We start from the raw sequence: 144,179 nt of genomic DNA on the forward strand, positions 1-144,179 counted from the left end.
GCAGTTTCTAAATTGTTAATATTGTGATCCCCAGAACAATACTGGGGCCCCAGAAGGGGTTTAAAGTTTAACATAGAAATAAATAAAGAAAATGTTTGAAAATCTTCTTCTTAAGAACTTAATGCTACAGTTTGTGAAATTACTATGCAGGCATCACCAAATTATGTACACAATTTTTTTTATCTTTAAAACGTTGAGGCCTAGGACAATAAGACTGGCCAGTTGACCAGTTGATGCATCAGAGATCTTAAGATATCTTAGATATGATGTCCAAAAAAAAGTTTTTACATGTTCTTTAATATATTGTCAATGATACAAGAACTATTGTACAGGTGAGCGATGTGGCCCATGGGTCTTTTTTATGTATAGAAGGTCATCTCTCAATCTATGACAAAAGCATGGAACATTAGACCCACTTTATAAAAGAAAAGGCAATGAATAAATGAAAAATGATTTTTTTTTTGGGGGGGGGGGTCTGTTACATACGCCAGATTCAATCAACAAATCCTAAGTATTGAACATATTTATGGGTTACAAATCGATGTTATGTTAAATGTTCAGTTTAGAATAATTTTGATAAAAATTATCAGTTTTTTTTTATATTTTAATTTTTCAGTATATTATCCTTTCTTATGTAAACATTTTACACGCCTTACACACCCATTTTCTTATAATTGATCACTGACATTTTAAAGACATTCACTATGTATGGATATGATAATGATAAGCAAACAAAGCTTATAGAATGGATTTAAAGCAAACACATGTGGTAGATTTTTTTTTTTGTAGATAATATACATTTTTGAACAACAGCAAACATTTTGCAGTTCATTTTACATGTGAGACTTTCACTTCCCTAAAGTAAAACAAGCTTTAGAGTCAGGACATAAAGGCCGTGTGTTGACACTAAGTATACAGCCCGTGCACCCTTTAGTTATGTGCTGCCTAAAAATAGATTGAAAAAACCTAGTTCTATTTTTGGTTCTAACAAGGAAGTTTATACCCAGCCCGCCCTTTCTGTCGCTGGCCGAGAGTAGTCAGAATGTCAAACAGCTGGCCGACGTGTAAAAAAACCGGCTCTATAAAAATGAAAGGGATACTCAATACCGATTAATCATTTGTTATCAAAAAAGGATAAAAATATCTGTAGCAGAGGATAACAGGTCGAACCAGGTAGACGTCATTTATTATATGCCTATATAAATGAAAATGATGACTATGTAAGCGATTCTTTTATAATGCAAGATTAAACGTCAAATTTACAATGCTTGATTTTTTTATTATTTATTTTTATTTAATCTAACTCATACCATCAAGTCAGATTGATTTTGGGTTTTGGTTTCGGTTTCGATTTCAAATAAGATATTAACATATATATACACCCGATTTGTTTATCTATCGTTTTCATACAATACATTATGTTTGAAGTGAAAATGGGCACTTAATGTTCATTATTCTACATTATTAACCTGTAATTGGAAATCAAAATTAGGTCAAAGTTTGAGTCGAACATGCATTAATCAAATGTTGGATTACAAAACATTAAGGCTTTATAATCCTTTGTGCGCATGCCCAATAGCAAATGGTAATCAACAAAACCTTTACGTTATCTTACCGAGTCAAGGGTTTCTGATCCGCTCCGCTCTTATGAAATATTTGACAAAACAGACAAAACATATGCAGGTGAACGATTGCACAATCTATATTTTGTCCAAAGATATCGTCGATTTACATTTTACTTAATTACTCAATATTTGTAAATACCTCAGGGTTCAAACGATGTTCATTCAAAAGTTAAAACTTTTTTTCCGTGTATTGAGAGCTGATAAACTAGAGGAGGCGTTTCAAATGAGGAATACATATATAAGGAAATATCCAGGCTTGTTTTTATTATTTTACAATTAAAGGTCTCCTCTGCACATGTCATGATATTATAGCAGAGGATAAGACCGAGTCGGTGGGATCTTGGATAACCTTGAAGGGTCCATATTTCCGTTAAAAACACACCCAAATGATCCACGTATTGCAGTTCTTTTTTAAAGTACAGCAGCTTGTTTTTACAAATGTTAGACTGTAAGGAATTCTTTAAAAACATTATTTTTGTCGGGCTGTTGTGCCAGTCGAAATCCTATAAGTACTTGAAAGTGTCTTGCAATACACTATAGTGGAGTGTCATATACAATCAAAGTACTGAAGAACTGACGGGAGTTGATTTTGTCGATGATTATTTATTTCAAAATCAATGATATGTTATTTTGCATGACAAGTACATGTATACGTAGTTTCTAATTTGAATTACGCATATCTTTATAATATGAACTTTTGAACTTTTTCGACTAGAATGTCGAGAAACCTCCATATGAATCCTGTTAAATAATATTTAAAGATAAAATTAATTCAATCAAACTATGTATCAGTGGTAGAAATATTTCTCGAAAATTGTATGGATCCAAGCAATTTTGAACTCTAGTCTCGTTCAACCAAACGCTCGGCTGACACCGTAAATCTCCCGACCAGGGTTTACGGAGACAGCCGAGCGTCGAGTTGAACGAGACTATATTGAACTCTGGCGTAGGAATACATACGACTACAAAAATATTTAAATTGTTTGTACCATTTAAAATCTGACTATTTTTAAAGTATTTGTAAATAAGTTTCCTTGAAAAACAATGCTTTAGCATACATTACATCGAATTCATCAATTATTTTCAAGAACTAAGTCTTGTCAGGAGCAATGATTTGTGCTGAGGTCCAAACACTGTTTCACTTTCGGTTTGTCCGAGTGACTGCATAGGAGAGTTGATTAAAAATCAACTCCCAAAAACCACTGTCAAATTCAAGACATCAATGATAGAAATATTGGTTGATACAATTTTGGTACATGACATAATTTCCCTCTGTTGATGATACGAAACAATTATAAACATGCAGTTTACTCATTTTGCAACCAATCCTAAATGACTGTATAAACTGAAAAACTGCTACTAAAAAGTACTAAAAAATGGGATAAAAGTTTTGATTAATTTCTAGGAATGGCTTCCAAAGGTTCAAAGTCAAAAGGCAAATCACGCTCGAAGAAACGCCAGCCAGGTAAATAACTCAAATTGAATTGTTTCTTCGTCGTTTCTATGAAAAATAACATCAAAGAATCTATCCTCGAAAACATGCCTAAAACTTTAGAATCTGACATTATTTTAGCTCCCTCTACCTTCAATATTAATATCGAGAAATTCATCGACATACAACAGAGTAGCGGCATTGTCGTCGGGGACCAGAATGTTGTTCATATGGAAGAAAATGCCAAACGTTTGATTGAAGACCCCAAAGGTAAAAATTAAAACGAATGAGAAATGAAAAAAATAAAATCGTAATATAACAGAGGTTAATATTAAATGTGTTTTATCCTACTTAAAATAGAATTTCGGCTGTCTCGGAACGAAGTCGCCATTGGGTTTGTAAATGCAATCCTTTGTCCTGATGGAAGTGGCCCTGTCAAAGGTATACCACTGTTGGATTTACAACAAAGGGTTGAAAATCAAATAAATTTGCTGCAACCTGGAAAACATATCTCTTTTGAAGATTTCGCTGGACATCAAATCCAAAACTTTGTCGACAGAAACACGGATTGGTATGTTAAATTCAAAGACAAGGGAAAGATTTTGGTTCGACTACTTCCAAACAAAATTAAGGAGAAAATGCCTTTAAAAGTACAGGGAAAGCCTCCATTAGTAAGTGATCAACTATCAGTCAGTGCAAACGAAGCGTCAGATGCGGACCTTGGTGTAACTGACTACGAAACTGCTTCATCAGATTTTGAAAATATCCAACAAGTTTTAAATGTAAGTGAATTTTCTTCCCAGGCCAGTAATGACAGATGTTCTGTCGATGAACCCGATGAAATCCCCTGGACTGAAAAGATCCGCACGAAACACCATAAAAAACTTTTAAAAAGAACTTCATCTGATGGAGATTCCATTCCAACATTCTATCAAAACTCTTCTTCCCAAAAAATAATATTGAAAGAGAAAAAAAAGCAATTCACGCGATCAAGTGAAAAGTATTTTGTCCAACTACTAGAGCGTGGTGAGAGTAAAACTGTTTTGATCCGCAATATTCATGGATGCATAAAAAAGTCATCGGATTTCGCATTAGACATGGTAAGTGTTTGGAATACACCAAGAGAAGAATCGGGATTCATAATTATTCAGGATGATCATCTAGAATCTGAAATTGATGATGATGATATAAGTAAACTAAAAAATGCTTTGGAAAAGCAGAGTAGCTCTTTTTCATATTTTCCATGCTGTGAATACGAAGTTGTGACATTTCAAAAAAGAATGTTTATAACAATAGAAATTGCACACCTGCATGATAACCGCATGCCAATACTTAAAAGCGATCAATGTGCTTCTGATGATTTCCAGCAATTATGGTGCAGAAGTGGAACTAAAAGGAAATTGGTCAAGATGAATGACCCAGAAATTTTTGCGATCTATAGCTGGTTTCAACAAAGGGAGGTAGAGCTTCGGAAAAAACAATCGGTACAGCAAAAATCAGACACAGATAATCAGGAACCAAGAATTTCTAACTCAGTTTGCTGGAATGGTGAGCTTTCATTTGATAACTCAATTAAAAATTTTTTGGAAAAGGTTCAAAGATTCAAGAAAGGCCATTTTTCCCTTATGACCGGGGATATACGATGTAAATCTAAAAATCTTAGTGCCTTTTCAAAGCTGCCATTGATATCAGTTTACGATTTTGATATAAAGGGTCGAGAGTGTGGATTATTAAATGCAAATGAACCAACCATGATTGAAAATAGATCTCTGCAGATATACACATGGAAAGACAATTTACCAGGACTTTCTGAGGAATCTACCCTGTGGACTTTTCTTCTAGGTAGACGAGACCAGCCAGATAGTCGGATGAGTGATGACAATGACATCAGGCTTTGGTTAAAACAAGTGTCTGCAAAATTACAAATACATGCAGAGCAAATCCAAAGATTTGTAAATGGATATACCGTCCTAACAGTGCTTATTCTTTGGCCAGAAAACGAAGATCTTGTTGGATTCATGCAAAAGTTTATACAAATATGCTTAGATGAAAATCTGGAACCTTCTCCAAAACTGATTTTGTGCATGTCTAATGAACCAAAAACAGAAACTGGTAGGTCATATTTAAACACCTTATGGCGAGAATGGAACCAACATGTTTATATATTCAAGCTTTCTATGGAAGATATTTGTTCTGCCATTGATTCAGTTTTGAACAGTGATCAAGGAATTCCCAAAAATGGATACATTATCCCTGCTTATGATGGAAAATGTTCACTGTCTGCCAGAGAAGCGTCTTGGTTGAGAGAGGACATGGAAGTGTTATACCAGGACAATCCGTATAACAAAGCATCAGAGGACGTGGATGCATTGTCAGAGGAGAGACACCAGTTTTACAGGGGAGGAAGTTTCCACTGGTTTGCTTGGTATGAATGTGGAAATGATCGTGTTGATGTTGATCGAGATTTAAAAAAGTCAATTGTCTCAAAATTAGATGCAATTATTGAAAGTAACAAAAGCGAAATAGTGTACTTGTACCATGCTCCAGGTTCAGGAGGAACAACGCTTGCGCAGAGAGTCTTGTGGGACTTTCATCAAAAAATCCCTTGTGTCCATATTAAGTTAAGAACCGCGTCTCCTGTTATGGAATTAGTTGTGAAGGTTGAAATGTTGCATGACAAATCCCATAAACCTGTGCTGTTGATGATCGACGGTGAAGAAGAATCTCGAGTTCGACATTTAATGAGACTACTGACGTCTAATGCAATAGCCATTATTCTGTATGTGAAGCAATATCCATATCAAATAAAAAAGGGGGAAACCATGAGAACAAAAGTATTTTTGGAAAGTACGGTATCATCAAAGGAAGCAAAAAATCTCGCCATGAAATACGGTGACCGATGCTTCGGAGATCAATATAAAATTAATACATTAAACAAACTTAGCAGGGACGTTGAAAAGAAAGAGCCCCACTTTCTTTACGAATTTGGACTTGCAGCATTTACTCATGATTTTAAAGGGGTCGAGGCATACGTTAAGGGATATCTCCGGCTTCAAGACAACACTGATGGAAAACTGAAACATTGGCAAAAGATTTTGGGTTATCTTTCCCTAGTTTACTATTACGGTCAAGCCTCCCTCCCCTGTCAGTTTTTCCAGCCACTTTTATGTATGAAAGAAGACGAAGTTGTCGATATTGATGACTTCGGCTATCCTATCAAGGATTTCGTCGTCGTCGACAAGAACGAAGCTAGAAAGGGCAATGTGAGGATTTGTCATCATATCATTGCACAAGAGATTTTGCAGCAGATCTTGGGTGACCCAAGGGAGAAGTTTGAAAGGGGTCCCGATCTAAGCAAGTCGGCAAGACAGTCATTAGAATCATTTTGCATTGATTTTATAGATTATGCGAGTAGTAGAAAACAGCAAACATGTGGAACCATAGCGCATGTATTGGCGCGGACGTTTATATTCAGGGACAACAGAGAAATTAGTGAGACAGCTGAACAAGGGCGGAGAAAACCAAGATTAGCAAGAATTATAATAGACATCTCTTCAAAGCAACCACTGTTTACTGAAAGGTTACATGTATTGAAAAAGCTGACTGATGCCTTTCCGGAGGATCCCAACTTTATTGCTCATTTAGGAAGATTTTATGCATATTGTCGGCCAGATGATCAAAAGATAGCAGAACAATGTTTACAAAAAGCTCTTGACTTGGCAAACGAGCAAACAAAAGGTAAAAAGATTGAGGAACTTGACGAGAGATGGAAACTATCGCTTATGCATATCTATCATATGTATGGAACTATAATCCAAAAACAAATCGCGATGTACACGGGTCAAGCAATCGATGATATTCCCCCTAGGAAGACTAAAGGTGTAAACGTGAAAACACGACTGGAGTATTTAATACCTCTTGCTGAAAGATCTTGCAGTTACTTTACCCTTTGTCGTGAATGCACCCCTCCAGGGAGAGAAAATTGTTATGGGTATGTTGGGGAAATCAATGTTAGACTGCAAATTTGCGACTTTGTGGAAAAGCACTTTGAAATGAATGATTCTCGAGGAATCAAGGGATTTCTTCGTACAAGGTCCGACGACTGGCAAGGAACCGACTTTGTGAAGAAAAGTATTTCTATCATTGACACACTTTTGATGGAATGTTACAATGTAATAGATCAGGACGACATGGACCCATCAATTCAAAGTTCCGTATTCTGGTACAATTTCCTTTTCCATAAAAATACCGTTAACCTTGACACGTTATCTAGTTCTCAAGATCCGACAACATTTCGCCTGCGAATTGCAATGAAGAAACTGAAATGCGTTGGAAAAAGCAAAGATTATACAGTATTAGAACATATCCAATCAACCAATGATATAAATGACATAGTTTCTTGGTACGAGGAAATTTTTAGAAAAAATGGACCATTGGAAAACAAGCGGGCTTTAGATCGAGATTATCAAGAGTGGCTCTTTGCAATACGACATGCAAAATGCAGTAAGCACTATGAATTAGAAAATGTTTTACTTGTTGTTAAACAGTGGGAAGATCAACTGAAAACACCAATGTCCAAATTTTACAATTTTATTTTTACTAGTCTCATGGGATTTGGCTCGAAGAAATTCAGTGGGAAAACGGAATGCCTTCTAGAGGCTCAGCGGATTTTGAAAAACGACATGAAAAAAGCTGGAAAATTCCTTTTAAAACCAAAGTATCCTCGGGAATGGCTAGGAAAGGATGAAACTGGAGTTCGACGCCTTGTGTCAGGGACTAGATTCTTGAGCCTGAATCTGAGTGATCGAGACGTGGTGAAGAGTTTGATGATGTCTGATTTAGCAGTCTGCAAAGGAACAATTTGTCAACCGAACAACAAAAAAGGCGCAGGGTTTATATCTCTTGACCTTGGGGATAATTTGGTTCAGGTGACAGTGTTCTACATCCCTAACGTCTGTAACCTTGTTGGGTCCCACTATGGAGGTCAAAGGGTTGAGTTTGTGATAGGTTTTACAGTAGAAAATGGATATGAGGCTTTTAATGTTAAGTTACTAGAAAAATATGGATGTGGGTCCTGCTGCGGCTCGGTTGAAATAACACAACATGAAACTTTTGCTACGTGTGGTATATGTGGCAATAAGGTCGTTAAAGAAGATATGAATCGCATATCATCAGATTAAGCAATTGTAAAGAGATTTCAAACAAAATTGTGATAATCAGAGGTCATTGGTTTTGGTTCTTAGAGATTGATGGTTGTTTTGTTAAAATACATGAACTGCATCGCTTACTACGCAACTGTCCTCCCTTTTTAAATCTTTACTTTGTTAATGTGTATAATACAATATGTTCCTCTTTATAAGATTAAGGTCCATATTTTTCTCTTAATTTTACATATATTTTTAAGAGAGTTTTTAGTCCATCCATGATATAAAAAGGAAATATGAATTCACGACATATTAATTCGTAAAAAAAATCCAACGCAATTTGATAAATATTTCAAAGTGCATAACTTTTTCAAAATGTAATGCCACAGCCGTCTTCAAATCTTTAAGTATGGAATCAAACATTTTGAAACCAATTATCTTGTAAATGCTTCTTGATCATCTTCATCTTTAACTGTATACATGTATGTATATGTAATTTGAATATTTGTTTTTGTTTTGCGGTGGGTTAACTCGAAGACAATAACTTTTATTGATTTTCTCCACATTTTTGTTTTGGCTTTTGAATCTATTAGTTTCTTTGGCATTATAGCATAATTAATCTTATGAATGGCAATTGTGTTTTGTTATAGGGTAATAAATTTTACAATATTATAGTCCTAATGCAATGTCAATGACAATGAACTTTATTCTCATAATTGAATTTACAGTGTAGAGAAAATACTTAATATGTACAGTATGTACAAACTTCAATATATATAATAGATGAAAATCATTGGTACATGCATGATGAAGGGATAACCGATATGATTTAACCAAGAGAGCTAACTCTCTCAAATATAGTATCTAATAGTTTACAAATATTGGTAAGTTGGTTTATGTTTGTGACATTAAACAGTGTTTCAAATTTTACATTTGGATTTGTTATGATATGATTTGGGGAACATATAACCCTTGAATTGGATATATATACATCAGTACATTTAAAAAGGTAGTGAAAATCATCTCCAATTTCATTGCAGGCACATAATTTACAAACTCTGTTTTCTCTAGGAATATTAAACCATCTCCCTATCTCAATAGGTAATATAGCATTATCTGTTCTAAAATTACATGAATTGTTGTCTTTAGACTGTGCTAATAGAATAATTGTAAGTCAATTGTTTATATTTATATTAGTATGTTTATATCAACTGGTTTTTGTATGTCTATGAGCTGTATAGCTGTTGATCAATAAACAATACAATACAGTAAGAGAAAAAATACGATACAAAAGGACATACGATACAAAAGGAACCAATATCCTATCATAATTGTTGTGTAGTAAGTTATGGTTTACTTATGAAAATATACTCATCCGAATATGTTTAAGCTAGTCGATCTTTGGTGTCAGGTTATTTAGTCATTTAAAATTATTTGATTTAACCATATCAAATGTTTTGATACTGATAAGAACATTATTTTTATTATATTATCATATTACAATTGTTTGGTTTATTTATATGTTTAGGGTAACATTTTCAATGTCTACTTACTTGTGTTGTTGTTTTCGAGTTGTCTTTTTTTGAACAGCATGGTAGTGTAGATATATGCAATAAACAACAATACCTCGGACTTATCATTATACACATGTACCAGTATTTAATTTTTGTTTAATAAACCAAAAACTGAATTGGGCTTAATTTTCTTGAACAAATAAAGAGATTGTTTGAAATATTCTTCTTCAGCACAAGTCTAAAGCATATCAAGGGAAATGCATACAGTTTATCAACACTGTAATGTGTATGTGTAGTAAATGGCAATCCAATGTAAATATTTGGGTTTTCATCATAAAACTTTAGAGACAAAATAAACTTTGAGCTATTTCTTTTTACATCTTTTGGACGAAGAAAACATTATAGGTTATAATTAAGTAGTTCTCAGTACCATTAGCAATTATCAGTAAAGAAATAATAAGTAAAGAATGGCAATATTCGATTAGTCAATGCCTACAATTGTATCTTTATTGGATTCTTTCTGCGGATGCTAAATTAATAAAAATGAGAACATTTACTCAACAATTTCTATTCTATGGGAAAAGATATGGAATAAAAAAACCAATGGTTGCATTAAACAATTCCTGAGCAAATGTTCCGAAGTAAAACCCTTGTTCATTTGTGTAAAGTCTCCTTGTGGGTTTAAATAAGCAAGTTTATGTAACACAGAACACAGTGTAATGTTTTAATATTTTAATTTGCAGTTTTCATCAGTTTTTCTGTACAAATATCATAACAGAACTTGCTTCAATGTTGTCACATTACAAAATGTACACAACCAGAAATAAATAAAGTTGACATAATACAGCATATATATAGACTCTATTTGATTGATTATGACAGTAATTTGCTGATATTTACTCGACAGTTTTGTGCTTTTCTTTAGATTGATCGATTAAATTTTCTTTATCTCTTCTTACTAGTATTACATGTTATTCAACTTTGTCTAAAGAGACTTTTTTGCACAAGTTTTATCTTTTTGTATTATCCAGATACAAGCACCACAGTAAATAATTCTCACATTCTGACTTACATCGATACATAAATGATTAAACTTAATAGGAACCGTAGCTTATGGTGAACGGTGTCGTAATTTTTTTTATTTATCTTGGATGAACACATATTTCATATTCTTTAGGAGAGTAAGTTAAGCCGTAATTGCCATTGAAGTTATATTGAGTGTTTTCAGGCTTGTCAATACTGCAGTTCTGCAGAAGGTGCGCCAACATGAAGAATATCTCGGACTGGGCCATCATTTTCCCGATACAACTACGCCTCCCAGCGCTGAATGCAAGCACGTTATCCACTTTCTCTTTAATAAGACAACCTTTGTCATCTAGAAACCTTTCGGGCTGGAATTCGAACGGATTACCCCAGTATTCGTCGTGCATGACAGAAGCAATGTTAAAGAAAACAACAGTTCCTTTCTCTATCAGGTTTCCTTTCACATATACGTCAGTTGTTGTCATATGTGGAATCCCCATTGGAAGTATTGGAGATAATCTCATAATTTCTGATATTGCTGCCATCGTGTATGGTAAAACATTTCTATCCGATATTGCTATGACCTTGTTCCTTCCTATGGTTTCGTCTAGTTCTTTTTGGATTTTCAATTGCACATCTTGATATTCAGCGAGATACATGAGAGCCCAATTTAGCGTTGTTGCGGTCGTGTCGTACCCAGCGCCGAAGAAGTCTTGCAGTGTGCCCAAAATCTGGCTTTTCGTCAGACCTACTTCGTTAGGTAAATCTGTGATGTTGTACTTCAAACAAGCGTTCAGAAGACCATCTAAAGCATGCCGGGTGTGCATTGGATCAAAGGTATTCTTTATCTCAATTTCATGAGCGTTGCTAGCGTTCTTGAAGTGATTAGCTAATTCTAAAAATCTTTTGAATCGGCCTGGACAAACGTATTGTAACCAAGGTAAAACATCGAAATAATTTCCAGCAGTGAAGAATTCCTGGAAAATAGCTTGATCATTCATCACTTTTAAGAACTCTGGATCTTCTCGAATGTTTTCGCCTTTTCCGTAGCAAAATTGGTATATACTACTACCAGCTGCCAAGTAAATTTCCGATTTGGGATTAAAAGGTTTGCCTTTAGCTTCCAGAAAGCTGGAGACAAGAATATCAGCCTCTTCTCTAAAAACTTCAAGCATCCCTGAATGATCGTAGCTACTAAACTCCCTGAGCACACTACTGGCGATTTTCCGGTGCTGTATGTATCTCTCGTCAAAACCACTAAAAGAGAGGCTCTTCATGTCGTTCAGACTCTTGATCGAGAAGAACGGTGGCCGTGAAGCGAAGCTGTCAGAGTCACGCGTGAGTGTTGTTTTCACGGTGTCTTTACCGCATATTACAACCGTGGGCCACATGCCGAATCGCAAAGAAAACACGTCCCCGTACAGTCTCTGGTACTCTCGGAATTTTTCCACTGGACGTGATCCGAGAAATGGCAGGTGCCCGACGACTGGAAGTCCCCACGGACCAGGGGGTCTGCGGCTCCACTCCAGGATGATTTTAAGGGTGACAAATACAGTACACAGCACCGTCACCACCCCGACAAGGGCCGAGGTCTTCTGATCAAGATGGAAAATCGATCCCGATCCAATCGTCGTCATTTTGGCTGGAATGAAGTGAATAGATGGTTGTTAGATGGACCTCTTCGAACACCTGACCAACAATGTAACGTGTTACATGTAATGGCTTTAATTATTATAAACTAGTTAACTTTTATACTTTATTTAAATGCACATTAATTTTACATATTTAATTACACAAAAAACGGCATTTTATTCGATTTCCAAATCTATTTCTGAATCAGCTTAAATCGTAATAATTTCATAATTTTTGCCTTGAGTTTGTGTTGAGTACTAAATGCTACCTACATTTTTTTAATAAAATGTGATTGATGTTATTACTTCAGATCATTTTAAAGTACTTTATAGTATTTCACTAGAAAGCCGATCTGCACCAAACTGTGTTGTCCACAACTTCACAATAATCAAAGGCCTGAAGGGCCACAATGGCGTCGAGTTAAAGTTAATTTGAAGAATAAAAACCTAAGTAATTTTTTTTTTTAATCAAAATAATCTCCACTATTACCAAAAAAGCATACATTTTTTATTTGTCTTATTTATGGTTCTCCTTCATTGATCAAATGTACACTTAGGTACTGTAGATTTTTAAAAAAACTTAAAACAAAGTTTGATTCTGTAACTCTTAGTAATGTGTGTACTTAACATGAGACCAACTTTTCTTGTTATAAAAATTGAGTTTGGCGGTCAATTTAACAGAAATGAAATTTAATATAGATTTTACGCAGTAATCTAAAATAATAGAAATATTAAAATTAAATGTGATTTTTTTTAATATTTTCAAAAATCATTCTGATTTGGTTATTGACCATTCATTTAGAAATTGGTATCAATTATGCTTACTTTTTAAAAACAAATATAAAGACAAATACATAAATAGTCAATTTTCAAAAAAAAAAAATAATAATAATGTTTTTTTATCACATAACTAATTAAATTAAAATTCATTACAAATGGACTCACCTAATTCTTTAAAAGTTTTGAATGTTAATTAAAAATCTAAGTTTAGAAATATCTTAAGAGTTAAACTTTTTTTTTTAGATTTTTTTTTCTATTCATATAGAATTAAATATTAAAATTATGAATGTGTTTAATTCTATATTTTGTACATTGTAAACTACTGATAAACACCCTGTCTCTTATTATCAATTTGATTTAAAATTCACAAGGGTCCAAATGACACGGGCCGAAAAGATCAGGGGTAGATAAAAGAAAGCACCCATTCACGTTGTTTACAAAGCGAAAGTAGTTCACTTGTTGGTTTAAAATAACTTTTGGTTGTAGATATAGGGCGAATTTATTGATCAAAAACTAGTTTTGGTTTTAATTCGGTTTTGCAAACTTTTCATTTATTTGCAAAACTGGTTTAGAACTAGTTTTAAACTAAATCTAGTTTTTGTATTTATTGGCTTTAAACTGAAACAAGTTTCCATGAAACCTAAAACCATCTTCGAGTGCGGTTTCGGGGGTTTTAAATACTTTCAAGATGGCGGAGAGGTGTTCGAAAGAGAGTAGTTGATACTCAAGTGTGGCACATGTATCAAAGAATGAACTTAGCGAAGCATATGGGTATCGTTCTAACGTTAAACATATGTGTCTCAAAGGATCTATGATAGTACATACATGTATAGTACTGACCAAAATAATAATGTGGAAGAGACCGATTCCATTAATACAAACACTGAGAATTACCCTTTGCAATTGACAACAGGCAAACAAAAAAATATCCAAAGTGGTTGATGAAAACAAAGGAATTCATTGAAAGATCTGCTCATAACATTTTTTAGTACACATCATAATGCTTGAATAAGTTCGCCTGTCTATCTCATTGATGGCCATTTAACTACGGCTCTTTGAAATCAACAAGATTTGTCTGGCTTGTGAGCTATACCACGTAATTAGTAGATATTTCACTTGAAACCAGTGTCATTTTTAACTTGTTTCAAACGCCTTGGGTGAATCAAATGATCTCTATTGATATACGTGTAGAAAAATGAATATCAATATAGTTTTTTGGAGTTGAATTTAATCAACTCTCCTATGCAGTAACTCTGGCAAACTGAAAGTGAAACAGTGTTTGGACCTAAGCACAAATCATCACCGCTGACAAGACTTAGTTCTTGAAAATAATAGAAAAATTCGATGTGATGTATGCTGAAGCATTGTTTTTCAAGGAAAGTTATCTATAAACACTTTGAAAATAGTCAGATTTTATATAATACGAACAATGTAGATATTTTTGTAGTATCATGTATTCCTACGCCAGAGTTTAATATAGTCTCGTTCAAACAAACGCTCGGCTGTCTCCGTAAATCTCCGACAGAGAGAGGCTCTCTTGCGTGTCGGAGATTAATGGAGACAGCTGAGCGTCTGGTTGAACGAGACTTGAGTTCGATACCAATAGTGTTTGGATCCATACAATTTTTAGAATTGCGATTACTGATACATAGTTTGAAATCTATCTTAAAGTATTACACAACATGATTCATAAAGGGTTTCTCAAAATTCTTGTCGGAAAAGTCTGAAAATTCATATCATAAAAATGTGCCTCATTTAAATACAGACTAGAAACTGATTGCAACGCAAGATAAGTTGATTTTGAAAGAAATGATAATCGATAAAATCAACTCCCGTCAGTACTTCAGTACTTTGATTCATAGCAGCATTCACTTTTGCAAAATATTGAAATGGTGTTAAAAGTAAATTTTGCAATGGGTTCGCAGAATAACCTAACATGTGGGTATTGCCAGGAAAAAAATTGTGTACACACTTTTAATAAAGACTTTCATGCAAATGCAGATTAGTTCAAAAATTGTTTTCTTTAATTTCTAGAACAAATCCAGTAGGTATGCGAGTGCAATGGCAACCATTTTTCTAAACTAACTTTCCATTTAGTGCTAAACCTTCAAACTACCCAACTGGTTTCAAACAGATATGAAACTATTATCAAACCATAAACCTAAACTCGAACTAGTTTGTGATCAATAAATTCGCCCTATACTTAGGAAGTTTTGTTTCTAAAAGATCAAACATTTGTGCATTCAATATTCAATATTCGATATGGATAAAAAATAATCTGTTTTGCAGGCTGGTATATTTCATAACCATTGAGTATGTAGGCCTAACTATCGCATGTGTCATCCGCTGAAACCCAGACATATTGTTTACAATAAAATATGAACATTTTCAAAGACATAAACCATTTCGTATCTGCCAACTTGTTTTGTTGACGTACAGTTCTGCTCGAAATTGAAGTATGTCATCTATTTTTCTTCAAACACATATGAAAACTTTGCACGCATTTGAGTTGTTTGGCTCCTTAAAATTCGCAACTTCCGGACGTAGGTTCCCTAGAAAGCTTTCGAGCTTCGCTCGACGCCATAAAAATGTCAACCTTAAAATTGAATGGTGAAACTTGTGTTGGAAAATAGTGCCCCAAAATTGAATCTTAATTAAAGCATGTATTCTCCAACAACATTATTACAAGCTTACTATATGACTGCTTTTCAGTACTTTGCTTTTAAATACTTTTGAAGTATAAGCCGTTGACCTAAGTGAGAGAACTTTCTTTGATTCGAGAGAGCAAACATTACCAAAAATCCAAGAAAGGAAATGTATGGTGGTCATGTAATTAAACGCATATTCGTTGACATAACAAGTCAAATAATACTGGTGTAACCTGATTTTGTACAAATGTACTATAATGTTCTAATTTTATTTAAAAATGATACGCCTACCTATGAAAAATAAGTTTATTATTTACCCCTATTTGGTGAATAATTGGTAATTAGAATCCATTTAATAAGATAATGCATCATTTTAAATAATAATGGAGCTTTGAATGAAATTACGACTTCAAATAGAACCACGTGTAGTTTTCCTAGTTTTGGTTCACTGCGATAGAAGCATTATTTGGCTGGATATATTTATATAATAGTGTTGTGTTGTGCATGTACTATGCCTAAATAGTAGTCAGGGTTTGATACATAGTGCACGAGCCGGAGGCGAGTGCACTATGTATCAAACCCTGACTACTATTTAGGCATAGTACATGCACAACACAACACTATTGTTATTATTATGCCGACTGTTGAATATACTGACGTGCTTTGCTATAAGTAGGTGTAACGTTCGAGTGTTGACAAGTTCCTATTAATTATCACTGGAAAAGCAAGCGTTTTTTTCCCTTCAAATTAATCAATTGACTTGATTGTTTATTTAATCAACAAGTTGTTGTACAATAAAAAGTCAACAAAGGTTTATGTTCTTTTCAAGAAATGAGAGACGTTTGGCCTTACCGAGAAAACTCGAAATGTTAAGCAGACGAAATCTCATTGAATTTTTTTTCTTGAACATTCTTTATCAAGCGTCATTTAAAAAAGCGTTTTTGTGATTCTCATGTAGAATTTCTTTGAAAAATGTTCAATCAATTTGTTCAAAAGTTTATAGAAAACTTTAAAATTACCGTCAATAATGAAGTGTTTTTGGAAAAATGAATAATTTTAATTGCTTGATGTAGGTCGTATATATCTACGTTTTATATTTATAAATACCGTTGACTATAATTACGTCTAATTTAGCGTAGCGGTAACGCGTTGGGCTTCAAGCTGTACTGGCACTGTACCAGTTATCGGCTATAATTTTACGTTTTCCTTTCGTGTTTCCTTATTTCTTGATATATTAGAATAAAACTTTCATTACTTTAAATTGTGAACTCCTTATTTATCCATCGGTTAGATTATATCATCATTTAGAACCCAAAACATATTGTTTCTGTGCTTTTTAGCATGCCCCGAATTTGCCTAGGTTTTATGATTTACTGGACCAGTTATCGGCTTCGTGATAATAACATAGTAAAATCCTTGTACATGTTGATTTTATATTCTGCAAAGTGTTGACTGAATTATGTCCCTTGCAGGATCAGCCTATAGGTCGTAGGGGTTATTATACATAAATTAAACTCATAAAATTATTCTTTTATCATCATACGGTAATACACACAATCGTACGCTAATCAATGCATAATTATACAATCAGGCGTTCAACTGCGCCATGAATCTCTCGGAATTTAGTGAGTTCCTTTTCTTTATAAATGTTATATGTATTGATATTATATGTCAAATCAAAGAAGGGATATAATTACGTATCACAAAGAGGTCATATTCTATTTTTAACTTATTACGTCACATCCCCCACAGCTAAAAGTGCAAAGATGTAAATCAGCGGTAAACAATGATCGTTAAAGCTCATGTTTAAAACATATTGAAGAAAGTTTTCAAGCAAACTTACTTTTCTTTATTAGAGACAGATGACTGAATTAAAAAATCTCAGATATTCGCGTGCTATTGACCCGACCCTCAGTTTAGCCGATAACTGGTCTTAGCCGATAACTGGTACAGTACCAGTAATGATTTTAGCGTCGTGAGTTCGAACCCCGCTGTCGGCGCTTGAAAGGTGTTCGTTGAAAATATTTGCCGTGCTCTATTTCGGCATAGTATGCTTACGCTATATAAATCCTTTGATACTATGCGAAAATAAATAAGTATTGAATATATAGTGATAAACTGACAGAAGGGTTTGATACATAGTGCACGAGCCGGAGGCGAGTGCACTATGTATCAAACCCTGACTACTATTCAGGCATAGTACATGCACAACACAACACTATTGTTATTATTATGCCGACTGTTGAATATACTGACGTGCTTTGGTATTAGTAGCTGTGACGTTCGAGTGTTGACAAGTCGCTAAAAATAATCACTGGAAAAGCAAGCGTTTTTTTTTCTTCTTCAAATTAATCAATTGATTTGATTGTTTATTTAATCAACAAGTTGTTGTACAATAAAAAGTCAACAAAGGTTTATGTTCTTTTCAAGAAATGAGAGACGTTTGGCCTTACCGAGAAAACTCGAAATGTTTAGCAGACGAAATCTCATTGAATTTCTTTTCTTGAACATTCTTTTTCAAGCGTCATTTAAAAAAGCGTTTTTGTGATTCTCATGTAGAATTTCTTTGAAAATTGTTCAATCAATTTGTTCAAAAGTTTATAGGAAACTTTTACTTTAAAATCACCGTCAATAATGAAGTGTTTTTGGAAAAATGAATAATTTTAATTGCCTGATGTCAGTCGTATATATTTACGTTTTATATATCTAAATACCGTTAATTATAAGAACGGCTAATTTGGCGTAGCGGTAACACGTTGGGCTTCAAGCTTGAATGATTTTAGCGTCGTGAGTTCGAATCCCGCTGTCGGCGCTGGAAAGATTTTCGTTGAAAATATTTGCCGTGCTCTATTTCGGCATAGTATGCTTACGCTCATCGTCGGTGACCCACGTGTGATTCACATCGATTCTCTCCATCATCATTTGAGGAAACTTGTGGACTCAAAACCGTGGTTTGCGACGATGGCTTACGCTATATAAATCCTTTGATACTATGTGAAAATAGATGAGTATTGAATGTATAGTGACAAACTGACAGAAGGCATAATAATGATAGATATACGGACAAAACAAAGGCAAATGGCAACTACTTATCATCAATTACTATTATAGAGTGTTTTCATGAAAATTCAATTTCATAAAGTAATGCAAACGAAAACTGTTGAAGTCCAGTTTCAATTTCACCGGGAAACGGTATGATAAAAATAACATATTATTTGTTTAAATGACATATTCCCACAATTATTTTTCTTTCTTCATTTATAAGTCTGTTTACATGTACCTCTAGTACATTTTTGAAATTAATTCGCCTCAAAATATTCGGTCAGAAGTGATAGAGGGCGCTTGATTCGATACTGGAAAACGAATTCGAAACTAGGAAAATGGAGGGGGTATTGAAATTACTATCTCCGTAATTCATCCTTTATATTTTCGGAAGTTTGATACTACATTTTAGAAGGACAAAGAAATGTGATTTAAACAAAAAATAAAAACATTTGGAATTCTGATAATAATAGTCGCATGCACCACGACAAAACCGCATACTGATTCGTTACTGGTAAAACGACTGTACATGTAGAAAATGTATCTCTCTTACGCTGAGTAAGGAAAATGACCTTTGATTTTTTTCATAACCCACGTAGTGCGTGCACACTGCATTTATGTTTCTTTCAAAACCGTAAACATATCATGTGTTAAACGGGTCGCATGTCTCAAAACGTGTCATTTGGCTGGGGGTTTTTAATTTCGGTGATTACTGGGACAAACATGCACACTGGTCGTAAGTCCGTCTGCAGTGTAGTCAGTAGTCACGTACACACACACACTACTAGTTCGTCCTTTCTATTAAAAGAGTGTCCATGTACATGTATATATGTGTAATCCGGATTCGTGTATTAAATTATATTTACATTCACTACGTATCGATTTTGTAATATAAAACCCATAATACAAATGACACCAAATTGAGGCGCCAACGGGGTTTGCTATTTTATATTTAAATATTTAATCGTACGATGGCTCAAAATTATATAAATACATATGTATAAGTAATAAGGAATCATTCTTTGAATATTATGAGGTGATAATTTCAGTCGGGACGTGATCAAATATATTATAAAGCCCTTCGGACTTTATTGGATCTGATCACGCCTCCACCAAAATTATCACCTCATAATACTCAAAGAATAACTTTTTATTCCTTATGTGAATTATTCTTTCATAATTAATCATATCAAAGATATCTGTAACATAATTTATCAACAAATCCGTCATACATGTGTTAAGCTACAATAACAGGTATTGAGAATTTGGCCACGCATGTTTTAGTATCAAATGACGCGTTTCGTTTCTGTTTACAAACGCCATGTTATGAAAGCATCTTACTTTGCTTGTTTATCGAACGCCATTGCGATTACGACAAATTTATTAAAATATTGCATATTTTAATAAAGTTAGTACAATACTCTTTACTTACTAATTCTTTTTTCCTTCGATGCACTTGTCCTATAAACTCTGCATGCGCGCACACGTACGTGTAGGAAGACAGTACAACAATTGATGGAAATTACATAACCATTCTTTATGTCGCGTTTAGCGAGTTATCGCCCGTCGCAGGTTTGCGATTTTTAAATTTTTAAAACAAGTGGGGTGTCATCTCGTCACCATTTTGACACTGCATTTGACACGAGACCCATGATCATGCTTTTATATTCATTTCAACGATCGAAATTTTTTTTAGTACATATATTAATGCGATATTTTATCTAGATCTTCGGAAAAACTCTGTTGAGAGTACTTAAAGCTGCTTGGTCCGATTTTATATCAAATTTTATGCACGCTTTTAAACGATGGCTATGCTTAGTATATGTATAATAATAGACATTGCAGTAGTTTTACCCGTCAATTATGCCAAATTTCAATGAAGAAATATACGTACAAAATTTGCTAACAAAACACGACATTAAAAGGTACCGCATTATTTCGCCTCGATCATGTTAAATTTCACCCCTGACGATGAGACGGGTATGGTTGTATTACGAATTTGACACCGCTTTAAATAAAGGTCGAAATGATCAGACAAATTACAAATAAACATGTGTACGTTTTGTTCGCTAATATTTCTAAAGTCTGCTTTCTTTACAATCGATGCATAGCATGCGGGTTGAAAAACCCCAATAATTCGGGGGACGAAACCAAGCGGTTTCCTTTTCTAATCTTTTTGGGTTTTTTTCGTTTGCCCAAAGAGAAATTATTTTTATTTACTTTCAATATTTCTAACTTTGAAAGGAGACTGATTCTGCTGGTGTAAATAGAAGAAAGTCCATAACTTTCTAAGATAAATGATTTGTATGAAAAAAAATTTGATACTGTAATTACAAAAAAATCGAACCAAGCAGCTCTAAACTGCTTGCAGAGTGAACTTTTTATGACAGAAACAGGTAAACTTTTTGTGATTTTTTTTTACATATTTGTGTGCAAAAAATTTGGGGTTTATTTATATTTTCTATTAAAAATATGCTCGGTTTTCTTTATATAAGCCTCATTATTTTTCAGCATGTAGTTGCACATTGCACACATTGCAAACACTACCGATTTACATAAAATTGAAGTAAGTTTGTCCCTTTCATTTACAGAAACCTGCGATGTCTATTTCTTATAAATATTTGTGGATTCCTTTCTGATCCTCTGGATAAAGATAGGAAAAATAAACATGCACTTATTTACTTTCCAAGTTATCTTTTCAGATAAATTTGATTACTAACATCTTGCCTTACATATTATGTAAAATCTGGCGCCACCCATCCCTTTGAATGCAGCTATTCTTCATAATAGCAATATTGTCTTGCATGTATCTTACTAGTAATTCACACCCCCAATTTCTTAGACCCCAACCCCTCCTTTTTCTCGTGGCTTCTCTCTTTTTTTAGGATTTTGTTGTGGTTCTGTCTGCTGACTCAAGAATACTACTTGTCAAATACGGTCATGAGTGATCAAATCCAACAAAGCCCATTAACAACAAAATCAGAACAGGTGACAAAAAGTACACTTACATCTCCCCGTTACAAAAAAATTACTAGTATACTATACAATCCCAATATACCCGGCGACACATTTTGCCAATTAAGAAAGATGGTGAATGCTTCCTACTTCTCCTTATTGAAAGCCATGCAATATTCTTTTCATTTGAAAAGGTAATCAAATATTTAGCTTCGATAACAGTTTATGGTGTTGCATCTTCTTAGAAATTTTTATTTCTCTATAGGCTAGAACATGGTCCACTTTATCAAAAGATACAATCAGTTTGTTTATAGATGTAAAACAACACAGTGTAATATTTTAATATTTTAATTGCTGTTTTCATCAGTTTTTCTGTACAAATATCATAACAAAACTTGCTTCAATGTTGTCACATTACAAAATGTACACAACCAGAAATAAATAAAGTTGACATAATACAGCATATATATAGAATCTATTTGATTGATTATGACAGTAATTTGCTGATATTTACTCGACAATTTAGTGCTTTTCTTTAGATCGATCGATTAAATTTTCTTCATCTCTTCTTACTGGTATTACATGTTATTCAACTTCATCTAAAGAGACATTTTTGCACAAGTTTTATCTTTTTGAAATATTCTTACGTATGGATTACTAGTATTGTTACATTGTATGACTGAGTTTGTCTATGTAATATATCTTATATCATTTTAATGTTATTAAACAACGAATGCGTGAAATAACAACCCTGTTGTGCTAAAACATTGCTCTGCTAAAACGTTGCTCTTGCTCGTGACTAGAAATAATAGAGAGGTAAAGCATTTTAAAATGTTCGTCTATGGATGCATGCAGAGATATAAGTAAGTTGTAATCCACTGCTTTACCTACAACAGATATAACCCCTGCACAACGTGATGACTAAGACCAGTTTGTTCATAGGTCATTTTAATTTTGATAAGATGTATTCAATGTACAGTAAAACACGGTTATAGCAAATACGTTTATAAAAGTGAATTTACGCTAACAGCGGAGAGATTTTCATTCCCCGTGACTTTATTACACGATCTAAACTTAATGAATGTAACGAATTAAGCTTATAACAAAACAAAATTGCTTGTCCCTGGCACTTCGTTATAAACGAGTTTTACTGTACATATATTTGTTTTACAAATATTATGCACCATGGTTATTCTAATATTCATCATTTAGAGTATACAGAAAGTACGTGTTGTTTTATCCAGATAAAAGAACCACAGTAAATAATTCTCACATTCTGACTTACATCGATATATAATTGATTAAACTTAATGGGAACCGTAGCTTATGGTGAACGGTGTCGTAAAAAATTTTATTTATCTTGGATGAACACATATTTCATATTCTTTAGGAGAGTAACTTAAGCCGTAATTGCCATTGAAGTCATAGTGAGTGTTCTCAGGCTTGTCAATACTGCAGTTCTGCAGAAGGTGTGCCAACATGAAGAATATCTCGGACTGGGCCATCATTTTCCCGATACAACTACGTCTCCCAGCGCTGAATGCCAAAACGTTATCCACTTTCTCTTTAATAAGACAACCTTTGTCGTCTAAAAACCTTTCGGGCTGGAATTCGAACGGATTACCCCAGTATTCGTCGTGCATGACAGAAGCAATGTTAAAGAAAACAACAGTTCCTTTCTCTATCAGGTTTCCTTTCACAAATACGTCAGTTGTTGTCATATGTGGAATCCCCATTGGAACTACTGGAGATAATCTCATAATTTCTGATATTGCTGCCATCGTGTATGGTAAAAAATTTCTATCCGATATTGCTATGACCTTGTTCCTCCCTATGGTTTCGTCTAGTTCTTTTTGGATTTTCAATTGCACTTCTTGATATTCAGCGAGATACATGAGAGCCCAATTTAGTGTTGTTGCGGTCGTTTCGAACCCAGCGCCGAAAAAGTCTTGCAGTGTGCCTAAAATCTGGCTTTTCGTCAGACCAACTTCGTTAGGTAAATCTGTGATGTTGTATTTCAAACAAGCGTTCAGAAGACCATCCATAGCATGCCGGGTGTGCATTGGATCAAACGTATTCTTGATCTCAATTTCATGAGTGTTGCGAGCGTTCTTGAAGTGATTAACTAATTCTAAAAATCTTTTGAATCGGCCTGGACAAACGTATTGTAACCAAGGTAAAACATCGAAATAATTTCCAGCAGTGAAGAATTCCTGGAATATAGCTTGATCATTCATCACTTTTAAGAACTCTGGATCTTCTCGAATGTTCTCGCCTTTTCCGTAGCAAAATTGGTATATACTACTACCAGTTGCCAAGTAAATTTCCGATTTTGGATTAAAAGGTTTGCCTTTAGCTTCCAGAAAGTTGGAGACAAGAATACCAGCCTCTTCTCTAAAAACTTCATGCATCCCTGAATGATCGTAGCTACTAAACTCCCTGAGCACGGTACTGGCGATTTTCCGGTGCTGTAGGTATCTCTCGTCAAAGCCACTAAAAGAGAGGCCCTTCATGTCGTTCAGACTCTTGATCGAGAAGAACGGTGGCCGTGAAGCGAAGCTGTCGGAATCACGCGTGAGTGTTGTTTTCACGGTGTCTTTACCGCATATTACAACCGTGGGCCACATGCCGAATCGCAGAGAAAACACGTCTCCGTAATGTCTCTGGTACTCTCGGAACTTTTCCACTGGACGTGATCCGAGAAATGGCAGGTGCCCGACGACCGGAAGTCCCCACGGACCAGGAGGTCTGCGGCTCCACTCCAGGATGATTTTAAGGGTGACAAATACAGTACATAGCACCGTCACCACCCCTACAAGGTCCGAGGTCTTCTGATTAGAATGGAAATTCGATCCCGATCCAATCATCGTCATTTTGGCTGGAATGAAGTGAATAGATGGTTGTTAGATGGATCTCTATGAACACCTGAGCAACAATGTAACGTGTTACTTGTAATGGCTTTAATAAACCAGTAAACGCCATACTTTATTTAAAGGCACATTAATTTTACATATTTATGTACAAGAAAACAACAGCATTTTATTCGATTTCTAAATCTATTTCTGAATCAGCTTAAATCGTAATTATCATTTCACAAATTTTGCCTTGAGTTTGTGTTGAGTACTAAATGCTTCCTATATTTTTTTTAATAAAATGCGATTAATTTTATTACTTCAGATCATTTTAACGTACTTTATAGTATTTCACTAAAAGCCGATCTGCACCCAACTGTGTTGTCCACAACTTCACAATAAAAACTTCAACCTTAAAATTTAATGGTGAAACTTGTTTTGGAACATAGTGCCCCAAAATTAAGTCATATTCTTAAAGCATATATTCCCAAACAACACTAATACGAGCTTGCTAACTGCTTTCCAGTACTTTCAGTACTTTGCTTTTAAATACTTTTTAAGTTTAAGCCGTTGACCTAAGTGAGATAGAGTACTTACTTTGATTCAAGCGAGCAAACATAACCAAAAATCCAAGAGAGGAAACGGTATACAGTGTATGGTGGTCATGTAATTACACGCATATAATTCGTTGACATAAAAAGTCAAATAATACTGGTGTAACCTGATTTTGGACAAATGAACTAAATTGTTCTAATTTTATTTAAAAATGATACGCAGTTTCATAATTTGTACATATAACCTATATAACCTGTACTCTCCACCCTTTAACACTGTGTGTGTTATCTATTTCATCAATATGTTACATAAATCGACGTTTATTATACATCTGCATGGCCATGCAGTATGAATAAATATATATACATGTGTATATAGTTTGCATCTTACATAAGCTAACACGCGCACTCGTCCTTATATAACGGTCATACATGTAGAAAAATGTTTCTCTCTAACACTGAGTAATAAGGAAAATGACCTTTGATTTTTTTCATAACCCACCTAGCGCGTGCACACTGCATTTATGTCTCTTTCAAAACCGTAAACATATCACGTGTAAAACGGGTCGCATGTCTCAAAACGTGTCATTTGGGGGTTTTACTTTCGGTGATTACTGAGACACACATGCACACTGGTCGCAAGTCCGTCTGCAGTGTAGTCAGTAGTCACACACCTAGTTCTTTCTTTCTATTAAAAGTGTCCATGTGCTCGTAAAAAATGTGTAATCCGGATTCGTGCATTAAAATACATTTAAATTTTTATTTTCACAATTAATTATATCAAAGATATCTGTAATATAATTTATCAACAAATCCATCATACATGTATAAAGCTACAATAAAAGGTATTGAGAATTTTGGCCACGCATGTGTTAGTATCAAATGACGCGTTTTGTTTTTGTTTACAAACGCGTGGTTATGAAAGCATCGAAGTTTGCTTGTTTATCGAACGTCGTTGCGATTACGGCAACTTAATTAAAATATTGCCTTTTTTTAATAAAGTTAGAACAATACTCTTTACTTACTATTTTTTTTCCTCCGATGCACTTGTCCTATAAACTCTGCATGCACGCACACGTACGTGTAGGAAGACAGTAACACAGCTGATGGAAGTTACATAAACATTTTTTATGTCGCGTTCCGAGAGTTATCGCCCGTCGGAGGTTTGCGATTTAACAAGTGAGGTGTCATCTCATAACCATTTTGACACCTCCAGTCCATGATCATGCTTTAAAATTCATTTCAACGATAGAAAATTTTTTTAGTACATATATTAATACGATATTTTATCTAGATCTTCGGAAAAACTCTATTGAGAATTTGAGAGTACTTTAAAGGGTACCTGCAGTAAATCCGAAGTTGAACATATGTTAAAATATCTATCAAATAAAACACGTTGCAAAAAACCGCATCGAAATCGGGGCACAAATAACGGAGTTACGCCGCTTCAAAGTTGCTATTTTTACCTGCTTTCAAAATCCAATTAGCAAAAAATAGAATCAGGCGATATCGAGGCTCCGGCCGGAAGTGACGTCACGGGGTCAACCAAACAAGCGGGTAATATGGAGAGAAGTGTAGATATGGAGAGTTTTAGTGACGATAGCGTTGTTAATACGTCTGCTGGATCAACTTCGTTCGATGATTCACATGAAGGAGACATTGGACTTGGCGTCAGACCCTATCAGTTTGAGCCAGAGGTCGATACAGATGAAGAAATATCCCCACCAAATTCACCTGATCGCCATGTTGAACGGCTTGGAAACAATGACTGGTAAGGGATATTATAGGAGTTTAAAACGCAAAAAAACAGTTAAAAATTACTATTAATTATGAAACTAATATGTCTTCTTTATTTTTACTAAACCTATCACTTATTTATTATGATTATTCTGACTTAAAAAGCAACACCAAATGTTGGTACTTTTCACGTGTATGAAGTACATACTAAAGTTGGGTACATATTCCGCATAATTTTTTAAAAACCCTTTTTAAAAAAAGAATTATGATTTATTGCTCCCATAAAAACAAATTTCTAATTATATGGTATTTCATCCACCAAATTGTGGTTTACTCTCATATCCATTCTATTATAAACAGGTGCACTTGTGGACACTGCCATCCTATGCCAACCAACGCCGAGTCAGTGTGCTGCAAAGAAATTCAACAGGTCTGCGCTGTCATTAATGAGGAAGAACCAGAAAAGCGCTGTATTACAGAGCTTACTAGTTTTGCACCTGCATGTCTTCAACGAACTGTCCTGCGGATAGCATATTATTCTTACAGACAACATTATGAAGAAATACCAGAGAGCAATGGGTAAAAAGCTTTATTCACATTCATAAAACCTTAAAAGGAACATCATACATGTGAATTATTAAAGTATCATAGTAACAGTGATAAAATATTAGAGAATCTTAGTAACAGTGATAAAATATATTAAAAACAACAATATCACAGATCTTGTGCCATTCTAAAACTTTGTTCTAATTTCAGGCGATTTCGATACATCAGTTATCGACAACTTGTTCGATGGTGCTGGGGATGGCTTGGCAGAACCGTTCGAGTTCCACTGCCCGCCTGTGCAGTCCATTTGATTCGTTCTACCTTTCCTGCAGAAGATGACCAGTACAGGGGGTTTAATTTCGTGTGAAACGTGTCAGTAGTGAATGAACAGCAACATCTTTCTCAGGATGAATGAACTGGTGACACAGTGGAGGTGGCACATCCTCAACATCCTCATGATGTGGCATTTCTCCAACCCTCACTCGAGATGTCACTTCATCCAGCAAGGAGTCTACATATCCTGGAGACAAAATGAATATATAAGTATATAAACTAAGAAAAAAACTTTGGTTTGGAGTGAATTTACTGTGAATGCTTTTTGTTTTGTTGCACTCAGGCTTGTTTTTACATGTTCATGATAATAAAATATATATTACCATATGTGCTTGGAGTTTTGATTTTCTTGACTGTAAAGTCGCCCTTTTTCTGTTTGGGAAAAGTGATTTTGTATCTGAGTTGGTTGGTTTTTGTTGAAGCCTGTTCCCGACTGCCATTCTCGTTGAAATGCAATGCGGCTAGAAGCAATCTATGTGAATGAAAAAGAATGTAAATAAAAATAATTTTTAAGGTCAAAGGTCTCAGAAGCTCGTCATAATGCCACACTTTAAAGCATAATTTCAGTTCATTATAGTAATAGGGCGTGTTTATTCTTACCGACTCTGCATCCCTTGGTAAGAAAACTTATTCATCTTGGGTGCAAAATGATTGATCAAAGAGTGGTATGCTTCAAGATTGGCAGTCTGTAGCTGCGGGGAGAGCATCCTGATGTCCTTCTTCATCTGCCTAGAGTGGATTATGCCCTCCAACTTTTCCACCACCTTTGATCCTAATGAAAAGAAAAATAAAATACTAAATCAACCAAATACTAAATCAACTAAAGAATATATATGTATAATAATAAAAGTTATAGAAAATAAGACCAAAATATAATATTTATACACATCAAGATTAAAAGATGATCTGTTCTTACCTGGCCTGAGCCATCTCTTCTGTCGATCATCGGTGTCTAGCTCTCCATGTTCACATTGACGGAAGTGGTCACCATGGCCAACATGTATATTTTGTACATGTCTGAACACACTGAGCCATTTCTCCCACCTGATGTCCTCATCTTCTCCCTCCGGTGTTGCTGACGGCACCCAGTAGAGGTGATTGGTGATACTACGGATCCAATCTTCTAAGACTTCACAATCTTTCTCTTTGCTTAGTGCTACCAGTTTCTTCTTCAGTCCTAAAAATAAATAAGGTTTAAGTTCAGTTAATGCTTAGCATTCAGTATAGTATAACAAAGTGATATGAACCATTGTTTTTTGAAAACTAACAGTAAATAATAATTTCATTTCTATGTTCAATTAATACATTGCCTTTAGTAATGTTCATATAACAAAGTGAAATTGGCTATTGTACATGTACATGTATTTACCTTTGGCAACGTGCCATACATCTATATAGTGAGTTGTTTCAGGCATATTTTCTCTGACCCACTTGGCAACTTGGAGGTGGCGGTCAGTTATCAAATGACTGATGGCAACACCATTGTCCTCAAAGTAACGAACAGCTCTCACCAGTCCCTCTTTTTCCATGTGGCAGCTGCTCCTTACTTCATTGCTCTGAAAACAAAAAAAAAAATCCATATGCAGATTCAAAATTTTACATGTACCAGTTAAAGACCATTTTTTGAATATTTTTTTCAAAAATAAAACCTAATTAGTAACCAAATTACTTGAAAAGCAGCAAGTTATATGACATATCCTAATGTCACAGGAAAAAATAAATACCTGGACAAGTTGCATATCCACAACCTTGTTTTCTTCCAAATCCATTAGGGTGTAGCTACCAAACATGGCACAATGTCCTGGTGTGTCAGCACGGCCATCACCTCCTAACCTGACTGCACGACCAGTATCTTGAACTTCCTCCATGTAGGCCCCTTGATGGTTTTTCCACACCTGTAATATGGCTGGGTGAAGGTAGTACTGCTGATGATACATAAATGTCCTGATGGATATAGCTGCCATATTCAGGAACTTGAACATTCTGATACTCTTTGAAGGCAGTGAACCTAAAATAATAAATTTAATGTGAATATGCAGATAACAAATTTCACAGGTATTTGAGTGCCAATCATTAACTAAAAGTTTTTAAAAGACATTATTTTTTTTCCCTTTTTTTCTGCTTAAAATCATACCTGAGAATAATATGGCACAGGAGAGCTCAAAGTTTCCAGCAGGGATGGCTCCAATCATTGGTTGGCTTCGCCACGTTCGCTGATATCCACAGACACCACATTCCTGGAAGACTGTAATAAAAGTCCCCCTGCAGTGGTCTATCTCCCCAAGAGTTGGGCTGGTACACGACGGACAACTACTAAACAAGTCCAGAAGTTCTGTTTCATACACAAGAAACTTCCCAGGATGTTGATTGCTGAATAAAAGAAATTTGAAATGAAAAATAACTCCTATGTAAAATCTATAAAAAGTTTACTCTGTGATAAGGGTTCTTTGTTTATTAAAGATGTTTTTATGCTCTATTTAAATAATAAGTTTAATGTCATTAAAAATGAAACAAATATTTTTAAAACTAACCCCTCTCCACTTTCGTCTGAATCATCGGAGTTGTAGGAATCACCCACAGAGTATTCACCATCATCATCATCCTCCTCCTCCTCATCTGTTATGGTATCGTCTGAATAAACTGTGGGTTCAAAAGATGACGAGTGTGCGGGGACTTTTTCCTGTCCAAGTCTCACAAGGGGGGGTGCATGCAACAAGTTGCAACTCACAGCAATATCTTTCATCCTCACTGATGTACCAACTTGCACAACTGAAACAAAATGTACTATAAGAAACAAGGTTCATATATCTTTCTATTTTCTTTATAGTAAACACATAACACAGAATCTTTTACATATAAAAACGAACATCAACAAACATCTAACACATATTACCTTGGTCTTTGACCTGATATTTTGTCTGGGTGGAGTGGGATTTATGTGCAGGCTTTATCATGGACAGCTGTGTACCAACGGAAACAGTCTTCTCGGATGTCTCCTCAACCTAAAGATATATGCATCTATTTTATTTAAAAAATTCTATTTTTTCTCTGGTAAACCGTACTCAAATTATTTTATGGTACTTACATTGGTTTCTTCAAGTACTGAGACTTCCAACACTTCAGACTGGATGTCCTCGTCGGCTGGTTGTGTCTCCTCTGCATCCAGACATTGGACTGAATTAAGTCTCTGATCAAATTCTGATAGAATCTACAATGTGATCAATCTGATGAAAAATTTGCCACTGGGCAATATATATTCTAAAAATCAACATTGCACAAATACATGAGTGTATGATACAGTTTGAACAAATCTGTATCTTTCCAAAACTAAAAATCAAGCATCAAAGAATTACCATTGCCTATGCAACTGATTTGAGTTGTCATTGTTGGATATGACTGAGTTTTGTTTTTCAATTTTAATATATGTAATTCATACATTTACCTACTTTTGATGTTTAAAACAATAAAACTTACCCGTAGAGCCTCCCGCTTGTGATATCCTCCTCTCCTGGCTATCTTCATGACCCTAGGGGTTCCTTGGGAGTCTGCGGGGCGTTTACAACTTGTGTCCGTCTCCACATCTCCATTCTCCTGTTGTGGTTGGTTCTTGGATGGCTTTGTCGGCACTGCGTCTTTATTAAGTGTTTTGGCATGAACAATCTGTCCCACAGTCTCCATTATCCGATATTTTGCCGGGTATGCATCGGCATCAAAATGATCGGAACACAAAACAGAGTATTTGGAAGGTCCATTCCAATTCTTACGCGATGTTCTCACAAAATTTGTCCACTGACGCAAAATCTCCGGACGATCAAAGGGAAAGCTATGAAGACTTACATCACCGTTCTTGTATGTCTTATTACATCCCCAGGCAACACATCTTTTACCTCCTCTGGACTGGGTTGTTGGAGTGTCCTCGGCCATCGTTCAAGGCACAATAGTGGGTAAACAGAGCGTCCAAATAAGAGGAAAAGTCACAAAATACCAGAAAATTGTCACATTTCAATGCACACACACTTTGAAATCCATAATCGGGCGTTTTCACCGAGAAATACTCGTTCGAAGTTGAGAGAAATCACACTGTTTTCTTTTAACCAAAATGGCCGCGTTGACCCCGTGACGTCACGGCTCATCTCGCGCCAAAACGGCTTGATTCAAAAGTCGTTCAGGTGTGAATTCGGGTTTTCGCCGAATATCTCGAAAAGTAATGGTACGATCGCAGTAAAATTTTCAGGATCATATTTTTTAATCGTGATCTTTAACATATAAAAAAATGACTGGCGTTGCAGGTACCCTTTAAAACCCCGTGTATATAGACAATTGTTGATACTAACAAATTTCTTATAAATCCCCTACCGGTTTTCATTTATTAAACAGCATACATAATGGACTTTTTATGAAAGAAACAGGTACACTTTTTGTGATTTTTTTTACATGTTTGTGTGCAAAAAATTATTAAAGCTTACTTTTGGGTTTATTTTCTCTTTCTTTTAAAGATATGCTTGGTTTTCTTTACATAAGCCTCGTTATTTTTAAGCATGTAGTTGTCCTTCTTTGCACACATTACCGATTTACATAAAATTGAAGTAAGTTTTGTCCCTTTCATTTACAGACACCTGCGATATCTATTTCTTATAAATATTTGTGGATTCCTCTCCGATCCTCTGGACAAGGATAGAAAAATTATACGTGTACTCAGTTACATTTCCAGGTTATCATCCTTTCTAATATATTTAATTGCTTACATCTTGCCTTAAATATTATGTAAAATCTGGCGCCACCCCATCCCTTTGAATGCGGCTATTCTTCATAATAGCAATATTGTCTTGCATGTATCTTACTAGTAATTCACATCTCCAATTTGTTAGACCCCCACCCCTCCTTTTCCTCATGGCTACTCTCTTTTTTTAGGATTTTGTTGTGGTTCTGTTTGCTGACTCAAGAATACTACTTGTCAAATACGGTCATGATCAGGCTTGGGGTAATGCTAAATGTAATGGTAATGCATTGCAATGCATTATTACATGTTTTCAAAGTAATGCTAGTAATGTGTAATGCTATAAATTTAGCATTACATGTAATGGTAATGTAATGCATTACTTTCCATTACTATGCTTATATATTTTTGCATGTTCACTTTTTTTTTTTCAAAATTGTGATGAATTAAATGACTGGAATTGTATTTGATTTTGAAAATATTTAACGAATAAGAAACAATTCTTGAGATAATCAAAATAAATTTAGTTGTATTATATAAAAAAAAAATTCAAAAGTCAATTTTTAAAATTTTCAATACTAGCTAAAACAACGACATTTAATAAAAGTGTTGTTATTAAAGACTTTAAAATCATTTGAAAATTTTAACTCCAATTAGTTGTGCATTCAATTAATTCTTTACTTTGAAGAATTCTCAACAACACACAAAACCCTCAGGATAAACAAACTATCCAAACAATCTATTGTTTTAAGAAGTACTGAACACCCCAAGTCCCCTTCTAATAGAATACAGGACAGGAATGCAACCAGCTCAAAATCACTTGCAATATTATAACCCATTTGAAATTGACTCTCTCTGAAGATGACACCTTTGAAACTCTGGTGATCATAAAGTTCAGTAGCAGTCTTGCATATTCAGTCATTAAAGTTTAAACCGATTGTGAACATGAACCTGTAGATATCTTAAAGTGTGCTTTATATTTGAAACATTTGCAAAATCTCTTTATTTAGCTTAATTTTTTAAAACTTATTGACTATTCACAAAGTAATGGTAATGATAATGCATTACTTTTCTCACGTAATGGTAATGCAGTGCATTACCTCAAGAAAAGTAAGCAATGTAAATTTAATGCCCAAATTCATAAAGTAATGGTAATGTAATGCATTACTTTACAATGTAATTCGCCTCAAGCCAGGTCATGAGTGATCAAATCCAACAAAGCCCATTAACAACAAAATCAGAACAGGTGACAAAAAGTACACTTACATCTCCCCGTTACGAAAAAGTACAATTATACTATACAATCCCAATATACCCGGCGACACATTTTGCCAATTATGAAAGATGGTGAACTAATGCGTCCTACTTCTCCTTATTGAAAGCCATGCAATATTCTTTTCATTTGAAAAGGTAATCAAATTTATTTAGCTTCAATAACAATTTAAGGTGTTGCATTTCCTCTATAATTTAGAAATTTAAATTTCCCTGTAGGCTATAACATGGTCCACTTTATCAAAAGATACAATCAGTTTGTTTATAGATGAAAAACAACACAGTGTAATATTTTAATATTTTAATTTGCTGTTTTCATCAGTTTTTCTGTACAAATATCATAACAGAACTTGCTTCAATGTTGTCACATTACAAAATGTACACAACCAGAAATAAATAAAGTTGACATAATACAGCATATATATAATAGAGAGACCAACACTATGAAAACAGTACAAGTGATGATAAATGATCTGTGTACTCTCCTTAACTAATGGCACCTCGAGAAACTTTTATAAAGAATTTCACAAAAATTAAAATAAAAACTTAAACTTGTTTTTAAAAATTGTAAAGAATTAAAATAATATTCTTTCAAGAAATTAAAGACCAACATGTCTGATATTTCTTATCATTTTTCAATTGATGTTTTAAATTTCATAGACAAGTTCAAATAATTTTTCATATTCGATTTTATCTTAAAAGGAGAATTACGATGTACATTTAATGAATAAAACATAACACATATAAAGACATCAAAAATGAAAGTAATGACAAGATGACTTGTAAGTGACAATGGGCGAGGAAAGAAAAAACTCTCGTAACAAAGGGAGGTTACTTGGTATGGATTTCATAATATAGTCACAATATGTAATAATAACACATTTGCTATACCCAATGTTCATCAGAGAGAGCTGTTTCCAGGAAGTGGTTCACCGAAAACAGTATTCCTTGTGAACAGAGGGTACGTATAAAATACTGATACATCATTTAAAGCACCTCATCAGCTGCTGCAAAACAACATGTGACATCACCATCTTGGTTCAATCTAACTTATAACCCAGAAAATAAAGATTTTCAACAGCTAAAAAAAAGTCGTAGCTTTCAGACATAACTTGATAACATGATTTGGGGGCGAAAAATCCTCCTTTTTGTTGTCTTCCACTCAGTTTTTAATTGGGCAAACATTTTGAAAAAAAGTGAGGAAATCTTGATATAACAAACAAAATATTCTTTCATTACACAATGAACAACTTACAGAAACAAATATGAACCAAATCTTTGTGGTATGAGGTATTTCAATTCATATATAAATTATTTACATCTAAATACAATGTGAAAGAATCATACATGACTGGGTTTTGGAATGAAATTCTTTTTACAGCCCAAGAACAAAATATCCAAAGATGATATTGCTTAGATATTATGCAATCAAGAAACATTTTCAAACTGCCTAGGTTTATAATGCTTTTGGTGTATAAATGCTATGGATAATTCTTTTCTCCTATGAATGCATGCTAATGCTTTTTCTTTAAGGCTACATGTCAATTTCATAAATGCATGATTAAGAAATCTAATTTGTATTACACAAGAAAACTGAACATAACAAAAAACCTTTGGCTTATACAATCACAGTCAACAATGGTTATAATTTCACAGGTTTTGATAATAATCACTAAATATCTCACTGTATCACAAACTTAAGAATTGGCACTGCCCCTTTCTGGATGATATATAAACTGGCTTCACATTATAAGGACAGTGTAAACTCTTAAGCTTGCTTTGACCCCCCCTCCCCAATATGTTAACATTGCTCTACAGGTATTATGCTAGACATCCTGGGGTGGGGGGTATTTGCCATGTGGTCCCCCATTCTGTGCCACAGCGCACTTATTGGCATGAATGTACATATTGTGTTTAAGCTGTTTTGGTGGAATGGTGGGGGGTATTTTGTCCGTTGACCAGTTGCGACTCAGGCTGTGATGACCCCGATTCTCCCCACGGACATGATAGTCACTGACCACACAGTTTTCTGCTGATCGGAACCGATGGAGTTTTCTCCCCTCCTGATTGTCACTACGATATCCCCGGTTCTCACCAGGGGGCACACAACGCGGATTTGTACAAATATGAATCTCATGAGTATTTAAATAACAAGGTCCATTGCTGTTGGAGTGAGATGCTGATTGCGGACTATGGCGATAAGAACAAACTGTAAAGAAAGAAATATAAGTTGTTAATACATATGTAGTTTCAACCAATAACTTGTCAGAAAGTATAACATTTTCTAAAACCTGCAACAGATATGCATATGCAACTGCTTTTTTTTTTTTTGAAAGAAAATTAGAAAAAAGAAATGTTAACTTTGTCCCTTTCCCCTTAACCCCAAAATTTCAATAAAGTACTACATGTACATGGTATGACTTACCGTTGCTTGCTCTATGAGATGAGTTATATACAGGTGATGTCACACGACTATGACAGGTAGAACATGAACAGGTATGTTGTGGTGGACTATCACATGTTCTTTCTGAGACTCCTACTTCTGAAACAAAGACACGAGATTGTAAAACACTCTTCAATTAAACAAAACAACTTTTAATCCAAAGACCTATAAATTCAATAATGCAATCTGTCAATAAATACCTCTGAAAGCACTTCCTGGGGGCTGGGGCAGGGACCCATGATGAACTCCTGGATGGGGTAATCCATTTGAGTATGTGCCATTCTGCATAGAATGTCTACTTAAACTTTGGCACTGATAAGAGTCACTACCATCACCTCGACAGTGTTCACAGTTCTCACAAAATGTCTGATCCACCCCCTTACTCTGGGACCGCGTGGAGGGGGGCAGGGGAGGAGGTTGAGGGACCTCCCGTATGTCTGGGTGGAATGTCCTCAGGGTCTGGTGACCACTTGTGTGGGTGCTACTTGTACTCTGAGAACTCTTTAGCGAGTCGGTTTCACTGTTAGGATACGAAGCACTGTTGTCTGCAAGAAATCCAAGAAAGAAAGATTCAGTTATATATGCATTTCAACTATTATCTTTAAACTCCCTCTTTATGTTTGTAGTTGTGATCATGGTATGTTAAGGCAAGTTATTTAAAATTTTCTCTTAAAAAAATATTATTATGCAGAGTACTTTCCCTTAGCTTATGATTTCATCAAGAAAACTAACTTCATTTTCTAGCTAGTTAAAAGGAGTGTGAAAACATGAAAACTCCATGAAAAATATGATACAACTAGTGATATTATCAGTAAAACTAATTAGATATGGGGGGTTTGTACAGGTGAGTCTTACCAGGTGAGTGGTCAGCAGGGACCCTGGCTCCCAACTGGTGACTCCCTTCCTCCACATCGCTCGGAAAGATGGCCGGTAATCTAGCCGCTCGGCTCCTTCCCGACGACGATTCATAGCCCGACTCCTTACTCTGATACTCCTGGTACTGCTGGTAACTCCCGGGCTGTGAGGAATACATTATCACCTGCTGGGGGTACATACCATCATCATCATACGGTGGCTGGCCCATATACTCGGCAGCAATGGGCGGTTCTTCTGTAGAGGCAGGAGCGTACAGTTCCTGCCTTTTCCTGGTGTGGTAGATGATTATAACCCAGACCAACGAGGTTCCCACCACACAACACACCACAGCAATGATGATTATACCAGTCGTAGTGGACTCATCCATCTGGCTTTCCTCTGAGGAGGGACTCTGTTGCCTGGTGGGGATATGGTGGTCCACACTCTGTACGTAGAGCTGAGTATCGTCACTGCGACTGCCCAGGGTGTTCCTCATCTCACAGGTGTACTTGCCGCTATCTGACAGCGTGGTCTTGACGATGATGAGCAGCTGGTTGTTGGCCGCATGGAAGTGTCGCTTGGTCAGCTCCAGGCTCTGGTTGTCCTTCTTCCAGGTCAGCAGAGGTTTGGGGCGACCCTCGGCCATACACTCTAACACAGCTGTCTGTCCCTCGTTCACAACCTTGTTCCTTCTCATTGGTTCCGTGAAAGATGGAGGCTCTGTATCAAAAAGATAGTGACATTGTCAGTATCATAAATAAAAGGATCAAGTGGTAAATCTAATTCTTATTTTTAACATCAAAAATTTTCTTCTTTATATTTTTACTTATCTATTCTCCTTGTTAGAGGGCAAACTTAAATGGAAGCTTATTTGTGTATGAAAAGGTATGTTATAATTCTTTAAACATGTTAAGAATAAATTTCGGCTAAAATTTTTATAAGGCTAATAAGCAGTGATTTTACAATGAAGTAATTACTCACGTTGAACTGTCAGTGTCACGTTGATGCTGATTTGACCCTCAGAGTTGGACGCTGTACACCTGTATACTCCCTCATCTTCCGGCTTCACCTGAGCAATGAAGAACACATCGTCCGCTGTCATCACGTGGAAGCGGTTCTCATTGGCTGCCAGAAAGTTCCCACCATTTTTGTTCCACACGATCTTTGGCTTGGGCTCGCCTTTTGCTGAGCAGTCAAACCTGGCAGTGGTTCCAACTTTGACAGTCACATTGTTTGGGGTTTTGATGAACTCAGGATACTCTGTGAAAACAGAACAAATCAATGAAGTAATAAAAATCCTCTTAATATCAATAATAATAAAGCAAGTTGCCACAACTTGAGTTCAAACCCACTGTGTACTACTGTTTATACATACAATTAAATACGTTCAAACCACCATTAATTTTGAACTATAATACTAGGATAACATCCTAGTGTATAGATAACAAGTATTTAATAAAGCTTACAGTGCTAAAAAAACTGAACAACGTACCGTGAATGGTGATGTTTGCCTTGTGGGTGTAGGCCGACCCGAACTTGTTGGTGATGATACACTGGAAGTTGCCCACGTCTCTCTCCTGGATGTTCCGGAGGTGGAGGTGGGAGGTGAAGTTGTAGATCCTCCGCCCGTCACTCAGGTTCCCCATCTCCTTGGTGCTGTCCACCCCCTCAGTCAGCATCTGTTAAAGAGGAGCCATCAATTAGTACTCACTCTCTTCTAAACACACTCAACATGGTTTTTCTATGTTACTTATTGAATCTATTTAAAGGCCTACTGTGGTTTCATTAATATTTAGAGGCATCAATTTTTGAGGATAATGTGAAGATGACAGTTTCAAGGAGACGTAAATTTGTGGCCAATGATTCTATCAATGTAATGTTATTAGACACTGCACTTTGATTACCATTTAATTTCATGGATAAACTTAATAATGAAATCCCCAAAAAAGTGGTATTCAACCAATATTGATCAAACCACAGTAACAGGTCTACTATAAGTTGTAAACATACCACATTGTCCCTCTTCCAGATGAATACTGTCCCCGAGTCCTCTGTACTGACAGCCTGGCACGTCAATGTGATGTTGTCATTCTTCAGAGCCACCCTGGTCTTGGGATGGGACAAAATGTATGGCTTCAGGAAATCTCCATCTGTAAGATTCATAAATATAGAACAATTCATCAAAAAATATGACTCAGAGCTTCAATACTCTGACTGGAGCAAATTTTTAGCCCACTGGTTTCTTTATCTGTAATAGTTCCACTTCTAACACTTACCACATTTGTAGTCATCCCCCTGGACCAGAAACACACTCCGCCCGATGAGGTTTGGGGGGTAGGCACACACGGCAGTGACCATGTTGTGGAATGTTTTGGACAGGAGCCAAGTGGGCAGCCACTGTAGCTGACAGTCACACAAGAAGCTGGACGAGTTCAGGTACCTGTTAAAACAACACAAGTAAAGTCAAAGCTCTGATAACCTTGAAATCAACAAAGGTAGAATGAAATTTTTCAAATTAAGAAAGTAAAGTGAAATTTTTGACAAGTCTTGAAAGCAACAGATAAATTTCAACCTTTAACAATCGAAAATCTATTAAGCTAGCATTGAATACGATACAAAATAATATTTATATAATTTTGAATAAATTCATCATATGAATGTAACTTCATTCATTACTATTCTTTAAAAAGTTCCCTTTCATATATTTTACAGAATTTTGCATAAAAAGCAAGAGTTGTCTCTCTTGCACTCTTCTGCCACACTTACAATTGCTGTAGAGTGACCATGCTCTCCAGGGCATTGTCTTTGATAGATGTGATGTTGTTCATACTCAAGCTCAGAACCTTCAGGTTAGCCAGACCCAAGAAAGCATCACTGGAGATGGACTTGATTTTGTTGTTCTCAAGTTTGAGTTTGATCAAATTTGCCAGCCCCTCAAACACACCAGACTTGTCCTCAATGGTCCAGGAGATTTCATTGTTGTTCAGCTCTCTGTAGGCAAAAAAAAAAAAAAAAAAAAAAATCAACAATAATTTACACAAAATATGAATTATATTGATACATTTCTTTTTCAATGTTAAATGGGATTTTTTTTATCTTGTACATGAGATTATTGCAGCATAGGGAATTTCATTCAACAAACAAGTACAAAGTAAGTGATCAAGTGTTTGTGGTCTTTGTGGTTTGAGATGAGTATCCACTACTTACAGCTCCTCCAGTTGGTGGAGATGCTGGAACGCCCCGTCCTGGATGTTGGTGATCATGTTACTGTTGAGGTACAGCTTTTTTAGTTGACCCAGCTTAGAGAAGGCCATGCTACTGATGGTCACCAGGCGGTTATTGGACAGATCTCTGCAAAAAATTAAAACACAGGAACTTATTACATTTTTCTATATTATAGACTATTCTTACTATTTTTGCTATTGTTTTTGGTTGATGCACATGAAGTTGTTACAATCTAACAAACATATATTTGTGAACCATGTGCTCTGTGTTATTAAGAAAAGACATCGTTTCAGCCTCTCATTCCACTGACAGAGATATAAATGATTTGACTGCCTTAATAAAACTTGGTCAATTATCAGGCACTGATCCCTGCCCATTAAAACCCGGTCTCCATTGTCCAGCCTTCAGAGGTGGCTTCACCCTTCATAACACAGACGTGTACTTAAATCTTTAACATGGCCCATGTCAAAAGTCATTCCCACAGCGGATAATGAATACATCCCAAACTTTGCCACATCTATATATCAAATCTTGTTTCCTAACCCTCCAAATTATGTATCATAAAATATGCATAGACATGCATCCCGACACCTGTGAGATATTCTGATATTGATTTATCCCTGGGTGTCAATCAACCCTCAGATTTGTTCGTGAACAATCTGGTTTTGGGGTGAACATCCCCGGTCAACAAGCAATTGTCTCCAGACCATGCATGGTAATTTGAACTGGAGATGACTTTTTAATCCATGGAGAGCTGGACTATAACAGCACTGGCAAACTAGGAGGGTTTTCCCTGGCACTAATTAGTGTAGACCAACACCAATTGCTGCACTTTACATGACATTTGTGACAATAAAAGCAACGGTGTAAAGTTAATTACCACAGGGCTGAATAGGAACGGCACACACATAAAACTGTTCATAGAATCTTAGCAGAGACTTCTTCATTTCAGTTTACCAGTTAATTAATCCTCACAGCATAGATCATAGCGTACATTACAGATTGTCACAGCACCACACCTCATTAATTAGATTCTACTTTCAATTTTAAATTAGTTTCATAATGTGATAAGCTTTGTAGTAATGACAAGAATATTTCCTCTATAAGAGTAAAAATCTTTAAAGTTTCATTTGCTCTGATCATGTTGAAATCAGTGAATGTCTTCTGTATCTATTTCATAAGTTAATTTGAAATGATCCATTAACTCTGCTCTTGGTTTTTAGCAAAGCTGCACTTAAACTTCCTCACATGTTTACAATATAAATCACAATGTCAGAACACCACACTGGAGGATGCTATGGTTATCAAAGTTTTTCCAAACCATAAACTTTCTCCTTGGAATACCTCCAAACAAAAGCGGATTAATTTCACTAATTAGTCATTCCAGATGTACTGAGGGGAAAACAAAAATCATAAAAAGGAGATAGGCATAAAAAAAACTTGGTGTGTACTGGGAATTCTCTGTATTGACTTAAGTTGGGCAACATTAATATTCAAAGTGCAAGGGCTGCCAATCTGAATAATGACTTGTTTCATTCAGATTCCTATATATACACACTGTTCTAGCCACCATACAAAACATTAAACAGTTTTTAATTTTTAATTTTTTTTTTTATAAACTTGCATTGCAAAATTCATGTTCCACATGTTCAAAACCTATCTGTGGCTAAATAAATCTAATGAGTTATGAAAGGGACTAATTAGTCTAAAGCCTCATTAAATATTTATCCTATTAGCATTGTCCCTGCTCTTTAGTTTATATACAAAATCACATTGGACTTTTTATACAAGACACCTGTTCATGTGAACTTATAGCATGATTCAATGAACTTTGATTTCTTGTAGATTTTATATTCATGAAAGGAAGATCACAATAGTTGTAATGACTAAACTAGAATACGACTCAAAAATCTACAATTCAACAGCACCTTTCCATATTAGCCTTTGGAAAATATTCGAAACATATGGTTCGCTTTTCTGACCAAAAAATTTCTATTTCTACCCAAAACTTTATCTCCACACATGTATGAAAGCCAACAAATTCTTGAACGAATGTGCAGTTTCTATTTGTGTGCACCTGATGCAACCACGGTGGCCTACAAGCAAAAATACAGGAACAGTTGGGCTATCTTTTCCTGAACTTCTTTAATTAACTTATTTTCTTTTTTAAACCACGTAACTCTTGATTTGTTAGCACCTGACTGTTAAAGTGTTTCAAGATCTGGCTGTCCCCTTGTTATATCACACGGTCGTTTGATAATGCTGCATTCCAACCTTAAGATTACAGAACCATAAAATGTCAACCCAGCACCATGAAAAGTAATGAAGAAAAAAAAGTATCACAAAAGGATTGCTCTAACAATAAGGCACCTTCAATCAATTCCTCCTCACCTAGAGTCAGGGAAATAGATGGAGAATTAATTTGAGAGGACATTTTCTCTAGCACTGACCATGAATCAAGGGGACCAGATTTAAGTCTCTACACTCAATGAGTTTTTCATGCTAATATGGATTAGGATAGAGAGGTGCTTGAAAAGAACCCGTAGATTGTATATTGGCATGTCTGAATCCCTTAATTCATTATTGAAAGGTTGAAGAAATTACAGCAAATGTTGCCATCTTATTAGAGTTTTACTTTTTTTTCTCCTCTTCTCTGGAAGTGACATTCACTTCAAACTAACAATGGCGACTTTTTAATAACTTCAGTGTCAAATTTGCTATGTTTGAACAGGTTGGATTTTCTCACGCATAATGATACAATTTCATTTTCCCCAGCTTCAATTTAATTTTCAATCAACATGTACAAAAACTTATCCAAAGTCTGTTTTTCAAAAAAAATCTATCCTCTGCCATTCCTTTTTTATTGAAAGCAAGCTGCATTGATCAGACATGCGATTTAGCATTACTGAGCCTGAGATACTGGGTATAATCTAATACTTACATGGTGTCGATGGATTCACAGCCCTGCCAGGCTTCAGGATCAATGGTGTGGATTTTATTGTGTGCAAGATTTCTGTAAATACACAGAAAAAAGATGAAGGTTAAAATCATATCATCACAGAAACAGATCAATGTTAAAATTATATCATCAATGCAGAGACAAACCATACCCAGGATATACAAACAATTAATGGGGCATTCTGCAAAGTTTGAAAGACTTAGTATTAGAGAACATCATGTTTACTACTTGTCCAAGAAAGAATCTTTTGCTGTGATGGAAGACCTACTGAAGTCTAATTTTAAAAAAAAATCAAATTCAACTGCTATTTAAGAAAATGGGAATATTTTTTTATGCTTGAATTTAATTGAGACTTTAGAAAAAAAATGAACCTATTAAAGAACTCCTCGATCATTTTTTATTTTAAATTATGGAGAATAATATTATAATACAGGCAAATGATGTTGAGCACATATATTCAGAATATATGCCATAAATCCAGTTTCCAGACTATTTACATATTCTGGGGGAGGAAAATGAAGAGTTTTTTTCGCTCTACTTAGACAACTAAAGGTGTTAAGTTTCATGGAGAAAAAACATCAATTTTCAAGGGACAAGATCATGTTTCACATTTACAAGCGCTATAACGCATCTTAATAGACAAATTATACATCAGACCCTGATTTCCCCATAATAGGGAGACCTTTTTTTTTTATATTTCTTTATTAGTGAACAGAAATAATGAAAATCATCCAATAACTGTCGGAAAGTTCAATTCTTGTGTAATTCTGTAAATTAATGTAAATCAAATACACGTACATATAATTCTTACCATCGATCTTTGTCATTAATTTACTGTTGTCATTTAGTCAGTTACTAGAGGCCTCAATTATGAACTTTATCAAACTTGCGCCAAAAAAAAATTCAGTACAAAAAATTTAGAAAGTTTCCTCCCTACACAGGATGCATACACCTGGCAAAATACTTTTTGTGAAAACAAGAGAAGATAGATTTCCAAGCTGGAAATTCCATCACTGCTTTTCTTTTTTTATATTTTCGGCACCTGGAAACATCATTATCCTCGTGTCAGAAATTATCAGCCTTTTTCTCCAACTAGATCCTTTACCTAATCAAATTTGTTCAGATGACGGCAGTGAAATAGAATACACAGCATCAGCCGGGGGTAATCTGCCTTCTTCTACCTTTGCATTTGTGCACAAATCTCACTTTCGACCTCTGGGGTCACAGATCACCGCACACGCTAGAACATTTTTTTGCAGAAAGTTTGAAGATTATTTTACAGACTGTTTGATAATAAGATAACATCATATCAATTCCAGACAGAACAAATATTTTTAGCCCTCAATGCCGATTCAAAGAACTGAAAGTTCATAACCAAGTGCTCCAGCAACTAAATCATAATAAAAGAAGTGTTTATAATCATTCTCCGAAATGTTTCCGCAGTCAATGTAAACAACAAAGTGAGACAAGACTGTTTCGTTTTAACAACTGCATTACATCTTGTATCTCCTTTTTTTTTTAACTATTTCTAAATAATCAGAACAATTTTTTTTATTATTCATCATGGGTTAACTTCCTTGACCCAAGAAACTTGCACATTAATTTCTCATATGCTAGAGGACAAATAGAGTAAGGTCTGGTCACATGGGACCCTGTGATACAATTGGTTCCAGTTACCCAACAGAAGCAGTCAAATACTTCTCATACCATACGCTGAACTTTCAAGATTTAAACTGATGCTTGTAGATTTTAGAAAATGTTTTATCTTATATGCAGTTCGTTTTTAATATTTACAATGCTTAGGATATATCAAGGATAAGGCGTAGGCATTTCTTGCTGCGCAATTCAAGAGTCTTGGTACTTCTGTATTCCTTTGTTTCCAATAAATTCAGATTAACGTGTAATTAAAGTCAATATATGACCAAAACTTCATGGCTAATTAAATTTACACAATATTTGGCTTTGCTGAAATGGGCTAGCAGGGTACCATATCTCTGAATTGTTCGTACAAAAGTGTAAGCTGGCTCCAGAGCTGGCGATAAGCCTACATAACAGACGATAAAATAGTGCTCATCACATCTTAATGAGAGAATACTTCTCTCTGTGGCCTAATTAAACAAGCAGTCTTAGAGACCAACTCTCAACGCTAAGTCACAAACATCGCATCTCAACTCTTCCAAGTCGACCAATATCATTCCCTTCTTTTGGTATTTTCCCATCCCATCACTTCTTCAATCCCCTCAATTTCAAATCAACATAAAACCTGTTGAATGCAGGAGAGCCTTTTGAAATGGTAATCTCACTTGGCAAAGGACTTTCAGAAGCAAATCCATAAAGCAGAAAAATTAATTTAACTTTTGTCCCCAGAATCCCTCTTACAAGCAAGCCGGGGCTTTCTTTTGTATGCCTATTGTGATGGTGTGAAAGTGGAAACCATGAGGCGAGGATGTAAATATATTGAAAATGCCCAGGCATGAAATTAATTCCATAACAATGTCTTGGCCATATGCTACAATAACTTTACATGGTACCAAGCTTAGCGATCTTCTCAAGATATTGAATTTTGAACACAACTGAGAAAAAGTACATCAACCAAGCCTGAGAACATAGATCATCTCCTCTCTATACGAATGACATAATTTATTGAAATAAAATGCACATCAAACCCAAGTTTCAATCTTGATATAACTTTTATTAACCTCGATAAAACATGATTTAATGAAAATCTGCCCCTTATTCCCCAAATATTTTTTTTTAGACGAATTTGTAAAACTTGAGAAGATTTTGAACCTCAGCACTCCCTTTCATTTTCCCATGAACAGAGGAGAAATCAATAAGGGGAGAGGGGACCCCCAGCTCGCTCCAGCAGGAAAATATCACTGGAACTTTCTAGTCAGTCACAGCTGGACTGAAATAATATTTGAGTTCAGATTTTGATTCCTGGTTTCCAAGTCAATTACAGTGCCGATGACAGATCAGCCGTCTTCCTGTGAAGATCACACGGCTCTACACCCAAGCCAAGAAAAATGAGCGGGGCAAGACGGAAACAAAACAAATGCTTGTTAAAATGATAACATATCCAAACTGTGTGTCTATGGAGAGGAGGTTATATTTTTAGACATAAACATCAACACAAATTATTTAATCTATCTACATAGTTTTTAGATTCATTGGTAATAAGTTGAATCCCTTTATTTATTGTAAGATCTATTATATATTTCATTTGCAAATGCTTGAAATGCAAGATATCCTTTGTACATTCGAGATATCCCACTATAATTAAGGAAAGGTATCGGACCAAAAAACTCCCTCTCTGAACCCTTTCATCCCTGATAAAGGTATCCTCCCCTTGAAGTTGAGTCCATAGGAACAAGTTATCATCACCAATAATGAAGTGATTAGTGTCAGTTTTCCACAAATAAACACTGGTCAGCTAACAGGACCGACCCTGTGTTGTTGCCAGTAAACATCCCCCATCACTGCAGACAATTGCCATATGCTGTTCAACTCTCTTCCCATTCCTTTTCACTGTCTTCATTAAAGAGTGTGGGGCTTTGGTGTATCAAAATTAAATTACTACCCCTTCCCTACCCCCCCCCCCTTTTTTTTCTAATATTGTGCTTGGTTTATCTATTGTTTTTGTATACAATGTAACTCACATTTCTCTCAAGCCTTTCAATCCATACAACCAAGACTGGGTTACTCTTGTGATGTTGTTGTGTTCCAATTGCCTGAAAAACAAATTGTGTCTCATTTAAAATAATAAATAATGTATAAAAAAGAAAATACATCCCTTTCAAAAAAATACTTGTCAGTTCAAGGTTGTACATTGCGTTGGTTTTTTTCTTCATAAATGATCATTTGAGTTAATCAGTGAAAAAGATGCCCTAAGTTGTCAAGGATTCCCACAGAAAGTTTTTCTCTCCGCACATTTTTCACTATTCTCTGTTGCCATTCTGCACAATACAGTTTTTGTGTGTAGGCCACTAACAAGCATATGTTTTTATGCTTTCACTGCCAGAGTCTGGGTGTGAAGAAATTCATTATCACGGCTCACATATCAAATTCATATCAATCCTTATTAAACTTAGCCAGATGTTTTGCTCATTTTTTGTGCAAAGGGGAGGAAATACAGAAACACTGTCCTTACTAAAAATACGAGATCATTTTCTCTTTCTCAAATATGCCAAATTTTAGGGTAGCAAAGACCTTGATTTTGTTAATGTTTTTTTTTTTTCCTTACACAAAAGTTATACATAAATGCACTTGAAATCTACATCAATAATGCTCCAGTTTCAAACGAATCCTGAACACAGTGAACTGGGAGCCTACAATAGGACCTTATACAATCAATTCTGTCAATATTTGAGTGGATGAACTTTCTGGAGATCTAATGATTTACTGAGCTCTATATTATAGTTTCTCCTTCTGTTGTCTGCCAGGGCCTTTTGCAAGGGGAAGAATTTTTTTCTGGTTTGCTACTTCTCTTGAAGAGGTAAATCTGATAACAAATTGCTAAAACAAATGTTTCTCTCCTAAACACTTTGTCAAGACCTAGAGTTACATCTCACACAGTCGGTGATTTGTAAAGGAAAATAAACTAGTGGAAAACTGGTAGCAGTTGTTGAACATGTTTAAAAGGATGTGACCAAATTACAGATCTTCTTTTCTACAACATTACAGTCAGAATAGAACAACACAATAGTTTAGGCTCTTAACACTTACAGTGTGACGAGTTTGTCTAAACCATAGAATGCCCCATCATCAATCTTGGAGATGGAATTCTTCCTCAACTTTAGAACTTTGAGGTTCTTCAGGTCTTGAAATGTCAGTCCTCCAATCTGCTTCAGTTTGTTTTTGGTGATCTCCCTACAAAAACACAGACAAACATACAGTGTTGATTTGAGCTTTAATCAAGGTTTTTTCAATGGTTTCTTTGAATTTAACAGTCACATTGGTCAATGCATATAGAAAAGACCATTATAAGGCTCAAAAGGCAAGTGGTCTTCATAAAATACTACCCTAATTCTAAAATTTATGTATACCAATTCCAGATCATTCTGGCTTACAATTATTCTGAGGCTTGCATAGAATAATCTGAGAGGCAACACAATGTTATTTAGTACCAGGTAAACTTTGTAATGAATGACAGTCTCCTTAACCCCTAATTACTTGGAACTCATTAAAATTTCTCTTTGCTGTGTACAAAAATAAATTTTTTGCTCTTACTACCAAGAACACATTTTTTTTAAACTTTCAAACTACTAAAACATTTATCTCTGTTTTCCCCCGATGTTTTATTTTACTTTCTGTACCATTACTGCTCTAATTGGAGCTAGCGGTGATGGGTATCTTTTCATCCCGATTGATTAACAGGTAATTTTAGCACCATTCCATGGGGTGATCCCCCATTTCCCCCACACCAGACACTCAGCGCAATGCAGGTGTTAGGAGCAAAGCAAGACTTTTATTGAATATGAAATGTATCTGTGATATGGAATCACTCCAATTTTCTTGTAATGCAGCAATGATAAGGCAGGAAAACGTTCCGCTCGATGTTGAAACAGGTGTGCCTGATAGTTTCCTTATATTTTCTTTACTTAAAAAATATTTCCATATCTCCATTTCTCTAAACAGAACCTTCCTCCCTTCCTTTTTTTTCTCTTCAATTGTATTTTTAGACTGCCGTCAGTTTCAGAGAATCTCCAACCTATACATCTTCTACACAAATTTACATGTTCATCATGCTCTGGTCCCATACTCATATCCGGATACTGTTTTAACGACCCCATCAGTTCAATTCAGCATCCTTGGCCTCTGTAAATGGCCCGACATTTCAATCAACAGTCATTTCCCTACCATCACCAACCCACTAAAACACCAACTAAAAGTCCATAAATATCCCTTATATCACTAACGATAAGGGGCCACCCCAATTATGCTATTTTCCTGACAATTATGTCAGCTGTCACTATCATTCCCAGACCAATAACTCAGTTTAGATTTTTCCCTGGCTGAACTTAATAGAAAACTAAATACTTTGTGCTGCATGAAACTCCATGGCAAGTATCCCATCAATTGAACCCAAATTGTCTCATTTTTACTGAATTATTATGCAAGTGAATTTACGTGCCAAGTACCAAAACAAGCCAAAGTGGGACTTTCATTTCACCATATGAAGGAATCTCTCCTCCCCCCTCTCTATACCTAGTAACTGGTCAAGAACACCATTTCTTTGTGTGAATCATCAGGTTGTTGAAAAGTTTAGATATAAGTTGATCTCGGAATCATTTCACTGAATGAATCCATCACGTTATAATAATCACAATTCTATTTTTGTTATAGTAGTATATATATGCCCCCCCGATGACCCTGTCAGTAGTGCGTGTCCCTTGATTTGACTGACATGATAGACAGATAGACAGACAGACTTACAGGGTCTCCAGCTTCTTCAGTTTCTTGAAGATGTCCTTGGAAATGCTGGTCACTCTGTTCTTGTTGATTTTGAGGACTTCTAGAGACGTCAGGTTGTCAAAACAATTCGATTCAAATGATGCCAAGTTGTTGTTGTTCACAACCCTGAAATCAAAGATTTATATAGAATTTTTTTCAAAAATTATAGTTTTGGTATTAGCTAAATTAATATTATAAAAACAATTTAGTTTTAATATCTCGTATAGTATGTTGTTGAACATACTGTATTTAATTCTACGCCAGAGGGGAAAGGTGTGGGATTTCAACATAATGTAACCAAAATTCTTTTCTGAGCACTGCATATTTTATCCATTTTGTATCAAGATACTGAATTATATTGCATACATTATATATTGTTTATGAAAAATTCTTAACCCTTTCTTTCTTGAAGTTCGTTTTTTCCAGTCTTTTGATATATTGAATTTTTTTTGCAATGATGCAATAATTCTTTCCAGTGTCAGACAAATTTCTCATGTTCTGCAAATACGGACATCTTTCTCTTGTTTTTTTTTTCACAAAAAAAAAATGAAAGAATATATTTTTCAGTGTGAATACTGCTGACAAAACAGAGAAATCTGAACAGACAAAACATATCACAGTTTACAAAATGTCTGACTGAGAAAAACAACACCTTCTTGTTTTTACTCTACATTGACTGTACAGATATTTCATATTCAGATGTTTGAACTTCTTTAATGTGCAGTACACACAATCACCATGACCTTAATGAATTGGATTCTAATTAATCATTCTGCATTCTAACAGGTGGTGTCCCACAAAACAGAAGGAGGTTGACCACAATTATATAAATTCTGTGACAGAGTTTATTTGGTCAGAGTCATCTAGCAAAAGTTAAAGAAAAAAATCAAAAAGGGGAAGGGGTATCAAATAATGGCAAACCCTAGGTGATTGATGTCCTTAAATGCTGAAATGAAGTGCTATAAGTCATACAAGTGATATCACTGTGCTTCAATTGGACCAATCAGCTACATAAATAACCAGTATTTACCAGAGACGGGGAACAGTGTTCATAACGTCATTAAATTTCAGGTTATTTGTTCTTCAAACCAGAGGGGTGATAAGAAGCAGGCGTCTCTATTGATTTCCAATGATCAAAAGACAACTTGGAGTATCACCTTGTGAAACATGTTTACAGCGGGGCCTGCAGATCAAACTTGGAACAGATTATCAAGGTGTTAGAATTTGTCAATATTAAAGCGATTCAAAGTGAAGCAAGTGTCGAGTCTGGTGGCCCAGTTGAGAGAGGCCACACAGAGAAAACCTGCCCTCCGTATGTCTACGCCTTGAAATCAATCAGACTGAAGTCAGAAATGTGGCCGAAATATCACCAGATCATTTCACATCTAACTCCAGACAGCACCCCTCTCAAAAATTTCTCCTTAATCTTTTCTGATCTGGAATAATTCCATTTTTATCAAACCCCCTGTCAAACCCTGTGTCTACAATTATAAAACATTCCGGGCCATTTCATCAAATTCATTTGTCTTATTCTAACTCAATCTAATTATTAAAAAATGTGGACATTTCATCAATATCATCAGTCTAACTCAATCCTTCAACACTGTCTAATAACTTGGCAAATCTTTAATAGGTATTATGTAATAGACCTTCATAAATGTGCCTCACATTTTCACACCCAGCGCTGAGATTCCTAGACATCACACCTAGTTCACCTCTCCGAGTTCAATCAGGCCCCCTCCCTGTCTGCAGTATAAGGTCACCAGACAAGCTTTGTCTCCATAATTTCAACATTTATAGTAAACAAGACTAGCACCAGTGGACAAGAGTCTGACTCCAGCCATAATCTCCCTGCTGTCTGCCATTTTATACAGGTCTGTCAACTATCAAATAACAAAGCCACTAACAATAGGTTTTTTTTTCTTTACACCAAGTATCACTCAACAACAAATGATGAAACTCCAGCCAACTAACAGAATACTTTTGATCTCAGCAAGGTAATGGCTCAAACTTGCTTATTATGAAGATAATGGTCACATTCACTCTGTCCAAATTCTGAGGTTTGTGCTCAAACAAAGTCTCTGAGGTTTGTGCTCAGACTTACAGTCTCTGAGGTTCGTGCTCAGACTTACAGTCTCTGAGGTTCGTGCTCAGACTTACAGTTTCTAAGGTTTGTGCCACAACTTTCAATATCTAAAGTTTGTGCCAAGACCTTAAGTTCTGATGTTTGTGTTAAAACTTAATTTTAAAGGTGTGTGCTCGGACTCACAGTTTCTGGAGGGAGTTGTTGGCGGGGAACACCCCGGGTACAATGTCGGTCAGCTTGTTGTGGTTAAGCTCCAGGACTTGTAGCTGGGGCATGTAAGTCAGAAATTCCTGGGCCAAGATCCCGATGTGGTTATGGTTCCTGGAGAAAGAGAGAACCTCATTAAAATCATCATATAACAGATATCCATTACAAATATTCTGATAAAAGAGATGCAATATCAAAATGTGGGACCAATATCAGATACTGAATACATTGCCGAAACATTAGCTCATGCTAAATTGGAGTGGGAGGAAATATATTCGGAGAACATTTTAATAAAGATGCTGGAGTTGTGTATTACATAAGTTTTAAAAGGGTAACATCATTGTGACAATTACGATGTTGGTGAGTAAACATCTGAGTATTATTAGGCAAAGCTTCTACATTACATCATTCTTCATAACTCTATGTGCAAAAGATAAAACTGGGAGAATGAGATAATATAAAATGTATGCCTAGAGTCACACTGAAATGTGTTACAGTTCTGGTCGGGGTTAGATTGGTATCAATACAAGGATCTTCATTAATCATTAAAAAACTTAAAAAGAAATCTGTTTACAAGATAAAGAAACGAAAAGCAAGAGCCAAATGGCCAGTGATAATTCATCTTCTATCGTGCATGCACTGTAAACAAATTCATCTTGAAAGTCTTGTAATAAAATAAACAATAAATGAAATATTATTTTCCCCCTGTCAGCTGTTCGCACATGGTCAATTTTCCCTTGGAATCAAGGAAATATGATTTGCAGACATCAGATGTCAGTGTCTTATCTCTTCTGGCCAGGCATTTATGAACACCCCTTAAAAAATCCTCTGCCTGGAATTACGTAACCATACACAGGCCATTTGCACCAACAGAATGCATTATGAGAGCCCTGCACAGATAATCAACATTTCAGCAAAATTACTCCCCTTGGATTACAACATTACTGTCACAGACATTCTCCGTTTATTAGGTTTTAGTGGTCTCTTGTGATTTTGTTTCAGAGCCTAAATACAATAAACCACAGCAAAAACAGTTCTTCACCTTAACGATGGTTTGTAATTTTAACATTTATTGGTTTTTATCTTTCATCTTATATGGACTCATCTTTTGTTACATTATTTGCCCCCCCCCCCCAAAAAAAATCCATTATTAATTTTTTTCAGATCAATTTTATTCTCTCTCTCTCTCTCTCTCTCTCTCTCTCTCTCTCTCTCTCTCTCTCTCTCTCTCTCTAATCATGTCATAATATGATACAAAAGTCCCACTCAAGTTTCAGCAAACAGAGGTGGGTATCCCTAACCAAACAGAGAGAACATCCGAATCGAGACCACACACTGAAACAAAAATGTTGGCCTGCTATATCTATTTATCCAGGGTGACCTCCCCTTGGACGTCTTTACCGATTGGTCGAATCAGATAACCCCCCACTCGTCAATCCAAACATCAGATTTACAAGTTTTTGGCAGGATACATGATAAATTGGGCAGACCAGTCGTCCTGCATACCTGTATCATACACATACTGACTTCATATCACTGCTGGTGATTTTTATCAGGTAGCAACAATTGATGTTATCGCTTTGCACTGAATTTTATTGTGCATCCCATTAAGAAATGTGTTTCTCAATGCTTTTATTACATCCATTTCTCACCTTTGATGTTTTTCTATTACCTGTAGTAAAATGCTGGGGTTTTTTTAACAAACACATCTGATTTTCTTTTTACTTTTGTTCAGAAACATTTAGAAAATGGACCTTGGTCTCCAATAAAACAACAAAAAGATGTACTTACAATTCCAGAATGGTAAGATTTCTCAGTCCTTTTAACTTTGGCACTTCATTGATTTTGTTATAATTGATTTTCCTGTACAGAGAAAACAAAATATATCCTTAAGAACAAGTATGCATTAATGTTTATAGGTATACAACAAAGGACAATTTTGTTTGGCCTGAGAATTTTTCACTTAGCAGGAACTAAACTGATAACATGCTTCATGGTGTCTAGCCATGGACCACACCAAAAGTGACCCTCCACAGGGTATCAGATGTAACAGTTCTTAGGTTATTACTTCACAGATGTACCAAAAGCCTTCAAAAAAATATCTAAACCCCTGAAGATGCCAATTTATCACACCTCTTGATTTACAAGTTGTGTACTCAAAAAAACCAATGCCGACACAAAGCGAGTTTGAATACACTGTCGAGGGGACATTTATCTTTTTATATGAGGATCATTGGCAGAGGGTCGCAGGGATATGGAGGAATTTTGATTATTTTGCGCCTGAATAAGGATACCGATAATCCAAATGACAAAGGTCTCAACAGCATTACTTGCAATCTTATTCAATGGAAATCAATTTTTAACCTTCAGTAACGTTATCATTAAAAATCCTTTATTGTTTAATTTGTACATGTACTTACAAAGTTTGTAACGTTGTCAGATGTTCAAATACGCTGTCGTTGAGAGATCTAAGATCATTGGTACTGATGTCTCTGAAAATGTAAAATACAAGATTGAATTAGACCCTCTGGTTCTTTACAATAAATATATTGTATAAATCAATCGCTATATAATTGCACAATTATTTACAACTAATTCATATTTATACAGAGATAAATATTAAGATATTTTCTAATAGTATGGATAATTATTTATACCTAAAGTGTTTATATCATTTTTTCAGTATATTCACACAGAAATTTACAACAGAGATGAATAAAATTTGGGCTGTTTTGCCTCAAAGTTTACAAAATGTTGAGAAAATACTTTTGAAACTGAGCATTCTCATCTTAAAACATGAGGGAAGTTGTAAATAAAACTTGTGATTTCAGACATAAAACCATTGCCGAGCTGTAAATTTTCTCTGTAACCGTGTAACACAAGGCTTTCTCAACACATATAAAGTCAACAATGCAGTGAACTGCTAAACACAGAGCAAGATTTACAACCGTTTCTTAATGCCTGTATCTTATTGGATAGCTCTATGGACATGGACATTGTGACTGCAGCCGATTAACATATTAAGTGTTTTACATTACAAATTTACATTGCCTTTATTAATGATGCATTATATATATATATAAATACACATTTTCTTGGGCATGAATGAATACACATATATGGCCATTAGTAATAGCACCCTCCCTTACCAATGTAACTTGAAAAATTACAATTTATCATAATCTTGGCACCTTCACAATAATACCAAATTTCATTAATGAACCTGAATATTCTGCAACAGCATGTAATTTTTTTGTGAAATAATCTGTCGAGATGTTTACTTTTGAGAGGGTTTCCTTCATTTTAAAGAGTCAAGTTTATTAAGCTTCCATTTATTGACAGTGTACATAAAACACACCTCGTTTCTGACACGTTCACTATAGACCAGTAAATATAGTTCACTAGTTCCCCTTGTTTACCCACTTTTTAAAAACACACTCTGTAACAAAGATTGGAAAATTCACTACAAGAATATTTTCTTTGCGGTTCAAATTATGTACTAAAGCTGCCACGGATACAATCCTACCCTTGAAAAGTAAAAAATGAAAATAAAAACCTTGGTTACAAATTAAAAGAATCTTGGGAGGTTTTTGGTGTATTTGATAGGCACTTGATAGGCATATCGAGTTATATACTGCAGGTGCAGTCTAATCACCCCAAAACAATGCAGAGGAAATGAGTGGTCTTGCTATTCACCCCAACATACCTGCCAGACTCATAAAAAGAAAGAGGTGGATCCCAAAATTTACATAAATCTGATCAATGTTACAAAACCGATCCAATTTGTAATAGACAAAGGAATGCAGGAGCAATAAATTCTTTGCATAGGGCTTCCTCCTTCAAATGTTTTATCCCACCATCTCAAGCTTCCAGAGCCCCGGACTAACGACCCAAAGAAGAAAAGGTATCAATTTATATAGGAAAATTGATCCTGTGCAGAAAAAATACTCATTTGAACACCAAGAATTAAATAATATTAAGAGTAACATCAAACACACCACACTGTTATAAATCTCTGCCCTAACTACCACCTTACAGGACCAAATTCATGGCTTGCTTCAAACTAGTGTTTTTCATGTAAATTAGGTGTTTGTGAAAAAAAAAAATAGAAATAAAAATAAGGCTGCTATCGGCTTACAGTTTCCCAGTCACAAAGGATTAAAGAACCACCAATAAAAACGTTAACCCTCGTGGTCTTCTTTTAAATTAAATCAAAATGAAGATGTCAAAAGCTAACTTATGTGAACCGTGAGTTAAAACTTGTTCCACAATGCCTGGAAGAAAACATATTACCCTTCCTTCAACTTTTAATGATGTTACTTAATATTTTTACTACCCCAGAAAAAGATATGTCATCTATAAACAAGAAACTCAATCTATAATCTTTATGGGTCATTAAAGGATAAAGAAAAGCTAGAAATTTGGCCTGTAAAAACTGTACCATATCTTTAATTTTGAGAGAGAGAGAGAGAGAGAGAGAGAGAGAGAGAGAGAGAGAGAGAGAGAGAAAGAAAGAGAGAGAGTGCTTGTCTATCAATACCTACAAAAAACAATGGCCCCACAGTAGTTAAAACACCTTTCGTAAACTGGCATTATAAAGGTCATAATTTTGCTCAACTTATTTCTTTACATATTATCATTTTAATATTTAAACAATCTACCTAGGGTGGCTGGAGAGGTATGATTGAAATAAGAATAATAATCCATGATTTGTTTCGGAAATTAAGAAATTATATTTTCATTTTTGTATATTTAACATAAATGTTATCAATTCCCCTCGTTTATAATTCCGATTAGTGTAACATATTTCTTGGTGATCTAAGTACATTAGAATTTATCCAACAAGGTGGCGTTTCGATGTAATGAACAGCTGTTGCGTTACTTGGGACACAGTGGTACATTTTGTGGTACTTAATGCTTTGTAATCCGAAATAAAAACACAACATTGAGAGGCATTGGAGCGAATTAAATCCTGCCTGCTTACAACACCTTTCTCTAACAGTCTGACCCTTTCTGACCAACAAACACTTTCTCTTCTTATTATTCACACAGCGAGATGAACAAATGGCCCTTGGCACCCAATCATACTTATAGATTTATAAATTTGCCAGGTGTTTAATTCTTTATCAAGCCTTTGGGATCCTTTGATTGTCACTATTTGCTCTGGCAGTGTTAATCCCGGGGACTCTGATAATGTTCTGTATACATAAACTTCATCATAAGTTATCGCTGACATTTTCAATTAGTTAAACCTGCTATATAGTTAATTTGTTGTGTGCATCAATATCATCTGTCAGACTCTTTTTTTTTTCTAAATTTCGTAGTTAGTTAAAGTATTTTCAAAATCAAGTGCTTATATCCCCAACATAATGCATTTAAAGAAAATTAAATAATTAGGGTAAAATCCTTATGAATACACCTACAAATATTTCAAATTTACGACTGTAATTCTTACATTGTTTAGAAATGTTTATTGCAAATAATTCATTATGCATTTTAAAACATACATAAACCAATTAATTAACATGATAAATGACATCAATTTGAATTTGGAAATGTGCATAATGTGATTATTGTACATAGATTCAAATTATTATAATCATTTAACAGAAATCAAATATATGCTTACAAAATTATCTAACCAAAGGGGATTTTTCATTTTCAATATTTTACCATATCGGTCAATGTAATTCTTATATATCCTTATAAATACCTCATTATATCTGAAGTATAACCTACTACATTTTGGCATGGAATTATTTGAGAGCATTGTTTGGCATTATATCATTTCTTTATTACACATACTGTCACCAGTGACAATTCATTATAATTAACACCTCGGCCCAGGTAAACTGTGACCCAGGTAAATAAAAGCTGAATCCCTCCCCCAATGCGGTCCCGTCCGAGTTGTGAAACATTCCGTCAAAGACTTAGAATCAACACCACTGACCAGCCGGGTGACACATGTTTAGTTCTCCCTCAAGTCCGAATTAAGAGGCCAGCTCCGCGTTTTGGCCCTGCTTTACCAAGGTGACACTTTAGTACACAACAAGATTAAAAGCAAACAACAGCTACAATAGGCAATTTCATGCTCCGAGACCACTAGTATTTGTTTTGTTTCATTTACAGAAGTAACCAATTTCACAAGCTTTTGTGCCACAGGAGAGTTGTTTGGGCACACTATTGATATAAGTATTAGCCACTGAAGAAAAAAAAATTCCTATTTACTTAGTTGATAAACTTTTTTTTAAAGGTGTGAAAAGTTAAAAACGAATTTCTTATTAGCATTCTAATTCTAATAAATGCATTAAACTTCTGTCAGAGAGCCCAGAATTTAAAATTTTCTAGCACTCTTTGTTGGAACAATTTTAAGAACACTTGCAAAATGACCAGTCGGAATAATAATTCTCAGCGAATTGTTATAATACATGTATACCTGCAACATGTACAAGTAAAACAAAAGAAGCCATTTTCACTTGTTAAAAATATTGAACAATTTAAATTTATTAAAATTTTAATAAGAAAATGTTCAGAGTACCTAATTTGGCATTCGAGTGATAGAATGGGACTAATTTTTAAGTACAGCTTTAAAGCAAGTCTTTGAGGAACCTTTCTGCCACACTGAGGACAAGATCGGTGATAAGATATCTAAAGCTGTATCATTATCTCTAAATGACCAAAGATTACAGACAAAAAACCATTTAAACTCCTCCAAGATTTATTTGATTTGTGAAATCCTCTCGCCCCTAAAATCTCAGGCACAAAAAAACATACCCGAAAATCAACACTGAATTAAAGAGACAAATTCTAATTTTCTACTGATTGCACAAGATTCTGATGAAGTGTAGAGATAGTGGACCATCACACAATGACTAAGAATCTTCCTACTTTTTACCACGGCGCATCTTAATACCTGTGTAATTCAATATCAACGCGTTCTACCTGGGAAGTCGTGATTGTTTTACGAACACCTGGCACTTCACGCAAAAACCTGTGTGTTGGGCTATAATCGTGATAAAATGTTGGTACATATATTTATACAGGGCAAATTTTTGCCATTAAAATTGAGGGGAAAATTTCAACAACAGTATATGTATACACTTCTTTGTCACCTGTATGTACATGCATGTGAACATATACTCCAAACAGTGCTAGTTTTTTTTCCTAATTTAATAATCAACATAAAACTAATTTGTTTCTTTACTTAAGTTTACGTACAGTACCCTTAAAACTTTGGTATGCGGTACTCCCCCATCTGACCGACACTTTACCTACATTATGCACCTGCACTCTGTTTTTTCTTTTGTTGTTCAGGTATCAAAAAGACTTGATGATACTGTTGCATGTGAAATCAGCATCAGGCCAATCACCTGTACTGTAGGACTCTCTATTCTCCCCCCTCTGAAGGTCACAACACACAGTTCTGCAGTGTTGGCGTGGTTAGGTAAAAGTCATCAATTTCCACTTGAATTAATAATGACCCCGGCCAGGTGTTGGTAATCAGACTATATCACAGTGTATTCACTCTGTAGGTTTCTCTCACACAAGCTCTAACAATTTGTTTGAAAAGAATCAAACAGCCAAAGTTAATGGTTATAGTACTTCCAACTTATTTTCTATCAAATTCTGAACTATGTTTTAAATGATACTGACAAATTCAGAAGTGAACAAAAGCAGAATTTTATATTTTAGAGGCCCCAAGTATGTAAATACATAACACACATCAGAAAATGGAAAAATACCTATATGAATACTATAATCATTATGCATGTAAATATATCAATACATGTATTTCAGATAAACCTTCTGCAGGTCTCTTCATCAATAAAACAGGATGAAAGGAATGAAGAAGATAAGCCAAAACTGACTAAATAGGTATGAAATATGACAACTTGTAGGCATTAAATTCTAAACCTATCGGGCATAAGCAAGATTATCATCGAATATCAACATAAAACATCAATTCCTGACTCCTCTTCTAAGCAGTACACCTGGTTCTGAGCAAGAAAAAAGTACACATTATACGCTCCCAACAACACTATTCACACCATGCTACATATTTCTTTCTCATTCAACTCGGAGCCTTACACAAAATGCTACATCTTTTGGTGAAGAGCATCCTGCTGTTAGATCTTCAGAATCCAATCAAATTACTTTGTGCCAATTTTCGTTCCCCTTGCAACACCTCAAGTGCTAGGACTGAAATCGGAGTAATCAAAAGCGGGATAGCGAGGATAAAAATAGAACGCAATAAAAAAATACAAGATGAGGAAAACTTGGAGAAAATGTCGGACTGACATGTTTACACCCAGAGTTTATCTACCATTCACAAACTTCTTCAATTTTGATAATGAGAGGGTTGAAAGTCGTAAGATTTACACAACTTTTTATGGGGCTTCCCATTGTGATTATAATCTATCCAATTACACATGTAATAGAGTAGAAATAGTAGCTTTGTTTAACTAAACAATTCAGTGCAACTTTTCAGTGTAAGAGTATCAAATCTCTACAGCATTTATGAACCAGCTTTTCTGACTGAAAAACATCATGTGCCATTATTCAGGTAATCAGGTTACACAAAAAACCTACACACCATCACTTGGATAAAGCCCTAAAAATTCCATAAAAAGTCAATCTCTACTTTCATTAAACTTTCACGTACTTGGTAGCCCAACCATACAATTTTACAGAGTGACTTCACAAAATTTTATCGCTTAATATCATGCAATATCAAGAATTTATCGCTGTTACGCTATTATTATCCGAAACCCATATTTTATCTTTTTTTTTATAAAGCTTGCCACATCAGAGATGAAAGTGTGCACATTAGCTCCGACTAATGACAGTTATTGACTCGCTCTATACACTAGACTGAATGCTCTGTTCAGAAAATATCTCCACGAAAATTGCATAACATAACATCGACCAATCTATTCTGAATCCATGGAAGAACGGGGCTCTTTCTTAAAATATAATTTTCATAAATAACAGTTTAAAAAAATTTCTTTTACATTTAAATGCAAATATATTATTACACTACATCATCACTTTCTATAATTGATCAAATCTTACCCAAAAATATATATACATATTGAATGAAAAATTACAAAATAATTTGTTTGCTTATAAATCCCAAACATATGGAAGAAACCCTTTTGGCTGATGTTAGAAACAAGATGTATCGAGACCTTTAACATAAGGGAAACAGATGCCCAGTGATGCTGAACTGACACAGAGTATGGCCCAATGAAAGGGGAAAAGGGGGGATAAACAAGTGTGTTGATCAACTTATTAAAAAAGACTTTGATATCTATACATATATGCACCAGTCATTGAGTGTTTTACTTATGATGACCTAGTTTTCATTATAATTGAAACATTTCAAAGCTCCAATATATCATCAACGTTTAATTACAGGATAAAGAATAAAAAAAAAATATTTGTATAAAAAAAATTTTTTTAACTGATAGCACAATTTGTAAACACTCTTTGTACATGAATATGTTTCATCTGTTTGGCATAAAGGTAAACAAGCCCCACAGATGAAAAACTTCATCAACACAAGCAATGTAAATCTGAGGCCATTGGAAAGGCAACAATGTTCTTGTCTGGATACAAAGCCCCTTTTGATGTACATTGTTCACTCTGTTTCATTATAAAGTGATTGAGGTGGCTTGGTACATATTTAATTACTCTTATAACAAACATCTGGGCCTGTCCAAATTATCCCTTCATGGTCAACATGTTGAAAATTTGATAGTTGCATGTTTCCTTATAGTTTTAGTGAAAACAAAACAATTTGCGATTATAGTGATACCGTGAATAATCCATTTCAAATTAGGCAACAAAACCCTGACTGTGTTTCACTGTTACAAATCTGTACAATTACTGTGACAGAACACATATCCAACAATGATCAATTCCAAATTTTAGACCCCATTTAATATTTTATATCTGAACTGATTATAGTTTATTATAGTTTCAATTTTCATTGCTGCACGCTCTGACCACGAGAAAACAACTCAACCAGTAAAACTGTGAATAGGGAGCTTGTTTGGATATCCGGCAGCCCATGCTCGATGCATGTTTCAGTTTAAGAAATGCCAATACTGCCTTCTTTCTTTCTTTCACTACTTGTGTTGCAATTAAACATTAGCTATAGAAGAATCACTCGTTTTTGAAAAAAAAAAATCATTGAACCACTTTTGTATAATTTTCAACTTAAATTCAAAATTTCACATTTTTATTTTCAAGTTTTGCATCAAATGACCAAAAGTTACGGTATCATTGGTGCTGTGCATTTATATTTGAGATCTGAATGGAAGAAGTTAACCCGTATTCGAAGGAGGGACATTTTGTCCACACCTGGATGAGTAAGTGCCTGGTTAGGAGGAAACTGAAGGGGAGTATACACCCATACTAAACTAAATTGCCATTCATTTCATAGAGTGCCTACCTGAACCTGTGCAAATTTGAAACTACAGACCAGTTCAGCCAAATAAAGGGTTCGGAAGGCAATTAGCTTTTTTTCAGTATAAACAGATTTTTTTTTTTTACACAAAACTTGGTGTGAACATTGGTAAAAGTGAGCCAATAAATCCATCAATAGTGTTGACTGACAACCAAATCCTATATAAAGTAATCTGCACACGTTATTTATGAACTTTATGTAAAAGGATTCTTTATTAAGTCAATTAAATTAACAATAGGTCATAACAGGGTTAATGTCTTCGTCTTCGAGATGAAAACAAGGGGAAAAAAATAACCATTTTAAATTTATTTTTTAACTTCCATCTTAATTAAAACAAGATTTTTTTTTCATAAATCGGAGCAATTTGGTTTTTTTTTAGGGGTTTTTCTTAATCTTGTTATATTTTGAATAATTCAGGTGAAATTAACCTGTCAATCAAGATTCATCAGAACGAACCCTGGGTTGTGTTTTACCATACATCAACCAATTCATACCGTACCGTTCATCAATTACAAAGGGGTCAAACAGAATTTCAAGAAATGAAAACCAAAATAAAGTGTCCCCCAAAAGTTACGTAATTCATATAACACTCTTGCTGTTTTCTGTCTGTTCCTTTGCTATTCCTTTGTCTCCAAAGAATTATATTCATTTCATCCTTTAATCTTTAAGATTAACACTGGCTCTGCTTCTTATTTGTAACATCTCTCATAAACGATGCAACGAACAGAACACCATTGACCAAGACCTACTGAATATCACACGACGGTACTTACAGATGGGTCAGGTTATCCAGTCCTTTAAAATCATCTTTTGACAGAGAAGAGATTCCATTATTCTGCAGTTCTCTGCAAAAAAAAGGGAGTAAATCAATACATGCCATATGCAACTGCAAAATGGACAGTTTACAAGAATGTATCAAATTAATTATAAACATCAAAGTTTTATCAACTTTTCATGTCTCCATTTATTTTCATAATGGTTTCACAGAAGGAAATTTTTTGAGATGGAATTGATGTGACTGTAAGACATTCATCAATGCATTATATATTGCTGTATTTCAAATATAGCTACAAGAAAAATTCATAAATATCCATCTAACAATTAGCAGGTGAATTTATAATGCTGCAATCATTAATTATAATGTTCTTAAGTGTACACTCTCAAATAGCAGTTTCTATTACTGTTATATATTTGTATATATGTACATGTTCTGAATAGACAATTCATTCTAATCAAGTGGCCTTGACAAGTGCTATTCTTAAAATTTAGCCTCAAACAGGAATTTGGTCCTTGTTTCAAGAGAAAACAATTTCCTGATACTACAACATCAACTCTTGTTCAGTTTCCTCATAACTCATATCGTACCGGTACCACGAACATTTTAATACATATATCAATTATAGCTTGAAATAGTATTCTTTGATGTTTTGTTGAACCTGTACAGTTTCATACATGCTTTATTTTTTAATTAAAACGTTATATCACTTTCATGTAATAACCATAAAGTTCTTTTTATCCTTCAATAATGCCCCGACAAATGAGTCGTAAACTTCTGAACAAAAAAAAATAAATTTTCAATACTACTTAGAAAGAATTTGTCTTGTCACATATCTCTCTAGCTCAATATTGAATTAGCACACATAATATCACATTAACATTTCTCTTTATCCCTAGTCATAAAGAGTAATATTGTAAATTGCATATCAAAAATGGGTTGTCTATAGAATACTCTGTGAAATGGGTTTTGTTAAAACTCTCTAATTGATATTTTCTTCAAGCTATAACCCCCTCTACACCCCAATTTAATTATTCACAAAAGATGCGTCCCTGGGAGAACCAATACTCTTTTGAATTAAAATTTCACTCAGCAAACATAAAGCAATTCTTTCTTTTGGACGTTACTTTGAAACGGTTGTGTAAATAACTCAGCTGGTCTTCACTGCATTAGAAGACGAAGTCTATGTAAACAATCCTTTATACATTAACCAGGAGAAGATAACCTCTTGGACAAGCATCAACTTCTAAACTTTTCCATCATAAGTTATTGAAAGCGTTCGAATAAAGTTTATGCAACCATACAAACTGATTATGAAGAAGTTATTCGCCATATTATCGACAGTTTTAGGGGTGCTGGATCTCTTTATTACACGAGAAAAAGGGGGTCACCGTTATAATACTTACAATCGAGTTGTCCATGCTGGGAAAATGAGGTCCTTTGGAACATTAATCAGACCTTGCCGAGAACAATCTACATTATTCCCCAAGCAATGGCAATACGTTGGACATTGTAGTTGCAAGCCGAAAGTTCCACAAATACACACCACACTCCATATAACAAAAGCAGCGAATACATAAACAGCGGCCGCCATTTTGGCAACCCATCGACTGTTGAAGTTTTGGATATTCACCCAAAATGCATTTATACACAATTAATGGTTCATCGTTTCACACGGATGAAATATAGACATACTGCTCCTTCGTTTGCTGAAGTTTCTCCAATCAATCGATGTCCATTTTGTATGAATAAAGTCCAAAACTCTACACTCTGACCAAGTTCTGTATAGTTCGAGATCTCACGAATGTTTTACATCGCCTCGAAAGTCTGGCGAGTCAATACATACCGCAAGTTGTAACGAGAGTTCTGATTGGTTACTGTAATCACGTGCGTTGTTAATTTAACACCCCTTGGTTTGAAAGGTGTCAAAAGTGTGTGTATCGTTGAAAATTGGTGTCAATCAAAATAAAATGTAATAGTTTGGGATTCTGATTTCTTATTAATTATTCCATGGGTACCACGCGTTCATCTCTCTTTTTTTAATCTTCAAAACTTGTGACAAATAATTTTTTTTAAAGCATGTACTGCTTAGGTTTTAACACCGAAGTCTGTGTGAAAAAAAAAATGGTTGTAAAACTTTATTATACCCTTAATAACAAAAATCAATTTCAGACGATGGCTACAATTGTTTTAATTTAATACTTTGACCAAAACAATTACAAGTGCATGTTTTAATTGATTTTTTCGACGTTTTTTTTAAAGAAAATATCAATAGAGATTTTTTTATTGATTATTTCACTTGCAAACAATTTTTGTTGCATGTTATTAAGTTCAAAAATTGACATATTAATGTTTATGATATACTTTCTAAATGTCATGTGACCATTTACATTTAATACGCAGCGTATATGACTGAGAGTTGATAATAAATTCATCGATGATATTTCATTCATTGACCCGTGCAACTTTTTGAATATTTTAACTTTGTAATGAATAGCAACAATTGGTTTCTTTCTTCCCTGACCTGCGCACCGCTGAATAGTTACCCCGGCAATTCCATTTTCTCTCCCAACAATTTCTCTTCTTTCTTCTCCACAAATTGTCTTTCAAACATTGTCATGTGAAGTCCGTGCCTCCTCAAACACACTCCTAATTTCAGAGACGTTTTTACAAAGTTTTATTTTCCTTGTATTTGGATCAGAAAATTAAAGCAAATACACTGAGAAGTAGCGAAGCCGGATTTAGACATTTTCTACCACCGACACGTACGTTCCTGACAGATAGGGTGAAGGGTGTATTTAAAATTGATTCTGACAAATTCAACCAGCTAGTCAACTCAATACAAAGTTTTAATTAAACATTGTTCAAGATTGTTCAAGATGTTTACAAACACTAATGAGAAAACTACCCACAGATAACTCAATTCAAAGTGCGATCATTGCAAAACCTGTTCGATAATTAGACAGAGAATACTTTTTTTTTATTCATGAAATTATGAATCTTTTTTTCTCTCTCTCTCTCGACATTCCAGTATTTGTTCAGTCTCACCCCTCCCCCGGCTAGCGCTGTAAAATATACAATGTAATGTATATACATATTTTTAATTTCATCATCATCATTCTTCTTCTTCTTCTTCTTCTTCTTCTTCTTCTTCTTCTTCTTCTTCTTCTTCTTCTTGAGTGTTTACTAGTAAAAACTAGTATATAGGGAAATCATTTTAAAACATTTTATGGAGGGTGGAAATTTGGAAGCTTTATTAAAAAGGGATAACAATTGATTATTTCGTTTAAAATTTTCATGGGTTTGGGAGATGAGGGTATCACCGTAATAATGTAAATGTCCAATTTCATTATTTTATCTAGAGGAAAGCCGTGGGGGGGGGGGGGGGGGGTCCACACCAGGGATACATAAATATACACATTTCTTAACATTGCATTGTAAAATAACCAAAAAATAGGCATCAGAACCAACCCCCAACCCACCCAAAACCCGGCAAACATAATTTAAATATCCCTCGAACCACCACCCCCCCCCACCCCGTCCTGAAAAAAATCTGAATCTGCGCATGTAACATAACTATAATTAATTGATTAATCATGACTTCCACAGCCCTAAACTACATTTAAAGTAATGTAAACTCTATTAGGGTTTTTCTTTCAATCGTGTCAAAGTTTAATTCATTGCACCATTAATTAAAAAAATACATAAATCAATTCGAATTCACATAACCTGTGCGTACACAAACCACGTGTAGGTACATACATACTGTATTTTTTTGTAATTCTTAAATTTAATTTCATAATTATTTTTATACTTCTTATCACTTTTATTTTGTCTAATTTGACCTTATAACCAATAGGAACAGAACTTGACCTCAATATTAAAAAAAAGAGAAAGAGATTATGAGAAAGAGATAGAAAGAAAGAAAAAGAGAGAACACATGTTAACACGTGGTGATAGATAAAGTTACATATCTCTGACGAAGCGCGGAGCATAAATTTGAGTAACCATGACAACATATCACGTGTTTATACGGCCCGTAACTCCAGAAGCTTGAAGTTGGGGAACACTGCATTCACACCAAAGATGAAAATGTCCGGCCTCCGAAACCATCGTCTAAATATACACCATTTGTATGCAACAGACGGTAAAGCAGGGTATTTTTTCGTGACATCTCTATTTTATAGTGGTATGATATGGGTGTATCGAATGTATTCAACTGGAGGCCCAAATGTTTCCTAAAGTATAGTTATCTGTGGAACAGCTGAGAGAGAGATTTTCCCACTGACAAGATGGCAATGAAAAAATACAATCATGTTAAGTACGTTATACTGAGAAATCTTTCTCTTGAGAAAGAAATCACGATCGACATTTCTTATACATATTTTGAAATAAATAATTCAAATATATAAATGATATGATTTCATGGCAATGAAAAAATACAATCATGCTAAGTACGTTATACTGAGAAATCTTTCTCTTGAGAAAGAAAACACGATCGACATTTCTTATACATATTTTGAAATAAATAATTCAAATATATAAATGATATGATTTCATGGCAATGAAAAAATACAATCATGCTAAGTACGTTATACTGAGAAATCTTTCTCTTGAGAAAGAAATCACGATCGACATTTCTTATACATATTTTGTAATAAATAATTCAAATATATAAATGATATGATTTCGAGAAATAGAACAATATTAATCAAAGCGCATTATTTTATGCAATCAAAATTGTTATTTTTTTACCAATGCGTTTTTGTCATTCGATTGGTGCTAAAATGATCAGATATAAGGGAAATTGTGGAATTAAGGCAAAAACTCTTAAATTAAAGGATTTTTTAAACTGAAGTTTTGCGATAAATACGTGTATCATCTATATCTTCACGGAAACATTGTTTAATACGATGAAAGTATGTTTCAAACAGGCAAAAATCGTGGCATCTTAGATATTTGCATTCCATACTGTGTTTAAATAAGGTTTGATAAATATTCCATTTCACCCGAAAAGAAGAAGATCGGGGTGATCGAGGCTTCAACTCTGCAAATATTCAATTAAATTTCAAAATGTTATACCAATAGTAAATGTTTGTTTCTAATTTATTTTCCAGTGGACCGTATTTTCAATCGCGCTCATCCCCCGGGTAATGCAGATGGTTCGATCGCAATCCTCTTGAAGTTAAAATACTAGTGTGCCGCCGCGGAAATAAAACTACTTATTTACTCTGAACACCCATCAAATAACGAGAGAGAGAGAGAGAGAGAGAGAGAGAGAGAGAGAGAGAGAGAGAGAGAGAGAGAGAGAGAGAGAGAGAGAGATGCAGAACGCGCACCTGTCAATAAAAAATAGAAGATAAATTGTAATTTGTCTCTCCGATGTTTTGCATCGTATATTAGGGTTTAGTATCACACGCTTTATTTACCCTGGTATTTAATATTTAAGAACTGCCAAACAGATGTTGCAAGCCCCTAAGAAACTTGATTAAAAAAGAAGAAATTTGATACTCCCTTGGAACAAAAATAACCCCCCTTGTTCCGCGACCTTCTGAAATTCTAGATTTTTATGAAAAAAAAGACGAGAATCGTCCATGACGCTATCATTTTTAGTCACTTTGGAATCCTAAATACTTTTCAAAGACAGGAAGAACAATATTTAAAAAAAAAACACCACTGAAATGATTTTTCGCAAATGCATAACTTAAAACGTAAATTCAATGTTCCTTAATGTGAAAATTATTCTAGCGCATACGGCCGTAATATGTATATAACACGAGCATCATTATAGGCTGTGATATTTATGATTTATTTGGAAAGTTGAAGAATCTTAGAATTTGAATTTCACAGAATTCAGAGCCGTTACCTTCCATCCATGACGGATGATTCTAAGCAGGATTTGTGATCATTACACGTTTGCTCAGACACAATACATATATTAGACCGAGAAACAAAGATCAAAAGCCCTGTCTATTTGCATGCAAAATGTTCACATTACAAAAGAAAATGAATCGTAAAATCAAATTAAACAAAATTAAAGAATTCTTAGTAGATCTTCTGTTCTTTTTTTTTCAGAATTTGTTTAAAAACTTCAATGCTTTTGGTCCTCTAGGTCAAGGTCATTCATCAAATTCAAGGTAAAACACTGGTTTATAACGGTTATATTTATGATCATTATGTCACGTGACCCCGATCAAGCAGTAATGGAGCAGTATTTAGAATTGCAGTGACTGAAATTTTGAAGACGTGCCTCGTGCTTTTTAAGATGCATATGCCGTTAAGATCGGATAAGCCGATACTTTGTGCATTAATTGTAATCTGCCTCTAAAATGCATTTAAAAGTCTGTTTTTAGTTTCCCTGTATCATATTCAACATGTGATCATTACATAAGATAACAAATTATTGGAAAAAATTGGACGGAAATATGCGGATCATTCGACCCCCACAGCTGTATAAGATCGCATCATTATCCTGAGCCATGCAGAGGCATCCAACACATGTCAAAGTCTTCTCTTCCCACCCGCTTCATTAAAAATCTTTGGAGTTTTTAAGACATTCTAAAAAAGTCAACATATGTTAAACACGTGTTTTGGCAAAAATAAAACAAGAAAAAAAAAACCCATCTGCGGAAGGTTAACCGATAGGTTTAAGAGTGAGAGCGAAAAACACACACAGAAGTGTGAAAAAGGGAAGGCAAACCCTCGTCTTCATTCTTGTTCTTTTGAGAAAATCTTGTCTTAAATCACTATTACAGAAAGAGCCCTGTCATTATAAAAGTCCAGTGTCTTCACGATCTGGCGGAGGCATGCTTTATCATTGAGTCAATACCCAATCGCGGAAAGAACATGTCATTTCGTTACAACCAAAACGGCAACACGACAGAACCCCCGTGTGCGCAAACAAAAACCAAACACCTGAGAGAATTAGAAATCAAATCATTTATTATACCCAGAACGTGCCTGACAGCGGTTTTCTCATCACCTGTTTCCATTACTACAAGAATATCTATTCTTATGCCAAAAGAAGGACAAGATACCCCCTCCCCACCCCACCCTCACCCAACGAAATAAGGGGGTGAACCTTTCTATCAGAAGAAGGAAGGATTGTCAATCGGGGGAAGAGAGGGGACAACACATCGATAGAAATCTACCTTTGCACCTTTTTCTGAGTAGTAAGAATTATGGCTGAATTTATCATAGGGACAAATAAAAGCTTGGTATCGATCCGTTCTGTAAGCCGTATAGGCGTCGATTGCTGCTAGTCGTTGCCATACAAAGTGTTGTTGTACACCGAAGGGTCATGTTCAAAGTGTCCGGGGGTTTTGAAAAACAAATAAAACTTAAAAACGAGATCATTAAAGAGGGCTATGGTTTAAAAACATTTTCTTGAACCTTTTTTAACGCTTCTTTGCCTGTGTATTTAAAAAAGCAATTGTCTTCACTGTTGGCTTAGATGATAATGAGCTGTAAGTTTTTATAGAAAGTGAAATACATATTGTTTATTAGACAATGAATTATAAGGATAGCAGCCTAGACTAATAACATACCAATGTATGCAGCAAACATAAAAAATTAGCAAATAAGACTATGTATAGATTACTACAGTTTATTTGCTATGATAATAACGAAGATATTTGTACTAAACATAAGGTTAAAGACCTACCACTTTGACAAGAGGTAAATCAATCGAGAAAAATTATTATATGTACTGCATATCTTCGTTTCACAATAAGATTCATGACTATAGGAAACGCTCTATGGCTGTCTTTAAATACTTAGACTTACAACTTTATTGGGTCCCATACACATGCTTGCTTTTCAGAAGAAGGTTCAAGCGAAACTCATCTTAGAGTGAAAAACATATTGAAAAATATATATCACGTGTAAGTAAAGCTCTCTTTTAATTTTATTATTTTTCGGCGAATCCATTAATAAAATCATAAATTCTATGACGGACCAGGTGCAATAACGTATATTTTTAGCTGATGCAGGTTGACAGGTGCTTTAAAATAAATGAGAAAATCATTAATATATTCGGCCTACATATTACATTTATGGGCAATATTCTGTCGCGCTAGTCATGGATGTCACCTCTCTGTAGGGGAGGAAAGGTAAGTTGTGAGGACCCAGACTCGCGACCCGTTAATACAACACCCAACCCACGACACAATCTTAAAGTCACGGAGGAGAAACTCTTGTGTAACTTTCTTAGTGTTTATTGCTATATATACACTAGTACGAGGTATACAATGCACCTCGGTCACTGTGGTCGACAAATTAACAATCAGAACTTCGTTAAACTTTCATTAAACTTTCATTCATGATTTGTTTATGTATGAATTATTATTTAGTAAAGAAAAAAATCCAAAATATTTTAGCTTTGAAATTGGACTATTTTTCTATATTTGTATATAGAGCTCTTCTTTCTAAGGAGATAAATATAGTCTTTAATTGGCCACGACCATCCAGCCCTCTTAAATTAGAAACTGCGTGTGTTGTTTTATATGCAACTTTTTTTGGTGAGTATATCTTTTCTAATATCAATATACAAATTGAAAGAAAGGTGTGATATATTCTTTAACTGATTTCATGTAAATGTACATGTGCATAAAGTGAAAACCCGCGATCTGTTCTGCAACGCCTAAACCGATTAGACATAACATTTTGCAAAAGGGATAATTTTTAAAAGATAAATATAATAAAACCAGAGAAAACATGTAAGGTTTCACACTGTTGTGGAGCTCAGATGAGTGACAGCTTGAGGGGTTTCTACAATACTTTGCAGAACACACACATACACTTTAAGTGATTTGAATATATTAACTTACATCACATACCCTGGCATGCTTTGATCAATTGTGAAACCCGGGAGAACACCTGAGAAAATAAATTTCGGAGATTAAAGATGCCAAATAACAAGACTGCGAGAATTAAACGGGATAATCCACGACGGGCTCCGCCATTGTTCGGGGAAGATACGGCAATTATTCAGGGTTATGCAATTTACAGGAACTTGTGGAAAATTGATTTTACTTAAATTTCTAAAAATAATTTCATACAAAATGTTGATAAGAGAGAGAGAGAGAGAGAGAGAGAGAGAGAGAGAGAGAGAGAGAGAGAGAGAGAGAGAGAGAGAGAGAGAGAGAGAGAGAGAGAGAGAGAGAGAGAGGTGTCTGCAAATGATAATGGTCAGACGTAGCACGGTACTATCTACAGATACTTGTCTTTTAACCGATATTATGTCAGTTAAAAAGCAAATTGATTTTTGGTGTTCTCGAAATAAGTTCTATGAACAATCACTGATCTGTTGTGAATACAATTGCAAAGTCTATAAATCCATTGTTTCATTAATTTTATAGTGTATCTCTTCCTTCCAAGTCGTGTTCAGCATACTAGTATAGTAATTTTTTCATTGATTTGCATTATTTGCATTAGTATAATGAAGATTTTGCTATAGGAAGCTTTAAGCAGCCATATAAAAAGGACAACTTTTACTGGGAATAATGATATTAATAAATATTGTGACAGAGAACCAGGTATTTGATATATATATGTGTAATAATGTTAAACATTTTTTAATTTCCACACTCATTAGTACAGAAAGAATTTTAATGATATTCAATAAAAACGCATAAAAAAAAATGACAATGATTAAAGTGATTCAGACTTTTGTTGAAGTTCAATTCCCTTTTACAAGTTTACACCTACGTTTTATGTGCAGTAGAAACATGTGTCAGTGTACTGATGTGGAGCTTCCAATATTGTTTGGAATCTAAATTGAAATATGTTTTTCATGTGCATAACCATCATTTATGCATGATGAAACCATGAAAAATGTATTATCAGCTACATATGGAAGTTGTAAATACATTTTGTACTCTATATATATATTTATAGTTATATGTCCTGTATACTTTTTTTTTTATCGCGCACCTCCTCATTTTTAACAAAAAACACGTAACTTTTGTGCCAATTACCGAACAGACACGGAACTCTCGAGAACAATTGAGACTGGGTGTCACTAATTTTTTTTTTTAATTCACTTCTCAATTTTAGAAACTTATAACAAGTGCAGAAGTAATAAACTTTTAAAACGTTTTTAAGGACAAATTTAAAGAAGGAAAATAAGTGAATTAAAGTCAACATAAGAGCATGCGTTGAAAAGCGTATTGTTAATTAAACAAATTCACGTTCTCTTATAATTTCGATTTTGTATATCACATAACAGGGGAAATCAGAAATTACAAATTTAGATATACACGTGTATGGAATTGCTGCGAATGAATGTAAAAACTTATATATATATATAAGTTCTTGATATGGTGTACTTAATATATTTAGATATCACTACAGCAAATCCAACATCCAAAAAAATAAATAAATAAATAAAAAATAAACCAACGGAAGGCAACTGTTGTATTATCCTCAAATATAAATCAAATGATTTTCTACTAAAAAAAAAAGCAATCAGACCACCCATTATATAACTACACAGCAAAAATCATTCATACGAACTTATCTTTCAAGTGTAATTTTTCTCTGAACAATGATTTTAGATATACACGTGTATGGAATTGCTGCGAATGAATGTAAAAACTTATATATATACAAGTTCTTGATATGGTGTACTTAATATATTTAGATATCACGACAGCAAATCCAACATCCAAAAAAATAAAAAAATAAATAAAAAATAAACCAACGGAAGGCAACTGTTTTATTATCCTCAAATATAAATCAAATGATTTTCTACTAAAAAAAAAGCAATCAGACCACCCATTATATAACTACACAGCAAAAATCATTCTAAAGTACAACTAAAAAAGGGCAACCATAAAATAGCAAATGGTAATCAAAACCCATCAAATACGCAACCAAAATTAAGCAATTAGAAGGAACTAAACAACTCCTTGCAATCAAAACAACTACATTGAAACAATAAACAATACACACAACTAACAACACATCCTGACAACCTACTCAGTCTGACGTCTGGATGACAAAACCGACAACACAACCGGCCGGGTAATCGATCAAACAATAAAAATGTAACACAACTAAACAGGACCCCCGGACAACCCATTAACCATGAACCACAGCATCGACAACACAACCGGCCGGGTAATCGATCAACCCATAAAAACGTAACACAACCAAACAGGACCACCGGACAACCCATTAACCATGAACCACAAAATCGACAACGTAACATATGCAGGTTATCAATATACTGGTGCTTCCTACAAACCTATCCAATGAACAACACAACCAACGACACAACAGAAAACCCGTTCAATCTGTATTACAGAATCACAACATGTCAATAACGCTACCACAAAACTAGATAACTAACTATAATTTTAAAACCAATATCAAACAAACAAAACTAAGATCAACAAAATCGACCAGTTGGACAACCGACTGCAAGTTCACTCAAAACACTACAAATTTACAATGCAACCAGACAACCATTCATACCAGCAACCCCGCAACAAGATAACCATCGCGGCACACGACATATTTGGCTATGAACAATGATACAGAATCGTGCGCTGAGAGCATCTCTGTACGAGAAATATTTAATTTCTTCGGTGGACAGCTGTTCCATCATTGACTAAACCTTGGAGTAGGTTTGGGTACTTTTGCCTGTCGGTGACTCAGGGGGTATACTTTGATTTGCAATATGTGTACAAGGACGGACCGTGCAATATAACTGCTTCAAACCAAGGTGTTAAATACTCGAAAGAGAAGTGGAAAGGAAAAGCAAATAGAAAAAACACGGCTTTCTCTGCACAGGAAATTAAAATCGGCCATTAAACAGGAGCAGAATGTCAATTGGCTCTTTTATTTCTTTTTATTCTTTCAATTCTGTGGATTTTGAAAGGCTGTATGATTCTTTTATTAGAAAAACTTAACACCCTTTTGGCATAATCCACAATCATAAATTGCGTCTGATATGAGTATGACTAAAAGCATTAAGATATATGCATTTGAAACTGGATTTGCAATGAAACAACACCTTAAAAATAAAAAAAAAAAACTTGAATTATGAAGAATATAAATCAAACAATCTAATATCTGAACAACTTTCTTTCCAAATAAGAACACACAGAACTTTGCCAGTTCATAATAAATCTCCGACAATAGCTTTTAGTCTAATGAAATACTGAAAAACATTGTTAACACATGCGAAATTATGACATTATCACTCGTTTATTTCAAATTTCACTCAGTTTTTGTGAGTGTCATATTTAAGAAGCCGTATTTTTATTGTATTTTCCCTTTTGTTTGTAGGGAAAGTAAGACATCTAAAAATATTTATCCAAAAACTGGAATGCAGGTTACTTTGTATTTTGTGAAATAGAAGATGGTAATTATTCGACTGCATTACTTTATTTGCAAATTACCATTTTTAAGCACTGGGCCAAGTGTTGTGTTTCTTAGCAAATGACATAGGAAGAAGATTTATGAAGTGGTGCAGGGGATGATATTTAGTACATCTTTATTCTGATGTAACCGAAGATTCGGCAGAACATCGGCCATTGACAAGATACAAACAAGCAGTCAGAAGTGATTTATACTCAGACAGTCCATAAATTTAATTTCATACTACAAGTGGTAGATTTTCTTTCATTTTCACTTCAACAACCAATTACCGAATGATATAACTTATTTCACAGTTCGCCATAAGGTCGGGCTACCTTAACTAGAAGTTCATCAAATGTTGAAAGTATTGTGATATCAACCCAGGTGCACGGAACTCTTTAATAACCGTATCCTCGTTGAGATGTTAAATATTTCACACACATTGATTTAAGGCGCACCCCTACCAAGGATTAAATAACCTGCCCAAATTCATCTCTCCCTCGTGGATTTAGTAACGAGGGTGTTGTGCTTTGCATCATCAAAATAGCTAGACACAACTTAAATGCACGTACATTTAATATGTGCAATTTTGAATAAATATTTCATATTAATGTTGAAAGATAATTAAGACATGATACTCTATCCATTTGACTAAATTATAAATTAAGTTCTATGCACTAATTGGTTCTATCAAGTTCCTATAATACTTTTTTTGCGATGACACTGTAAAAACAGAGATTTTATTTCCGCGATGTTTTAACTTCATTTCCTCTTTGGCGGCAAACATGAAAGTCTCCCAGTATGTTTTAGCATGTATATATAAGTATTCAGGATAATAACCGGGAAATTCAACTTAAAACACTTCCTTTATGCGATCAGTACCAAACATATACTGATATGAAAGTTCTTTTACATACCAAAATATACCGTTTTATTGTCAATATATTTTCAGCACGAAAATGTTGTGGATACATCGACAGGTTTACACGCGCGTCTGTTTATTTATCTTGGTGGGGTGTTGGTTATAGGGTATATAAATAGGTGTTTAATTTTATCTAGTTAATTGTGAGATATCGAATTAACAACAATTTACACTATCATAATTAAAATTGATTTTGATTTTCCCCTAAACGTTATGACAAGAGGGACGATATACCAGAAAACAAGCGCCAAACCACTAGGCTAATTTCTTTTTTACCAAATCATTACTGAATTAATCATATCATACAGCATACAACTATTTTTCACATAAACGGATTGCTTACAAAAAATATGACACAAAGCGACTTCATCTTGGCAATTAATTGATCCCAGTTTTAATTGGCTCACAGAAAACAGGCCTGATCGCCCATCTTCTCAAAGGTCTTTGTGTCTTTCTTATGGTTAAACCTCTCCAATTAAAAATTTCCCTAGATCTCTGTATTTATCAACCACTTAACGAAGAGCTAGCTCGATCGGGTTTTGTAATATTACGCACATACTCATACCGTCTTCTTCGGCGATACCTATAGTCAACTTTCAAAAGCTTTGAATCGCAGACGTTCGAAAAACGATTTTTTTTTTGAAATTGATGAACAGAGAAACAAATTTAAAGTAAATATTGAGAAAATCGACAGCTAGTTGTGAATCACTTGCACTCTTTATACTCGGCATAAAGGCGTTTTCAGAGAGCAATTTTCACTTTAACTTGCACCTAATGGTACTAAACATTTGGTTTTGACGCTGGCGCTTTGAGTCAGTCACAAATATTGGTCAAATATTTCCCCGCCATTTCATCAATCACAGAAACGCTTGAGTCCGCGACATTTCAAAAAATTCTTAATCTAATGAATACTTGTTATACTATGTCATCTAGAAAATTCTGGATAAATAAAAACCCGATTAATTGAAAAAGTTTTGACCCGTCGAAAGGAGAATCTGTTTTTAAAAAGGTCATTCCGAATTCCGGTCGTGATGGGAGACATTAAGGAGCCCCATCGCGAGGGTCGGCGCGGTGCATGATGGGATGCGGGCCCAGACAAAACCGATCAGGACCCACTTACAATAACAAACGGTGCCTTCCTCTTCTGTGTATGTTAGAACACCTTGATTCAATTCTTGTGCAACTTAAAAATAATCAATTATACACTGGTGTTAATAATTGAAAATCTAATAAAGAAAACCCCCGCACACACTGAAAATACACTCCATTTTACGATTCCCTTTAGAAAAATAGAAAGGTCCAATACATAAAGGTTATGCACACCATGAAATATGAATTACATTTTATGTACAATTTTTATTATCTATTTATGACTTTCTTCCCTTATACTACTGCATTTGATCATTTACAAGTTGATATGCATCCAATACCTTTCAATCTAATCTATAGGAAATTTGGCTCGAGTTTTATCAAGATCTGATGAGATTTGGGCTTGTGTCAGGCTTAGCTGTTCTATAAGTACTCGTATCAACAAATATCCCCATATACCGTGTTCTTGATCCGAATTTGCTCCAAAATCCGCCACTTAGCGTACTCAAACATTTCACGCGGCGAAAAACAACAGTCAACCGGATTAGAATCGAAAAATCTTAATTGAAAAGTTGTAAATGAGAGCTCTTGAATCTAAATACCCCTTGCTTTTACTGAAAACATATGGAAATATACAGCTTCTCATACCAGGTGCGTTTATGTAATGGATTAGCGATCGAACACCCGGAACAAAAGCCAAGGAACGGGGTACTCCCAGTACAAACAGACGGGCAGGTCGGTACAAAGGCGGGTTCTTTGTGCCCTACTGGGCGGTAAATACGGATGTATTTTGGTTCACTTTCAGCAAATCAATATATACCTACAAAGATTTGAGTATACATATATATACGTATATCTATGTCCTACTTACAGAGCCAGCCAGCACCTCGCTATTGTCCGTGCTGTAGATATGTGTGTCAACATTGTTACTCAGAGGCAGGGATTTGTTTGACTAGGTTATTAATCATCGCAACAATCTTTTATATATCACTTTAAGTATATTTTGAATAAAGAAAAAAATCAAGGAGGTTTATGCATTTTTTCTTCAAAATATGTATATACTAGTATTTGATCACGTTGATTTATTATCTATTTCTGTTTTAAGTGCGGTCCACTACCTATAACATATTAAACTGAATTCAACAGTCGTATATTTCACTTAAATTATACTATGCAGGAAAGTGTATGTTTAGTAAATACATAAAGTAGTCAATATAATTATTGTCTCAATTTTCACGTATATAGCTGCTACACATAGAATATTTAAAGTAATATCATTATTTTCAAAATTAAACAATTTTGATTCTTTGCGGGAAAAAAATCTGCACGAATCTTTATTTTTCATTTGAATCTGTATACTCAGTAAAATGGCAAAATTAAAAAAAAAATTATTAAAATCTTACTTAAGTTTTTGATAATTTTTAAAAAGTGTTTTGTGTTGATTTGATTGAAGGAAATGTCTCCCGAACATAGCAAATATTTTCTTTAAATATTTTTACGACGGAGCAACCTTGTAAAAATGTATTAGTAACATAGCAACAGGTTTACAATGCACAGAAGATTAATGTAATCCAAAAGAAGGAAATTGTTTAAACACCTTTCTACTACATACATATTCAGGCAGGGGAACACTTGAAATATTTGAGCACGGACATGCTACTTGAAATGTGAGAAAGTGTCCAATTGAGTCCACACAAGAGGTTGTACCCGGTGTGAAGTGATCACGTGACAGCTCCGATCCCGACATAATTGAAAGGGACAAGGGTCATCGTTTTTAAATTTTTCTCAAGCAGGTTCATTTTGAACAAAAATTGAAAAATCGGTTTATGAAATGGTTGTACCCGGTGTGAAGTGATCACGTGACAGCTCCGATCCCGACATAATTGAAAGGGACAAGGGTCATCGTTTTTAAATTTTTCTCAAGCAGGTTCATTTTGAACAAAAATTGAAAAATCGGTTTATGAAATAAGATTTAAAAAAAGGATATTGAATGATATTTTTTTTTATATGAAAGAGCGATTGATTTAACAACTGTGAATTTTTCAATTAAAATTTGCAATATAAAAAGCAAGTTTCAATTAACTTTGATATCCTTTTTAAATAAATGAAAGAAGATGGGCTGGATTTAAGGAACAAACTTTTAATGTCCTTAAAACTGTTCGACTTTAAACACTTAAAAGTGTTGTTAAGTAGAAAACTAACAAATTAACTTATTGATACAGTAAGACCAAGGTTTTCTTTTTCTTTTTTATCTTTTTACAAGGCATATCAAATCTATAACTGACACCCCATTTTAATTACCTGCTATTTCTAGGATCAATATCAACGTAACACTGCATTTAATAAAAAATTAATCATCTACTTCAAAAATGATAAGAAGCTATCTATATGCTTTGAACAAAAAGTATGAAATGTTAATAAGAGGTAAACTTGAGAAACAAGAAAAGATTGGGGTGAATCAATCGCCGAGCGATCCAACATTGCTATCTGGCGGTCGTCCAGATAGAAGCCTATAGAAAAGACTTTAATCTCAATCCGTTCACGATTGGGCCAGAACATGGCGTCGTTTTCACACCTGGGTCGCACAATGTCAACAATCTGAGACTGAATTAATAAGACGTATTGTTCAAATGATTCAAACTTTTCAAAGATTTAACAGCTCCTAATTCAAATTCCCCGTATTGAAATCTCGTGTTGACACTAAGGATTCCTTTTGAGGATTGCAGAAAGAGATTTCTCTTTATTTCATTTTGCAGAGGGAAGATAAAAAAGGAAAGAAATTGAATTTGTTGAAAAAGCAATTAAACAGAATGTTGAGAATTTTTGGATGAGTCGCGTTGAGCAGATTACGGATACTGAAGCACTCCACCAAGACACTCTAACACGTGTTTAAGATGGGTCCAATTAGAGGCACACCAATTTCGTAATTTATCCATATGTACCTTTATATTATCAAGGACAGCTGTAACCCCACGCTGAATTTCCTCAGTATAGGAATGCATGCATGATGTTACTTAAATTATGAATCATAAACTGACTTTATATGAAATAAAAACCTCATTACGAAAGGTGTGTGAATGCAATACATGAATACAGTAACGAAAAATTACAAGTTAAACACGCGATCTATGGAGAATTCTTTCGTGGACTGTGCACAAAGTTTGGTAGGGCTATACGTGTTTGACTTGAATTAATGATTGAAGCTGAATAGTGTATTAAATTCACATGACGTTGCCGTTTTCTGACCAACTGTAGGATGTGGATTGTGTATTTAATCAATATCATTCACCACCCACCCCGAGTATCACTATATAGGCGCGTGTAATATATGACATGCGCGGATCCAGAATTTTGTACAGGGGTTCGAGGGATGAATATTATGTCAGGGGAAAGTCCGAGGCCTTTTTGATAATTTTACTAAAACGATAGTTTTAGATTTTCCAAGGGAGGATCCCGACCTCCCCATCTACATGTAAATCCGCGCACGCTGTACTGGTGACACTTTTTTCAGACTGATTTAGGATCCAGGGACATTTAAAGCCGTTGAAACCAAAGAAAGACAACTCCTAAAGGAATGACAATACCCTAGCCACTAGCTCTGTAAAAACTATCCTGTATATCTAGCTAAGCCAAGCTTATTTTTAAACTTAAATAAAGAAGAAGAAAAAAGAATATATTTTGTAAATTATGTAAATAAAATCAATCCTGAGTAAATAACAACACACGCAATATCTTCGTAGGTTGACAGAAATGTTGTATACGTTCGAGTGCTTTTCGGAAATCAGACACACATTTAATTACCTTTCTAATAAACGGTCCTTACACAGTATTTGTCACACAAGTTAAATCCCCCGCCTCCAAGACCCGCAGTTAATGATAAAAAAATTTAAAATACGTATGTCTTTTTTGTCTTCTATCGTGACAATGTTTTGTGCAAGTTTCATCCTAGATACTATAGTATTGTGTCCCGACGTCATAGCGGGACGATGATCTCGAAATAATATATTTTTTTTTTACTATAGAACTGCTGAAACGCTCACAGTTGGATACAAAAGGGACTAGGACTTTAGATTATTATTATTTCTTTCTTTTTTTTTTACTAATAAAAGCAAAGGAACCAGTACTTATTATACACGACCAAACATCAACGGCTGACTATTTTTTTTATTTGAACATATTTACTGTAATAAATTGCCACAAATGGACTGGGCACAAGTCATAAAAACTTAATCTGCCCTCCCCCCTAGTCAAAAATCGGCACAGAAAGACTGCCAGAGACTTCTCAAGTTGCATTTGACTCTTAGGTTGCAATAACGCAAGTTTAGTTCACAAAAATATGAAGAATAGAGAAAATATGTAACTGTTTGCTTCCAGAATTGATAACAAAATATGTATGAGAAATAAAGAAATCATGTTTTTCGATGTTTATAATGTTAAGCCTATAAAATGGCACAAGAAAACGATTATAATGACGTTGCGATAAGTCTATGGGTGCCCTAGGTCAATGGACATACGCAATGTTGACAACTTACCAGGAATAATATAATGATGCCATTTTCTGATCTAGAATATGCATCATAAATACCATTTTTGTAAATTTTCAAGATATGATTTGTTTTTCTTGTTGAGAGAGAAAAAAGAGGACAGGACAATGTTTATCAGACCAGCCCTGGTAATACATGTAGTACACAGAGAATATTTAGTTTGTCATGAGAAAAAAAAGGACCCCATTTTTTCGATGGTCTTTCACGCGTTCTTTATTTACATTATATGTCATTCAAACACAATCACTCTGAAATTCATACTGTGTACAATATTTTCTACAGTCACATTAAACCATACTGTAGTATCACATGATTAAACTGGTACTTTGTTTAGACAATGTCTGTATCGTCTGTAATACATCAATAATTTTAAAAGACATCCACTTTTATTCTCTCTTCAGTCATCAGGAATCTTTCTTTGTTTTACTGTCATCTTTACTTGCATTTTCTTTCTCCAAAAGCTCATACTAGAAATGAAATGCACATTTGATTGAGGCCTAGGTATTCACTGATCAAATAAAAAGTTCCTATGATATTTCTTTTAATATATTATAATTGATTTAAAAGAACAAGTGGTTCATGAACTTAACAATCATGTAAGTATAAAACAGACAAGTGAAAATTTATAGACATGCATTTGCAAATACATACAATACTGTTAAGAGCATTATTTATGGACAGTAAATTATAAGGTTTACAATTCTGAGTTATTTTCTGCAACTTGTACAATTTCTAAAACATTGAGGAAGGGGGGACTAGTATTGTGATGACTCTGATAGGAACTGTCAGAGATATTATCAGATTAGTCACACTGCATGAATAAAATTGTGTATGTTTATGAGGGTGACTGATGAGTATTTAAGATATTTGAAATTTTTAAAAAGGTGGGTGTGGGGCTATTGTTGAAGATTGATAAAAGAGATATGCCAAATATTTGGAATGTACTTCACTATAGTATTCTTTACTAGGAAACTAGACCAGAATACACAGATTAAACATTTTTTTCCAAGGAGGTGTTTTGTGAAGGGTTTGTTCAAACATGAATATATTAGGTCCATCTTTTCCAATTCAGACCAAATGGGTCATGAGTTTTCAAATTTGGTAAAGATTTCCTTGGTTATTCTAACATTTCCATTAGTTTGGCTCCTAGTTTTCATCTTTTATTGAAATTAAAATTAGTTTAAAACTATAACAGATGACCCACAAACAAAATAAAACAATTACCAAGAACAGTTATTCAGATGACAAAAAAAAGAATTCCAAAACCCTTACAGTGTCATATGCAATGAAAGAAATATTGAGCAAGCCCACATACCCCATGCTCCCTCATTACTTGACAACTAAAAACGTAATGAATGGCGGGGTATGCATTAAACACACAAAACAATTCAACAAAGAGGCATAACTCCCCCCCAAAAATCATCCCATCTTAACTTCCACCCAATGCCAGTACTCTAAATTGAAAGAGCCAAAATTCCTTGAAAAATAATGGAACTTGATTATTCAAAAAAATTCTGTGCAGTAGTTTAAGGGGAGTTTCCTTTCAAAAAAAAGGACTGATGGACTGACTGATGAGTGGGTCAAAAACATTATACCTCACCAACAAATTGCCCGGGGTATAATTACAACAGATGTAGCTACAATGTGAGAAGTGTCTGATGGATTTTCTCACCCCAATTTCCAGCCTCCTTCTGACATCCTCCCAATGGAAAATATCCTGTGTCATCCCATATTGTTTTAAAAATAAATAAAATGCTCCCCCATACACCAGCCTAGAACAAAGTTATGAAATCGATCAAAATTGATTATTGTATAAGTTCATCACTGTACATGTATCTTGAAATGAAAAACACACATTAAGACTGGAAGTTTTGATAAAACCTTTAAATTTCTATTAATAAAATAGTATCATTCTTTTTTCTTAAAAATAGCAATGATATAATATCAATATAATTACTTTAAAGGTGTTTCTTTTTTTTTAAAAGAAAAAATTAGATGTAAAAAAAAAACTTTTTGTAACATTACTGGTGGTGAAAAGTTTCTTTTCAGAGAAAATAGGAAGCTTGATCAAAGATCGGGTAATCAGCTTACCCAATAAACCCGGCTACAGTTCCCCCTGCAATCATGGCCCTGGTACCATCTACAAACTTGTTCAGGGCACCTGCTACCGCTGTAAATAGATACGTTATAAAACAGCCTCAAGATTATGATAATTAGAAAATGAGGATTAAGATAAGCTAAAATGAATTTCAATGTATAGATAATTCAATAATGGATCCATAATATATTTTATAACTTTTTACAGAAAAATCTCTGTCAATTGAGTCATTGTTTTGTTTTTATAACATTTTGTTGACAATTTCACTCTAATATATATATTCTTAACAAAGACACAAGACTTACCTCCCCCTGCTGCGTAATACATTGGACTGGATTTATTGTGGTACGTCGCTAAACTCTGGTTTACCAACCTATGACAAAATTAATTCCTTGTGTCATAAAGTAACTGTGTACATATAAGTATTGTTCATCATTCAGTGCATCCAACTGAAATTAAACTCAACATCCAAAATGCTGGAAGTATCTGACGAATTGATCCATAAATATTTTCCTTTTCTCGGGATGATTTGAGACACGTTATATTTCATGAACATGTCAATGTAATGAAAATCAAATCTTTGATCTGCTTTGACAAATTTGATATCTGGTGACATTGAATTTGTCGGAGCGAATTGAAGATCTGACAATGTAGCGGCATTGAATTTGTCGGAGCAAATCAAAGATCGGATTTTAATCAGATTGATGTAAATGTTCAATTTTTAGGAAAAACACATTTACATAAGATAAATTTAAATACAGCGTTTTGCATATGCATCAGCCATCTAATATTATTTTAAACAAGCTTACATTCTGCACTTAGATATTGACTATTAATACATTTTCACAAGCAACAAGTTGAAACAGAAAGCAAATTAAATATCCAAATATAATCCAATCTTTTTTTGATCAATCAAGTTGCATATTACAATTAAATGATAATCATTTCTATCAAAATCATTTGTTTTCCCTCGGACTGAAATGAATATACTGGGTTGATCAATCAGCTTCGCCTCACCATCTTTGAGATTGATCAACCTTACCGGTATATATTTCTGTAGTCAGTCTGTAACAAACTTCATTAGTAATAATATTATATAGCCAATTAAACATGAATATATGTAATATAAACAAACAATCTTTATATATGTCTAATTTAATTAGCTTTTAATTTGATTTCAATTAAGCTGAACATATGAATGATAAAATTTTTCCTTCTAATGAAATTAATGTAACATTGATTTCATTAAATACTTACAGAATACATGTAAAAAATCCACCAAATTTGAATCCAGCTTTAAATGCTGTTCTAAATAAGTCTAATAGGAGAATGTCATATTTATACATCTGAAAAATGAAAAATGTAATGTAATTAAGGTTCATGTATATATGCAATTTCAAGAAAATATTTTTTATGTATAGTGATACATCTACCTTCATGCATAGGTAAATACATGTAAAAGCAAATAGAAACCATCAGATAAAACACTATTTAATCCCAACAAAGTTCAACTTTCTATATATATATATTGGTATTTTTTCTGCTTTTACATTGATTTGATCATGTAACAACCAAGTCCATATTCAGTAGAACTTTTTAACACTGCTATCTAATACTTATTCACTTACCTAAGAGAAAGACAAATCATTCAGAATCATTAATATAATTGTGTTTTTATGAATAGAATATTAAATGCAACGTTGAAAGAAAAGTGCATGCAGTAATCATTGTAACTTCCATTAAAAAGTTCACGCAAAATTGAACATTCTTGGTATTCTATAGGTTCATTAAAGAAAACATATTTGCAAATGTAAATATGTATATGTATTAAGGTTCCTCGACACACCAAAATTTTATTTTATGGATCGATAGAGAATATTTTTTGAAACATGATTCCACAAAACAGAGATCAATATCGGCTTTCAGTTATTTTATACGAATTTTTTTGTATTTTTTCAGTGAAATAGGAAAAACTGTTTTGCAGACAAATAGAATATATTAGAGCTTAAAACTTGTTGTCAATTAATGTGTAATATAATTACAAATGAATTCATGCCAAAGATCGTTTGGTCAAGTGTTTAATTTTTTAATTAAAAAAATATTTCTGAAAATCAAAATTGTAATTCTTTAATATCTTTTTAATCTATGGATAAAATTTTTAAAATAACATATAGTCACATAAACTATTTACTAAACAATGATATTTTACAAAGAAATTGAAATGAAAATGCAAAATTTTGGGAAAATTGCTATTTATCATATTTGAACCGATCCCGATTGAAAAAAAACTGATCCCGATCAGAATTATTTTGAAATTGAAATTTTACAAATAAACTGCAGTTTTTTTTCTAAGTAATTGATATAAATTATGAAGTTACTAAATGACGAAACCATTTTACAGCTAAACAACCTGAAATTTTTGCAAAATTCTGATTCATTCTAACTTTATGTGATTTCATTCGGGATCAGTTTAATTACAATCGGGATCGGTTCGATTTTAAAATTTTCCATTTATACTTTAATTTCACTATTTGGTTTCAATTTCTTGTTGAAATATGGTTGTACAGCAATTGTTAAATGCGAGTAACAGTTTATCTGCAGTTTTTATCCATAGATTTAAAAAATATCTACAATCCTTTTTTTTCATTTTCATAAATATTTTTTTTACAAAAATATTTCAAAGTTTATCTGGCCGTTTTTGATATATATTTATAGATAATTGTATTGTGCATTAATTGATAACAAATTTTTAGCTCTAATATATCTTGTTCGCAGCTAAAACGATGTTTCCGGTTTCTATAAAAAAATTCATATAAAATAATCAGAGGCCGATATAGGTGTCATTTTTGAATAATCATTTCTCAAAGAGAATTCTTCATCGAACCATCAAATAATGCATTGGTGTGTCGAGCCACCTTAAGTACATGGATAAGCACATTGATAGATGTTTGGATATAGGTGATCACTTACTCTTGCCATTCTCAGATTCTTCCTTTGAAATTTCACTAGTCCTCTTTCTGGACTTTTCAAGAAGTCAAATTTAGCACTGGGGTATCTTAGACCCGCTATTATCATACCAGAGAAGAGTGTCACAGGTGCTGTCAAGCTGAGCACATTGTGCAAGTCTGCACTTATCACTGACATTGGTCTAAATAAGAAGAAAATTGAAACAAATTACATATATGCAAAGATATACATGTAATATACATATTGATGTTTTCACATCATTGTTGTTTTTCTATATGTTTTAATTCATTTTTTTCACAAATAAACCATTGATAGCATATGCTCTTAATGTGTACTTTGATTGGTCCATAAATTTGTTAATATAGAGGGAAATCTTAAATAAGCGTATATTCAATAAGCTAAATCCTAAATTATGGAATTTGTTAAAATTGACATCTGTTCAGTACACATCCTCAAAAATATATTTCAAATGTTAGACAAAGCATTCCACTGTAGAAAATCATGGCAAAACATCAGTCATTTTTCATTCAAAACCAAACAAATCCTAAAATAAGAACGTATGTACATGTTTATAGTATTACATACTGATATGAATACATGTGTTTTAGCCTGCCTAATCCAGTTTCTTTAGCTATAAATCTATCGACTTCCTCCTTAGATATTGGGGAATCCTGGCCTTTAGATATTGGCAAAAAAAGTGATAGGGTATCTGTATCATTTTCTTGTGGGGTTTTATTCCAAAATCCTCGAATGCTTGAAAATAAACCATTTTTTTCCACTGGTGCCTCATTGGAAGTGGTGGTGTTTTCCATTGTCTGCTTATCATCCGATGACATATCCTATAATCTACAAGGAAATCAAATACTGGTACTTGGTCTGTACAGTACTCACCAGAAAGCATGAAACTTCATACTGGGCACTTTTTTGTTGCCCTTATCCCCAGTCAACATTTGCTATCAAAAGCTTAGCTCTATGTATCAGGGTTGGTATAATAACTTGCATAATTTGAACTGCAGTAGATTGTGAAACAGGCTTTATTTATATTGTCTGCAAAATTAAATATCATCAACCTAATCTTTATACATATAAGTAATATAAAAAGTAGTGGAATAAATACAACAATCTTTTTCATTTCAAAATGTAATATCATGTGGATCTATTTTTGTGAAAAGGTGAAGCTAGCTGCAGAACTGTAGCTCTCCGGGAAAAAAAATATTGACAGACCGGAGAGCTACAGGGCCACCCATTGAAAAAATTGTATATTTATTGCGCAGAAAAACGTGCGCTAGTTTTCGACTAATTTACCTTATTTATACGCAAATTCTGTGAAAACAATTAGTACCATTAAATTCTTCATGCAATTTACTACTGATATCATCTCTTTATTTGCCACAGACTTTCTCCCAAACACGCTACCGACCTCGGAAAATCAAGTATGTTGAATTTACATCGAGATCGAGAGTCGCCATTTTTACATGTAAACAAAGTGCACCACATGAATTTACGGGACTGGTGATGGTGTTTAAAAGACTATCCGAGGCAAGTGAAGAGACGATATCAATAGTAAATTGCATGAAGAATTTAATGGTACTAATTGTTTTCACAGAATTTGCGTATAAATAAAGTAAATTAGTTGAAAACTAGCGCATGTATTTCTGCGCAATAAATATACAATTTTTTCAATGGGTGGCCCTGTAGCTCTCCGGTCTGTCAATATTTTTTTCCCGGAGAGCTACAGTTCTGCAGCTAAGGTGAAGCGAGCTATAATGGCCAGTGTGGAAGAAAAAAAAACAAGCTAAAGCTAAACATTTAAGAATTTTTTTTTTACTGTATTCAAAATTCTTTAACTCTCGCATAGTCCTATGGAATTCATGGTTCTGTAAAGTTTGTCAAATTACTTGTTTTGAGAATTGCATAAGCTTTAGTTAGAACCAATTACAACGCCTTTGTATATTATCAGAGACATAAATATTATGTTATTTATGTCTCTGATTTTATTGAGAAATGTAAACAAAGAAATTGTTTTATGTATAACATCACAGTGAACTTACGTGTGTAATATTTCCAGTGTTACATGTACAGGTTAACCAAGCATGTGTATTTAAGTTTTTGAGAATTTAAGAGAAGGCATTGGGGGTGGGGACACAATTGCGTATAGTGGAATCTAATTGACAAGGGGTGTTATCTGCAGTTCTTGCAGCGCTCGCACCAACAGTTACACCGAAAAACATATAACAAATATGCGTGTTCATGATCCTACCTGATTTAAGCCGTGCAATTATCATTCATACTGAGAGTGAAAGTTTATTACACTGCACCGTATGAGAAAATTGGTATTTCATTACATTGGGTTTTAATTTCGTTATCACTGTATTACCCTAATGGGATTTAAAATCACATGTGAAAGTTTCGTTATTTGCAAGGACAAGACTCAATGTTGAATATACTTTTACTATTATAATCAAAAGTAAGCCAACAAAAAACGTTTAAGAAACTAAGATTCTCAAATTATAATTTTCGATCCAAATCACAAACATAACCCGGAATAATAATTAAAAAAATCCAACTATCTATCAAGTAAAGTAATAAACAAAAGAGTCACACTTAAATATTTACATTATTATCATAGTCCAAAGTTAAACAGTCCTTTATTTTTCTTCCTTAAGGAAACAAAAGCGAAATTTTCTTTTATACATACTAAAATTTAGTTTGTACAGGGACGTATATACTAACGTTAGTATATACGTCCCTGGTTTGTACATGTACCGTTGATTTCTATGCCATAGGCGTCGGAACCGGGGGGCCTTAGTCCTCCACTTGTTTTTGCAAAGTTAGACCTAACCATTAGGCACATAGCATCATAGAGGGTTCAGCCCCCCCCCCCCCCCCCACCTTCTCGCAGCAAAGATAATTGTTCCTAAATATATCTCGAAAGAGTGGGAAGTTGTAGCCAAGGTATACTAGCCCCCCCCCCCCCCCCCCCGGATTAGGATTTTCTTGATTTTGGGAATTAGTTTTTTTTCTCAATATTTCTAGGATTAGTCTAGCCCCCCCCCCCCCCACTTTCAATTTGCTTCCGACGCCAGTGTATGGTAAGATCTATCGGATAAACCCAATATTTTCAACAAAATTCAAGGGGCGAGGGGATTGTGGAGGGAGCTATTTGACATGAAAATAAAAGAAAATATTTTGTGTCGCCCATGATACTATGTTATCCGTAAAATCACAATGTTACTAAATTACTGAAGTTTTTATATTCTCCCTCCTTCTCAAGATATAACCAACAAACCGACCAAAATAAATTCCTCTCAATAAACGAAGGTATAGAAAAAAGGGAAAGAATACATATTAACTAGTAAACCACAGAAAAATAAATATAAACATGTAGAGATCGTCTTTTTGTCATACATGCATGTATCTTAAAGATTTATTCAAACACAATCCAAGGATTCAGGTTTTGACAAAGAGATCAATTTGGAAATCTGAACTTATTTTAGGCCGTAAAGTTGATTTACTTCTGTTACAGTTGTTTACTATATTATATTTTCATAATGTTCAAATAGTTCATGTCATTTATCAAAAGTTTAACACAATTCAAATCAAATTTTGAACAGCCATTCATTTCTAAGAATACCAGTATTGACGAAGTGTGCTTTTTGTTCCATCTTGTGCACAATTATGAAACAAACAAAATGTTCAACACTTCATCAATTCATCTGATGTATTACACATAACGACAAAACTGGCTAAAAAACAAACGGTTGGCGACGCTTCGTTCGCCCCGGGCCTCCAGACACAAGGCGGGGAGTATGAGCACCGATGTAACAGCTGATGATCACGTGACAAGAACAGACTGGGGCATCATCTGCTCGATATGATTATGACAACAATATATTGAGTTTCCCCAAGGCTGACAGATGAGGTAGGTTTGGCACGCTGCAGTGTTAAAGAATTTCAAATTTGTCAAAGCATGCAGACATTTTTTTTATTCCGTACACCGCTATAACAACTTTTTTTTCCAGATGTTGTATGTGTTTTAGCAATTTTCAATCTTGGCTCATCTAAATTATAATTAATATTGGATATATTGAAACTCTATTATTCACAAACAACAGTTTTACGTTAGTGACAACAAACAACAACAACAATGGCGTAAATAACAAGCAAACAAACAACAATGACGTCAACAATCTTAATATTGAGATTTTTTTTCTCGATTTACGATCTAAATGTATATGTACATGTATATATGTCTATGTAAACACACGTTAATAGTTTTATTTGAAAAAAACGTTAATTTCAATATCTTAATCAATTTAAAATACTTTGAAGCAGTTTCATGTTAGTTTGAAGTATATGAGAAAAGTGTTATAATATGTAATGTGTCCAATAATTCATAGATGATCGATTAAGAAAAATAAGAAAGTAGAATGCTTTAACGCTGTATCTGTTTCTTTGAATCTATAAACAATTATTTTAACCAGGTTGTTGCTTATGACCCTTTCATACACATGTATAGAATATTTTCATTAAAAAATATACTGTCAACTGTTTATTGGTAGGTACAAAGCTCTCCATACGGTTTAAATGTATCAGTAAATGACGAATCCCCCCCCCCCCGCCCCCTTCATTGATAGAAAACAATAGGCCTAAAATGTATTTTCAAGCTATTCTTTGTTTACATACACGTGTGTACCTAAAATCATAGAGATTTTACGGATTTTCATCAGAATAAATCTGATTTAAAGATCTTAGAATATAGCATGACATCTGGAAAGAACATTACATGTATATACAATCTAAGAAAAATTGATAGTGTGTCGTTCACGGTATCTTATTTGAATGAGGGGGTGTTGTGGGGGGATGGGGGGTGTAAATATCTTATATTGAGTGCGTGATTGGTCCACTGTCATTTTGCCTTTTTGGGGAAAAAAATGCTCAATAAAGGTTTCGAGGAATACACCAGAAATTTGTCAGATTCAGTCGCTTCAACAATTAATGACAGGTTTAATGAGATGCCGTGACATGACATTAAGGTCATCAGTAACAGCAGGTTATACAAGCGGCGAGGAAACATTATATGCTTATGTTGCCCTCTCTAAAATATAAAAAAAAATTACTTGTAAAAATCTCATTTATCAAATTCAAAATTAAGTGCAAAAATTCAAACACTATATAAATGGAGAAAAAATGAACTCTGAGCAAATTTTGCCTTGCAGAGATCAAGATATTTATGATGAGTATCGTGGCTGTCTTTGATTTCAGATTTATCTGTGTATTACTCTTCTGTTTAGGAGATTGTATAGCATTCGGCATTTCCAGTATATCAGGTACAATCATAATAATTAATATTCATATTTACATGTGAATACCATGAAAAAAATGTGAAATTGCAAGTACTGCGTAATTTTTTTTCTTGCATTCGTGTATTTTTCATGTTTAATGAACTATGAAAGGATTCCTACTAAAATGTTTTATTGACTGTATTGGAAATAAAGAATTTGAACAAATTTCTTTTTTAAACGGATATTACGACTTTGTACATCACAAATTCTATTCAAGTGTTTGTAATAATCTAAACAGCTTGACAGCATGTATTTTAATATTTTCCCCTTACAGTGGATAAAATATGTGAGGGTAACCCCACACTGACTCTACCCCACGACGACGAGTGCCAGCTCTACTATGACTGTTCGGCTTTGGACCCACCCAGTTTCTCTCCTAATACAAAATACATCAGGGAGTGTAAATACCCACAGCTCTTCTCCACAAAGTCGCTCAAGTGCGAGGACTTTGACAGTGTTGTCTGCGGGCCTAGGACAGAGTTTAAACAAAAATGTAAGTTTTATCTTTTAAAATTTTTCTGGCAGGTAGCATCAGGGGGGCCAAGGGGGGGGGGGAGGCTGCCCCACCCACTTTTTCTCGCAGCAACTATTTTTCTTAAAGTTACATATATTAATGAAAATTGAATTATAATCATGGAGTCCCCCCCCCCCCCCCACTTTTTGGGGAGTATGTAAAAAATTAAAATTGAAATAAGGAAATTAAGAGTGAAATTGAAGTTATAGATATAATACTAAAAGAAAAACCATGCATTCCCAGAAAATACATAAACATCATTTGGTGTCAATTTTAGTAGCTGTCAATAAGTATGTGCATAAGTATAATGGTAAAATATATATGTATAATGTATAAACCAACAGGGCTTAGTGATCTGATTTAGGACTTAAGCATGGGTAAATGTGCAAAACAAAAGAAGATTTTGAAACAAAAATGTTTATTTTTATTATTTTTGGGGTCAAATTCAGCATTTGCCTTATTTGCCTAAATGTTGTTCCGACACTGATTAAATTTAGAAATCTTCGACGCAACCTTTAATGAAACACATGAACACATACACATTTGATCCCATTAATATGGGACGGTCTTTTGAGTTTTATTATGTTCTTTTTTAACATACATGTAGATTGATAATAATAGAGATAAATCTTTTTGCAAAAAATAAATTGAAGTTTAGATGCAATAAAAGCAGATTTCATTCAAATTATTGCTACTTGAATTACTATGTGCAATTCGAGTTATCGAACGTGACACGATATAATCTAGTCTGGATGGCTTCATCAATGTTTGCTGGACACTATTATTCGTGGATGTATATGTAGCTCGGTACTCGTTCAACAGAATTTAGATATTCATCTATATAAGGTCTATGGCATATTTTCTCACAAGGATCATTGTCCACGAATTTACATCTACCCAAAACTGATAATTTTACTAAATCTACAAAAAATATTCCCACAAACATTGATGAAAGCTCAGTATGTAGAACAGCAATGCGGTAAAATTGTAAGATTCATCACATATGGAATATATAGTGGAATGGTGTTGTACATTGTGTATATATACATGTTCGTTGAAAAGCATATTAGTATTTGATTTGATTTACATTGTACAATTTTCATCAGAAAAAGCATCCCTTACTCAACCAATCATTGCATCCATTTACAAATATAACAACTTTTTGGGCCTTTCTAACAAGCAAGCGGAAAACAACCTCTAGGTGTGTTTTCAAGGTCTATCCGGAAAGGCCCGAGAAGTTGCGAGAGATCGCCTCCATTTGGATTTGTATAACATTTCAGGCGACTACCGTGCGGAGCAGTGTAACGGGCCGAATTGTATTAATTGTCTAATGGAGAACCCGAGCTGTGAGGGGTACGGGGACGGCGAGAACCACCACAGCAGTAAGCCGGGCTCACCCTGGAGGATGGAGTGTTACAAGGGACGGCTGATCGGCACCTTTCTCGCCGACCTCAACCAAGACTGAGGCACTGGGGGAAGGAAACCGTGGGGAGGGGGGATGGCTTCAAGATTATTCATGCATTGTCTTATTGTTTCAAAATTGTCTTATTTTATTATGCAAAGGATGATTAAAGACAGAAGATCTTACGTTTCTTTCTTAGTTGATGTTTAGAATTGCACAATTGTTTGGGTTACGTGTTTCATCCATTTCTAAATAACAAAAATAAAGCATTTTAGCGCTTTTTTGACCGAATTACATGTAACATGCAACTCTCATATGCTTGGAAAATAAATCATCGTTGAAACCTTTACTTAAAAAATTTATTCTTTAAAATGGAATTGGATATAAGATCTTCTGATATATTTTTCACGTATACATGTAATCATATTTAAACAATAAAATGCTTCTTTAGCTCACCTGAGCTGAAAGCTGAAGTGAGCTTTTCTGATCACTTTTTGTCCGGCGTCCGTCTGTCCGTCCGTCCATCTGTCCGTCTGTCTGTAAACTTTTTACATTTTCGATTTCTTCTCTTGAACCACTTGGTCAATTTCAGCCAAACTTGGCACAAAGCATCATTGGGTAAAGGGGATTCAATTTTGTTAAAATAAAGGGACACGCCCTATTTTAAGAAGAAATAATTAGGATTTATTGAAAATTTGGTGATATTTTTCAAAACTCTTCTTCTCAAAAACCATTTGGCCAGAAAAGCTGAAACTTTTGTGGAAGCATCCTCAGAGAGTGTAGATTCAAGTTTGTTTAAATCATGGTCCACTTTGGTAAGGTGGGGCCACAATGGGGGGTCGAAGTTTTACATAGGAGTATATATAGTTAATCTTTAAAAATCTTCTTCTCATGTTTGGCCAGAAAAGCTGAAACTTTTGTGGAAGCATCCTCAGATTGTGTAGATTCAAGCTTGTTCAAAACATGGTCCACTTTGGTAAGGTGGGGCCACAATGGGGGGTCGAAGCTTTACATAGGAATATAAAAAGAAATTTTATTTTGAATCTTCTACTCAGAACACGACTGGCCAGAAAAGCTGTAACTTGTGTGAAGTATCATCAGGTACGGTAGATTCAAGTTTGGTCAAATTATTATCCCCGGGGGTAGGGTAGGGGCACAATTGGGACCCGTTAAATCTTTACAAAGGAATATATTGAGAAAAATCTTTTTCTATAAAAAAATTTTCTTAGAAAAGGTGCAACATTAGTGAAAGCAAACTTAGACAGTGTAGATTCACATTTGTCAAAATCATATTTTTCAGGAGTAGGATGGAGCCACATGGGGTGGGTGGGATGGGGGTCAAATTTTACAGTTTAAATTCACCAAAATTCAAATGTTATAATATGGTTTAACTTATATGCAAGCATTTTGACATATTTTTGATTCTTTAAAATTGTTTAGACTTTGGCCTCTGGACAATTCTTGGGCTTCACAAGTTTGCTGTAGGTTTATATCCCATTTGATTTAGATCTTCTTGAGAATTGTAATGCTCAGTATGTGAAATGACTATACTGTGACAAAAAGGGATCAATGATAAACAGAATATCCAGGGAAAAAATTGATTTTTTTATATACAGGATCTGTTAGACTACATGCCCATATTTTTTTGGGGTATATTACTCCGGAAAGCTGATTTTATAATGATTATTGTTGCTCAGGTGAGCGATGTGGCCCATGGGCCTCTTGTTTTGTGATTCATTCGAGATATGTAGGTAGTGACATTGCAGACAAAATACATAACCCGCGGTAGTTTCCCAGGTTTCCTACAGACATGTCCAGGAGAATCTTCGCGAGCCCTGCATGTGTTTTGTTTATAGTATACGCATGCGTCAGAGTGTAGAAGGAGGAATCCCGTAACACGTTGCGCTGTATATATTTATGGACCATGAATAATTATTAATTTTAATGAAATAATTCAATTGATTTCGTAAATTTCTAAAAGTCTATTAGTTCAGGTGATGAATTTCACCTAGTTTGATTAGGTTTCTTTATCAGATTGGGCACTTGGCATCCAAACAATCAACTACACATGTACTAGTAGTGTTCGCTGATCATCAGAAAAATAACATATATACCCAAATTCTTATTATGATTAAATTTAACTTTTGGGAATAAAGTTTTGCAATTCAGCCAACGAACGTACTGCGAAAAACCCCCATAATATCACGCGATTAATTAAGGCAATGACGGAAATTGAATACTTTGCTTTTAATGTAGGTTTTCATTTGGCGTGGAATCAATAGATGACTTAAACCAAGCAATCAACCACTGACCTACCGCTTTAATCTTTGAAGGGATTAGTAAATCTGAGGATTAATTGTGGATTATAATTAGGATTTACATTTACTACGTACATTGTTAGATCTTTATTCCCCCGGGGTATAAATATAAAAATATAAAAGAAAATGCAGAAAAAAATAACCACCAAAAAAAAAAAAAATGAAAAAAACCAAACCTTTAGATATATTGGTTTGCAGTGAACTAAAATTTGCTATTTCCATTCAGAAACACTAGTTTGCGGCGACTATTTATCGTGAGTGAATTATGGTATCTAGAATATCTGAAAAAATATATTAAGGAGGCTGGAAGGTTAAACAGTACCCACAGATCTATAGGAATTATTTATGACTTTTAAGCTTTAAATTATCATTAGGCATAAAGAAATTCTATATCTATCCTAATTGGCTTAAAAATTTGATTAAAAATGTTCATGTTTTTCAATAACTTTATACAGAGCTATGCCAATTAAAGAGATCAATATAGCCTATTAATGGTCACGAGCTCGGGCACAAAATAGACAACTATAAGGGGGTTGTTTTATATCATAGACAACCAGGGACTAGTTCTTGGTGATATATTTTAGCAACTCTTCTCTAGCATTTCTTACAAATTTGCTAGATTTTCTCCGCATATATATAACACTTGGTTTATCAGTATATGTGAAAATCTTTAGTAAATGTGAAATATTAAGACTATCTGTAAGACAACTGCAATATACTGTCAAATATTCTGCTAAAAAACATTCCCCAATCTGTATATGAATGAAGAGAGTAATCATGATTGAACGAGATGCATTAGACCACAGATGTCTAAAATATAGAAAACAAAAGCATCAGAAATAACCACCAGGCGTTAATAACTTTACTCACCTAACGAATTTAAAATCGATAAAATTGTATTTTTTGGAATATGTTGTGTTTTTGTAATATATGTTTTGATATTACATCAATAAAGAATACAAGAAAATGATGAATAAAAAAAATATTGAACTTTTTTTCAACATACACTTTCATGCTACATGTATATAAATTTCTTGAATGTGTCATGAATGGACAAATCTTGTTAAGAATCAGGCATTAATCAAAATAAAGATTATCTTAATTAGCTAGCTATCAATCACATCAAATACTTTCCTAAAGTACAATGCAAGAGTCTTCAAAACAATGGATGACTTCCGGGAAACAGATGGCGATATTTCCGGCAATTCATCAAACATTTTTTCCTAATTTCTTTAAAGGCAGAAATTTTGTCCTTTTTCTTCATCCACCGATTTCTTTTCCCGGAACGTTAGACCGTTTTACTTCCAATCCTTCTATCTGTTTTAAAACATTGTGAGCCCCCATGGAAATCCCTAGATTTTACCGCCTTTTAGGTCTTGCTGTGACGTCATTGTTGAGTTTTTCCTCGAGTGTGGAGCAGACTGCTTTTGGTGAGTGCTACGTTTCTATGTAGGGCAATCAGACAACACCTCAAATATTGGCCTGGCCCCGCCGTCACCAAAATTTTCAAATTACTCAACCCACTCCTCAACTCAAATCCTTAAAAGAAACAGTGTATGAATTTGAGGTCAAAACTCAGAATTGAAACTGAGTTATTGACTTTTAAGAAAAATAAAATATCAAAGATAGTATGATCCATCGTGTAACCTCAAGATATATTTCCTGAGAGTTTATTCTTTAAAAAAAAGGATTTTATTGATGGATTCGCTGAAAAATAATAAAAATAAAATAATAAAATTAAAAGAGAGCTTTCCTGTTTACAATTTATGAATAATTGAGTTGTTCAATATGTCTTACGTAAATTTCTTTTTCATGTGTAATTAAAATTGTGTATAAATAATTATACAGTTGTTGAAATTCTTTGATTCAATATTGACATTTATAAAACCACTCAAGGGCATTGATATTAAAAGTTTTCTTTTTCTAATTATTGAGTTTACTGAGGTATCAATAATGTTAAAGAACGATATGTGTAATGTTACACTACTCTCCAACAGGATTCGATACAATTTAAATAACCACCCATGGACCAGTTTAATAATGGCCAATCTCATCAATTCTTATAATCTCTTCACTGAAGGAACCTGGGCTAATTCAAAAACGTTGAGTAGGACAAACAGGGATTTCATGAATTCTGTCTATGAAATTCAGAAAACAACATTCAGTTATAAGATACAGTTCTATACTTAAAGATTCTACCATTTATTGGGTGTTTCTATAGCTATTGGCGGCGACGGTTAATTCATTAATAATTATATTCGCGGGCCTCAATTTTCATGGATTTATTGAAGAAAATACAGAAATTCGTAGCCAATGATCCCATCAGTACGATGTGTTATCAGAAATTGGTCTTCGATGAACATTTGGTTTCGTGCATCAACTATAAACAATAGTTACGAAATCCACGAAAATTGGTGTTTCAACGGAACCACATTTGTATGCATTCTTCAAACTTTGACTTCATCGATTTGGCAAAGAGATGGTTGCAAGCTACATTTACCTACATGTACAATTAATCGACCGATCTTCAAATCCCGAGCACGATGGCCGACATAAAATGTACGCAAAATAGATTAAAAAATTAATTCTTTTTTTATTTTTATTTTAGACCTCCACGTTCAGAAACTTTGCCAATACAACTCTTCCCTCGTTCTCCCCCACCCCCACGAATGTCAACTGTATTACGACTGTTCCACCAAGTACAACACCCTCCCTCCGAACTTCGTGCAGCACATGAGGGAGTGTCCTTTTCCGGACCTCTTTTCTCTACAGACGTTGAGTTGTGAGGACTACAGACATGTGAAATGTGACGAGAGAGTTGAGTACACGACCGCATGTAAGTATTGAAGATTAAATGGAACCGATCTCTTTGATAGCTGTCTTTATTTCTATATGTATATGACGTTTTTCCCTTGTTTGTTTTTTCCTCTTTCATTTATAGGTGAATACCGGGCAAATCAAGTGAATGTATATCACGTGATGTGCACAATCCAAGATGTTGAGGGTCTGAATGGCGGACAAGGAGTTGTTGCTCCGGGAATTATGGGATTGTCTGAAAATACAAATCAGGATAGGCAAAGCACTGGCTTTGTGAACCCAAAGAAATTAACGGGCTCTAGGATATCACTTGATGAACTGAAGAAAGATTTATGTAGCAATAAAATCCAATTGATTTGATTAGAATTTAAATTCTAAAGAGGAGTTTACGATCGACCTGATGAAACTCGAGACCTTGCATGAAATTGAAATGTCGATCGATATCTGTGTGTGACTGTTGATCTATGAACGCCAAGTGCCGTATCTCTAAACCAATTAACTGCTACTTAGTGATGGAAATATGCAAATTTTTATGCATAAATCTGTACATTTGATGCACTCTTTATCTTTTTTATTGCGATTCCTTATCATATATACATATATAAATATATATGTACCGAGGTTAAAATCATTACAGCAAGTAATCAAAACCGTTTATCGGCGAGTTTTAGTTCATTTGGTTATTTTTTTAAAAGCGTTACATACAGTACGTTCATCTTTTAAAAAGAATTTGTCCTTAAACATTTTTTATTTCAATTATAAACTTTAACAAATGCCGTTGGAGATAAAAATGTGCGTCATTTAAAGGCTAATGTGGTCTATATTTCTTTCATAGAGGAAGGAACATTGATGTTTATGTGACGAAACATTACAGAGGCGACCTTTTTGACGTTTTACAAAGTTCTCTGCGCTGATCATCTTTTATTCTCGTTGAATATATTCTGCTCAAACCATGGATATCTTTTAATGTCAAGAGTAGAATACTCATCTTAAAAAAAGAGAAAGAAAACTTAAGAGAGGATTTCGGTGAAATTTAATGACAGAAAATGACATATCAAATGATAATCAAACAGCTTAAAAAAGTTACATAGTAAACAAGTTGGATTTGATATATTGATCTTTAAAAGATTTTTTTAAATTCCGTATCCTGCTTCGCACTAATAACACTATTTAAGAGGTAAATATAATTAAATGCCTAAATCTTCATCGAAGGATTAAAATGTGCAAGTTTATTCGCGACCTGAACGATCACATATTAAAAATTCTATAAGGATTCAGTTATTATTAATTTCTCTAAAGGACTCAAACGAGTCTTGATTGTGAGGGTTTATTCCACTTAAGATTATTTTATTACGTGCAAATGCATTGTCCATGAGCGAGATTTTCTTGCCTTAGGGTCTCTGACAAGTGACATATGCTATTTTTATAGACATCACGCAGTAAAGATTCCGATACTAAGCCAGAGGGATCAAACCTTAATGACCTAAGGTCAGACTTTGTTGTCGAAAACAAAACGTGAACGGCGATGTTGTACAGATATATTTTTTTTTTTTTAGATCTACAGCAATATTTGTACAATATCTAGTCAAAAACAAAGTTAAACCATATGATCCCTCTTTTATGAGATTACCATTTCAAGGAAAAAGGAGATACATTTTTGAAAACGAAAGGTCTCCTTTAATTTATCTATCAATGCAATCTTAATTTTTTCAAAAAGTTAAGCCTTAAAAACACTTTGAGGTCAATTTTGACGCTTATCTTTGATGTAAGTTTTGTATTGAGGATAATCCTTCAGTATATTTTTTCTAACCATCCTTTTAAAATTCTTATCATAAAGACGTTTACTTCTATCATGATTAAAGAAATCAATTCCAAAATATTAATACGGGAAGATCCCTTTAAAAAAACTGACAGTAATGTGTCAAAAAGTAGTATACTATATCAGGAATTACGCTATATAATGGATATCCATGAATTGATTTTTCTTCTTCATCAGTGATAACCTTTTTGCTTTTAATAAAATAAAGAGGCAAAGGAAGAAATTGAATCAACGAGTGCCGTTATTGTAGCTTAATAAGGTCATACAGGGGTCAATGGAACAATAAAAATAAGCTTGTTTAATTAATGGTTGTCCATCATCACCACGCCCAAACGGTGTTGGAAGATACGCGAGGGGTGGCGAGGGGGAAATCCACTTTTCTTGGAGATCTCCGGAAGTCTTTTCTGGGTGTTTGTGATAGGTTTGTTTTCTCTTTTAGAATGTATTTATCCGAACTCTGGATTAACCGGTCATTAGTCTGAGCTTGAACTTGAAATCTCACCGGTAATGTCAAGAAACTGTGATTTTTGGCTTTTCCGTTTTTCAGTAAGTTTGACCTTGATACAACAAAACTATTCCGTTCTGTTGATTGGATTTTACATTTGGCAAAAAGAGGCAACCTGCCGTATTTTTTTGATTCACCCTGAGATTGGAGAGAGGTAATCTTCATCGGAAAGCGAACATCTTTGCTCGGTTTCTTATTTTCTTGCGTACTCAATTCCGGATGTTCTAATGGCGTCATCAACTGTGGATCTACAATCACAAGGGGCTTCGACTCGTTTTTATCCTCGGAAACATTGACCGCTTCCGCTACGTCTTTCCGCGAAACTTGCCGACCACTCACGGGAATTCCACCGAAAAGTTTTTCTGAATTTTTCTTCTGCTGTTCCACTGCGTTGGTGTACATAAATCTAACGGAGGGGAAAGCTTGTATATGTAGAGAGCTACTGACCGCAATGTCAGCTAGTTTTTCAGATGACGATTTTTCTCGCGAGATTTGCTTGCCGCGGTTTCCTGAGGGTGGGGGAGGTAGCGGGGTTGTTGGATTCATGGGTTGCTCTGAACCTTCCTCGTCATCACTTTGAAAGAAAGAGAAACATTTCTACATTATGAGAAGATCTAGAAAAGAAATATTATATGAAACAGTGCCAACATTTAATCAAGGTCTTATAATACGGTATACATTTATATGGTGTTAACTGCATGAAATAAATTCAAATACTAACTGTTAGTAATTTAAAAAGTTTCAATAAAGAATTGAATTCTGGATGGATCTTTGGACCTTTACTTTTACTACTGATGAACATTTACACATGGGTCGTGATATATAAGTCTTTTACCTGTTGATTTGTGCTACAACAATACGGCATATTGACCCCTCCTCCAAATGTTTCTGTACATCCTTACGCCAGTTTTCGACGTAACGCCTTTTGAATGGCGTCAACGTTATATCCATCACGAATCTACGTCAAAATCAAACACAACAACTGAATACACATAAAAACGATACTCTTCCTAATTTTGATGAACAAATTTAAACCTTACCAATTAAAATTTTGTGATAACCATTTGTAATTTACTAATCATTTATATAATACTAATGAATCGCACAGAGAAATAAAATTAATATTTCTGTGGTGTTATTAATTGTGTAATTCCCCTAGAATTAAAACTCTTACCTTTTATAAATTGTAATAATCCATCTCATAAATTTTACCCAAAGACCAAAATAAAGCGGATGCACATATTTTCCTTGAAATAAATTCCAAGAAAATCGAAATGGATGTTATAGAGAGTGAACTTCAACGGCGGTCAAAGCGCCGACTTGAGTCTTCAGACCGGCGGCTACTACACAGAAAAGTTCAGCTGCGAATTAGCTTAATCCTTCTTTATGTCCAGAGACCTGTTTGTAATGTTCACGACTGTTTTAATAAACCCTGGGTGTAAGCCTGTCAATGTTAATGAATTTTAAAAAGTGGCGTTTAATCTACTGCAATTCAATATCCGCCCCAAGACGTCATTTAAACCTATTAAAGGCGATTGAATTTGGAGCTCTGTATTTTAATTAACACGGCGAGTTGTGCAGGACGTCTTTTGAAGCATAAACGCACCGACTTACAGAGGATACAAGTGTATTAAATGCTGAAATGACTCTGGTTAACTATTGCATGGACATGCGTACCAATGATCTTACTTTGTTATACTGTTTTTATTTCTTTTTAACAATTTCAGTGGTACATAATAAAAGTACACATATAAATTCAATGTCAGGTAAAGTAGATATAACAGAATTAATGTCATTTAAAGACGTGCCTATATTTATTTTTGATAAAAAGACAACTTAAGTCAAGAAAGATTTTTTAAATCTGTTGTTCACACATGAATCGAATTTATTTATAATGATATTTTCAACGTCCAAATATCATAAAAAACAAACTTATACCTAAAGCTATAGAACTGTGATATTTATTTACCAAAATAATAAATGCTTCATGATACCTAGAAATTGGACCTTCACCGGCCTTACTAAAAAATCTTTAACTTTTCCTATATATGGTAAATCAATTTTTATATATTTACCTATAAATATATCTACAAAAATAATTACAGTAACACCAGTGTTGAGGTTTATTCAACATTTTATTCTTCACATAAAATCTCTAAAATTCACGCGGTTCCGGGCCCCTTTTCCCCTGGACCCCCACCAGGACTTTGCCCAAAACCCAATTCGGACATTTACAGACAAACAAACCAGGACCCCCCCCCCCCCACCTATTTTTGGGGTGTGAATTTTTAATCAACTCCTCTATGCAGTTACTCTGGCAACGGAAGTGATACAGTTTTTGGACTTTTCATGAATGGAAAACCATCAAGGCTGACAAGACTTGGTAATGGAAAAATGTCGACAATATCAATGTCATATATTCAGAAGGATTGTTTTTAAAGAAAACTTATTTATAAATACCTTGAAAATGGTAAGAGTTTTTGAAAATGGTACGAATAATTTATATATTATTTGTAGTTGTAGGTATGTATTCCTACGCACGCCAGAGTTCAATAACACTGTTCGTTGTCAATGATTACCTAAGCGCCATTTCTACAGCCTAGACTATATAATCATCTGTTTGTTAAAAACTGCTTGGGTAAAATTTTCCAGAAATATTTCAATTACTGATACATAATGCATCGAGGAGTTTGAGAGCGTTAATTCTATCTTTAGATATTACACAACATGATTGACATGGGGTTTTCCGTCTATAGCTCGGAATTCTTGATTGTAAAGCCCAAGAATTAAATGTGCGTAATTATTCAAATACAGTTAAGAAGCTACTTGCCCTGCGAAATTACACATTGTTGATTTTAAAATAAACAATAACCAATAAAATCAACTCCTGTCAGTTCTTCAGAACTTTTAATTGCAAAACCTATTGATCGTTCTCTCCTCTCATTATCGGCCACTAGAATACGGTCGGAAATGACATAAAAGTAAGTAGTGCCTGTGCATTTCTGCGGAGCTATTATTAACGTTTCGTTTAATCAAACGCTTGGTCTACGCAACGCAGCTGATGTAGATGTTTTCGCATCTCTTTTTTTTATACACCCCTCTATCCTCTTCATGGATTAGGGTTTTTGAGTTTTTTGCAAGAAAAAAACCCCCAGGCGACCTGCCTCTGAAATTGTTTTCGCACAACCGTTTGAATATATTTCTGAATCAGCCCTTGTACGCAACAAAATTGCATCATGTTTGACAGCGAGTTCGAAACTTTTAACATGTCAGGTCGCAACGTTGCAATTTTTAGATATTCAGAAGGGGTTCACCTCTTCTTCTTTTTTTAACCTAAACCTAGTTATGGCAATGAACTCCAGTCTGCATATCATATACATGTCCTAGTCAATTAGGACCCATGTAGATAAGATGAGTTCGTTAGTTGAGCATATTGTGGAAAAGTGTAAAGAGTGACCTTTTAATCATTATAACTTCAGGTTAAAAGTCAAAGAGATGTCCATGGTAAAATATGCCATGATATCAGGGCCCAGATCTTTGGATACCAAAATCCAAAAGACGCAGTGGAATAGGAGGAAAAGTCTGGATAAAGGTAAACATGTAAAGCCTTCCTTGTAGCACCAGACAGTAGGGCCAGAGATCATTTGTGGTCGCCTTTATGTCTCCTTAAGACAATACAAAATTGTCAAGATGGTGATACCTTATACATGTAGTGCAGGCAACTTGGATCGTGTTATTCATAATTTATTTGCAGATTTAAATGTTTGCATAAGTGATCTTTTAATTTGAGTTCTGTCGTAATTAGCTCGATCATGCCCTATTAAAACTATTGCAGTTCATCCAATGAGAAATACATGTACGTGTCGACGCATTGCATGTCGGAAAAGACTCATCTGACAACTTCTTGCCCAAATAGTAATAAACATCTGACAATATCAGTGGTTTTAATAAGACATATTTTAAATTCTCTAAGCGCCCTTTTCCCAATGAAAGATATTGTGATTATCACGAGATATTTTTTCCGAAAATATAATGTCTTCGTAACCCGTTATCATTTAAAAAATATCTTTATTGAATAAAATGGTTGTAAAACAATATAAATTCAAAGTAAAAAATAAGCAAGCATATTCTAGATTAAAGTCTTCTTATTTTCATTTCCGTGGTCTTCAAGGAGTAATGATATCCATGCCAACTATACCAGTTAATGCCATCCGCGTAAGACTGGTGGGTTCCAGTTAGATACAGTCCATTCAAATTAGAACTATGGCAATTATTATACCACCAACCTCCTTTGTATAAGTTGGCACATCCATGCGAATCATCATGATCTTTTGTGTAAAACTGGTATCCACTGTGGCGTTGTAACAGTGAATCACCTTAAAAGATAATTCATAATTTACAATATGATAATTTCAACCGTTTCTAGATTGATTCCATCAATAAGTAGAAAATTCTTTAAGTAGTGCCTGAAATATCGATAATAAACGGTGTTTAACACGCTGTATATAACAAAAGTCATCATGACAAGATAACATTATCTTAAAAAAAAAGTCTTTAAAAACAAAACAAATATAGAAAAGAAAACTGCTTGATCGATTGCAAGATTTAAATTATCAATTTCATCTTTTATTTTTCTGAAATGTTCAGCTTTTGAGCTTAAAATCCAATACATTTACATTTACTCCCATTTTAATGGACTTCCGGCCTGAAAATTCATAGTTTTTATTTAAAGAATTAATACCTGCTGTTCCCTCGTAGTCCTCTAAATGGAGACGGTATCCACTCGCTTCGTCCCCGATATAGAACCTTTTATACAGCGCGTACCTTCTTTCACTGTTAAAGTCGGCCATGTCTATTCTCAGTTCATAAAAACCTTGCTGAACAATTTCATATATTCTGTGGTTACCTAATAATAAATTGATAATAGTTTCTTATCATATAACATTTATCTCATGATTGTTAAATTCTACAGCTCTGTATTACAGCTCTGTATTACATTCTATGTTTCATTTTGTAAAATTGACATCTTTAATTGTGTAGTCTATATCAGTCTGATTATCCAGCATTATCAAAACCTTTTGGTAAATCACTTTCAGTTACAATAAGATAAGTTACTCTACCAAGCCAATACTCATCGGTCTTGTTTCCAAACCCGTATTTGTAGTCTTTCCAGTTTCTAAAAAAGTCAATTATTCCATCAAATCTTCTCTGTATAACCTACAGGTAAAACAAGGTTGCTTTTATTCAAACATGGTTTGTTTTTAGAAATCAGGTTAACCATCTCTTTGTCAGTGGTTACGATTATGTAATAGTTTATAAAACTTAACGTGTGGAATTATTTTTACCACTACGATGTATAGTTATAAAAACGAACCGTCCATCCTCCCCCGTCGGTGTGTTGGTCACAGAAGACGTCCAGTTCTCCCGACCCCTGGGGATAGATTTGATAAACTTTACTCTCAGTAAACCCTTCCCAAAGGATGTCCTGACAGTCTCTTGGAAATCTTTCAACTTTTGAAGAAATGAAACATAAAGTAAACGAAATTTTTGTCTGATTTTATATACATGTAAACTTAAAATGTTTTGCTCTTATGATGTCTGTATTTATTGATGTAACCAATTACCCATTATCTATCTAATTCGACAAAGACAAAATTCACTCCATAAATCTTAAATTCGTTTTAGTTTTATGTAGCAATTTCACAATCAAACTGCTTTCAATTTTTCATCATATACATGTTACATGTACTTCATATACACAACATTTATAACACTTACAGGCACTATTGCATTTATATATCGATATAAACAAAATATTAATAATAACACGTTTTAAGATATAGATATAGAAATGTAATAAAATAAAACTAGTTAGTGATTTAACTGTTACCTCCCGATCCTGGCTCATGCCCAGGGGAATTACCCTCGAATAAGAACCCCATGATTGGGACAATGAAAGAGGTGCAAAATACAACTACGTTCATTTTTTGTTCAGTGATTTACGAAGAACTGTAGTTGGTAGCTGACTTTATATACATTTTACAAGGAAATAAATTTCTCTGTTTTATCTCTGACCAATTATAAGTCGTTGTTTTGACAAATATGACCGAGTTATAGTAGATACACTCACGTGACCTTCGATCACATGTTTGTAGCCTTTATACAGTTAAAGTTCTCATTGGTGTAGGCGTTTAATCTACTTTTGATATTAAGTTGAATTCTTATGTCATGATCATTTTTTATGTAATGTAATAAGCTTTATTTTTTCTCTCATTCCTCATCGCCAGCCCAGTGACCAACGAGGGATTTTTATTGTGGAAGCATCATCCAATGAGCTTGATTCCTTCATCCAAGGCAAGAGTTGTACCCGAAACTACAGTTGCTGATACTTTAAAATGGAGGTTTAGCCAGACCTCTCCTGTATCATTGAAAACGAAATGACAGTTATAGGCTTAGTTACAAAATGTCCTAAACAAAGACATTATGGCCTTACGGAAGGTCCTTAGAATTAAAATAAAATTGAAAGGAACTTAAAGACAAGTGCTGTTTTTCACAATGCACAATTGGAACTTTAATCAACTAGCCATTAAAAATAAACTAAAGATAGACATACCTGTAATCCAAAGTAGAAGAAAATAATTAATATACTTTAAAATAATTTATATAAGTTTTTTCGACGAAGCGTCGAATGGAAGTGACCGCGGAAGGTCAGATTTCCAGCGACAACCCTACGCCTTTGGATTACAGGTTATTGACCAATCAAAATTTAGTATTAAAATTACGGAACTATCAAATGTGTGAAAATTGACCATCTTAGGACTAAACCTTTTGATGACAAAACACGTGACTTTCAAAGCTTGTATCAATCTATTGTTTATATTTATTGTACTGATGAGCTGTATAGCTTAAAGTTAATAAAGAACTTGAACTTGAACTTGAAAGCTAGCCCATCTAATTGCTAAAACTCAACCCAGCTGTACACTGCCGTGGGCTAACCCAAAATTTACCTCAAAAAGTAGAAAATACAATTAAATTACATAATTGATTAAGCCTCTATCGGACCAGGCCGGATATCAAAGGCTGATAAGTAAACACTTTACACACAATACAAAAGAACATCTATTAAGTGGACATGCCAGGGATTACTCAATTTACACCTTTTTACACTTTGTAAAAAAACTATTTACCAAGTAAACAACATCATGTCCCACAGAATTTCGGTCATTTGTTTAACCTTTGACATTTGAATGAGTCAAAGAAAACTCAAAGATAAATTGGAAAAAGACAATAAATAATTTAACTCCTTAACAAAATTATATCTTTTCACATTTAGTAAAAATTTCTGTTGAAAAATAATTAGTTGTATATACTGAATTTCATTTCTTAAATATATCTGTCTTTCCACAAATTTATTTAAAAATTAAATTTGTTGTTATGACTACTTTCCTCCCTACTTCAATTATTTTCGACCTCGAAAGCTCAAATTTAGAACACATCCAGCATATAAAAAAATACACAAAAATTATTAAGTTATCATGTAAAGAAAAACATACATAAAATAAACATATTGAAAGATATAAAGCAGGAAAGGGAGAAAAACAATGAGAAAAGTATGTACATGTTACCAACTAATATCCATTCTAAAGGATATATACATGAAAGACGAGAAACAAAATATATATATATATATATATATATATATATATATATATATATATATATATATATATATATATATATATATATATATATATATATATCTGTACACATGGAATTAATATATAATGATGAAATCTTAATCAACATATGTCACCAAAAAAAATTAAAAATATGGTTGTCTTGTGATTCAAATGTAAAATAAAAAAATATGAGCAATTGTAGAGACAGCGAGTTCCGAATGGATAAAAAAACTGTTATGGTTTTGTCAGTGCGCTTGTCTGTTACTATAAAATTAGACCAATTTGCATATATCTTTTAACTGGGGAAATCAGAAACTGTAATAGTGCCAATACTTGGTTTTTTAATGTCATAGTAAGAAGGACAAAATGACAACTGCATGATTGGAATTAATACACATTGACCACCTGTGGTTAATTCTAGGGCTAAAAATGGGGGCTTTACAGATTTTCTGTGATAAAGCCAAATAAGTAAAATGACAAAATAAATGTTAAAGTACCAATGATGATATAAGCATGTAATAATGAAAATTCCTGAAGTAACCAAGCTTGGGAGTTTGACGGTGCTGCAGTAATTAATGTCTTATAAATGAATGATGGAACTTCCTGAGATTTGGCCATTTGAATGTTCTGCATTAACATAAGTGCAATGTGCATTTTACGAACTTTGAAGAATAGCAAAATTCAACATGCAAGTGCGATAGCAGCAATACTAATTGAAACAATTGTTAATATGTCATTAGTACTGGGCCAGGAGGGGATTAATTCAATCTGTCCATCTAATAAAGGTTCTGCTAAATGCTGAAATATTTTCTTTTCTTTCTTAGTTGCTTCTACCATTTTCTTTAAATTTAGATGACTTTTCTGATCATTAGCTAAAAATTGATTGAAGGTATGATTGTATATCTGAAACCGGGGAATTGAGAATGAAACAGGTTTTGGAAAAGTTTAATTTGTATAAATATGAGATACTTGAGTATCTTCAAAGAATTTCTGTAATAAAGCCAAATTAACAGGATGAACTGTTGAATACTGTTTTGTTTGATTGTAACAATTGGAGCAAAATAAAGAGTGTTTGTTGATAAAGAGCATCTACAAGGAATATCTATAATGCAAAAGTGACAACCTGGCAAGATTTTCTGTTCAGATGGACAATCTAAAGTAAGTTGAGTACTATGGTATACTAAAACTGAAGTGGAAGTTATTTCCATGATGTTAGTTTGAGAATTGTAATTCTGAAGATAGCGAAAATTGCATAATTTGTGAACTGCTTTGACATTGTTAGAATATAGTGCCAACACACAAGAGTTAGATGTAAAAGGGGTTAGTGCATAGTAAGTGTCGCACACCACTGTGTCACCATGAAAGCACTTTATCAAATCTTTAGCCTTTAATTGAACATAACTATCATGATGTGGGGAGACTGCCAAATAATCAGGTATAGATAATAGTTGTGTAGCTTGTCCGGAAGTGTTGGAAATAGGTACAGGCAGAGAAATAACTTTGAACAATTTCATACTGGATGGTTGTGATGAGATGGGGAATTTTAAAGTGATATACAAAGTGGATTTGTGTCTTGCATACCAAAATTTTCCTTTTGAATAGAAACATGAGGGGTCTGTATGAACTAAATGAAACCCATGATATGATTTTCTTAACAAATGATTAATTTGGTTAATAGTATGACCAATGGTTGATTTGGAAATAAAAAAGGGAGACAATTTGCCTTCAATAAGAGTTTGAACTGCTGCCACTAACCTGCTCATTTTGTTTTTGTACACTGTTACTTTGTTGACTTGATTTAATAAAACTTCTGAAATATTTACAAGGAAGCGTCTAACTCACTAACATTAGCCAACTTGGTAGCCAAAAGTGAAATTGCATTAGCATTATTCTTAATACCATTCTTCAAGTTGTTCATACGGGAATCAGTTAACTTCATAAAGGAAGACAAATGATCGCTGTGTTGCACCAATAAGTTTGCCATTTGATTTGTGTGCCTTGTCAACATATTGATGTGAGACGCAAGTATATTTACATCGTCCATTGTGGCTGTGCCAAAAAGACTTTTGGACAAAGATCCTACAAATGGTAATAGTGACCTTGTCTGTCTCCTACGTTGAACTGGGTTAAGGTCTACACTCGGGAGCAACACTTGAATATATGTCATGGTTTCATTATAATGAGTTAAGGCTTGGACGTGTAAGTTATGTACAAACTGGGCTAAATTATTTAGTGTTGAACATCCTTGTTTAGCTCCTGTGCATTTTTCAGATTTTGGTATGGCAAACCTCTTTGGAAGTGGAATGGTTAAAGTGTTCATCCAGTATTCTTGTGCCAGGATGATATTTGGTTCTTCTTTAAAGACGACACCATAATTAATTCGTTGTATAAGACCATTTGTTGTCTCAATTGGACTTAGAGATGCAGGTTGAAGGACTAGTATGGCCACCAAAAGGAACATGAATTTATGCAGTGTCTTCAATAATGGTCCTACAAAACACCGAAATAAAAAAAAAAAATGAGGTTGATGTTGGAAAAAGAAATATGTCGATATTAGTCTGAGTCGTCACCCATACCAATTAGCACTAATTAACTGTAACATACGAAAGTATTTACACAATGTGACTTATTAAATTTCCCAACATCAACAATTTTTGATTAAGTATCTTTAGGGGGCAAAAAAAAATATTTTTAACCGAACAAACTGAAAATGTACTAAATTGATTGTGCACAGTATACCTGCATGAGTATACATACTTATTAAAGACCTCAGACTCTATGTAACCACTTTAGTGTTTTACCTCAAAAGACCAAACACATCTGCTGTATTATTGTAATAGATAAAGGAATTAAGGTTTTTTGGTGTTTTTTTTTTTGGGGGGGGGGGTTATTTTAAAAACTTTTATTTTATTTCTTTGCTTTGTTAACAAAAGTTTTTTTTTATCAGGGTATTGGGGAAATCTTTTATTAAATTGCATTGATTTTATTTATTCAATGTTTACGGTTAAAACAAGTTTTTCGTCTGGTTCTAATTTTTGTGAATTTACGGTTAATTTCGTCGAGCACTTCACCATCAAAACAATGATCGGGTTCCCATGTTTTTGTGCCATCATCCCATTCCACTCTAATTTCTCTTCGTCCATTTCTAAATCTGCCAGCCAAGAAATTCCTTAGTTTCTACTGTTTATTAGGATCTTGTGGGAGTGCTGGCATAGGCTGAACTTGATGCTGGGATGTTTCATCATCTGTAGGTGGAGTAGCTTCACCTGTTCCATTTGCTGTTTGTGGTCGATCTGGTATGTGACTGTTATTGTTCGTCTGATCTTCTTGAGATGGATTGGTATTGTCATCTAACTGGCCAGGTGGTTGGGGTTGTTGTGTTGGTGGCTGTCTGTCGTAGTCATCTAAGTGTTCCCTATGCTCACTTGGATCATGGTAGATCTTGAGGTTGGTTGCATTCATAAGCGATTGATGAACTTTGTTGTCTGAGCATCGTTTCAACTTATAAGTAAAGTTGGGACCAAGTTAAATGATTTCATAGGGACCATCTGCTTTGTCATGTAGCTTGCTGGATAGGCCTTTAGGGACTTTGTTTTTTTTTATGAGTACCTTGTCTCCTTGTTGAAATTCAGGAAGTTTGATGTTAAGGTCATGTCTTTCTTTGTTTTGTTCCTGATGTATCTTGATATTTGCCTGTACTATCTCGTTTGTCACCTTCAGCTGTTGTAACACCTCTTGAATGTTCTCCTGTGCTCCCCTTGGTAAACTGACAAATTTAATTTTTAAATAAATTTGTGGAAAGACACTATTAAGGCATTAATCAGTCAACCTGCGATTTTGGTTACCGCGTTCTGGGGAGTTCTATCCATCAAAACTCGTGCATTCAAGAAACAACTTTGTTTCTTTTATTTATTCATTATTTGTCATATCTTAACTTTTTTGTAGAAGTAAATAAGTTCCAAGTTTATATGTTCACTCTTTACGTAATCAGTCAATATTATTTCTTTGAAAGCATATACTTTTGATGCAAATTCCCACTGCCTTGGATCCGCCAAAGAGTATCCATCACATCACTCTCATTTTTGCTATTTCGGGCTAGTTTATCGAAAATAGTTGGTTTTCAATTTATTTTTCAGTTACTACTTATCAGGAAAATTTCAATCATGATAGCTAACGGACATCTACTCACACGTGATGAAATACCAAAGGTACAGGCATTTCGTAGTTTATTGGCAAAATGTTTTAATTGATAAGTATAGACGTATACATGTATAACAAGGTACATAACTCCCCTTCACTACTGGCATATCATCGTAGAATTTCAGATAGATCAAATGTAGGTCACACAGAAAAAAATATCCTGAGAATATATTTAATCATGAATCAATTGATGATAATGTTTGATTTCTTTTATTACAGGCAAATAATCATTTCTTAGATAATCGAATTTCCAGTATAAATACATGTAATATACAATATTACAATTGAAATTCTTAGTTAGTACATTAGTCTGGTTAATGTAACATCAGTGGCTAAATAAGACAGTATACTTGATATTTGTTTTCTTTTTTTTTATACAAAGTGTTTTGATTCTTCCTTTTAAAAAATAACACATATACTTAGCTAAACGTTGCACAGACCTCGGCAACCAAACTAGAAGGGGGATGAAGGGTGTGAATGGTCGGACCAGAAAATTAATAACAGCATCAAATTATTTTGAACTGCATGTATCATTTGTAATGTCTACAAACGTGTAAAATGTCCCTATATTTATCACTTAACCAAATTGAAGCTTTACTGCCAAGTACTTTTATGGTTATATTTGTATGGACAGGCCATTTCATTCATAATTTCGTTAACATTGGTCACTGGAACTGCCAAGATTCTTCTTGAATATATCAAACGAACAGAGTTCCTTTGTGACACGATATGTATGGCCAAGCTATCTCTTTTTATAACATCGTCAACATTGATGGAATCGAGCGAGTATCCAAGTGCAGCGAAACGTGTTCTCCGTGAATTATTTGCTGCTTCTACGAATCGATCGTAAAATTTCTCAGACACATAAAATAATGTTAGTTTTCATATAGAGTTTGATATCCGATATTCCCAAACAAGAAAAGTAAAATGTGTTTATATTTATTGACACATAATTTTGATCACGGTTCTATTTTAATATGCATATGGATAATGTACTTCCAGTATCCTAGAACAAAAAATCGCTCAATGAAAACATTTAGCGAGTAACTTTGAGAAATTGATCTTTCTTTAGTTTACAGCTTCGACCAATAATAAACATGTCTTTTTTTTTTATTATTGTCAATTTCAACTGTTATTCTCCCAAACAGGCACTTTTTATTTTGTTATACGGAATGTCTTAATTTTAAAGAAAACATCACTGCTTTTAGATAGGAATAACGTGAATTCTAAGGCGAACCGTACGCGCATGATTTTCGCGCATGTAACAATTCGTAATGTTACCCGTTGCTAAGTGCGTTGCTAACGCTGAGGGTAATAGAACAGATTATGAGCTGCGTCTAAACCAATCAGATTTCAGTATTTAACATGAAAGTATAACAAAACGGATTACCAACTGCGTCTAAACCAATCAGATTTCAGTATCTAAAATGAAAGTATAATAATTAGTTTTGTTTGATCTATCAAAGCATATTTTGTTTTTAAATACAAAAAACAAGTGATTATTACTTATAGTATCTGAATTTTGTTTGTTATACTTAAGGTCGATTCTTGACTCTCATTCATGTATGTGTTTATTCTTTAATGAACATTCATAAACCATTTGACCATTGTTTTAGTGATGTTTTTGTGTGAAAGAATATTTCACAGTCTTCTAATCTTCATTTCTGTGGTCTTCAAGGAGTAATGGTACCCATGCCATGCCTTCCAGTTGATGCCGTCTGCGTACGAGGGATGATTTCCAGAAAGATACATTCCGTTTAGATTGCATTGGTGACAACGGGTATACCACCAACCCCCTTTGCTATTTAAAGCACATGAGATTGAATTATCGCGATCTTTTGTGTAAAACTGAGCCCCATTGTGATTTGTAAACGAATCGCCTGAAAAGAAATGTACAATTTTTAGAATTTTAGAAATAACTTTTTTATTCAATGATTTTTGGCGAGAATCTAACGACAAAAAATTGATCATAAAATAGCACATCGATACTGTGGTCTGATTCCGTTTACCAAAAACTCCCCTTTGACAGCCTTTTTGGTAATCTGCAAATCAAACTATATTTTGCCGATATACTGAGTATCGGCGTGAAGAAAATAATCTCCATAATGTTTATGTGAAAATGTTCTAATTACTTGTAAATTCAAATAACGAAAATTACGAACAGTTTTCGAAAATATCTTATCGCACCTAGGATCGAGATAATGTCAATACAGAAATACAATATAAAGTTGAAATACCTGCCGTCCCCTCGTAGTCCTCTACATGTAATCGGTAACCAGTTGTTTCATCTCCAATATAAAATCGTTTGTACACAGCATATCTGCTTTCACTATTAAAGTCAGCCATGTCTATTCGCAATTCATAAAATCCCTGCTGCACTATTTCGTAGATTCTATGATTACCTGAATAGATATTGAAAAAGTATTCTATATAAGTTTTGCCAGCAAAACCATCAACCAAATGTTAAACATTTACGATATAATTACGCGGCAAATGGACTTTTTATATTTATCACCGGGAAAAATATGGCGGTTCTATATATCCGGCGACAATAAAACTAAAATGCTTTAGATGGTAAAAAGCACTTTATTTGAACTTTAGGTCGGTAGGGTGAATTCTGGAAATCCAAAAACTACACCCGAACAATCCGAAGCCTAATTCTTGACTGATGATAATAATGAACAAATGATATAAATAAGAATAGTAAACAATAGTAATTAGCACTATAAGCATGAGTGACAGATGACACGGAGTAAAACTTCATATTGAGTGAGTCAATTATATCAAGTCCACAAAGTTAAGAGTTAATTTACAACGATTAAGCAATTACGCCTTACGTAAACATATGTTTTGGGATTAATGTTTTGAAAGACAAAATGTGATAAAGATATTATAGCAATTTGATAACAAATAAAGGAATGTGAATTTGAAGTTTTATACAAAATGTCTTGAATTATAGTTCATTGAAATTTCACTCCATGATAATTCCCTCTCGCTCCGGAAAATGAGACGTCCTCGTCTCAAAGCTCACCAATGAGGATTGCTGGGTGCACGCGGCCTTTGACCAAAGTAGACGGACTGGTAAAATTGTCGTTGATTATTTTCCGTGGTCCTTGGTCTGGGCGCGGGAGTGTTGTGAAATCGGTTTCTTGAACTTGAGTTTTTCCTTAAGGCCGCAATGTCGCATTCTTGAGAGGTGATGATGTCGTTTAAGACTGCTATCTTCTGGTTAGCGATGGTCTGTCTTTGCTTTAGGTCTTTAAGACACTGTTCTAAATCGTAGCAGTCGGTGCTTAGATTGCTAACGACATTCTTTAGCAGTTTATTTTGATTTCTCAGCGTTGTCATGTGGTCTTGAATTACAACAGGCTTAAATAATTTTTGAATGTCTTCTGGACTCAAGTGCTGGAACGGCAGCTGTTTCACAAGTTCCAGTCGGTTGTAATAATCTTTAATTCTTTTTGCGTCCCGGCGTCGTTTGCTTAAGGTCTTGGTTTGTGCAAGGTGCATTCTACATTGCGAAATATCAGCAATTGCAACACAAACTTCTTGAGGCTTTTTCTCAGAAATTCCTACAGTAGGGTCGAGTTTTGATCCTGCTTGGGTATCAGTCGATCCTACAGACGATACTGTCCGATTGCAGGTCCTTCCATCCTTGGCCGAACCGTTTTTGAACGAACGTTTGTCGTTGGTCGCCACCGGGTAAGTTTTCCGCGGATGAGAATGGCAAGGAATGGTTGCGTAGAAGCACATTTTAGCATAATGGCCAAGTAATCCACACACGAAACACTCCGAACGTGTAGCTGGACACGAGTACAGGTGTCCGCGGGTAAAAGTATTCCCGCACCTGTAGCATGCTGGACAGGATCCAGGTCTGGAGTGTAGTCGTGCAAGTCCTGGGGGTGTCCAGAAACTCGAAAAGCAGCGACGCTGGTTTGATGGTCGAAATGAGCGGGGAAATCCTCTGCTCTTGGGTTGCATTTCTGAGACGTTGAATAACAATCTCGGGGAAACTCGCTTTGTTGTTGGTACACGGAATCTAACTGCTACAAAGTTTATGCAGCAGCCCCGGGTGAATTACCCGGATTCTCCACCAAACTATCACCGGGAAAAATATGGCGGTTCTATATATCCGGCGACAATAAAACTAAAATGCTTTAGATGGTAAAAAGCACTTTATTTGAACTTTAGGTCGGTAGGGTGAATTCTGGAAATCCAAAAACTACACCCGAACAATCCGAAGCCTAATTCTTGACTGATGATAATAATGAACAAATGATATAAATAAGAATAGTAAACAATAGTAATTAGCACTATAAGCATGAGTGACAGATGACACGGAGTAAAACTTCATATTGAGTGAGTCAATTATATCAAGTCCACAAAGTTAAGAGTTAATTTACAACGATTAAGCAATTACGCCTTACGTAAACATATGTTTTGGGATTAATGTTTTGAAAGACAAAATGTGATAAAGATATTATAGCAATTTGATAACAAATAAAGGAATGTGAATTTGAAGTTTTATACAAAATGTCTTGAATTATAGTTCATTGAAATTTCACTCCATGATAACTTATCACCGTGTGATTGGGGCTCTGGTGATAACTAATAATATTCAACCTGAAACACAGGACAGGAGACAATGTAAAATTATATGTTTATTGGTTGATGTCCGTCGCAAAAGTGTTGTCAAATATAATTATAATAAAAGATATAAAAACAATGGTACACTGTAAAATCAAAATGAAAGTGCATAACAATGCCACAGATTCATGTTCATGTGTTAATTAAACATCATTATATAAACACACAATTCATTACACAGGTACAATAATATGTCTACTATACATCTTTATTATAAAAATAAATGATCAAATTCAAAGTGTGTAATTACATTCTAATGGGGGAAATTAGCTAATAATATATTTGCTTGGCTAGAGAGGGACTTGAAAGGAACAGACCAAAAATAGAAAATGCACGTGTGATTGTTTACAACTCGGATGATAGTGACTTCCGGTTTCACACAGAAAGGGGGGGGGGGGGCTTGCTTACAGAGAGCAACAATACAAAACCCTAACTTCCGGATTTATCCAAAAAGGGGGAGCTAACAAAGATGACAAACATCATTGCAAAACCTAATCTACTATATACAAACACTGACTATGGTTAAGCTTAACAAATCTATTATCTTAACTCGCATTATCTAAACATTGAGCATGAGTGCACAAGTACTAAATTATACCTTAACTTACAATCAACATAAAACAAGTAAAGCCTGATCAGATGTTCAGTATCACCGGACAAGTTCACTTACATTGATACTTTCTGCATATTTCTTTTTGTAATGAATAAATAGGATAAACAGCAAGATGGACTGCGCGTTTGCACAAAATGTAGTGTTTACATAACTAAATGTAAAACCTGTATATGGCGGATATACAATATCCGAAAAGTGCTTAAACTTAAAAATCAGTTTCTAATCAAAAATATATAGAGTAAGCTAAATAGAAAAATGTTGTTACTTGATTCTTACACATTACCTAAGTGAGATAAACCTTACTGGTAATTTAAAAATAATACAGCTAAATGCAAAATTCTCATGACACAATTTGATGATATTAAATCATTACTAAAAAGTTCAGCAGCATAACCAGTTTTCTATAAATGTGATAAAAATTAAAAATACAAAGAACAAATAAAATCTACATACCTGAAACACAGGACAGGAGACAATGTAAAATTATATGTTTATTGGTTGATGTCCGTCGCAAAAGTGATCGGACAAAAACCCTATAGCGTCCCCTGTCCTGGTGTTGAGTTATTCTTGCCATTAATTGTTCCTAAAAAGCCGTGAGAGAAGATTAACTCATTCTCGACATCAAAGAAACGGATTGACACGAGGGCTTTGCATTACAATGACTATTACGTAATTAAGAAAACAGGAATCCTTCGACAGATGAAACTAAATAACTTACTTTTGATTACTTAAAATGGCACTAATTGATTTCACAACTTTTTACGAAAAATACTGTCGAATGGCTTAAGGCTTTTTCTCTATGTAAATCTGCGTTGACACGATTTGCAAATAATATATCTTATCTGGTCAATATAATTAAAAATATAAAATACATTTTGAAATGAGCAAAAATAGAAAAATATATTTGAGGGTCAAAATGACACTATGATAATTCCCTCTTGGTCAGAAAAATTTTTGTCCTCAAAAATAAAAATGAAATATACACTGTTCAGGTAATGAAAAAAAAAAAAACTTGGATAAAAAAATGAAGTAATATGTACAACAGAAGTTAATACAATAGTGCAACAAAAATAAGAATGCACACACCCAAAACATAGGTACAATGAACACTAAAATTCAAACACTGAAAAAAAAAATTCGCAATTACTCAAACACTTATCTACACAAGTAAGTCATGCCAAGATGTTGCAAGGAAGATTAGATGGCTGTTACAAAATTTGGAAATATTGGTGGTGCGACAACAGGAAATATGCTGTGTATGGATGCTGAAGGATGTTATGAATTTTTCTAGCAGTAAATGGTGAGATCAAGATGGTAGTTGGAACATCAATGGAGCGGTTGGTGTGCTTGTTAGTGATGGTAAAATCAGTGCATTGAATGTGCAGGTAATGTAGAATGTAATATGAGGTGGTAACATGAACTGATGAAATGTCTTCAGGAGTCTGAATGTTCCAATTGTGAGGGCAAAGTGGAAGGGTTAGTAGAGTGAAAAGTTCACAAGTAGGTCCAGTTGTTAGTTCTAAATGAAGTGAAGTTTTGTGTGAACGTTGAAATTTTTGCCATAGGTGAGTAATGCATGCAATAACAAGGATTGTTGTTAGCACAGAAAGGGAAACATAAGGCCAAGGAGTGGAAAAAGTGGCATAAAAGTGTTCATTAACACTGGTCGCTGGTGTGTCATCTTCAGCCTGATTATAGATGAAGGATAAAGTTGGTTTAATGGTTGCGGCAGCTGATGGTTTCACTTGATGGAGCAACAACACAGGAAGCAGGACGGTTCGGATTTTGTAGCATGACCAGATGCTAAAGATGAGTCCAAAGAATCCAACAGATGTGGAAACGATGGCCAGGATACCACTTGTGTCTGGCCAATTGTCCACTGCAAAATTGACTTGTCCCGCGATCATGGATTCTGCTAAATTTGTAAACACTTGTCCATCGTGTCGAACGGCCTTGGCGATGCGCTTCAAGCTTAGGTGCTGTTTTTGATCATTAGCCAAAAATTTGGAGAATGAATGATTAAAGATGTGGAAATTTGGTAACTTTATGTGAATGAATTCTTCGAAGATGGTGTCGCCGAATATGGTTGAATGGGAGTCTGCATGGAAAAATTGTTGGAGTAGGGCTAAGTTGACTGGGTGGAGAATTGTAACTTTGTCAGTTTGATTGTTGCATTTTCCTAATCGGGGAGGTAGATAGAGGTCGTCAGCTGTTATGGAACATTGACATGGTATTTTGATGACACAGAAGGAACATCCTTTCAAGATCTGTTGTCCATTTGCGCAATCCAGTGCTAGCATTGGCGTTCTGTATAACAGCAGGTTGGATGGTGAAAGCTCGTACATAGCTGGGGGTAGCATGCTTGTTAGGAACCGAAAATCGCATAGATCATTCACGGTTTTCTTTTGATTAAAGAAGACTCCTGATAAGCAACTTGGAGAGGCTGTTGCTTTCATTGCAATATTGAAGTTGCAGTAACGGGTTGAGGTTCCTTCACACAGTGTTAACTGCTGAGAGGTGATTGTGGCATGGTGTTGGTTGTCAGCTGTGTGTAGAAAGTATGGTGGCAGATCGATGAGCTGAGTGGCATGGTTGGAGCTAGAGTTAACAGGAACTGGAAATGTGTAGACTTTATACATTGACATTGGCTGTTGAAATGGGGAGATTGGTATTTTTAAGGTCAAGTATAGTTCTGTGTGTAATCTAGTGAACAAAAATTCTCCCATGGAATAATAAAAGAGAGGATCCTTATTGGAAATATGGAATTTTGGGAATTTGGCCGAAATGATGCTTTGGACTTGATCGATGGATGATTTCAGAATATGTGGTGTCAGGAGGAATGGGGATAGCTTGCCTTTCACCAAATCGTGAAGTCCTAGTTTAATATGTTCTAACTCCTTTTCTAATTGAGCCGAAACGTTGGTCTGCTTAATGATGAGTTCACTTAGGATGAGAAATTCATGATCTAAAGCATCCATTGAGTTGTGTGCTAACACTGAAAGTGACACAGCATCTTGGTGATTTTGTCTAACAGCAGCAACAACATTGTTGAATCTTTTGTCCACGGCTTCGATGAATGACGAGAGGTGGTGGTCTTGTTGGGCCATGGCTTTGGCAAGCTTGACGTTGTTGTTGTTCAGTGTTTGCATATGGCGTTGTAGAGTAGCGATATCACCTGAAGTGGCTGTTCCAAATAGTGACTTCGAAATTTTACCAACAAAGTCAAACAGTCCTCGCTTTGATCTTGATGAACCTATGTATTTTCGTGAAGGAGGAAGTTCAGAGGTTGGTACCAGTTGGTGAATGTGATGGACTGTTGAATTAACACTGGCCATACACTGCATTCTTAGGAGATTCAGTGATTTTATGATGTGTCCTGCAGTTTGACATTGTGGCATGTTGCAGTATAGAGGCTGTAGGTGCAATTTCTTTGGAAGAGGAATTCGAAATGTATGCAGCCAGTACTCTTGTCCAAGGTAGATGTCGCTAGTTTTCTCGAATAGTATGCCGTAGTTTATTCTTTGAATATGTTGATCTGATGGTAAAGGCGCAGTTGCACAGACAGATGTGAGGCAGAGGCAGCTGATTATGTACATATACATATATGGTGATGATCTGAGGTTCTTCTTTTGTCCAGATCCACCTAGTAGTATAAAGTAGGAATAAGGAAAGGTAAAGATTGTGTACAGTGTAACAATTATGTCAGTATCAGTAGACGTCTTTACTGAGAAGCACTAAATTAATAATTTTTGCAAATCATTAAAATTTTAACAGAATTTGGTACAATGTACACAGTGAGAAGGTTTAAGGAAAAAAGAGTGGGTTAGAGGTGGAATGGATTAAAAAGACTGGATCTAGTAAAAGCAGGATTTTGTTCTGCGTCTGCGTGCCCGACCGGTCTGTGTCCTGGTAATATGATATTGGTGGATAAGATCTGCATTGATATGCTCTTCCGGCTCCCAGGTTTTAACGCTGCTCCCTTGCCATTTAACGAGGAAGAATTTCTTTCCATCGACAAGTTTGTATTGCATCAGTTTCTCAACATATCCTTGACTTTCATCTTCATTTGTATTGTTATCCTCTTCTTGATTTTCATCTTCTGATTGATCATCTCCTTGTTTCTCTGTTTTGTTTTGGTCTCTCCTTGGATGTTGAGGTTCAGGTGCTGCAGAAGGCTGATCATTATTATGAAGTTCCTCCATATCAGGAGTTGTGTGTGCTTCCGTATTGGTTTCACCTGTTGGCTGCAACTCATCTTCTTGAGCATCATTTTCAGCACCTTGAGGGTTGCGATGTTGTGGAGGCAAGTGGGAATCATCAATGGGTATCTCTGGTGGTGGTGGATTTAGAACCTTACGATGCTCTGGCTTCTCATAGTGTTTGAGTCGATTTGCATGGATCCGAGACCTTACAACTTTGTTATCAGACCATCTACGTAATTGGTATGTGTTGTTCGGTCCCTTTGCAGTGATGTAATAGGGGCCCTCCCATGGGTTACGCAGCTTTGGTGAGAGTCCCTTGGGCACATACGTTTGGTGTAGCAGTACACTCTGGCCAACATCGAAGTCTGGTTCTCTGGTATTCTTGTCGTATTGCTCTTTTTGCTTTTGACGAGCATGTTGGATGTTTTGTTCAGCTATCTCCTGCACTACCTTGAGATGTTTCATTAGGTTTGTGACGTGAGCCTTAGCATCTTGATTCATACCATCCTTAGGTATCAGAGAAGTGTCAAATGGTAAGTACATCTCTTTGCCAAATAAAATGTGGTAGGGCGCTAGGTCTGATGATTGTGTGGATGGACTCATTCGGATTGCCATTAGAATTCCAGGTAAAATGTCATGCCAATTTGTTTGGTCTTTGTTAACGTATGTACGCAAACACTGTGCAATGGTACTGTTCATCCTCTCACACGTGGCATTTGTTTGCGGATGATAAGAGCTGGTAAAATGTCTGGTGACTTGGAATATTTGGCACACAGCTGTTATCAGTTTGCTCATAAAGTTCTGTCCACGATCCGTGACAATTGTATATGGTGCACCATACCGACAAAATATTTCTTTAAAGAGCACTTTAGCAATTTCCGTAGATTCCTGCGTCCTGAGTGGGAAAGCTTCTGGCCACTTGCTAAATGAGTCCACAACCAAAAGAATGTATTTGTGACCTTCTGTTGTTTTTGTCAGTGGTCCAAGAATGTCCATATGAATTCTTGAGAATCGGTCCTCAATTGGCATAGGGGTGAGAGGTGCTGGTGCATGATGTGTTGGTTTCTTTGCGAGCTGGCATTCTCTGCAGGATCTGACGTAGTCTGCTATGTTTTGGTACATGCCTGGCCAATAATACTTGAGTTGAATAGCACGGTATGTTCGTTCAAATCCGAAGTGTGCTCCTCCAGCAAGACTGTCATGATAGGAGCGTATGACGTCCTCTCTGAGGCATCGAGGAACCGCTAGTTGTTTCAGATGGTTGTTTGGATGGCGTGCCCTTTTAGATCTTGGCTGATAGTAATGGTATAAGACGTCATCAAGAAACACATAGAAGTTCGACTCGCTAAGAAGTCGATCTCGGTTTTTCTTGTCCTCTGGAAGCTCTTTGTTTTTAAAGTAATTGTACAAAGCTTCGAAATCTGGACAACTGCTTTGAAGTTCATCAATGGAAGTTGTATCTACTTGGTGAACTGTATCTACATCTATGGTTGTTGGAAATGGTCGTTGATAGTCGGTGTAAAAGAAGGTTGCTTGAGTAGATTTTCCTTCAGTTACAGGAGCAAAACATTGGACATCAGGTGATGGAATAATGTCTTCTGGTTCTAGGGCTTGACTGCTTGTTTCAGGATATGTACGTCTGGACAAAGCATCTGCAACTTCATTTTTCTTTCCTGCTTTGAATAATATTTCGTATGAATATCCTTGGAGTAGTACTGCCCATCTTGCAAGACGTCCTGTTGACTGTTTAACATTATGGAGCCATTTTAGAGCAGCATGGTCTGTATAAATTTTGAATGGGCGTCCAGCTAAGTAAACATGGTAGGTTTTTATCCCTTCGATAATGGCGAGTCCTTCACGTTCTGAGATTGGATATTTTCTCTCATGTCTGTTTAGAGAACGTCCACCATACGCGATGACTCTTTCTCGTCCATTTATGTCTTTTTGCCCAAGAATGTATCCTATGGCTGTTCCAGATGCATCTGTAGTCAGGGTAAACTGCCGTGTGTGGTCTGGGTAGGCCAATACAGGTGGTGTGGTTAAGGCAGTTTTTAGTCGGTCAAAGGCAGTCTGGCATTTGTCTGTCCATAAGAATTCCTCGTCTTTGGAGAGCAATACTGTGAGTGGGCTTGTAATTTTACTGTAACCTTTCACAAATCTTCTGTAATAATTACAAAGTCCCAGAAATGATCTTAGCTCTTTTTGGTTCTTTGGAGTGGGAAATGATTGGACAGCATCAGTTTTTGACACATCTGCTTTAATACCATCTTTTGTCAAAACATGTCCAAGGTATTTCACCTCTGGAAGAGCGAAGTAACATTTACTTGGTTTCAGTGTAAGGCCAGCTGATTGGAGTCGTCTGAAGATTTCATCTAGGTGTTTAAGATGGTCCTTAAAGGAGTTGGAGAAGACAAGGATGTCATCAACATACACCAGGCATGTCTTCCAATTGAGTCCTCTTAGAACGTGAGTCATCAGCGCTTGGAAGCTGGCAGGTGCGTTTACGAGACCAAAGGGCATCCTCTTCCATTGGTACACACCAGTGGGGGTTACAAAGGCAGATTTGTGTTTGGTTTCTTCATCCATGGGTATTTGCCAGAATCCTGAAGCAAGATCCAAGGTGGAGAAAAATTTAGCCTGTGTGGTACCGATAGTGTCAAACACATCCTCTAGACGAGGCAGAGGGAAAGTAAATTGCTTGGTGACTGCATTGAGTTTTCGGTAGTCCACAGCGAAGCGAAGTTGGCCGTTCTTTTTCTTCACCATGACAACAGGGCTTTGCCACATGGAGTCGGATTCCTCAATTATGTCAGTGTCTAGCATTTCTTGGAGTTGGCGATTCATTTCGGCATTTGTTTGAGGTGACTGTCTATAGAACCTTTGCCGAATTGGTAACGCATCACCGGTTTCTATCCTGTGTGGTTGTGTATTGGCTTGGCCAAGTTCTTTTAAATCAGTTGCAAACACAGAACGGTGATTATTTAGAAATGTCAGAAGTAACTGTTTTTGTTCATCTGATAGGTCAGCATTGTTGAGGTCAAAGTTCAGTGGTTCATTACTTGTATTAGGAGAGATGGTCTGGTTATCTTCAGAAATCTCCATGGTGAACACAGTGGCTGGATCGACGATTGTTGCTGATGCGATCACTGTAGTTGCATTGATTCTGACTCGTTTTGTTGTTGGGTTGATGACTTGAATAAAGGCTTTGTTGTCTTTAGTGTCAACTATACATTTAGCACCTGCAAGTCGCAGTGATGGTAATTTTGGGTTTGGTTCAAGAAGTACACATGAATCTTTGGGCACATTTGATAGGAACACTGGAAGTAAAGTTACAGACTGTTTTGGAATTATGGTAAATTTTGAAACTCGTGCAAGTCCAGTGTTGGTGTCGATGGCATATGCTGTATCTTCTGAGTCACGCACATAAAGAGTGTTGTTTTCTGCATTGAAAATTCCATCATTTGCTTGAAGAAAGTCCAATCCAAGAATTAGAGGTTGGTGAAAGGATTGAAACACATGGAATTTATGGTTAATGATGGGTCCATTGAATGACACAGGAAGAGTTATAGCACCAAGGCTTGCATGTCGTTCACCTCCAACAGCGACTGCATCTTTAATGTTGGAAGTATTTAGTTGGTCTCGGGTAATACCAAGTTTTGTTAGGAGTTGAGCACTAATACAGGAAATACTTGCACCGGTGTCTACCAAAGCTCTGAAATGTCTTCTGTAAATAGTCACATTGACTGTATTCTTTTCGACTGGGATGATGAGGTTGACATTTCTTGACGATGGAGATGTTGAATGTCGTTTTGATGGAGGGTTTTGAGTTTTGTTAGCACTAGTTGGTAACCGTTTGCTAGTTGAGGGTTTGGACTGGGAAGAGGAAGCATTAGTAGTGGAATGGTGGTTAGGGTTGTGGTTAGTGTGATGCTCAGAGTGATGCTGCCTATCCTTTTTGAGGATAGGCGCGAATCCCTATCTTCGTAAAGAGTGGTTATGTTGTTGTTTGAAGGAATTTTTGTTGTGAGGTTTGGTGTTTGTGAAAGGTTTAGTGCACATGCGGCTAAAGTGGTGAAAGTTTTTACAGTTGTAACATCTAGTGTTAAATGCAGGGCATGAACTTCTAATTTGGCATGACTTACCACAACCAGCGCACATGGAGCTCTCTCCCTCACTCATGCGTCTCCTTTCTGGGTGTCGGCCTGGAGTCGAGTCTCGTCGATTCCGGTTTTGTGGTGAATTGTTGTGGCGAAAGTTTGAGTTTCTAGACCGATCACTGCTGAAGTCCCTGAAATCTTCCCTGGGTTCAAAACTTCTGCGTCGGGAGCCATCACGTCCTCTGGAGTGGTCACGGTAAGGGGATTTGTAACGACCTCTGGAAGTGTCACTGTACTGATTGTGTCGATCTCTGGAATCATCTCGGTACTGTTCATGTCGACCTCTGGAATCATCTCGGTACCGTTCGTGTTGACCTCTGTAAGTGTCTCGGTACCGTTCATGTTGACCTCTGGAATTGTCGCGGTATTGATCTCGTCTTTCTTCCTCTCTGCGTCGATCAAAGTGTTGAGCCTCTTGAAGACGGTCTGCTAAGGCGTTGATCTGAGTGGAGACTGTTTGCTCTATGTGGCTATTTATTGACCTACTTAGTTCAGTCATGTCAAACGAGGTGTTGGGAGTCATGAAGGACACATGCTGGTCACATCCTAGTTCAAGTTGGACCAGGGAAATGTCTTTACGCAGCGCTTGAAAAGTCTGAGGTTCCCTGGCCAGAACACGCCCTCTTAGGTTTGTGTTAAGTCCATTTGCAATAAACTGGACCTTGTAGGCTTCGTCGAGATCATGATGAGCCAAGGCCAGTCGTTCTGCCCTCTCAAGATATTGTTCACATGTTTCATTGGGTTCTTGCTTTATACTAAGCATGGCAGTCTTGTGCGCAGATGGTTTAAATCTTTCACTTAAAAGATCCTTGAACCCTTGTAAGTTTTGAAACTGTCCTGGGTTGATGGTCTGAAACCAGGTTCCAGCGCTGCCTTCTAGAAGACAAGGAATATAGTCAAGAACAGCATTGTCAGTGATCCTATGGAACTTCTGCCACGCACTGAGCTTGGATAACCAAATACATGGTGATTCAGTGCCATTAAATTTTGATAATTGGGCAATAGTAGCCATGTTTGTTAGGTTAATTGAGTCTAATGGAATGCTATCACTGATATAAAGTTGTTCAGAAAACTGCTGATCTTCGGTTCTCTCTGCGTCTCGAGAATCAATGTGTTGATGCTCTGTATCCTCAGCTGGGATGTTTTCACTGTTTTCTGTTTGTGGGTCTGCTTCTTCGGTTATTGCAGGCTCGTTAAAATGAACCTGCACGTCTTCAGCTGGTAGGTTGGTTTCACTCAAGTGAATCTGTTCCTCTGTTTCCACAAGAGGATGGTCTGCCCCAGTTTCTTGGTGGCCAGCAGCGTTGTCCAACGTTGGTTGCTGCTGGGACTCAGCGGTACTGGACTGGGAGTGTTGTCCTGTCTCTGTATCCTCTGGTGAGGTTAGGAAGCTGGGAGTCCTATTCCTCAGGTTGTAGTTCAGTGGTCTGTTTGCTTTCATCCGGGATTGTTCGGATCTCTGCACCAACTTATCACCGTGTGATTGGGGCTCTGGTGATAACTAATAATATTCAACCTGAAACACAGGACAGGAGACAATGTAAAATTATATGTTTATTGGTTGATGTCCGTCGCAAAAGTGTTGTCAAATATAATTATAATAAAAGATATAAAAACAATGGTACACTGTAAAATCAAAATGAAAGTGCATAACAATGCCACAGATTCATGTTCATGTGTTAATTAAACATCATTATATAAACACACAATTCATTACACAGGTACAATAATATGTCTACTATACATCTTTATTATAAAAATAAATGATCAAATTCAAAGTGTGTAATTACATTCTAATGGGGGAAATTAGCTAATAATATATTTGCTTGGCTAGAGAGGGACTTGAAAGGAACAGACCAAAAATAGAAAATGCACGTGTGATTGTTTACAACTCGGATGATAGTGACTTCCGGTTTCACACAGAAAGGGGGGGGGGCTTGCTTACAGAGAGCAACAATACAAAACCCTAACTTCCGGATTTATCCAAAAAGGGGGAGCTAACAAAGATGACAAACATCATTGCAAAACCTAATCTACTATATACAAACACTGACTATGGTTAAGCTTAACAAATCTATTATCTTAACTCGCATTATCTAAACATTGAGCATGAGTGCACAAGTACTAAATTATACCTTAACTTACAATCAACATAAAACAAGTAAAGCCTGATCAGATGTTCAGTATCACCGGACAAGTTCACTTACATTGATACTTTCTGCATATTTCTTTTTGTAATGAATAAATAGGATAAACAGCAAGATGGACTGCGCGTTTGCACAAAATGTAGTGTTTACATAACTAAATGTAAAACCTGTATATGGCGGATATACAATATCCGAAAAGTGCTTAAACTTAAAAATCAGTTTCTAATCAAAAATATATAGAGTAAGCTAAATAGAAAAATGTTGTTACTTGATTCTTACACATTACCTAAGTGAGATAAACCTTACTGGTAATTTAAAAATAATACAGCTAAATGCAAAATTCTCATGACACAATTTGATGATATTAAATCATTACTAAAAAGTTCAGCAGCATAACCAGTTTTCTATAAATGTGATAAAAATTAAAAATACAAAGAACAAATAAAATCTACATACCTGAAACACAGGACAGGAGACAATGTAAAATTATATGTTTATTGGTTGATGTCCGTCGCAAAAGTGATCGGACAAAAACCCTATAGCGTCCCCTGTCCTGGTGTTGAGTTATTCTTGCCATTAATTGTTCCTAAAAAGCCGTGAGAGAAGATTAACTCATTCTCGACATCAAAGAAACGGATTGACACGAGGGCTTTGCATTACAATGACTATTACGTAATTAAGAAAACAGGAATCCTTCGACAGATGAAACTAAATAACTTACTTTTGATTACTTAAAATGGCACTAATTGATTTCACAACTTTTTACGAAAAATACTGTCGAATGGCTTAAGGCTTTTTCTCTATGTAAATCTGCGTTGACACGATTTGCAAATAATATATCTTATCTGGTCAATATAATTAAAAATATAAAATACATTTTGAAATGAGCAAAAATAGAAAAATATATTTGAGGGTCAAAATGACACTATGATATATTGATAAATGATGGTGGTACAGAATTGTTTGTTAAAAATGGATAGCTATTACAATACCCAGCCAATATTCATCAGACTTGTTCCCGAAACCATACTTGTAGTCTTTCCATGTTCTAAAAAAGTCGATTACTCCATCATATCTCCTCTGTATTACCTATTAAAATGATGATAATATATTTACGCCTAATAAAATGTATACTGTAATAGAACATCATCATTACATGTTTATTGTTTATACAGTCAAAACAATGGCAAAATGGCATACAATTATTTTGTTTAGTAATTATGTAATTTTCATCTTTTGACATTCTTTTTACTTTTAACGATAATATCAAATAAGTATTAGACCGTCCATCCTCCCCCGTCTGTGTGTTGGTCACAGAAGACGTCAAGTTCTCCCGACCCCTGGGGATAGATTTGATACACCTTGCTCTCAGTGAATCCTTCCCAAAGGATGTCCTGACAGTCTCTTGGAAATCTTTCAACTAATAAAAAAAGTCATAAAATTCAAGTAACTATTAATAGGTTTTATAAAGATATGTACAACAAAAACACTGTAGCAGGTGAAAAGCTGTCAATGTGACAGCAAACCGGGTTTCCTTTAATGTGAACTGTATCCATAATCCATATCAACCCTGAATTGATAAACACTACCTACCGTATCCAGTGAAATGGAGTACCCTATATGCAATATTGCCTAAAATGACTAAGTTCAAAAGCCAGTATTTTTTTCATAAATTATAAATCCACATCCTAGCAATATGCATACCTCTGATACATGTACAATTGATCTGCAAAAGAACACATTCCTATCGTGAAAACTGTAGGAGGAGTAATCTGTACAATGAGGGTACCCTTTTGGCAGCCGCCCGCCCGCCATTTTCACCATTTCAATAACAGGATTTTGCCGCCGGGAAACCCGGATAAAAACTCTTTGTTTGTATTTAAAAACGATCTTAATTCGACGGAGTTTAAATTAATCGCAAGACAGTCAACATTTCAAAAGATAGTCCTTGTTTAAAGGTGGGTTCAAAGTCATTCCTCTAGCGATTTGTCATCATATTTATAAGCAAACGAATTATACAAATTTTAGAAAAGCTGAGTGGTCAACAAATTACACATTAGATTTTCGTTAAATTTGTGAAATTATCTATTTATCTAGAAACTATCATTTAGTAAAAAAAAACCCGAATGTAAAGACATTTAAAGAGGGTTGAATGGTGGTGGCCATTTTTAGATTACTTTTATATTTATCTCCTTAAGAAGAGCTCTGAAAAAATTAAAATCAAAATATTTATAAAAATGATGACTCGCAAATTTAATTATAAAGAGAAACAGGAATGGTGACAAACATTGGTTATTGACTGAACCAAACACAGTTACCTCCCTGTCCTGGAACATGCCCAGGGGAATTCCCATCGAATAAAAATCCTATAATAGGGACAAGAAAAGAAGAGCAAATAAGAGCAACGTTCATCTTCTTCCCCGTAATTTACTAAACTAAATTTAAGCTGTCTTTATTGCAAGGTTAATAACATTCCCTATCTTATCGCTAAAGAGTAAAAGGTCATTGCTTTTTGCTGGGTTGAATTGATATGACGACCTATTTATAGCAGACACATTCATGTGAACAGTTCTACATTTTCATTTTAAAAACTTTAATTTTGTCATATTTTGTAATAGGAATATTGTGTTAAAAGGATTTGTGAACGAAAAGACTGCATTATAATATCTCGATTATTGTTTCTCTCCGTGGTGTTATTCCCTAATGTGATGTTCTCTCATCGCCAATTGCCAATTATTATCAATTTGATATCTGTAACTTGTAGGAGAAAATAATAAATTTGACTAAACTAGGACACTGCACGGTAGGAGTTGGGCTTAAATGAAGTTGAAAATTAACAAACTATTGCCTTGAAATTTTTATTTAATACAAAAGTAACTAGCAAAAAATATTAACACTATCTTCATACTGTAAATCATTAAAACGCGATCAAAGTTTATAAGCATTTCTGTAAGAAAATGTTTATTCCTTAATTTCCAGAAACTTACATACGATTTGAGCTCAAAGTTTTCAAATTTTGTTATCCCATTTTTTTAAAAAGTCTAGAATGGATAACTAGTCTAAGAGCATTCCTTATGCTTGACCATTAAATGCCAAACGAAACACAGTCTGGAATTCTTTTATTTTTTTATCTTTTTAAACAAAGGTCGATACTTTGAACGTTTCCATAGTGAAATGATGAAATTTCATTTCCTAATTTTATAACGACGTTTAAGAACCAAAAAACCCCTACTTGATGTTGTTTTCACGGGACGTTGTGCAGAAGATATAACAACGAACTCTAATATCTTTACCTCGCTTGATTTTAAATCAAGTTATATAATAATTGCTAAAGTTTACTGTTCTTGACATAAACAAGATTAGCTCAAATCGTATTTAAGTCTCTTTAAATGCTAATATGGTTACAATTCAATTCAAGGAAATGTGAATATATTTACTTCAATACGGACATTATTTATACATGTGAACACTGTGTCTATGATATTTGAATAATTAAAGATGGTGCATCAAACATAAAGAGGGCTGGATAATGAACGTTTTTTTCTCTCCAAAAAACATACTTTCTTTTTATTATACCTACTCAAATGTACAAAAAAACATATAGTAGAATTAAGTCGGATTCATATTCAATTTAGGGTACTTCATTTTTATCTAAACAACATGTAATCAATATATGTTTAAATAACTGTCATTGAGAAGAGCAAATCATTTTTCAACAGAGCACACAGCAGGATTCATACATTCTGAATAACATGTATACATGTCCTGTCATTGTGAAAATACCTGCCAAGTGCTTTGATATTTATGGTATGTATTTTTCATTCTCCCATTTTAAAATATAGTTTGATGCTTCTGAATAAACACAGATGGCATAATTGATGATTTTTGCGCTGAACCCAACGTTCACGCTGAATGGGCAGATAAGTTTCGTCGGACGTAGAGCTGGGATTGTCAGCAAAACAAAAACTTTTTTCCTTCAATCCCAACAAAATATAACTTTCATAGGTACGTTTTATGTGTATATTTCTAGAACGTTAATTATTGTATCTGTCATTATCGGCATGCGGCTGAGACTAAAATACTTGTATATCAAATTTACAGATTTCTTTATATGACAATTGACATGACAAGTTCATTCGTTTTATAACATCGTCGATATTGATAAGATCAAGTGAGTATCCAAGTGCAACATAGCATGTTCTCCGTGAAATATTTACAGCTTCAATGAATCGATGGTAACATTTTCCCTGACAGATCAACACAATGTTAGATTTTACATAGGGGTTGATATCCGATATTCTCAAACAAGAAAAGTAAAATGTGTTTGTATTTACCGACAAATATGTTTTCGAATACAGTACTATTTCAATATGCATATGGATAATGTACTCCCAGTATCCCAAAACGGAAACCCTTTCATTGAATGGGACAAAACACTTAGCGATTATCATTAAGTTACTGTTCTTTCCTTTGTTTACTGCTTCGACCAATAAGAAAAATGTCTTTTTTATTTCAATATCAGCAGATAAATTGCTATTGATAGATTTGAGGTTTGTTTGATCTACTTCTATAAATGTTATTTTTTTAAATACCACAAGCAAGACCAAGGTATAATTTCAGCGGATGAATTGTTAATTGATAATCTAAAACAGATGAGGTGTTATATATAGAACTGTACATAAGGTTGGCTTCCGTTATTTTTAGTAATATGTCCATTATTGCTCATTCTTTACTCAGAACTATGTACATACTCTTATATTTTGAATTAGTATAGTCTTTTTAACTTTACAATGCAAACAAAAGAACACTTACATTTGTAAATGGACAATCACTCTCCTCCCCCAGATACATGCACAAGGTTTAGATGAATGATACGTTCAAGACTTAAATTATACTTTAGTTCTCGTATTTACTCATTTTTCTTTTAAGTTAAAGATTGTCATGTAATGGAGCGTGAAACAAGTAAGGCTTAGTATATAAAAGAACTACCGTAAATCTTTCAGATATGGTAACAAAATGTTTCACGTACTCTTGGAGCATCAAATTGCAATCAAGTCCCAAAGAAAAGCGACATAATGTTTAATCAAAAGTGTCAAGTCTTGACACTGGTCAGATCGCCGTCTTTTAAAGATTTATTCCGTCTTCTCAAAGTTTGCAATCGGCATTCTCTCAACAGTTTTATGTTGAGTATTAAAACATAAGACGCTCGATTAGCTGGTATTTAATTGAAGACACATTTTATCTACTTTCTTTGTTTTAACATAAAAATGCCGATTTCTGTATACCTACACGTAAATGCGAAAAACTATAAAATAAATTTTGTAGATTACACTGATTTGTGGATAGTAGCAAATGTGTAAGTGATCTACTGTCAAACATTTACAATTTATTAATTGTCTTTATAATTAGTTAATTTGTTTTTTTAACAACATTTTTAACAATTACTTTTATAAAACACGAAGAATTTGTTGTAGTCTTAAAGGGCACGATTATGGGCAAAAATTATTTTTCCGATTCTAATATTTACAATGCTTTAGAAAGGCATTTTGAATAAGCAACCGACATTTGAGTGTAAGTTGAGTTATAAGAGAGTTACAGAGAAAAAAATTCAGTTTTAAATTTAAAACTGGTCTGTTAAATGTTAGGAACTGTTTATCCATACTTAAAATAAATAACAAGATAGACAAATAAGCTGGAAAAAGTTTTTTTTACTGGTATGTTGAACCTATGTAAAAAAAAACAGGGCACGAGCCTTGTTTACATGACAAAGACTTGTGAGCCCTGTATCTTTCTTATAACTCTAAGAATGACTCTCAATTTTAATTTGATTATTAGAAATGCCGTACTGAAGCATTGTAAACAATAGACATAGAAAAATAAAATTTGACCAAAATCGTGACCATGCCAATTTAAGAGGTCTCACTACACATTGAAATTGTTTCTTAAATCAACAGAAAATAACTTGATTACCATATATAACACACCGGGTAATGCAAAAGAGATTTATTAGTTAAAAAGGCGAATAAATATGCAATTTTGGATTAAAATTTAGTAAATATGAACAAAAACTCAAAGACCATTAGAACTCGTGATATTCGGTTCCAAAATAGCTCGGCTATGATGACGTTCAAACAAACTGCTTGATGGAAACAATCCACCAAAATATATAAATCGCCATCCTGTGGCGTAGTGTCTTAAAAAGTATCAGTTTTGATGTAGTGAGATACCTTAAAACTCAGGTACCTCAATGGAGTTCCATGAAGGCGTCTATCTATCTTACTTACTATTTGAAGATGTTAGAAAATGTTTTCCTTTCAATAATATAAAAAAAAATATTTTATTTGATAACTTTTGTAGAAGAGCACCATAGTTTAGTACGCCTTTAAAAAAACTTATCCAGTAAATGAGAAGAATATAAATTGCTTGAAATGACCTTAACTCACTGTTTAATATAGGTTCCAAATGGATGTGGAAAAAATAAAAAATAATTGGACTTAAAAATAGCTAAAGATATTTTTTGGTATCAGAACACATTACCATATAAAAATAGAGCACTATGCGTGGTTATATCAAACCATGCAATCTAAACAATGACCTCCATTTTTGATCAATGTTTTTGATAAAACCGATCCGTCACAACAATACAGTTCAATAACTTTTTGAGATAAATGTTCTATTTCATTATATTTCGGAAACATTTGACAGGTTCATAGAGAAGAGTTTTCACAGTGGTTCTCTAATAATCGTTAATTGTAAAGAAAACAAATGTTGGTTTGGATGCAAAATTCAAAGCTGCATTTAAGCTTGAAATTTAGGAAAATCAAGATAAATGGAAGATCAATTTGGATGCAGGTAAAACTATAAAATGCAATTTGTTGGAAAGTTGTCCTATTGATTTTCACCAATCAACCACATTTAAGTTCGTTCCCGATAGATTACATTTTGGCCAATAAACGACTTTTTATTATGCTTTAAGTAGGCTATGAAATCAATTTCAAGAACACGGATAATGACTGTTTGCTTTAAAAACATCAATGAATGCCAAATGGATAAAATAACAGAACTTCTTCAAACTTTTGACTTATTGAATATTAAGAGGTACAGCTCGTTCAGTGGGTGGCCAGTGAATTAATCAGATTTATGTCACATAATAGAAAACTCATTATGAAAACCCTAACATTTATCCTGGTTTTGATGGCCAAGAGCGTTGGTTGTCTGAGATTCAAGCAGTACCCTTGTGAAGGGTTCTGTATTCCTGGCTCCATGGATTCGGTGGCCACCTTCACCTCCATGCAATGTGCGCGGCGGTGTCTGAAGAACAATGACTGTGGCTGGTTTCTGTACCAAGAAGAGCTCCATCAATGTATCATCGATGGTACATCTTGTTGTACGGGCTGGAAGGCATACTACTCAGGTCAGTAACTGTTATTGTTGTTTCCTGTTCTCAAGTTTCTTCCAGTCCAAAAAGACGGTACCATCTTTATTTATTTTGGTACGCTTACATCAGAACATGCATTTGTGGAATAAATTATGTATTACTTTTTTAAAATAGACATGTTTAACTTAAGATGTTAACCTACTTTTTTCAAAGTAAAACAGAAAGAAGTGTTACCTTTAGAAGAGAACTAAAAGATACCTCGCGAAAGCGCGGAAATTAACACTTTACACATTATTATCATATACCACTTATATGTTAAACCATATTTTTGCTCATTTGTATGTACTGCTCCGATTTCTCCTTGTCTTATTCTTTACAATTGCAACAAAAAACAAACTGCATTGTTGGATATTTAGAGGAGCGGGCAGGGATGAAAAAAATCTAAACTAATATGGATAATAATACATTTACGTGGCCATAATCCTGTTTGTTGCAGCTGAATGAAAAAATAAACATTTTTTTGTATTTATTTAAAATCAGAAAATGGGTATTTAGTGTATCTCTCTTTGAATTTGGTTCTTTTGGTCAATTTTCATTATAATTTGTATTACTCGCCCAAATAACAATTTTGAAAAACAATCAAATCGCGTTATTGGTTACCCCGTTCTGGAAAGTTCTCAAGCGAATGTGTATCAAAACTAAAGTCGCCCACTAAAGAAACGAATTAACTCATTTTATTTATTCAACATTTGTCAAATCTTAACATTCTCTAAATATGCTCATAGTAAATATATTCACTCTTTACGTAATCATTCAATATTATTTCATTGCAAGTATATATTTTGATGCAAACTATCCCTGACTTGGATCCGCCAAAGCTTTTCCACCACCTTACTCTCATTTTTGGCATTTAGGGCTTGATTATCGAAAATGAACGTAGGTTTTTGATTAATTTCACAATAATAACTTAGAAGTTTAAAGTCAATTATACCTTACGGACATCATCACGCAATTGTTGAAATACCAAAGGTGTAAGCAAATATTCTGGTGCAGGCATTTTTTAGTTTATTTGCAAAATGCCTGAAATAAGTATAGATTAGCAGATAAATGTCAAATTGCATTGACTATATACAGATCATTTTGGTCAGTAATAGATAATTTAGAAATTAAATGCTTCTTATACAAAATCGTCAGAAAAGAGGGTACTACTTTTCATGCATTTTTAAAATACAAATAATTAAGGAACAACCCCCCAAAATACATAATTTTGGCTACTTCAACTAATGGGATTTTTTAAATTAAAAAGCGATCGTTCACAATAGTTAGTTTTTCGTTTGTTGGTTTTCTAACGATACAATAAGATAGGATCCACACACCAATTAAATTGTTTGCCCTCACAACAAATATTAAGTTTTCTCATAAGTTAACGAAAGTTACGTGTAAACCAATGAAGATAATGCATAATGTACTTGAATTTATTTACATACAAGTTCATGTTTTCGTAATCCTATTCCCCACGTAAGATTTAATTGTGCGAAGTAAATATGTGTTATCTTATTTCAGAGAATTTCAATTTTACACATCCTATATTTCCATTATTCATCGTACACAAAAGATTAAATTCTTTTTTATTCTGCTTTCAAAGCGTTTAATTTATATTCAAATTCTAATGAAAATTTACACAATATAACAGAGAAGATAGCGTGATCTATGGTATTTTTATTTCAAAGAATAATAAGAGCATGATTGTTTAATTTTTACAATTGTCGAGCAGTTTGTAGGCTTGATTGCTTTCAGTCGACGTGTCCATCTTGCTAATATGATTTTAATTATGTTTCAAAATACGATGGATGTTCGATACTGATATCGATTACAGAACCTTTCAAAACTAACTCGACCGATCAAAGGATTTATTGACAAATACTAATATTTTATCCACAAAAGAGGGAATATTTTAAGATGATTAGCGATGACATGGTACCTGTATGTATTGTTTGTGTTTAAAAATTATCAAGTTGGACTCAAATGTTGCATGTTTATGCATCTATAATTCTTTTCTTCATTCGGTCGTACAAAAGATGATTTATGTTGTAGCAAGTCCAATAGGTATTTTATAAATACGATATATCTCTTTAGAGTTCAAATAAAACGAATGAATAGAATAGTTCGAATCATAGATTTTCAGAAAAGCAAACAATTCTCAATATTTTTCTATAACAACTTTTTAAGTCATACTTTTGCGTTGTTTTTAAAACTACTCGTCGTTATTTATAAAATAAAGTCTGGCATTACGTGAAAAAATTACAAAATTACCAAAATATTCACACAATCATGCAGGAGAAAAAAACGCAAACCAATTTTTCTGATGCACCACGATTACGCATACACGAACGATCTCCCACGGTAAACAATTGCCTTGTCAACAATAACGTTGTTACCACTGTATGAAAATTATAAGAAATATTGAAATGTTATTTGTAGGAAAAAGCGCACCGCAATTCAATAACACTCAAGTGATTCACCCTTCTACACCTGCTAACTTGTTGAGCCCGTATTACAGTCTAACAAGCTACGGAATCACAGGGACGAATCGTCAACACCTGGTAGTGGATATCAAAGGCTGTAGGGATGCCCATATTGGCTTATCAAAGACAGAAATGGACTTCATAAATATGCGACCTACTTACGAAATTGTGATAGGAGGATCAGGCAATACATTGACCTACATAAGGCAGAACAACCTCTCCAAGGCACAGGGAGCTGGTGTCATAGATTGTAATAAATATTCAACATTTTGGGTCACATGGGATAATGATGTCATCAGCTTCGGACTTGGACATGAGTTGAACAAAAGTACGAGTTTCTCTTGGAGTGACCCAAATTCGCCTTTGGATATTAAATTTGTTGGAGTTGGAACGTATCAAACTGATATCGATTATTTAATCTACGTTTAATATCTTTAAAACACGTATTTTATTCAGATGACTGATTTTGGTGACAGTGGCCATTCTTAGGCAATATCAATCTTCTTTAAGGTGGTATGGGACACATCCATACTGTGACGTATATCCGATTAAAATAAACAATAAAATCAAGTATTATTTTGCAAATCTTTTCTTTCCCGAAATTGTTATCTAACAGCATAGCACAATGGGTTAAAGTGTTAACAACGAATCTGTAAGTCATGAGTTCGAATCTCACGGGTGTTTTAATTATTTTTACCTTTTCAAAAATTCTTAAAACATTTTTTTTTTGGTCAAATATTATGAAATTAGAACTTCTAAAACGGTTAAAGTATTTTAATTATTGTGTACTTTTATCCCCAATAGTATCAACATGTGTCTTATACCACCTTAAATGGAGAGTTCTGAAGAAAGATATTGAAAATAGTTTAATTTTTAAGCTAAAATATTTAAATTCTTTCTTTTTTAAAAACAGTTTATGGTCATAACAGTCATACATGTAACATCGGTACACGTAATCTGGTAGATATTTTTTTATCAACTAGTCTACTTGAGAAAATTCACGCTATGTTAGGCTGCACGAAAATTATTGAAAACTAATTCATTATCAACGAAAAATCTGCCATTAAGCAACCAACCATGGTGACAGTGGTAGTAATTTGATTGTGAATAATTGAAGTTTATATATATATGAGCACAACCAGAATTGTCCATGACGGAGTAATTATCTAAAATATTCTCAGTTTTCTTTGCACATCACGGAAACATGTTAACAATTTCAAAGTATGAGCGTACGAGAATATTCCTTAAAACATGGTAAAAGTTAATAATTAAATAAGAATTATAAAATGTTTGAAGTTAAGTAAAACAATAAATGCATTGATTAATATCATGACTAAACAAAATCACACTTTACGCCAATACTAGGATACCTTTGAAGGTAATGACAGTTGAAACTGAGATTTGTCCATGAGTTTTAAAATGTTCTCGGGGAGAATTCCTTCTGAAAAAATGCAAAAGTATAAACAAGAAAGAATTAATTTGATAACACAACACAATCATTGTAAGATATCTGGTTTTCTTCTAAGTCTTAATGTGCATCTCATTGGCATTTTTCGAATTGTCTTTGATTTTACCATTGCGAATCAAGGTTAAAAATATACTCTAATCATAACAAGAGAGATAGAATTGATAAAGATCTGGTGTTCTTGATGTTGTAGTAGTAATGATACAGCGTGTATTTAACTACAGCTCTAAGTGTTTAAACTTTGAATTACAAAACACAAAAAACCAAGTAGAGACATGTTCTAGTCAGAGAGATAACAAAAAAACTTGATACGATTGAACAGAAACTTTATTGACATTTATTCAAGATGATATTGTTGATAATATTGATAATACAAATATTGGTAATATTTGACTGTTCAGGACGTTGTTCGAGGAAGGAAGAAAAAATAAACACTAAGATAAATCTTGAAATCATAAGAAGTTGAAATCATAAAAGTTTTAATTTGCATTGATAGCCGCAATATAATCCTTTATGAAATTAAGACAAGGTATGCGTTTTATGGTCAAAATATTCACTAAATGTGGACAGAAAATACATATTTTCACCACAAAAATTAATTCCATTATACATTATATGTTTGTTTTATTTCCAATAAAATGTCACCAAAAAAAAAAAAGTAAGCAACGGCATCGATCAAATTTAATGGCACTATCTAGTTTTTGTTGCAGAGTCGAGATAATTATCTCTTATTTAACACTGAGTTTAAAATCGATGTGAACAATCAAGTGACACATTCTCTCTTTCAAAATCATAAAATCATCTATTTTCATATCGAAAGAGAAGAATCCTAAAAGACTGTTTAATAGAACTACTGATGCATTCATGCTAGAATCTACATTTTCCAACCCAAATTTCACAATTGATCCTACAATTTAAAGTAATTTTATTGGTTTTTTTCCGTGCTTTAAAACTGTGTTTAGATTATCAATCTGATTCATACAAGTCCCTTATTATAGATGAAGCTGAGAAAAGTTCCATTGTGACAAACATGATTTAAATTCATTACTAATTAGTTTTTTTTATAAGTATAACGAACTAATGATATTTTCTTAGATCACTTACATGTACTTTTCCACCATAAAATATAGTCTCAGCAAAATTTAAAACTCTTTAAAACGCCATATTTATTCTCAGACTAGTGACATCATTATTTTTTTAAATATGTTCTTTCATTTGATTAATTATTGTCTAAAAACCAACAAGGTTATTTTTAAAAAAAATTAAATAAAAATTAACTTGAAAGAAGGCATATAACCTAAGAAAAAATGTTGGGAGAATATGACTGTTTTGTTATGGATGTCGTATTGTTGTTGTTTGACATTGATTTTGTTGAAAGAGAGGTAAAAGTTGGTGTGTTTTTCGTTTCTTTTCGTTTCTTTTATCATTCTTAAAAGAATTATTTATCACAATGAGCAGTTTTGAGGATTTTTGATTTAACCATTTCCTAAAACAATCTTTCTGAATCATTCAGTTGGCGTTTTCAATTCTGTCCGTTATTAGCTTTTAATTCTGTCCCGAGGCAGTGATAATCTATTTTCAATGTCAATTTTCATGCCAGGATACCAAATTTGTATCTTTCTGTTAAAGTGGTAGCTTGTCAACTTAAATCTTTGAATTATTTTTATGCCAAACAAATTTGTAAATGATGTCTTACACATGATACACATTAATTATTTTAGATATAGTATAAAGAAACCGTTTATAGTGTTGTGTCTTTGTTATAATTGCTTATTGTTACACAGATTTTGGATGATGTTGAAACTTAAATCATTTCCCATACTCATTAAAACTTTTTAAAACCTTGATATAACTCTGCTGACTTTGTCATTTATTTCGATTTATATTTACTATTCAAAAGATGTACGGTCACGATTTTGGGCAAAATACCATTCTTTTTTTAACTTTAATTATTTATAATGCTTTAAAAAACGCATTTCTAATTATCAGATAAAATTTGAGAGGCAGTCGTAGAGTTATGAGCAGGATAAAGGGCTTTATTTTGTTTACAAAGATTTAATTTATCAGTAGAAAATCTCTCTTTTAATTCATTTTAAGCATGGATAAACAGTTCTAAACTTTTAACACAATTATTTTAGGTCTAAAACTGGTGGAATTTTTACTTCAACATTCAAAATGTAAAACAAAAGCTTGGTTTACAGAGCAATGATTTGTAAGCTCTGTAACTCGCTTAAAACTCAACAATTTTGGTTGCCTATTAAAAAAGCCTTACTGAAGCATTGTAAACATTAAAATTGGAAAAATACTTTTTGACAAAAATCGTGACCATGCCTCTTTAAACAGACTAACAACTGGGATAAATTTCAACCAATAAAACTTCACTGTTAAATCTTTTGTATTTGTATGTATGAAAAATGAAATAAAACACTCTGCTGACTTTGCCATTTATTTCGATTTAGACTTATTATTCAAAAGATGTATGAACACGATTTTGGTCAAATTCTATTTTTTTTTTAATTTAATTATTTATTATGTTTTAGAAACGCATTTCTATTTATCAGATAAAATTTGAGAGGCAGTCGGAAAGTTATGAGCAGGATAAAGGGCTTTATTTTTGTTTACAAAGATTCAATCTATCAGTAGAAAATCTATCTTTTAAGAGATAAAAAGAATTATTAACATTTTTGTTTTTTACGTTAAGATCTATGATTGTATACTTCAACATATTCACCTACCAGGAAGCAAAATAAGTAGCCCCACCCACTAACCTACTACTAATGTCTGAACTGAAGAATTGGAACGGGGTCAAAGGTCAAGTCTCTGTTAAGCTTCCTGCCGTTTAAAACCACAGGTATACGTTATTACACTGTGTGTTGAGGTAAAGTTACACTTGGATTGGTTTACGTTTATTGAAAGAATGTGTCAAACTAATTAACTCCGGAAGGAAGCGTTTTGCTTCTTGATTGACACGGTTCTCTGAGATATGCACGTAAACTTCTCCCACAATGATAGAGGACATTGTTATTACTTACTATAAAATCAAAAGTCATGTCCATTCCGCTAAAACATTGCATTACGGAACCAAATTAAAAGGTAGGTGTCATTCTGTTACATGAAATAGCACCGTCTGTGATACAAAAACCTGTTGATATAACATTCAATTTTATTGATATTTTAGATA

At 34.5% G+C, this 144,179-nt stretch overlaps 13 protein-coding genes across 15 annotated transcripts; 4 read left to right on the top strand and 9 right to left on the bottom strand.

Moving 5' to 3' along the window:
• The first annotated feature begins 977 nt into the window (after positions 1-977).
• LOC136274436 (uncharacterized) lies at positions 978-9,891 on the top strand. 2 transcript variants are annotated; one of them, XM_066081241.1, is made up of 5 exons: positions 978-1,173; positions 3,031-3,090; positions 3,199-3,327; positions 3,418-7,560; positions 7,661-7,863. In XM_066081241.1, exons 2-5 carry the CDS (start codon positions 3,033-3,035, stop codon positions 7,711-7,713), a joined length of 4,383 nt encoding a protein of 1,460 aa, XP_065937313.1. In that variant the 5' UTR covers positions 978-1,173; positions 3,031-3,032; the 3' UTR covers positions 7,714-7,863. The 2 variants fall into 2 exon arrangements, with proteins under 2 accessions (XP_065937313.1, XP_065937312.1); XM_066081240.1 differs by having other exon boundaries at positions 979-1,173; positions 3,418-9,891.
• Positions 9,892-10,442: 551 nt separating this feature from the next.
• Positions 10,443-20,394, bottom strand: LOC136274438 (cytochrome P450 1A1-like). 2 transcript variants are annotated; one of them, XM_066081242.1, is made up of 2 exons: positions 20,272-20,394; positions 10,443-12,380 (listed from the first exon to the last, which is right to left on the bottom strand). In XM_066081242.1, exon 2 carries the CDS (start codon positions 12,373-12,375, stop codon positions 10,858-10,860), a length of 1,518 nt encoding a protein of 505 aa, XP_065937314.1. In that variant the 5' UTR covers positions 12,376-12,380; positions 20,272-20,394; the 3' UTR covers positions 10,443-10,857. The 2 variants fall into 2 exon arrangements, with proteins under 2 accessions (XP_065937314.1, XP_065937315.1); XM_066081243.1 differs by having other exon boundaries at positions 10,443-12,427; positions 20,272-20,378.
• Positions 20,395-23,005: 2,611 nt separating this feature from the next.
• LOC105349146 (cytochrome P450 1A1) lies at positions 23,006-26,337 on the bottom strand. Its single transcript, XM_011458841.4, has 2 exons — positions 26,226-26,337; positions 23,006-24,672 (listed from the first exon to the last, which is right to left on the bottom strand). The coding sequence occupies exon 2, from the start codon at positions 24,665-24,667 to the stop codon at positions 23,150-23,152; it is 1,518 nt and encodes a 505-aa protein (XP_011457143.3). The 5' UTR covers positions 24,668-24,672; positions 26,226-26,337; the 3' UTR covers positions 23,006-23,149.
• A 206-nt stretch (positions 26,338-26,543) lies between these two features.
• LOC136274441 (uncharacterized) lies at positions 26,544-27,850 on the top strand. The gene is made up of 3 exons (XM_066081247.1): positions 26,544-26,971; positions 27,298-27,516; positions 27,694-27,850. The coding sequence occupies exons 1-3, from the start codon at positions 26,763-26,765 to the stop codon at positions 27,848-27,850; spliced, it is 585 nt and encodes a 194-aa protein (XP_065937319.1). The 5' UTR covers positions 26,544-26,762.
• On the bottom strand, positions 27,511-32,110 carry LOC136274440 (uncharacterized). The gene is made up of 11 exons (XM_066081246.1): positions 31,291-32,110; positions 30,902-31,024; positions 30,710-30,818; positions 30,348-30,585; positions 29,951-30,186; positions 29,541-29,824; positions 29,186-29,372; positions 28,733-28,993; positions 28,417-28,588; positions 28,140-28,288; positions 27,511-28,003 (listed from the first exon to the last, which is right to left on the bottom strand). Exons 1-11 carry the CDS (start codon positions 31,738-31,740, stop codon positions 27,837-27,839), a joined length of 2,376 nt encoding a protein of 791 aa, XP_065937318.1. The 5' UTR covers positions 31,741-32,110; the 3' UTR covers positions 27,511-27,836.
• Positions 32,111-34,091: 1,981 nt separating this feature from the next.
• On the bottom strand, positions 34,092-65,115 carry LOC105349145 (leucine-rich repeats and immunoglobulin-like domains protein 2). Its single transcript, XM_011458839.4, has 19 exons — positions 64,686-65,115; positions 63,278-63,349; positions 54,454-54,525; positions 53,825-53,896; positions 52,010-52,147; positions 49,723-49,866; positions 48,013-48,156; positions 46,947-47,018; positions 43,270-43,341; positions 40,311-40,454; positions 39,870-40,094; positions 39,380-39,543; positions 39,114-39,253; positions 38,596-38,782; positions 38,085-38,363; positions 37,104-37,823; positions 36,449-36,793; positions 36,231-36,347; positions 34,092-36,014 (listed from the first exon to the last, which is right to left on the bottom strand). Exons 1-19 carry the CDS (start codon positions 64,871-64,873, stop codon positions 35,632-35,634), a joined length of 3,678 nt encoding a protein of 1,225 aa, XP_011457141.3. The 5' UTR covers positions 64,874-65,115; the 3' UTR covers positions 34,092-35,631.
• Positions 65,116-82,308: 17,193 nt separating this feature from the next.
• LOC105349143 (RPII140-upstream gene protein) lies at positions 82,309-89,722 on the bottom strand. Its single transcript, XM_034448985.2, has 8 exons — positions 89,526-89,722; positions 87,851-88,111; positions 87,269-87,446; positions 85,556-85,644; positions 84,604-84,671; positions 84,292-84,370; positions 83,873-83,972; positions 82,309-82,667 (listed from the first exon to the last, which is right to left on the bottom strand). Exons 2-8 carry the CDS (start codon positions 88,099-88,101, stop codon positions 82,605-82,607), a joined length of 828 nt encoding a protein of 275 aa, XP_034304876.2. The 5' UTR covers positions 88,102-88,111; positions 89,526-89,722; the 3' UTR covers positions 82,309-82,604.
• A 2,714-nt stretch (positions 89,723-92,436) lies between these two features.
• On the top strand, positions 92,437-94,641 carry LOC105349142 (uncharacterized). Its single transcript, XM_011458837.4, has 3 exons — positions 92,437-92,595; positions 92,885-93,103; positions 94,405-94,641. The coding sequence occupies exons 1-3, from the start codon at positions 92,499-92,501 to the stop codon at positions 94,587-94,589; spliced, it is 501 nt and encodes a 166-aa protein (XP_011457139.3). The 5' UTR covers positions 92,437-92,498; the 3' UTR covers positions 94,590-94,641.
• Positions 94,642-98,100: 3,459 nt separating this feature from the next.
• Positions 98,101-100,225, top strand: LOC105349141 (hypothetical protein). The gene is made up of 3 exons (XM_011458836.4): positions 98,101-98,274; positions 99,453-99,680; positions 99,786-100,225. The coding sequence occupies exons 1-3, from the start codon at positions 98,187-98,189 to the stop codon at positions 100,019-100,021; spliced, it is 552 nt and encodes a 183-aa protein (XP_011457138.3). The 5' UTR covers positions 98,101-98,186; the 3' UTR covers positions 100,022-100,225.
• A 446-nt stretch (positions 100,226-100,671) lies between these two features.
• LOC105349140 (uncharacterized) lies at positions 100,672-103,525 on the bottom strand. Its single transcript, XM_011458835.4, has 3 exons — positions 103,160-103,525; positions 102,821-102,943; positions 100,672-102,559 (listed from the first exon to the last, which is right to left on the bottom strand). The coding sequence occupies exons 1-3, from the start codon at positions 103,186-103,188 to the stop codon at positions 101,800-101,802; spliced, it is 912 nt and encodes a 303-aa protein (XP_011457137.3). The 5' UTR covers positions 103,189-103,525; the 3' UTR covers positions 100,672-101,799.
• Positions 103,526-106,039: 2,514 nt separating this feature from the next.
• On the bottom strand, positions 106,040-108,010 carry LOC105349139 (fibrinogen C domain-containing protein 1-A). The gene is made up of 5 exons (XM_011458834.4): positions 107,876-108,010; positions 107,360-107,496; positions 107,106-107,202; positions 106,727-106,891; positions 106,040-106,361 (listed from the first exon to the last, which is right to left on the bottom strand). Exons 1-5 carry the CDS (start codon positions 107,967-107,969, stop codon positions 106,120-106,122), a joined length of 735 nt encoding a protein of 244 aa, XP_011457136.2. The 5' UTR covers positions 107,970-108,010; the 3' UTR covers positions 106,040-106,119.
• A 6,575-nt stretch (positions 108,011-114,585) lies between these two features.
• Positions 114,586-132,043, bottom strand: LOC105349138 (techylectin-5A-like). The gene is made up of 5 exons (XM_011458833.4): positions 131,949-132,043; positions 130,914-131,050; positions 130,623-130,719; positions 116,102-116,266; positions 114,586-115,744 (listed from the first exon to the last, which is right to left on the bottom strand). The coding sequence occupies exons 1-5, from the start codon at positions 132,040-132,042 to the stop codon at positions 115,506-115,508; spliced, it is 732 nt and encodes a 243-aa protein (XP_011457135.3). The 5' UTR covers position 132,043; the 3' UTR covers positions 114,586-115,505.
• LOC117681103 (uncharacterized) lies at positions 118,511-130,554 on the bottom strand. The gene is made up of 3 exons (XM_034444269.2): positions 129,691-130,554; positions 127,469-128,999; positions 118,511-122,767 (listed from the first exon to the last, which is right to left on the bottom strand). Exons 2-3 carry the CDS (start codon positions 128,922-128,924, stop codon positions 120,333-120,335), a joined length of 3,891 nt encoding a protein of 1,296 aa, XP_034300160.2. The 5' UTR covers positions 128,925-128,999; positions 129,691-130,554; the 3' UTR covers positions 118,511-120,332.
• Positions 132,044-144,179: the final 12,136 nt, after the last annotated feature.

Source organism: Magallana gigas, chromosome 4, assembly GCF_963853765.1.
Source record: "Magallana gigas chromosome 4, xbMagGiga1.1, whole genome shotgun sequence".
Taxonomy (NCBI): Eukaryota; Metazoa; Mollusca; class Bivalvia; order Ostreida; family Ostreidae; genus Magallana; species Magallana gigas.

Coding starts and splice junctions, on each gene's coding strand:
- LOC105349139 (XM_011458834.4), bottom strand. CDS start 107,969: ATGAACGTAGTTGTATTTTGCACCTCTTTCATTGTCCCAATCATGGGG. Junction 107,497..107,875: donor GCATGAGCCAGGATCGGGAG/GTAACAGTTAAA, acceptor TTTCTTCAAAAG/TTGAAAGATTTCCAAGAGAC. Junction 107,203..107,359: donor CCGACGGGGGAGGATGGACG/GTTCGTTTTTAT, acceptor TTTTACCTGTAG/GTTATACAGAGAAGATTTGA.
- LOC105349146 (XM_011458841.4), bottom strand. CDS start 24,667: ATGACGATGATTGGATCGGGATCGAATTTCCATTCTAATCAGAAGACC.
- LOC136274436 (XM_066081240.1), top strand. CDS start 3,033: ATGGCTTCCAAAGGTTCAAAGTCAAAAGGCAAATCACGCTCGAAGAAA. Junction 3,091..3,198: donor CTCGAAGAAACGCCAGCCAG/GTAAATAACTCA, acceptor ACATTATTTTAG/CTCCCTCTACCTTCAATATT. Junction 3,328..3,417: donor TTTGATTGAAGACCCCAAAG/GTAAAAATTAAA, acceptor TACTTAAAATAG/AATTTCGGCTGTCTCGGAAC.
- LOC136274440 (XM_066081246.1), bottom strand. CDS start 31,740: ATGGCCGAGGACACTCCAACAACCCAGTCCAGAGGAGGTAAAAGATGT. Junction 28,994..29,185: donor TGTATGGCACGTTGCCAAAG/GTAAATACATGT, acceptor ATTTATTTTTAG/GACTGAAGAAGAAACTGGTA. Junction 28,589..28,732: donor GAAGAGATGGCTCAGGCCAG/GTAAGAACAGAT, acceptor TCTTTTCATTAG/GATCAAAGGTGGTGGAAAAG.
- LOC136274438 (XM_066081242.1), bottom strand. CDS start 12,375: ATGACGACGATTGGATCGGGATCGATTTTCCATCTTGATCAGAAGACC.
- LOC105349138 (XM_011458833.4), bottom strand. CDS start 132,042: ATGAACGTTGCTCTTATTTGCTCTTCTTTTCTTGTCCCTATTATAGGA. Junction 130,720..130,913: donor CAGACGGGGGAGGATGGACG/GTCTAATACTTA, acceptor TCATTTTAATAG/GTAATACAGAGGAGATATGA. Junction 116,267..130,622: donor GTCTGATGAATATTGGCTGG/GTATTGTAATAG, acceptor ATATCTATTCAG/GTAATCATAGAATCTACGAA.
- LOC117681103 (XM_034444269.2), bottom strand. CDS start 128,924: ATGAAAGCAAACAGACCACTGAACTACAACCTGAGGAATAGGACTCCC. Junction 122,768..127,468: donor CTCCATGTGCGCTGGTTGTG/GTAAGTCATGCC, acceptor TTATACTACTAG/GTGGATCTGGACAAAAGAAG.
- LOC105349140 (XM_011458835.4), bottom strand. CDS start 103,188: ATGAGATGGATTATTACAATTTATAAAAG. Junction 102,944..103,159: donor ATTATTACAATTTATAAAAG/GTAAGAGTTTTA, acceptor ATTTTGACGTAG/ATTCGTGATGGATATAACGT. Junction 102,560..102,820: donor GTTGTAGCACAAATCAACAG/GTAAAAGACTTA, acceptor TTTCTTTCAAAG/TGATGACGAGGAAGGTTCAG.
- LOC105349142 (XM_011458837.4), top strand. CDS start 92,499: ATGATGAGTATCGTGGCTGTCTTTGATTTCAGATTTATCTGTGTATTA. Junction 92,596..92,884: donor CGGCATTTCCAGTATATCAG/GTACAATCATAA, acceptor TTCCCCTTACAG/TGGATAAAATATGTGAGGGT. Junction 93,104..94,404: donor GACAGAGTTTAAACAAAAAT/GTAAGTTTTATC, acceptor ATAACATTTCAG/GCGACTACCGTGCGGAGCAG.
- LOC105349141 (XM_011458836.4), top strand. CDS start 98,187: ATGGAAATCCCTAGATTTTACCGCCTTTTAGGTCTTGCTGTGACGTCA. Junction 98,275..99,452: donor TGTGGAGCAGACTGCTTTTG/GTGAGTGCTACG, acceptor TTTTTATTTTAG/ACCTCCACGTTCAGAAACTT. Junction 99,681..99,785: donor AGTTGAGTACACGACCGCAT/GTAAGTATTGAA, acceptor TTTCATTTATAG/GTGAATACCGGGCAAATCAA.
- LOC136274441 (XM_066081247.1), top strand. CDS start 26,763: ATGGAGAGAAGTGTAGATATGGAGAGTTTTAGTGACGATAGCGTTGTT. Junction 26,972..27,297: donor CGGCTTGGAAACAATGACTG/GTAAGGGATATT, acceptor TATTATAAACAG/GTGCACTTGTGGACACTGCC. Junction 27,517..27,693: donor GAAATACCAGAGAGCAATGG/GTAAAAAGCTTT, acceptor TTCTAATTTCAG/GCGATTTCGATACATCAGTT.
- LOC105349143 (XM_034448985.2), bottom strand. CDS start 88,101: ATGTCATCGGATGATAAGCAGACAATGGAAAACACCACCACTTCCAAT. Junction 87,447..87,850: donor AAACACATGTATTCATATCA/GTATGTAATACT, acceptor CTTCTTATTTAG/ACCAATGTCAGTGATAAGTG. Junction 84,371..84,603: donor GTATTACGCAGCAGGGGGAG/GTAAGTCTTGTG, acceptor ATCTATTTACAG/CGGTAGCAGGTGCCCTGAAC.
- LOC105349145 (XM_011458839.4), bottom strand. CDS start 64,873: ATGGCGGCCGCTGTTTATGTATTCGCTGCTTTTGTTATATGGAGTGTG. Junction 48,157..49,722: donor CTGAAGAAGCTGGAGACCCT/GTAAGTCTGTCT, acceptor GTGTTTTTGTAG/GGAGATCACCAAAAACAAAC. Junction 40,095..40,310: donor CTCCACCAACTGGAGGAGCT/GTAAGTAGTGGA, acceptor TTTTGCCTACAG/AGAGCTGAACAACAATGAAA.